The 144,179-nt window shown below is 44.4% G+C and overlaps 1 protein-coding gene across 1 annotated transcript; it reads right to left on the bottom strand.

The window, feature by feature from the left end:
• Window positions 1–36,190: 36,190 nt before the first annotated feature.
• Window positions 36,191–117,566, bottom strand: B3glct (beta 3-glucosyltransferase). The gene is made up of 15 exons (XM_076923849.1): window positions 117,409–117,566; window positions 101,433–101,482; window positions 97,209–97,248; window positions 91,113–91,222; window positions 72,925–73,001; window positions 72,061–72,172; window positions 68,753–68,889; window positions 63,904–63,967; window positions 62,143–62,262; window positions 58,351–58,420; window positions 52,306–52,419; window positions 51,342–51,441; window positions 47,493–47,612; window positions 44,022–44,166; window positions 36,191–39,201 (listed from the first exon to the last, which is right to left on the bottom strand). The coding sequence occupies exons 1-15, from the start codon at window positions 117,449–117,451 to the stop codon at window positions 39,034–39,036; spliced, it is 1,470 nt and encodes a 489-aa protein (XP_076779964.1). The 5' UTR covers window positions 117,452–117,566; the 3' UTR covers window positions 36,191–39,033.
• Between the last annotated feature and the right edge of the window lie 26,613 nt (window positions 117,567–144,179).

Raw genomic sequence — 144,179 nt, forward strand, 5'->3', positions numbered from 1 at the left:
CTGTGTATTTAGATGTTCGGGGCTCTCTCTCCTTCCCTCTTGTGGAGGAATAAGACCGAGTCCCAGCACTGGTTCCTAGTAAAAACCTCTTGCTTTGATTGCATGAAGTACCGACTTCTGTGGTCATTTGGGGTGAGCACCGGTTCCTGGGATTTGAGCCGGGGCAGGGGGGGAGGGGGTCTCAGCCTTTTCTGGCCCTTAGAGCAGTCAGACATTTTTTGCACGCCTGCTATGGGAAACAGGAAGAGGAACAATCCCACAAGGTGACCTTCAGGCAGGGTCAGGAGCCCAGACGATACTTATGGGCTTCCAAGAACAGGTATAGGTAACACAGAGGATATAGAGATTAGACTGGGAATGGATGGTGAAGGCTTCTTCCTCAGGGTGACCTTTCTCCTGTCATTGCCTCCTGCCGTGGTGCTGCCAAACTCTAAACCACATTGAGGTTTAGTGCACCCATGTTTATGCGGTGCATCAATAATAACAACAACAACAGTTTCGGTCTCAGAAAGTTTGTTTACTTCTAGAAGAAAAGTGTACATGAACTTGGTAACAATGTACTTCTGTAAGAGATATCTCCTGCATGAAGATACATGGGCTTGCAATTCGTAACCTCACATACCCCTCCTCATGTTTTAACTCCCCACCAATTGCCTTCTAGATTTAAAAATACACTACCTAATTTTAGTTACAGACTTAGGCAAAAAATAATAATAATAATAATTGATAGAAATGATTGCACAAGTCCTGTTTAGTGACAAAAACAGCCACTTAATGCTTTTATTACACTCAGCCAGCTATTGTAGACTTGCTATTGTAGCCAGCTATTATAGCCAGCTATTGGAAATCAGTTTTGGGAATAAGTATAACTTTATATCATGTGACAGAGAACACACAGTGTGATAGTTTGCAAATCTTTTTCTCATTAACAAAAAGATACATGGAGATTTTAGAAGCCTATATTAAATAATGAGAGGTTTTTTTCCCAGATAATGTTGTATGTGCAGTTTTACTTTAATTCACAATTCAACTAAGAAAGAAATCTAGGGTAAAGAGATATGTAATGGATGGGTTGAGTTTTTATCCTGATGTCCTGGGTCCAAAGCTCCTTTTGGATGCAGCATGACACCACCCAGAGGACTTCCTTGGATCCTTGTCTTGAGAGTTTCCAAGTATTTTTTTCCTTCACATTCAATAACTACTTTCCTCTTCCCATATAGAAAAAATGAGTCCAAAAAAAAAAAAAAAAAAAGACTGCTTTGATACTGATCTGGGAAGTTCCTGATGAGCACTCGGTGAGCCTGCCTTACCCTCCAGAGTAGGTTGGGTGACTTTAGTGCCTGCCCCGGGGCTTTATCCCTGTGCCTTAGCTGTGTGTGCCTTACACACATCTTACACTGCTTGAAATTAAGAAGAAAAACTTGAGGTGACTCGGCCCCAAACCAAGAGCAGAACAGCTGGACACATTAACTAGATGGTGTTTGCTATAGCAAGAAGTGTACTAGGCTCCCAATACCCTCGCTTTGAAAGCAGACACTGGGAATTCTTGCGCAAGCTGTTTCTTGGGCTCCAAATAGCTTTTAAAGAATAAGGATTTTGACAACGTTGGTTTGCCAGGTAGCTGGGCAAATTCAATAAGAGGGGTAAGACACTTGCAGAAACAAGGGGGCAATGGGCTTAGTCATTCACCCAACTATTTCAGCCACCCAAAGAGTGCTTCACATGTGGTCTTCCAAAAACTACCACCCTAATTTTGGCCCTTCATCTTGTAATTGTGGGCAACCATCTATTATTTTGAAATGGAATGTATTTGTATACTGTTTCATTAAACATAATGTTAAAAAAAAAAAAAAAAGGAAAATTGCCTCCTATCAGGTCTGAAAAGAGATTTCCGGCAGAGACAGAGGAAGCACATGCCACAATACAACTCTTAAAACTGATTTAAATTAGATGCACTGCACCAAGTATGAAATTCTCAAGATAACAGGAAAAGAGTAAAAGACTTTAGCAGCATTGATGCTAGCTCACAGATTATTAGTATATACATGGTTATAAATCTAAACAGGTGTAGACACTGTATATGTGGGGGTGGGGGGGCATGATTACTTACTGGGCCAAGATCACCTGATATGGCCACAAGGAAATCAGGGCAGTTGGAGGTTCCATAGCAAGACTGAGGCTGTGACAGTTTTATCAAGAGCAGACATTTTATCCCTTTATCAGAAACAGAAGATATTGGCAGTTGCCAGGGACAATACAGTTACAATTGCCAGGACACAATGATGATTGCAAGTTATACAGGGTACACAAGATTAATGTCCAAGACCAATTGGCCTGTTGAGCTCCCATATTTCCTTGACTTTTGAGGGAGCATGCAGAGAAACCAATGGGCCTGAATGCCTCACTGTCTGAGGGCTGGAAGGCACGTTGTGCCTCAGGAGCCTTGGGCTTTTCCCTGAAACACTTAGGATGCTTGCCTCTTGAGGCAGCCGGGCCAGGCGGACGCCAAGCTTCCCTGCATAAAGATACCTACACAGATGGATGAACACACACATATATCCACATGCATTTGCGTGTGCACGCACACACATACACCATGTTGAAAAGGCCTAAAAGCAACAACAGCCTGGTAACAATAAGCACATTGGCACCCAAACTTGGTTTCTAAGCATCCTTCTCCATCACAAAGAACTGCACACACACAAAGCCCTTTAGAAATATCTGGTTTTGTGGCTGAGTTAGGAAAAACACATCCTGGGGGTGGGGGGTGGGGAGAGTCTTATAGAAGGTAAGAAATTGCTCCAAAATTTAGGAGGGCAAAAATTTTGAACAATCATTTAAAATGAGTGAGCATGCAGCTGGGTAACGAACAGACTATCTTAACTGTGGCAGGATGCTGCACCACGTGGCCCGAAAAGATGGTATTTGGAGCTGCGGTCTGACTTCTCATCTGTCTATACAGACAAGTATGGGCTCTTTGAGTTTATTTCCTTCTGTTCTCAATGCACACACGTGCACGCACACACACACACACGTTATAAATAAAATAACCATTTTAACACTAACGTAGTAAACTTTAGTCAAATATATTAATTCTTAAGAAAGCCTGTCTGCTACACTTTGAGACCAACACACCTCAGAGACGTCCCCTCTCCTGGTGGCAATCACTTTAGTAGAGACAAACAAATCTATCGCCCTGGAGACTTCCCGAACAGAAGTTTGTCACATGTGTGAAATCTTTTCACTTGCACTAAAAGACCTGGTGGGTGTGTCTGGCAAAATTCTCTTGCTCAGCTGGCCAAGGGCCTCCGGGTCAGAGGTTCACAGGGCATGCACATCTGAGAGCCTCCTTCCAGAGCTCATGCTGCACAAGCCCCGACCAAGTCTCACCAAAAGTAATGCTGAAATTAAAAATTGATCTCAAAATAATGACAAATATGCTGTACCCACCCCTCATACTCTTGTTTGTTAGACAGGCAGACACACACATACGTGCACACGTGTGTGCACACATTCCCTCAGTATGGTCCACTTCCACTCCCTAAAAATACTAGTGAAGACTTCATAGATGTGGGCTGGAAGCAAAACAGCCAAAGCCATTTGTTTGGTTCATTTCAAGAAGCTTTCTTTGTTTAGAATCAAAGCAATTCTTACAATGACTTCGGATTGAATTCTTGACTTGAGCATTTCACCAGGTTTCCTGGTTACAATCTGGGCTGGGGCCCTTATCCATTCTTATTTTCTTGAGTTATGAAGTGGGAGCTTTTGCGCAGTGGGGGGAGGATTGGAGCTTGTTCTAGTAGCTAGATTATGTTCCCCCTCTTGGTGCTTGTTGGCTCTGCTGGGAATGTGTTAAGAGTCCAGGAAATGTCTCTGGCGGCGCCTCCTCTCTGATAGATGTCTCATCTCTTCCCCATTGTTGGGATGGCTACTAGACCGATCTTCTCTATAAGTGTCTAGAACCTTCCCACCCTCCACTTTCCTGGCATATACCAGATGCAGGATGGTGACCATCCAGGAATTTCTTCTGCCGAGTGCATTTGGAAGTTTCTTCACCTTGCTAACTAACGAAGTAGGGAACTGTACCTTTTGAAAATGTCAAAACCGATTGCGCTTTCGACAGCTTCTTTGTCTTTGAGATGACTACACAGAATGGAAGTACAAGCCATGGAATGAAATAGAAAGCCATGGGTCTATACTAAGATGAATAAATTAGGATATGGTGGAAAGCCCTGTCCCTTCAAGACAGAATTAACTGGCATGCGTAACAAACAGACATACATTGGAAGGAAGGAAGCATAACAGAAACAAGTGGTTCCCAGAGGATTTGTCAACTGATGAGAAGCAGTAAAGGCAGAGGGAAGGAAACACCCTCAGAAAATGCCCCAAAAAATGCTGGTGGATGGCTTTATGTGAGAGGAAGCTGGAGGTGGTGGACAGACTTACTTGCCTGGCTGACCACAAGACTTTGAAAGAATTGTGTGTTACCACAAGCCCTCCCACAGGGAACCAGCATCCTTTTCACATTATTTCTACCAAAAACATGTGGTCTGGAGCTGGTTATGGGGGAAAGGTAAGGGCAACCGAGAACGGTTCAGCTCATCTGAGACTCAGGGACAGGAACAGGTGGGTGGACGGAAGCTGATGAGATAAGAAAATGAAATACAGTGTATCCTCTTAGAATCTTGGCCCAGAAAAAGAAAAATGAGACCCTCACTATACAGTAAGAAAAGTGCAGTGGAGCTGTGGTCTGAAGGAGTGTTAAATCAGGTGTGTTGACTACTGGAGCCTCACAAATTTACATAGTTGTAATGTAACACAGTCTGTTTGAAAAAAGAGCTCTGCTGAAAATTTTATTTCTCAGACTTCTGGAGACTTAAAAATTAAGTCCATGACCAAGGTTCTGGCATCTGACAAGGGCATTTCTTAATGCACCATCCCATAGCTAAAGGCAAGAGGGTGGGGACCAGGCTCATCTTTTGTAGGGGTAGAAAATTCCAGAATAAGGACCTCACTCCTGTGACAATTGCATTTGTCTGTTCCAGGGGGCACAGCCATCCCCACTGAATCCCTCCCCCCTTGTCTTCGCCTACCAGGACAGCTTGGCTGGGGATTTGGCTTCCAACATTTAAAAATTGGGGGATACATTTAAGCCCAGAATTCCCTATCCTGAGGCATCTGAAGTAAAGACTGGGGGTATCTTTGTTCAATTCTTGAAACCTTTCAGTAGGCCAGAAGGCCCAAACCAGAAATGAGTCTAGTCCCACAGAATAGTACAAGCAGTTGACCTCTGAACTGGAACTATTACACATGGCCCATTTAATTCTCCTTTAATTTGCTAGACATACAGCAAATATTTTTAAAACCCCACATTTTCTAAAGACTTTTTGATATCACATACAGAAAAACAGAATTTCATTTCTTACTTGGAGATGCACATTAATCAAGATGTCAAACAATCCCAGCACCCAAGATCTATCCTTTAGGTGGGTTGCCTGATGAGCATGTTTTGTTTTTTTTTTTCCGTGATTGTGGCTTGTATGGACCACTTCTGCCCACCCTTGAACTTCATGTAAATGGAGGCAAAGTGTTATGTCCTCGGGGTCTTGTCTTCTCTTGCTCAGCTGCGAGAACTATTCACTCCTGCCATCCAGCCACTCGTTGCTCCCCTGTAAGAGCTGTAATGTCTGCTGCCCAATGGCTGTGGCACAAAGCACCCATTCTTTTGGAGTGAAGTTGGGGTGCCTCTTGTAGCCCCTGGGACATCCCTACTTTAAGGCACTAGGCTGAGAAGTTTCAGAGATGTAGTGAAGACTGGGGCTCGGAAAACTTTCTGTAAAGAAACAGATAGCAAACACTTGAGGCTTTGCAAACAAGAGTGTTATATCTTGACAAGTCACAAGCGGCACACAGGCTAATGGGCATACCGATGTCATAAAACTTTATTTACAAAAGCAATTTTGTCTACAAAATCCAGATGCTGGTGTGGGTATTTGGTTTGCTTTCTCAGAGTGTGCAAAATGGTTTTCCGAAGAGGCTGTTCCCTTAATGTACTAAGTCATGTGCTGCGAAAACCAGGCAGTTGATCCACGGCTTTGCTCACACTCAGAATGGCCTGTCTTTTTGTTTTAGCCGTTGTTCTGGTTGTGGTTTTAACTTGTGATCCCATGATACTCATGGTACCAAGCACTTACAATCTATATGTTAGCCTTTTAAGTATTCTCACTTAAACTATGCTGATGGAAGTCTCTGGGTGCATTGCCGACAGATTGAACTCATCTCCCGTTTGCAGGAGACATCCCGGTTATGAATCTGTATTGTGGATTGCCACAGATTCATTATGATCCGGCAACTTCTGGGGATGGAGTGTCAAAGAGCAGCTTAGCCAGGTCTTCTGTATGAGGGTCTGTCACAAAGCTGCACTCAGGCCTGTGACCAGGAGTAAAGTCCCCTATATGGCTCAAAGGGAAAAGAAGGGCCTATTTGCATTCCCACGTGGCTCATGACAGCCTTCGGTTCCTTGAGAGATGTCAGTTCATCCACCTCAATGTCTTGTGGTTCTGAAGATTATCCTTAATGTCTTTACTACATGGGGTTGTAACAGGACCCAGACCTTAGCACAACTGACTCCATGATGGAAGTGCCATTCAGTCTGTAAAACTCAGCAGGCAGACAGCCCCACCTGCCAAAACTAAACAAAGGCCTGATCTATCCAAGTCCATACAGTTCTGGGAAAGTCTCTAAATGTACTAACCTTGGTTTTTGGCTTCTGTAGTTCTGCTTCTGGCTAACTGTTCTTGTTAACTGAAGTGTGTCAGCTCAGGACATGTGTTTTGTTATTTAAAGCTCACCCTGACAAAGGCTCAAGGCTATACACTGGGATCCCAAACATACATTGCATTCACCAGCAGGCTAATAAAGACTTTCTACTGGCTTGAACCCATGTTCAAGCAGTCTTCTCTGGCCGGTGAATAGTAGCCCACAACAGGGTTTCTCGGTATGACCATTTGTCCAAGCTAGCCAAGGGAAAGACTCTTCTTTTGAGGTGTTTCATGATTCTTTCTTCCAAGATTGGAACATTTCATCCTGCAGGGAAACTCGTTAAATAATTCAAAATCGCCTCGGGAAGCCTTTGAAATGAACCACACTCACTAAGCTCCCTGCCCCACCCAAGAAAATATAATTGGTAAAGATTGCTGGGAGTCACTCCCCGACAACAAACCCAGCTGCCTCCAAAAAGCAGAGAGCAGCCAAGAGGTTTAAACCAATTGATCCACTGAGAGAGGACACTCTCCAAGGTGCTGAGCTGCCTGGCTGAGCTGCCTGCAGGCTAGTCGGTGAGCTCCAGTTTCGTGGGCTTCGGTGATGCAGCTGTCTTTGAGGCATTTCTGCTCCTGTAAGTGACCCGTGACCCACATTTCTGTAAGTGACGCAATAAAATTCTTTGGTTCACCAAGTTGGACTTTGGTGCGACCCATACTTTGGTCTGTCGTGGTTTCTCTATCTGCTATTTGGGGTGAGTAGATGTGTGTGAGTGTGTGTGTCTCGGAGAAAAGTCTATCACACAACAGATATTACAATCACTTGGTAAACACACACGCGTGCACACATGTACACACACTGATCATCCGGAGTAGTTGTTTGATGTTGCTGGGATTGGAAATCAAGGCCTGCACATCCTAGGTCAGTGCTGTGCCGGTAAGCACCGTCCTCTGCCCTCTCCTGGGAGTCTGATTGCAGACAAATCTGTAGATCAATATGAGATCATTACAGTCCAAACAGCCCTACTTTGGTACCTGAAGTTACAAATGAACTTTTTTATTCTTTTCAGATATTCCTGAACAGCATTTTGTGATTTCCAGCACTGGGGCCTTGCAATTATTTCATTAACTTATTTCTAGGTTTTCAAGCTTAATATTACATTTTACTTGAATGTTTCCAGCTTTATCAACGTTTGCTTAACAAAAATTATATAAACTCGTGGTGTACACACGTTTTTGTGCATGTGTATACTCTTGAAATGTTTACCACAATGAAGCCTAACAGTATATCCATTCTGTATATAATTAATAATGATAGACTAACTACCTATTCTCTTGGCATTGTACAGCTTTAATATATGCAGATGCTCAAAGTGAGGCGGCAAAGAGCTGAGCTCATCCTTTCAGGAGAGACCTGCCTCTGCGACCCACCGAGCTGCAAACCCACCACAGTGATAATCAAGTCATGAGCTCAGGCCATTCCCAATCTGATCATGTTCCAGCAGACTGAGCCAGCCAGCACAGGAGCTCTTAGGAGCCTTCTAGAAGGATCTCCTGAGCTCATCTCTATAGGATTATTTTCTTTGTTATCTTACAACTCTAAGCATGGGCTTTGAATCTGACGGGCCGTTTGCCTTTGAGTCTGTTACCAAAGAACCTGTCTAGTTATGTACGTTGTGATACATAATGCACGGAGATGGTTTTGTAATCCTTTATTTCTATAATTTGCACATTTTATTAATACCATAGAATGACTCCTTTAAACTAATGTCCATATTTTCCATCAATTGAAGCGGAATCTAAATTTCTTTTGTAAAAATAATTGATTGCTTGTATGTATGTGTGTGTACCACATGCATGCCCAGTGCCCAGGAAGGTCAGAGAAGTGTGTCATATCCCTGGAACTAGAGCTACCATGCAGGAGCTGGGAATAAACCCTGGATCCTCTACAAGAATAAGTACTCTTAACCACTGAGACATCTCTCCAGGCCTTCTCTTCATTTTTTTTATTAAGATTAATTTAGTTGAGTACACTGTCACCCTCTTCAGAAGAGAGCATTAAATCCCATTACAGATGGTTGTGAGCCACCATGTGGTTGCTGGGAATTGAACTCAGGACCTCTGGAAGAGCAGTCAGTGCTCTTAACTGCTGAGCCATCTCTCCAGCCCCTCTTTTCATTTTTAACTCAAAAAAAAAAAAAAAAAAACATCATGCCATAATGTGTGATTGGGTGTGTGCACAAGCGTGTGTGTATGCACTTGCTTGTGTATGTGCACACGCACGTGGAGGACCGCGGTTGATGTCAAATGACTTCCTTTGTTGTTGGGAGCCGACTTTTAGCAGAAAGCAGCTATCATCTTCGAAGCCACCTTGAGCCATATACCCTGACAAGAGACTTGTTTTCAACAGCCTGCAACAGCTGAGCACACTCTGATAAGTATCTTGTTTCTCCCACATATCTTGTTTTGCTGTTTAGTGACCCCAGCTGCAAGGCACATGATGTCCACACCTGCACGGCACACTTGGTATCCACGCCTACAAGGCACGTGGCTAAGCATATAAATACCCCAGATTACCCTTCAATAAACGAGACTTGAGACTTGATCAGAACGTCTGTCTTGTTTCCATTCTTTGCGTCTCTTCCCCTTCATACCCGCTCTCTCTCTCTCTCGCTAGACACTGACCTTCAGACCGGAGCAGCAGCTCAAGCTGGGACACTTTGTCATTATCCACCTTATTGTTTTATTAAGATTTATTTTGTATGAGTAAGTACACTGTCGCTGTCTTCAGACACACCAGATGAGGGCATCAGATCCCATTACAGATGGTCGTGAGCCACCATGTGGTGGCTGGACCTCTGGAAGAGCAGTCCTCTTAATGGCTAAACCATCTCTCCAGCCCCTCCACCTCGTTGAGGCAGAATCTCTCACTGAACCTAGAGCCTGATACACATGATTGTCTTGAGTGTGCAACAAGAATCAAATGCAGTCCTCTGGCTTGTGTGACCAGCATCTTGCCAGCTGAACCATCTCCCCAGCCCCAGTACACGGTGTTTTGAAGTGTGTACATAGAATGCTCTCTTGGTCAAGATCAATGTAGACTCCTGTATTTTCTCATGCATTTCTCCGTGCTTAATACAGTGGTTCTCAACCCTCAAGTCTCGACCATCAGAAAGCACGCATATTTCCGATGCAACCATAAACATGTGTTTGTTCCTACTTCATAACTGTAATTCTGCTTGTGAGCAAAGCCTTAGTTCCTAAGACAATCGGAAATACGTTTTCCCAACAGTTGAGACCCACAGGTTGAGAAAAGTGGGTTTAATATATCCAAGGAAGCTCTAGTTTTCTACAAATATACTTATCATTCATTCATCATCTATAATCAACCCATTTGCAACAGAGCAGTAGTTATTTTTATTAATGATTAGTCCTCCGAGAACTTTGCTTCATCCCTTCCTCACCCCATAAAGCGCATCCTCTGATAAACCTTACTATGCTCTTGATTTTTATGGTTTCCGCTCTTTTCGACTCTACATCCGAGCTCCTGCGGCATCTTTTATTTCTAAGGTTTTTTTATTGGATATTTTATTTACATTTCAGGTGTAATCCCCTTCCCCCCCCCCACCAAGGAACCCCCATCCCATCCCCCCTCCCCCTGCTTCTATGAGGATATGCCCCCACCCACTCTCACCTCTCCACCCACGATTTCCCCCACACTGGGGCGTCCAGCCTTCACTGGGCCAAGGACTTTCTCACCCACCTATGCCTGACACTGTCATCCTCCCCTACATATACAGCTGGAGTCATGGGTCCCTTCCTCTGTGCCCCCAGGCTGGTGGTTTAGACGCTGGGAGCTCTGGTTGGTTGGTGTTGTTGCTCTCCCCATAGAACCGAAAACCCTTTCAGCTCCTCAGTCTTCTCTCTCACTCCTCTGTTGGGAACCCCGTGATCAGCTCAATGGTTAGCTGTGAGCATCCACCTCCAGCTGCATCTTTCTATCCCTTGCTTAGCTTGTGCAACAGAATGCTGTGTGCATCAATGCAAATCAGAATCGCATGGTTTTATTTTTTTGTTGTTGTTGTAAGTGAATGGTCTCTCCTACATTTGGACTGCGTTTCTTTCATCCATCCACCAGCTGACGAGACATTTGAGACATTCCCACTTCCCGGTATTGTAAAACAGTGCTACAGTGAATTTGAGGCTGCAGCTGCATCTCCATCAGATTGGCTTTGTATCCACCACATCTATACTCAGCAGATCATGTGGTCAGTCTTAACTTCCAGAGGCCACTACAGAAATCTTCATGATGAATGTATTCTTTCTTGTGCATTCCTCCGAACAGTGTACAAAGCCTATATTTTTCACCCTGTCCTCACTGGGACTTGGTGTCCTTGGGTGAATGTGTGTTCTATACCCATGTGTAGATAGGGAGCTCACACTTAGGACTTCGTTCAGAGGCCAAGCATTGGCAACAGGTGCTTTCCTCTGTCTCTCTCATCTACCTTTTTTAAAAACTGATTTGACTCAACTAGCCAACAAGACCCCTGGGATATGTCTTGTCTCTGCCCCTCCAGGCATTTGGGTTATAAACATGAGCCATCTAGTTTTCCCATAGGCCCTCATGTTTACAAAACAAGCCCTTTATCTGTGTGCCACACCCTGACCACCACAGCCACATATGAACTGTCGTGTCCGTGGTTACCAAATGCAAGTACAATTGAGACCAGACCAGGTCTTACTACACTGCTCCAACTAGCCTGACAATCACTATTCAATACAGGATGGCCTTGAACTCATTGTCCCCCGTCTCCAGTGACTTTTAAAAAACAACTATAATAGCAGGGCAGATAAAATGTATAAATAGAATATGTGACAGCGGAAGCTCAGAAGCTGAAAGGTAATAAACGGAGCGATTGCTGTGAGATTGTTGCATTGGTCATAAAGGAGTGAAGCATCAATTTGTTTTATGGTAACAAATGAATAATGCATAGAACTGCTAGAATGATCATGGAAATGAAATAAAAGAAAGTCAGGCAGAATATTAAAACACTTTACTAACACTAGAAATAACCAGGACCAGAAGCGACCAAGAGAAGCGGCGAGAGCCAAACTGAACAATATCAGGAATTAACCTTAAACGCAACGCGACTAAAAATGTCTGTTCAACAAAAGCTGGGCCAGCAAGACGGCTCAGCAGGTAAAAGTGCTTGCCAGGCAAGACTGGTGACCTGAACCTGATACCACAGCCCATGTGATAAAGGAAGCAGAGAACCTGACTCCACAAAGTTGTCCTCTGACTTCCATATGTGCTTCATGGCATGTGTGCCCTCTCCCCGGTGCACAACACATACATACACATCATTGTCATCGTCGTCATCGACAAAAACAAGCAAAATATAGATGAAAATTAGGTAATACCGTTACACAGGACTACACCGAAACTAACTAAATGCTGCTTAAGCGAGAGACAGCTGAGGGACAGCTGAGGGTAGGGTCCTTGTGAGGAGCGAGACAACACATTCTAAGCACATAGAACCAAGAAGCCCAAAACCTCCTTTACTGTGTTAGCATCAACAAATTCTGGGTAAAAACATTTTTAAGAGAAGAACGCTTTGTATCCATAAAAGGGACAATTCAGTTGGAAGACACACCTGCCCTAATTTTCAATGCAACCTACTATGGATTCAAAAATCTTTAAAGGTTAACAGCATTGAAAAAATGGGCATATTTCAATGAGTAATGAGCTGAGTTCTAGCAGTTAAATCAAAAAGTTAATAAAACTTTACTTGTTGAGGTTTACAAAAACACTTCACTCGACCACAGCATATTACAAGCTCTCTTCAGAAGAAGGAGAAAAAAAATTTCAAATGTAAAGTACAACACACTATACCTTAAGGAAGAGAAATGTGTGACTTAAAATTTTCTTAGAAAACCCTAGGCCAAGATTACCTCAGCAGTGATTTTCACCCAGCATTTGAGAACAAAATATTATATAACAGTCCATGTTGCAAACATGCATCTAGAGCACAGTAAAGGGAAAACAGTTTCCAAATTTGTTATGCAGCCAGAATTTCTCTGATATCAAATTCAGAAAAAAAGTTAAACAAAAACAAGCACATCACAGATAAATATGTTTCATGGATGTAATGACAGAGAGCCTATGTAAAACGGAATCCAGCAAGACTGTAAAATAGGCCGTGGGAGAATGGAGAATAGTAAATCATAGCCACAGGGTTTATCCCAGAAGCGCAAGGCCGATGGGGTATTAGATACCCAACTCCTTACCACAGCCAAGGAACAAAGGCAAAAGCTTACATGACAGTATCAGGAACTTCTAGAAAGAAAGTAAGGGGCAGTTAATAGACTGTGGTGATTTGAATAAAAACGGTCCCCTACAAGTCATAAACCTGAATGCTTAGTTACCAGGGCGTGATCTTGGGGATTTTTTTTTTTTTAATTCAACGAAAGGGTCATGAAATCAGTGAGTGGGAAAGGACGCTGTGGCTCTGGTAAGGGCCCCGGAGTGAATATGATCAAAATGTACTATATGAAACTCTCAAAGAACTAATAAAAAATAATTTAAAAGAAAACAGTCATCCCAGAAAAGTAAAAACAGAAGTTACATTCTTTGATGCAGCCGTGTTGCTGGGACCACATAACCCAGTGCAGTCCTTATTTCCCATGCTGCAGTATTGAGACTTTTGCTCCTGTGCTCTAGATGTGGCGTGTATATGATCACAACTGAGTCAACACCGTCAGCAGATTCCAGTCAGCAGATTCCAGTCAGCAGATTCCAGTCAGCAGATTCCAGTCAGGGTAAAAAGGCACAGATGTAAGATGATATTAAAAGTTTAAAGAAAAAAGTCAAACTTTGATTACAGGCAACTGTACCGACTCTACACAGAGGAAATCAGAACAGCTATTTGTGAACTTCCTAAGAACACCAAGGATGACATAAACCGTGTCTCCACCCACCAGTAGTAAACAACTAGAAACAACATGATTTGCTATGGCCTCAAACTCAGAAAGACACAGGGTAGCGAGATAGCTCATCAAGGAAAGTGCTGGGCTCAAAAGCACGAGGCCCTGGGTCTGGACTCAGAAGCCATGTAAACATAATGAGCATAGTGGCCCATGCTTATAATCCCAGTATTGGGGAGAAAAAGACAGGAGCCTAACCAAGCCTGAGAGACCAAATCTTTTGGGTTCAGACTCCATCTTAGAGAAACTGACATACATAAAGCTAAACTCAAGTAAACTAACAAACAAGCACCTAGCACCAGTTTCCAGTTTACCCCCCAACAAGACCTGCATCTAGCACCAAGATTGGCCATCAGAGAGGGCAGAACACAAAGGTCACATTGTGTTACCATTGCCCCTAAAACTCAGCGTATCCTATGGTTTTGTTCATTGCTTCTGTGGCTTGCCATAATCTTTCTGTCCCCCTGTGGTAGCCACATGCACTAGCTCTCTTCACAATTCCACCCAAAGCATTTACATCCACCTATGTGGGCTGACATTTTCCCCATGCACTTTGACCCCTCGATTCTACATACTGCAAACAGGTATGGGTGAGGCAACAGCCATGTTTGCTTGTTTTCTGTTTGTTTACTTTTAAGTTGTAGCACTAACACAGCTGTTACATTACACCAAAACCGCTGGCTTCTGAGTCAACATGGCAAAGAAACTAAAAACTCCAGACCTAGGAGCTGAACAAACATTTGCAGTAGTGCCGAGGGAGTGTAGGTGAGATGGGCTCCTGACACATCTGTGTGGCTTCTACATTCCTCTAACACAGTAGCCCTCCAAACGGACGTCAATGGATACATCAAGCAAACACATTCAGATGCTAAAACTATAACAACAGTCTCTGGCCGGGTGTCTAGGGGGAGAAACAAGATGGACTGAAAGTATTGTCTCAGTCTTAGACTGGTCCTCCACCAACTGTGTCCATGCATCTGGAAGCTGCATTTGCTCTGTTGTTAACAAAAGCCAGCAGACAGCCAGATCTGATGCCCCCGCACTAGCAAGCAGGCGTCAGGAGAACATTTAGAATCAAGTGATCTTGTTGAACTTGATTGCATTTCCCCCAAAGATGCCATTCCATGGGACTGAACGATTTCCTGGTTTCTAGTGTTTGTCTATTTCACTACTCCGTGTGTAGTGATATCTGTGTTGCACAGATTTGAATCTCTGTGGAGACTGAGGAAGTTAAGCGCATTTGCCCACTATTTAGAGTCTGTCTTTTGGCAATTGCCAGTATTTGAAACCTTGACTGTGTTTTCTTCATGGCTTGCAGGAATTTTATGCATGTTCTGGGCATGAGCTCGTGTTTATTCACCATTGATCTCTTTCTTTTATTAAAATATTTATGTGTATGCATTATGCATGTGTGAATGTGTTTGTATGTGTGAGTTTGTGTGTTTGTATGTGTGTTTGTGTGTGTGGTTTATGAGTGTGTGAGTTTGTGTATTTGTGTGTTACAGTTTGGGTGTATGTAGGGTGTTTGTGTGAGCATGAATTTTTAAGTGTGTGTGTGTGAGAGTGTGTCTTTGTGTCTTTATGTGTATTTGTATGAGTGTGTGTAGGTTTGTGTGTATGTTTGTTAGTGAGTTTGTATGTGTGTATTTGTATGTGAGTGTGAGGTTTTGTGTGTGTTTATGTGTGTGTGTTTGTGTCTGTGTGTATTTGTATGAGTATATATGAGCTTGTGTGTTTGTGGGTGTGAGTCTGTGTATTAGTGTTTGTGAATTTGGGTGTATGTAGGGTGTTTGTACACTTGCATATATGTTTGCATGAGTCTGTCTGTGTTTGTGTGTGTGTTTGTGTGAGTTTGTATGTGAGTGTGTGCTTGTGTGTACGTGTGTGAGTATATGAGTTTGTATGTTTGTGTGTATTTGTATAAGTGTGTGGGGGGGTGTTTGTATGCTTGTATTTGCATGTGTTTGTGTGTCTGAGTGTGTGTTTGAGTGTATATGAAAATAGCTAAGGCATCCAGGAAAGGGTGTAGTTTCTCCAAGTGATTTTAAAATTATTTTTCCTGTTTTCCTTTATATATATTCTGTTATATAAATTTTTCTTTTTCATGGTGGGCATGTACTTTCATAATCAGAAGGAGAAAAAAAGGTGTTTGTCTCAGTTCAGGCTGTTACAGTGAAGAACCATAGGCCACCTGCACAAACACAAAAGCAGCTTACAGTTGCAGATCTGAGGGGTCCAGGCTGAGCGTGCAGAGGCTCTCTTCCAGCCTGCACACTGCTGAGCTTTTGGTGAGATGAGAGCTGCAGTCCTTAAAGGCCCCTCTTATAAAGGCTCAAATGTTATTCCTGTAGGATCTACCTTCAAGACCTAATTATCTCCCAAAGGTAAGAATAATTCATACTTTGCCTTACAACAACAGCACACTGGCCGCCAAGTTTTTGGCATATGCATTCTGAAAGAGCACTAACATTCTGTCCACAGCACAGTTTCTTGTTTGTTTAAAACAGAAGGCATACTAGGTCTAGAAGAAATAATTACCATTCTTTTTTTTTAAGATTAATTATTTTTTATGTCTGTCTGTGCATGTGCCGCATGCATGCAGTTCCTGCAGTGGCCAGAAGAGGGCATCAGATTCCCTTGGATCTGGCGTTACAGATGGTTGTGAGCCACCACATGAGCTCTGGAAACCAAACCTGGGTCCTTAACAGGAGCAGCCAGTTCTCCTAACTGCTAAGCCATCTCTCCAGCCCCAAATACCCTTCTTAAAATGAATGCATAAGATTCTGGGGATACAGCTCAGTGGCAGACACTTGTTCAGTGTGCAGAAGGCCTCAGAACTGAAATAAAATGACTGGGTGAATAAAACATTGTAGGCTTAGATTTTTAAAAGCTAATTTTAATAAGGTTTCTCAAACACTTCAACCCCTCTTCTCGCCCACCATCCAAAGGTAGGGGAAAAAAGATAGTTAATAGGACAAGAGAATGTGGACCTGTTTAGAAGTGGACCTGTTTAGAAGGAGTTCTTTGGGGCAATTCCAATCTCCGTTGTCAGGATGACAGCAGTCCAGTTCAAAAGTGTCACCAAACATGCATCAGCAACAGTGACACAATCCAATGGAAACTGCCAGGCTTCCACTGAATTAGCACAAGTCAGGGAGAGTGACCAGAACTAGCCAGGAAGCCAGAAGAAGTTCTCTGCTGTGCCTCCCTCAATAAAGTGAAGACCTATCACTGTCCATTGAGTCCTAGTTATACACGCTTCAAACATCACGTGTCCTCCCACGGGTCTCGCCTCAGTAAGACATGATGTGAGTCTGCATCACATGACACAACCAGAAACTTCCACTTTTAAAACAAATAGTCTGAGATCTTGAACTATGTGTATGGTCTCATTACCAAAATAACTAAAGGAGTGGGTAACATGGCGTATCTTATGGCAATTTAGGGAGCTTCTTTCTCCATTAGGCCTAACTACCAAGTGAGGTTTCAGGAGGAAGTGATTTGGGGTTTTTGGCAGATGTTGACAGAAATTTCTTAGAAATTTCCCATTTCTGTTATTTTGCAGAATTCTTTTAGTAATTAGATTAGGTGTGTTTGGGTTAAGTGCACAGCAAGTGTTGTGGAACCAGTGCACCTGTGCCAGGAAGTCAGATAATCCCTTTGATACTGATGTTAGTGACTAAGAGACTTGTGCAGGGGGCTGGACAGATAGCTCAGTGGGGTAAGAGCACTTGTTGCTCTTGCAGAGAACCTGGGTTCAGTTCCCAGAACCCACAGCTCTCAACCATCTGTGACTTCAATTCCAGGTGTCTAATGCCCTCTTCTGGCCTCCAGGGGGCACCAGGCACATATACAATATACCAACATGCAGTCAAAGCACATATATATGTGCATATATATGAAGTAAATGTATAAATATATTAAATAATCACATATATTTCATATGTACATACATATATATATATATGAAATTAAAAGATAAACATGAGACCTTGCTCAGCATTACAAGATCACAGTCCAGATCCTCTAGAGGAGTGGGTGTTTTCAACCCTCCTAGTGTTGTGACTCTTTAATATAGTTCCTCATGTTATAGTGTCCCCCAACAATAAAATTATTGTTGTTGCTACTTCCTAACTATAACTTTATTTGCCACTTTATGAATTTTAATGTAAATATTTGTGTTTTCTGATGATCTTAAGTGACCCCTAGGAAAGGGTTGACTCCCCTCCCAAAGGGGTCACGACACACAGATTGAGAACCACTACTGTATGTTGAGAGCTGCGCTGCCAAAAGCCTTGGGGGCTAAGTTGTTAGAGCCCGCACTCCCCCAAGCTGCTCTCGTCCACAGGTCGGGGTTCAGCAAGAGAGAGAGTGAGGATAGACACGAAGAACGGAGACCAGACAGAGTGTGATTCAATCCCATTTATTCTTCAGTCTCTCATCTTCTCTTCAAGTCCCTAGTTCTAGTCCCAAGTTCCAAGTTTCTAGTTCCTAGTACCAAGGCTCAGGTCCTAATTCCTAGTTCCAGCTGTAATAAGTCTCAAGTCCTAATCCCAGTTCTAAGTTGCTAGTCTCTTTCCCAATTCCAAGTTTTTTTCCAAGTGTTCCCTAGTCCAAGTGTCTAGTTCCTAGTTGCTTTCTTCTGTCTGCCTCTTGCCTTTTATATGTCTCACTTCTAGGTCACGCCTTTAAGTCATGCCTTTAAGTCTTGTCTCTAAATCACACCTTTAAGTCACGCCTTTAAGTCTCACACACCCAAGAGAAGATCCTGGGTATCTAAAGCAAGATGTTATCAGAGTGTGCTCAGCTATTGTAGACTGTTGTAAACAAGTCTCTTGTCAGGGTATATGGCTCAAGATGGCTGCAAGGATGATAGCCGCCTTCTGTCGGCTCCCCACAACTGTAGACCTGCAAGAGGCTTAGTGATGCTTAGAAGAATACACTTCCCGAGCTGCACTTGCCTGTGCACTGCATTCTGAACTCGGTGCTGAAGATCTAGACTCTCCAGCATCACCCTACTGGAGAAAGGGGTCACCTCTCTCCCATCCAAATCTCACCATGTTCAGACAGCCATCTCTATATTCAGGCTGTGAATCTGTGGATTCAACCAATCCTGTGTTAATAGCATTCGAAACATTGCATCTATACCGAATATATTTATTTTACTTGTCAGTTTTCCCTACACAATATAGAATAGCTATTTACATTCCAGACATGATTTAAAGCCCTAGGGAGGACTGGAATAGATAATACACAAACGCTGTATGCAGCATATTTTACTGGGGACTTGTGCTTTGACAAGCTTTGGCTCCCTTGAGGGAAGCATCCTTCACAGATGCTGAGTAGTGATCGGGTGGCTTTAAAGTGGACAAATCCCTGGGACAAAGCAATGGATCTGCTCCAAATCTTGTTATTGGTAATGGAAAATGAATGCTAAAATATATATCAAATGACATAAAACACTACCGGTGAGCTCACGGAACAGCGTTGCCAATAAAATCCTTTCCAAAAAGATCAATAATAATAACCTCCTGTAGATACATGAGATTGAATAAAACAGCACTCAGTGCACTCCCTGAATGGCATCACCAATAAAATACTTGCTTACATTCAATTATCTTCAAAAAATCCAATAAATATGATGAGCCAATTCTGAATTGTCACATTTTGTACATTTAACGCCTCCAAGTTAGGTGAAGATGTACAAAACCTTAATTTAGCTAAAAGTATGGTAACACAATTTAATACGTACTTTTCAAGAATTTTATGCATTGGACTGAGAATATAGCTCAATGGTAGGTCCCTTGCCTAACATGCATGGTTCAGTCTCAGTCACACACATACACATACACACACACACACACACACACACACACACACACACACACACACACACATATGTGGGGAGAGGGAGTGTAAATTATTGAAGAAAGGAGTTCTGAAGGCCTGAGGCTTGAGGGATTACTTCCTTAGCAGGTTTACTGAGTGAGCACAAGGACCCTCAGATTCTTCAGAACGCATTCAGATCCCCCAGAACACATGTGAAAGCTGAGCGGTACAGCTACTCCGACAATGGCTTTCCCTTAAAGAAAATGATAAGGCTCTAGAAGTTGTTCAGTCCACCAGGCTGGATGTCTCAGCTGGTTGTCAATCTACATTGGAATCCCAAAGAAGGCAGTTCTAATACAGGCAAAGGGATGCCTCCCCAGAAGGCAGATGAACTTGCCAGCATGAGTGGGGGCAAACAGGCAAAGAGCAAAAGCTTCCTTTTCCTGTGCCCTTTGATGTGAGCTGCCACCAGAAGGTGTAGCCCAGAGTTAAGGCAAATATATCCAGCTCAAACATCCAATCAAGAAAATCCCTCACACAGACAACCAGATGCTTGGGTTTGAACTGATACAGTCAAGTTGACAACCAAGGTTCACCATTACAGACAGCAGGCATGGTAACACCTGTGATCCCAGCACTTTGGAGGCAGAGACAGGCAATTCCTGAAGCAAGCAGGCTAGCTAGACCAGCCAGAATTGGCAGGTTCCAGATTCAGCCAGAGACCCTGGCTCAATGTATAAAGTGGAGCACAGTCATAAAAGACACACATCAACTGCATGCCTCCACACGCATCCACACACACATGTGCATGCACATTCATACCATACATGTGTGCACCGCCACACACGCCCTTATACACAAATACAATATAAAATGAATTTGAGTAATGACTCAAAAGTTCTGACCCTAAAAAAAATTACTATGCAGTTTTGTTTTGTTTTGTTTTGTTTTGTTTATGACTGACAGCGGGTATTGGGTAACTATGGTAATTTGCCCTGGATAGATTAAAGCAGTAATTCAGCAATTTTAGATCATAAATTTTATGACAATATGAACTGTTAAACTGTAACTTGCAAAATGTTAAAAATATGATTATCATATAAATAGATGTTAAATATCACACAAATAGATGAGCCAGCGGTTTCAGATAACCCATTAAAGAGGGCCTCAGAAGGAGGCAAGAGAGCTTAAAAGATGTGAGAAAAGAAGATTGTGTGTGGTCCAAGGGAAAGAGAATCACAAAATACAGTGACTACACTGGAAGCCAAATTAATATCTCACTCTGCAAGGAACTCATGAACTGTATGTAGGATTCTCTGCTCCATCAGTGAAGAAAAGTCAGCCCACCTTATTGTTTTCCACAATGTGGCATCTATATTTAGAGACATGTTAAGCAAGGGTGCCTCAATCACACCTAGCAAAAGGTCACAGGATCCTCTCTTTATCTGACTGACAAGTTTGGAGTAATTCTCCTTAGTAAAACTTATAATAAGACATTTTTAATACACATATTTTAAAGATTCATTTATTTATTTTATGTATATGAGTATTCTCTCTCTGCATATACATATGCATGCCAGAAGAGGGCATCAGATTTCCCTATAGATGGTTGTGAGCCACCATGTGGGTGCTGGGAATTGAACTCAGGACCTCTGGAAGAATAGTTAGTGCTCTTAACTGCTGAACCACCTCTCCAGCCCATAATAAGACATTTCAAATGTGGACTTAGAAAGCCAAGAAAAGAAACATTACTTCTCAAAGTTCTTAAGAGTCTGCACAGTTATGCTGTTGACATGTGTATGTGGTTCATTCTTAGCTATTAAAAAAAAAAACTTTGTGAGTTACTTTGCCTGCTATGTATTTTCTAAGACTGTAAATAATTAAGTTCAGAAAATGTGGCAAGTTGGATTAACTAATCCACAGGTTTTTTTTGGGGGGGGGGGTTGGTTTTTTGTTTTTTTTTTTTTGTTTTTTTTTTTTTTGGTTTTTCAAGACAGGGTTTCTCTATGTAGTCCTGGCTGTCCTGGAGCTCACTCTGTAGACCAGGCTGGCCTCGAACTCAGAAATCCGCCTGCCTCTGCCTCCCAAGTGCTGGTATTAAAGGCGTGCGCCACCACTGCCCGGCTAATCCACAGTTCTTATTCAGACTCCATTCCTTGTCTGAATGGTGTGTTTTGTCTGAATAATACGAAGCCTGGCTTTTTGTGAGTCTGTGTATTCGAACTTGGGTCCTCACACATGTATGCCAAGTGCTTTTACCCACTGAGCCATCTTCCCAGAACCTTAATGTCAAAGCTGAGTAAATAGTTCTCTTCATAAGTCCCAGCACCACAGTCTGCTATAGCAAATATGCCCTTACTTCAGTGAACCTTACTGAAACAACCAAGACTTCATCACAAACAACTTTAAAGATCCAAAACAGATTCAGGCATAATGTGAATAGGGTGCTGTTGTTGTTTCACCTTTTAGAATTTATTTTAGCTATTTGTGTTTAATATAAAGTCTTCAGTTTCTGTTCTGAGAAGGATGATATCAACTTTACAGCTAAAATGATTTCAAAATATGTAAAATATATTTTATAGTATCTTTAAATACAAAGGTGAGCTGGGAATAAACACACATAGGTTGTACTGATGACATCAGTGGAATGCTGAAGGGTTAGACCAATTGGAGAATCCTCAAGTTGCTTATCATGAATCCTAGAAGACACAGGAGACAAGTCCCAGGTCTTGCCAAGTTTGTTCAATGTAATAAAAGACTTCCTCCAATAACTTGGGACCACAGGGTCTACAGTCTCAGAGTAAAGGAGACACTCCTTTATCCCTAAGGAAAACTGCCTGTCGAATAATGTGGCAGAGGGGAGAAGTATTGGGTAGAAGGTTAGAAGGCTTGAAGGTCGTTGGAGACGGACCCCAGGTTTAATAATCCACAGCATGTAAAACCGGAACCAGCTGGAGAGCTGTGGCCTCACCAGCTCTGATTTGTAATTGTCTGAACTGCTCAGAAAGTGATGAGATTGCTATCTAGCTGGAGGTTTTGCAGCACAGAGTAAATACACACCTTGTCTGCTCTTTTAAGGATGGATCCAAACAGGCTTATCTATCATGGGGGTGGGGCAGGAAAACACCCTTCAGGGAAATCTATAGACTCTGAAAATCATATGAAACCTGTGGAAGATGTCAGTAGACATGTCTCTTTGGGCTTTTTCTGCTTTCCTATTCAGAGAGTGCCCTACACAGTGATCTCGCTGGTCCATGTGCACTCCTATCCCTCGAGATTGTGCTTTATGGCAGTGGTTTCTTTTGGCCACTGTTCACCCTTGCCCATGAGCGCTTGGAAAGCATTTGTGTGTATGTATCAGTGTGTGTATCTGTGTGTGTTTGTATCTGTATGTCTGTGTGTGTATCTCTTTGTACGTTTGTGTTTGTGTGCATGTGTATGTGTCTGTGTGTGTCTCAGTGTGTATCTGTGTGTGTGTGTGTGTGTGTGTGTGTGTGTGTGTGTGTCCATGCAGACATAGGTGAGGGCTAATGTCTGAATGTCTTCCTAGATTGTCAAGCCTAGGGTTGGGGGCAGTCCCACTGTGAGGTGATGTAAGCTTTTAAGGTAGGTCCTAAGTCTCTGGAGGGTGGAAAGGGGTGCCTCTGAAGGGGATCATGGGACTCTCATTCCTTTTTCTGTTTGCCTTCTGGACATAGGAGGAGCCCATCTTCCCTATGGGCTCTCCCCCATGATACTCTGCCTTCCTGCAAACCCACAGCAAAGGGACAACTGATCAACTGATCACTGGCTGCAACTGCCACATCTGTAAACCAAGACCTCTCCCCTAGATCCAGGCAGACTTATTTAATCTGATGCAGGATTCTCCATTACCCATAAAAGGTGGGCTAGTTCTTTTGAATAAAGAAACAAACAAAATAGAAACCAAAAAGAAACCCCCTGGGATGGGATGGAGAAATGACTCAGCAGTCAAGAGCACTTGCTGGTTTTGGTGCCCAACACCGATGTTGTGGCTTGCAACTGTCTATAATCCCAGTTCCAGGGGCATCCAGTGCCTTCTTCTGGCCTCTAGAGGTGCATGCATGTGGAACATACAGATCTTCAGGCAAACATTTGTACACATAAAATAAATATCTTTTAAAATGCATTTGGGCCAGGTGTGGTGTATACACCTTAGTGCTGGCACTCCAAAACTGGAGGCAGCAGGATCTCAAGTGTAAGGGTGACCAGGCTCCATAATGAGACTATCTCAAAAACAAGCAGAAACACTGAGTGCATTTGGCTCTTTGCCCCTTCGAGGTACAAATAAAGTTTTGCACTGTGTGATGGTTTGTATATGCCAGGGAATAGCACTATTAGAAGGTGTGGCCCTGTTAGAGTAGGTGTGGCCTTGTTGGAGTGGGTGTGTCACTGTGGGTGTGGGTTATCAGACCCACTTCCTAGCTGCCTGGAGGTTAGTCTTAGAGACAAGCAGATGAAGATGTTGACCTCTCAGCTCCTTCTATACCATGCCTGCCTGGATGCTGCCATGTTTCCAACTTGATGATACTGGACTGAACCTCTGAACCTGTAAACCAGCCCCAATTAAATGTCCTTATAAGGATTCTCTTGGTCATGCTGTCTGTTCACAGCAGTAAAACCCTAACTAAGACACCTGGAGTCACATGAAAGCAGTAAGATCATTTTCTCATTCAGAATTCTGTTTCCCTCCCAGAGAGCATTCATCAGTCTCCATAGTGAGACTATCTCACTATGTGAGTATGTGAAGGTGTGTGGGTCGTTCATGGCACATAGAATAAATATGAAACCAGTTGGTTCATCCTTTGCTGGACATTCCTGGTCTAAGAATCTCTGAAGGAATTACTTTTGGATTCGTCCCTTGGACTAGCAGCTCCCTTGAAACACCAATGGTCTCGGTTTTTATGAGGGTTTCTCAAACTGCTGGAACCTCATAAAAACAGATCCACTGAGAAACTTCTCTGAGTCAGTGGGGCGCTGAGCGTCTAAAGTGCAGAACTAAAGAGCCTGACATTCGAAGGACATTTGAACGTACCAGAATGATGGAACTCTGCTGCCGAGAAGCACTTCCTTTCAACATTCTCTCCTGAGTGGCTCTGCTTTCCATAATCAAGTGTGAGGACCCTAACAGGTGACAAGGGTGTGCAAACAGACATGTTGGTTAGATGGGACAGGAACATTAGTGGTCTCTAGCATGTGGGTTTTAAATCTGTGTAAAGACAAGGAGAGAGGGAAAATGCACCCATGTCAGTTAAAAAGAGAGAGAAAAGTGCCAACAGAATCCAGGGTGTCTATAAGACACATGGAGATCAGACTGGAGAGCTTAACATGGAGGCTCCATGGTTAAGAGTATGTGTTGCTCTTCCAGAGGGCCAGAGTTTGGTTCCCAACACCCATGGATAGGACTGACTTTAAGTCTAAGCTTAGGGGATGCGATGCTTTCTTCTGGTCTCTTTAGGCACCTGCACCCATGTACATATAAGCGTATGTGCATGTGCACGCACGTGTGTGTGTGTGTGTGTGTGTGTGTGTGAGTGTGCACATATGTGCACACACACACACACAAGACAATTCTAAACATTAAAAGAAATTAAAAATTTTAAAACAGGTGGAAGTGACTAATGAGAGAAAACACTGGCCACACCTACAGCATGAGCATATGCAGAGCTCAAAGAAGGGTTTAAATGCAAGTATCTTCTGGCAATTTTGACTTCCAGACAAGTTTAAAACAAAACAAAAAGCCTAGGTGTGTTGTTGCAAGTGATGGTTAATCTTGACCATCAGCACAAGAGAAATTAGAATCACCATGGAAACCAACCTCTGGGCATATGTTCTGAAGGTGACTTTACAGATTCAACTAACAGTAATGAGAAGCCACAGCCTACATCTGTGTGGTACCATTCCACCAGCTGGGATCCCAGACTAAAGAGAAAGGAGGAAATGAACTGGGCACTGGTACCCATGATGCTCTACATGATGCTCTTCTTGCCTGTGGATGCAATGTCCCCAGCTTACCTGAAGCTCCTGCTGCCATAACTCCTACAGACTGTATCCTTGAACTGGGGCTCCCCCTTTTTTTGTCTAGCAGTTTGTTGCTTCAGTAAGACATACAACTAATACAGTGTGAGAGGCAGGATGTCAACATTCTAGTTCTGAGACCGGTAAAAGCGTTAAATAGCAAAATGAACTTGGAGATGAGATTAAGAATCCCAAGATGGAGGGCTGGTGAGGTAGTTCAGCAGGTAAAAGTGGATGCAGCCAAGCCTGAGGACCTGAGTTCAATCCCGGGGACCCACATGATTGAGGTAAAAAGACTGACTCTGAAGGTTGTCCTCAGACCTCCATATGAGCATTGTGGCATCTGTACACACATGAGTTAATGAATGAGTGAATGAATGCAATTTTCCATTATTTTATTTATTTGCCTTACATTCAGATCATACTCCCCTCTTCCCAGACCCCTCACACAGTCCCTCCCATCCACCCCTCCCCTTCACCTCTGAGAAAGACGGGGTCCTCCCCCGGGTACCAACACACCGTGGCACCTCAAGACGCTGCAGGACTAGGCACATCTTCTCCCAATGAGGTGAGAAAAGGCATCCCAGTAAGGAGAACAGAATCCAACAGAGTCGGGGTAAGCCCCATTATTAGAGGACCCACATGAAGACAAAGCTGCACTTCTACTACATATGTGCAGGGGCGGGTGATCTAGGTCCAGCCCTTGTATGTTTTTTGATTGGTGGTTCCATCTCTGGGAGCCTCCGAGAGTCGAGGTTAACTGATTCTCTTGGTTTTCCTGTGGAGTCCCTATCTCCTCCAGGTTTCTGTATTCTTCCCCAACTCTTCCCCCCAAGACTCCCTGAGCTTGGTCTGATGCTTGGCATGGGTCTCTGCATCTGTTTTGGTCAGCTGCTGGGTGGAGCCTCTCAGAGGACAGTTATGCTAGGCTCCTGTCTATGAATCCAGGCTGATACAAACACAGCCTGAGGATCCAAGGTAGTTGAAGGAGGAAGGCAGGCCGCGCTGTGTCTGCGGACAACTCGACAGCTCAGCACATTCCCCCTAAATTGGGAGAGGTTGCTACTGCACTTATTTATGTCTGTGCCAGCAGTGACAAATACAGCTGTCAACACTATCTTCATGTGTTACATCATTGTGACAAGGCTTTGACCAATGAAGAGGCGTCAAAGTCTCACAGTGTGTCCCTGTGAGCCCACTACCCGTGCAGACACAGCAGGAGTTGTCATCTCCACTCACACATAGATCTCCATGGAGACAAGGCTGACTGGCACACTCATCAAAGTTGAGTCCACAGGGGTCTCCAGGTAATCCGGGTAAATGCAATTTCTTTTAAAATGAACCTTGATACGGCAAGATCATCCCGAATTATCTACTTTGGCCCAATGAAATCATAAGGTACCTTATAAAAGAGCAGAAGTTGAGGTTTTGAGTGGACTCTATCCATTGCCATTCCTACCTCCCTTCTCCCCAGATGGTCCCCCTCCTCCTCCTCTCATTTCTTGTATTTTTAAAAAGTCAAGATTTCACATATGAGAGAAAGCTCTGTCATTTTCCTTCATTTCCTATGCCACCTTTCCTGGCTGCAACTCCACCCTCCCAAAAGTCCTCTCCTCCCCGGAAACATCTGCTTTTCTACTTTCTGCGCTCTCTCTCTCTCTCTCTCTCTCTCTCTCTCTCTCTCTCTCTCTCTCTCTCTCTCTCTCTCTGTGTGTGTGTGTGTGTGTGTGTGTGTGTGTGTGTGTGTGTGTGTGTAGAGTCCCACATATGGGAGAGAAAACAAATATTTGTCTTTCTGGTTTATTTTGCTTGACATGATGTTCTCAAGTGCAAAATGTTTCACATGACACCGGCTCCTTTTTCTCTGTGGCTGAGCCAAACTCTACCAAGTGCACATACAATGCTTTCGTCCGTTTGTCTTTTGATGGACAGTAGAATGATTCCATGTCTTGCCTAGTGTAAGTGTAAATAGTGCCATAATCAACACAGGAGTGTAGTTATCTCTATGATGTGCTTTCTTGGACTCCTGATATATACCAAGAAATGGCTAGATCATACGATAGTTATATTTTCTGTTTTTTTTTTTTAAATTGAGAACCCTCCATGATCATTTCCATAGTGGCTGGAACTAATTTTCCATCCCCACAAGCATCATAACACCCCTCCAACTCTTGCCAACATATATTATTGGTTATTTACTTAATGATATCCACTCTGCCTAGGGTGAGACAGACTCTCCAGGTAGTATTTCCAAACAAAATTGGGCCTTAAAGATTCCTGGAAATGTGGGTGAAACAGAAATAAGCTTGCTGAGAAGCCTTCCCCTGCTCCACCAGACATAGTGATAGCCAAACACCAAATAATAGAGTTCCCAAGAAAGTTTTGCTCTAAACGTACAATGACATATGAGATGTGGGTTTTATTACAGAATATCTAACAACGTGCGTGTCCTTGATATATTAAGGGAAAAAAGCAAGTTACAAAGCCTATGAAGGCTTTGGCTTGAGAGCATTCCAGCCAAACTTAGCTTATCAAGAAAGTTATAAATCTCCCACTATCGTTTCAGCCTGAACCACTTCCTTGACCACTCCACATGCCGGCTTGTTTTCCTAAAAGTTACAAACCAAGCCACAGTCCTTATTAGAGTTTGAAATTATATATTTTACTATGAATCGGGTTTTAATTATCATTTATGCTCAAGATTATAAATTCAACGAAAGCGGGAACTGTGCCTGCTTTTACTCATATTCCACCTCTAGGATCAAAGAGATAGAAAATACTTAATAAATATTTATTAAGCTAACTGGGCCACAGTTAACTTTTGTATCCATGAAATATTGCTGTCTTAAAACTGTCTTGTGGTTGCCTTTCCTTATGCTCTTTAGCCTGTGACTGAAAGTCAAATGTATTTCAGATTGATTCAATTCGATGACAAAATTGTACATGTTGATAAAGCGGTGATTCATCCTAATTAGAGAATCTTGTAGTCTTGAAATTGAGGAGTTTTCATAATTTGGTACAGATGTGGTACCCGATGGGGATATTTAACAACGAGAGGTAGGGATGTTGTAGACCGGAGACCTGTGGATGCTTCTTGTGATAACAAAACTGGCACCCAGAGACACGAAGTGGGGTGCCTGAGAATGCATGGGGAGATCAGAACAGAAACCCGGAGAATTCATTCTACCTCAGTGTAGGAAGGTGCAGGAAAACAGACCACTGTAGGTGAGGGACTAAGAGCAATTCTAGGCTTAGGCACACCCTCAGACGTCTAGTAGTAGTGTGCAAAGACTCCGGAACGCTACACGGCAGGTCTTCATTTTAACCTCCATAGCTAAAAAGGGAATTTTGTTTTATAAAGAAAGTTTGCCTCGGGGAAGTGGGAATTGGCTTTGTGCTGGGCATAACCCCAGTGCCTGGCACAGTTCATTTGTCAATCAAGCAGATGAAGAAACAGGCATGTCATCCCTAGACTTACCCAAGTTACTCACTTGACAGCATCTGGAAATACTAAACGGAGGAAGGTTCCTGGCTGTAAGGTGGATGCTGCTTCCCCTCCATCTAAAACGAAACCATGTGTTCATCTTTGAAACCTGTGAGCTCTTCTCTATATGATTTCAGTGCCCAATAGACACTTATCAAAACCAACTTGGGGAAGCAAAGCGTTTGCTTGGCTTATACTTCCACATCCCAGTCCATCTTTGGAGGGAAGCCAGGGCAGAAACTGAGGCAGAAACCATGGAGCAATGCTGTTCACTGGCTCGTTCCCCGCAGCTCATCCAACCTGCTTTCTTACATCACTCAGGATAACCTGCCCAGCGGCTGCTCCATCCAGACTGGTCTGGACTCTCCAACATCAAGCATTAATGAGGAGACTGTCCTACAGACGTGCCTACAAGTCATTGCAATGGAGGCATGCTTTCTCAGTTGAGGTCCACTCTTCCCAGATGGCCTTAGTTTGTATCATGTATATAAAAAGTATTTGTGCATTCATTTATACCATCTTTTTCCTTATTCTTTGAAAATAGACATTTTTCTCATAACATACCCTAATTACAGTCTCCCATCCTTCTCCTCCGAGGCCCTCCCCATATCCTCTCCCTTTCTGTCTCTCTTTAGAAACAAACAGGCTTCTACAGGATTGTGATATATGATATGATATGATATAGTATGATATGATGTGATGTTAACACATCAAAATATGACAACACAAACAGAAGAAAAAGAGACCAAAAAAAAAGTTACAAGAAAGTAGACAAGAGGGTACTGGTTTGCACTCAGGAATCTCATCAAAACACTAATCTGGAAGCCATAATATAGATATAAAATTAAGATTAAAAAATACAATAAATTTTAGAAAGTGTTGTGCGCATCTTCCGTGCCTGGAAGAGAAACACGAGAGACGGAATTCGGGTATCACCACAGCGAGGCTTTACTCTGTATCACAGACGTGAAAAGACGCGGAAGGGGTGAAGACAGGAAGAGGCCCAGCTTAAATACACCCTAGAGTGACGTGTTCACTTCTGATTGGCTCTTCACTCATCACCCAATATTACGCCTCGGGATTGGCCAGTGACTTTGGCGGGCTTTCTGCCTTTGCAGCTGCGCAGTTACTTGTTTACTAGTGGGAGGACACGATGTCTGCGCCATCTTGGAATGGTGGATACTGACATACTCACTACGGCTCCCAACAAGAAAGAGAGAGAGAGAGAGAGAGAGAGAGAGAGAGAGAGAGAGAGAGAGAGAAAGCGCCCTGACATGACATTATGAGACAAGGAAGCTCTGAAATTGCTGCTATTGACTGTTTTCTGTTGGCCATCCATTGCTGTTCGTTCAACCTGCCCCTAAGAGTAGCTTGTTTCCCTAGTAGGACATCCTTGAAGAAACCTAAATTTTCATTTGCAGGGGTAATCAATTGGAGATTGCTTCTGGGTCAGGGATGGGGCACGTGTCCACTTGCCCGTTCAGCTCTAGGGATCCATCGGATGCAGCCCTGTGCACACCGCGTGTACACCACATGCACACTGACTCAGTCTCTGTGAGTTCATCTGAGCATCAATCCTATTGATTTAGAGGCCATGCTTTCTTGGTGCCCTCCATCCCCTTTGGCTCTTACACTCTTTCTGTCTCTTCTTCCTCAGGGTTCAGGGAACCGTGAAGGGAATGATTTGATGGAGACAACTCATTTAGGGCTGAGTGTTACAAGGTCTCTCATTCCCTGTACAGCATCTGCCTGTGGGATATTTGTTCCCATCTGCTGCAGAAGGAAGCTTCTGTGATGATGGCTGGGAAAAGGTACTGATTTAGGAATATAGAGGAATGTCATTAGGAGTCATTTGTTGCTATGGTCTGTTTGTTTGTTTGTTTGTTTGTTTGTTTGTTTCAAACTGTAGTATTTGGCTTTATCCTCAGTTCCTAGGCTTTCTACTCTCAGGTTCTTGGTCACCCAGGCAGTTTTGGGTCCACCTCATGCTATGAACCTTGAGTAAAGTCAGTTATTGGTTGGTTACTCCTACAAGCTTTCAGACACCCTTGCTCTAGCATAATTGGCAAGCAGGATGCCATTGTAGATCAAAGGGCTTGTGGCTGGCTTGGTGTTTACGTTTACAGTTTGTCTGGATGGAGAGATGGGTGTTGGTATCAGTGTGTGAGGGTCACTACGAAAGCTGTACTAGTGTTTCTTTTATGAATTTGGATGCCCTTCTGTCTGGTGCATAGATGTTAAGAATTGCAATGTCCTCTCGGCAGATGTTTCTCTTTGATGAGTGTGTATGGTACTTCCTGTCTCTTCTGATTAGTCTGAAGTCTCTTTTGTCAGATATTGAAATGGCTACACCAGCCTGCTTCTTTGGTCCATCTGCTTGGGATATCTTTTTCCATCCTTTTACTCTGAGTTAATGTTGATCCTTGATGCTAAGGTATGTTTCTTAAGCAGCTGCATGGAGGCTGGATCCTGTTTTCCATCCATTCGTAATCTCTGTCTATATTGGGGAATTGAGACCGCTGATGTTGAGAGATATCAATGAATAGAGTTTGTTGATGCCTGTTATTGTTGTTGTTGTTGTTGTTGTGGTGGTGGTGGTGGTGGTGGTGAGGTGTGTGTGTGTGTGTGTGTGTGTGTGTGTGTGTGTGTGTCCCTTTTTTTATTTTTTCTGGTCTGGGCTTATTTTTCCCTGTGTTTTCTTGGGAAGGGTTAACCTCTTTAGGTTGGAGATCTAGCACCTTTGTTGGACTGGATTTGTAGATAGATATTGCTTAAATTTGGTTTTATCATGGAATGTCTTACATTATGGTCTATTGTAATTGGGGGAAGGTAATAGTTTTGCTGGGTATAGTAGTCTTTCTGGCATCTATGGTCTCTTAGAGTCTGTAGAATATCTGTCCAGGTCCTTCTGGCTTTTAGAATCTCCATTGAGAAGTCAAGTACAAATCTGAAAGGTCTGCCTTTATATGTTACTTGGTCTTTTTCCCTTACAGCTTTTAATATTTTTGTTGAATACATTTAATGTTTTGATTATTATATGCTGAGGGGACTCTCTTTTCTGGTCCAGTCTAACGGTGTTCTACATGCTTCTTGTACTTTGATAGGCATCTCCTTCTTTAGGTTAGAATTTTTTTCTTCTATGACTTTGTTGAAAATATTTCTGTGCCTTTGACCTAGGTTGTTTAAAAAAAAAATCTGTTTTTTCCTTCCCAGCCTCTGCTCCCAAAATGATGACTCTGAGACTAATTACATATTAATAAATGCCTAGATCACAAGCTTTGACTCAATCTCTGACTAGCTCATAATTTATTTAATCCATTCAAACTATTTTATTTTGTCCACATGGTTGGTTACCTCTTTTGCAGTCCCAACCTTCCTCTTCCTTCACTTCTGCCCCAGCATCTCTTCTGGCGGCTCTCCCTGCAGCTCCTTTTATTCTCTATTTCCCAGAATCCTCTCTCTCCTGGATGTCCCACCTCCTATTTCCTGCCTCAGCTCATTGACCATAGGCTTTTTTATTGACAGGTGATGCTTATGAGAGAGTCTTTCTTCTCCTTCTCCTTCTTAGATTTTGTCTTTTCATAGTGTCCCAGATTTCTTGGATATTTTATGCCAGGAGGTTTTGGGGTTTTGTGTGCTTTTTTTGTTTTGCGTTGTTGTTGTTGTTGCTGTTGTTGTTGTTGTTTTGTTTTGTTTTTGATTTAACATTCTCTTTGACCAAGAACTGGGGTGGTCTGAATGGGAAATACCCCCCATCCTGGGCTTGTCCCAGGTTGGTAGCACTGTTTGCTAAGGTGGTAGAGCCCTGATGGAGAATGTATGTCACTGGTAGCAGGCTTCGTGCATTTACAGCTTTGTCCCTCTTCCCGTCCACTCTCTTCTCGTCTGCTCTTCTGAAGATGTGGTCTCTGGGCTCTGCTCTGGCCCCTGCTGCCATGTCTCCCTCACCACTATGGCCCCTCCCTTTGGAACCATAAACCCAAAGAAACTCTTTTTCTTCTATAAGTCACTTTTGGCTGTGAGGTTTTATCACGGCCACAGAAAAGTAAGCAATGTAGCTACCAACCTGTTTATCAACCAGCAAGGGCGGTACCTCTGAGTCCCTTTACATCTCAGGGCTTGGCTTTTCTCCTCTTCCTTCCCCTGCAGGCAGTCATTATCTTGAACTCTGTGTTTATGGTTTCTCTACTTTTTAATTAACATTTTTAAAGGTATGTGTGTCCTGCTATGTTCCCTTTTACCGTTTTTTTTTGTTTTGTTTTTTTTTTTTGTGACTTCAGATTATATCACTGAGATCCTATGTGAGTCTTAACTCTGATGGTTTGACTTACGTTGCGGTGTCTCCTGGACCTGTAGGTCAGTCACATGACCTGCTGCACATGCAGATGTCATAGATATCCCACGCTTTAATTGCTCAGTCTTTAAGCAATAGACACATAGGCTAGATACAGCTTCCAGCTTGAGACTAGCAAATACCCGATGTGACAGCCAGGGTGTGCTTCCTGGTGGACGGATGTGAGGTCACTCGGGCACACAACAGAGCAACACTGAGAAGAGGGACAAATACATTCACCACTGCCAGCATCTTTTCTACCATGGCACTATGCATGTTCAATATTCTCAAGTGGCTTGTCTCTTCCTTTCCTAATCTGCCAGCATGTATTAGTCCTATAACTCATTCAATAAATAATCACCATTTGCTGAATAATCTCTTTTCTGTGGGGCTATCATATGGTTAACTTGTGGTCTCTACCTTATCTTCCCATAGGCTAGCATTTATAACTAGATATAAAGTTATAGATAGATATACGTTCAGTCTGGGAAGTCTACATGTTCTCGGTGAACTGCAGGAGAAATTAAACACGCATACGCTGGAGCCAAAATGCTTGTTCAAAAATCTAGCTCTGGGACTGGAGAGGTGGTTTAGTGGTTAAAAGCATTAGCTGCTCTCGCAGAGGACCCAGGTTCAGTTCCCAGCAACCACATAGCAGCTTGCAAACACCCGTGACTCCAGTTCCAGGAGATCCAACGTTCTCTTCCGGCCTCCTCTGGCACGAGGAACACATGTAGCACACAAACACACCTACAGGCAAAACACTCAGACACGTACAATAAAAATCCGTTAAAACCTACCAACTTCTGCCGCTTGCCAGACACGGACCCTTGGGCCGCTGACTGCACGTCCGTGAGTCTCAGCTAAGATATGCACGATACAAGGAGTTCATTTATTGTAGCCCACGAAGCTGCTTTCCATGAAGATCACACATTACCAAATTAAACTCACCAGAGACGTGTCTCAAACACGACGGGCATGAACAGTTGTACCTACCCACGTGCTTACCACAGTAAGTCTTCCTATATCTGCCTCTATTCTCCGCTTAAAGAAGATTCTCCTAAGCAGTCAGAGACCTGCAAACACAGAGCTGTGACTAACATGGCCAGCTCCATTCGCTAACATGGCCAAGGCAGACAACGTTACTCTCTGCTGGAACACTGTCATCGTAGGAACAGTCTCCAGAACTTTCCATCATGAAAGCCAAACTCCACGCACCCCATGTTCCATCTTTTGTCTTAAGCCACCTTTCTTTCCTTAGTTGTGAACAAGCTCAGAACTCTCCATGTGTGCATATGTGTGTGTGTGCATGTGTGTGTGCATGTGTGTGTGCATGTGTGTGTGCATATGTGTGTGTGCATATGTGTGTGTGCATATGTGTGTGTGCATATGTGTGAGTGCATATGTGTGTGTGCATATGTGTGTGTGTGCATATGTGTGTGTGCATATGTGTGTGTGCATATGTGTGTGTGTCTGTGTGTGCATATGTGTGTGTGCATGTGTGTGTGCATATGTGTGTGTGTGCATATGTGTGTGTGTGTGTGTCTGTGTGTGAGAGGCAGAGACAGACAGACACAGACAGACAGAGTGTTCTGTGTGTGAGAGGGAACCCTGTGAGAATTCTGTGTACCCGTGTGTGTGTGTGTGTGTGTGTGTGTGTGTGTGTGTGGGAGAGGGAGCGAGAGAGAGAGAGAGAGATCTAGAGAGAGAGAGATAGAGAGAGAGATGTTTACCACAGTCATCGTCTTCAACTTGCACTTGTTCCTCAGCCTGCCCCGCTGTCTGGGAATGGGTGTGCGGACACATGATTTCCAAGCCACTGAATCACAGAGTCCCTTCTGTCGTCTGCTAATGGACCTCTTGGCAGCTGAAATCGAATGGAACATTTGCTTCTTGAAATATTTCCCCTGGCTTCCCTTACCACACAAAGCCTGACATGCAGCTCACACTACACACACACACACACACACACACACACACACACACACACACACCCTGACTGGTCCCCTTCACAGGCTGTCTCTCTCTCCTTCACTTTCTCCCCGGCTCATCCTACCCACTCCTGAGAGGATGGACCCTTTCAAATGCTCATGGGCAAGCCGGAGCCATAGCTCAGGGGTCAAGAGCACTGGCTGCTCTTCCAGATGACCTGAGTTCAGTTTCCGGCACCCACGTCTGAAGGCTCACAACTGTCTGTAATCCTAGCTCCAGATCTGACACCTTTGGCTCATGAAGAAGAGCACAACACCCGTGTGCCCATAACCCCATGCAAACACACACCTCTACATAGAACTTAAAAACAGTAAGCGTTTAAAACACTCATTATTTTCAGTATCAAACCCAGACTTCCACACCCAGCTGCTTGCTGGCCATCTCTTGAGTTTCACGTCTCAGCAATAATGATGGCTGAGGCACCTCCTCACTTTCATGTTGGGGGCCTGCACCCTGGCTAGTCCCTCTGGACTATAAGACCCTCCACAGCCACTGGCTAAATTTCAGCTTCTGTAATCTTCCAACTCTTCGTTCTCACCCTCTTCTCACACAGGCTGTCTCTCTAACCCGTCTCTGCAAAGAGCCTCCAAACCTCACCCAGCCCTCTTTAGTCCTGACACCAGGACTGCGCTCCTAAGGCCTCTACAGGATGATGATATCAGAAGCCAGCTTTTTGTTGATGTACCTTACTCCTGGTCCTCCCCTTCCCCTCCTCTCCCCTCCCCTGCTTGAAATATCCATGCCTTTAAAGAGACAACAGGGGCCAAAGCATACCAGAAACAAAGCCTTTATTTTATTCTATAGAAAGGAGGAGAACACATTTTGCAGGTGACTTGTTTAGAGGGCTTGGGGACATAATAAATAGCACCTTTTCAGGCCTGTCATTCAAAGACGGCAGGAACAAAGCTCCTTTGTAAGTCTGTTATAGTGTACTTAATGAGACATTGATTGATCTTTCTTCCACAGAAATGACACGTTTACGAACAGAGGCACCACGAATACTCTTACAAATGTCTACTGTGTTGTGGATCTCTGAGGTTCTCTATACACATCAATAACTCTGATGGACGCAACGTACTAAATGTCACCGATCAATCGGGGCACGCAGAGAACACTGGCATCTACACGGCCTGTGTAGCATCGTCTGTTATTCAGGCTGCTGAGCGATTATGCTTTCGAGCATTTCGACAAAGGTTATTTTTGTGTCTCGACTTCTGATTTAGCTGTAAGATGTAAAAATCCTACAGTCAGGCGATGTGCTGGGTCATGAGAAATGACTTAAAAGTAAGAATGACCTACCAGGTAATTCCATACATTAAATCCTTGGTGCTAAATCCTTAGGATAAAAATATCCACTGGCAAAGAAATCCTTGCTTAAAGGGGAAAAGAACAGCATGTCCCCTGAAAAATCCAGGCTCAAAATTAAGTTTTTTTGTTTTTATTGTTTTTTTTTTTAAAGATATCAATTCTCAGTTGGTGTTCAAATAGAACCTGTCATTTGCTATATATCAAACACAATACCTTTATAAACTGTTTTTTTAACTCTCTTTGCTTTTTCCTAAGATGCTTAGTTTACACTGTTTTACTGCTCTGCCAGTGTTCCCAATTTCTCAGCGCCTGTCCTGCATGTCCCTCCCCACCCACATCTAGGCTCAACTAATAGATAAAATGCAAGGTCAGAAGTGAGCTGGAGACATTGTATTCATGGTGAGGCTCCTGTAGTTCCAAAAAGGAAACATATTTAAACAAATATCTAGAAATACCAGCAAGGGATCCAGGAAGGAAAAGAGGGCACAGGTCTTAACAGAGAAGAAAGGTTGAACAGGTCTTCCTTCTTCATGTTTAGATGCACTAGCTTCTGTCCTACCAAATGAAACTACCTCTGTTCTCTGGCTGGTAACACATCATGAGCAGAGATGGAGGGGGTAGGCTGAGAAATTCCCTGTACTGTACTGGGGTAGTAGCCAGGTCCCCTGGGGGTATCACTGCAAGGTCAAGAATTGTGATAGCAATGGCCACACCCAGTTTTATCAGCAGCAATGCTGGAACCATCAGCAGGACACCCAGAAACCGTTATGGTCCTTTTCATGTACTTGACTATCTTCGGTCCAGTTTCTGGCTGAACCACAAAATCAGTTTTCACAGACTGTATTCCACCAGAGACTAGAAGTAGCAGGCCACACACCACTCCTGGTACTTGTTACTTTGGAAAAAGGATGATAAATATTATTGCACGAATTTGGACATGAGTCAAAAGTAAGCTACATAGTAATAATATACATTGTTAAAAAAATACAGGTATTTTTGATGATGTGGCTTGAAAGGCTATGGGGGTTTAGAAAACTTATAAGTAAGGTTAATGAAGCATGTGCAAAGACCTTAATATAACAAAATCATCAACAAAATCATCATCTTACTTTGAACATTAACACACAGTACTCTTTTTTATATTACTACTGAATTATTAAATTACAACATAATAAAAGGAGTGATTAGAAAATGAGGGTTGCTTTAAAACACGTTCAGATTTCATTCTTAAAAAACCCAGAGAAATTGCCAAGCCCCATGCTGTCCACTCATGAGGGGCCATGCTGTCGCTGCCAGGATGGAGGCCAGTCTAGCCTGAGCCAGAAGCAAGTTACAATGTAACACCCAGAGAAAAGCAAGAGTAACAGGCCAGCTCCAGACAGCTCACATCTCCAGACTCCCATCCCCACTGCTCACACAGAAGAGACCAGTGAACCCAACATCCTAATTTCCGGTGACACTCTGTCCCTCTACACCAGAGGACTCTGGGGAGACTGGCAGGGAGCAGAGGCTTCACCAGATGGCCTTGAGTCCTGTTTTGGGGGTGCTACCAGTTGAATAGGGAAAAGAGCAACCGTGATTGCATAGTTGGGGGGTGTTCATATTGAGTTTTACCAATATAAGTTTTACTAATCAGCCTCAGTACCTCATTCCTACTGAGTGCCTGGGAACCAGTCAACAATAGGACCATTTAAAGCTGTGGTTCTCAGCCTTCCTAATGAAGCAACCCTTTAATACAGTTCCTTTGTGTTGTGGTAACCCACAACCATAAAACTATTTCCCTGCTACTTCATAACTGTAATTTTTCTACAGTTATGAATCGCAATGTAAATAACTAATATGCAGGGTAACTGACACGTGACCACTGCCATTCCCAGGGGAGTCGAGACCCACAGGTTGAGAAACCAGTGGTTTAAAGGCTCATTCCTTTGGCAATATCCACATCAAAAGACTCAATGTTTATGTGGAATGATAGCCAGTCATGTTCTTATATTACAGTCCCTGTTACAATGAAGGAAAAAAAAAAAAAACAGAAAAGGACTTCAGGTACCATTTATTTCCTCTGACAGTCGAAATGCTGTTGTGTCACAGCCCGTGGTGGGGCTAAAATAGGCACAGTAATTGCTGTCTTACAATTATGACATCAATCAAAACAAGTGATTTTCCCCAGTTTCCCATCCAAAAAAATATCATATTTCCGTAAGGGCTGGGAAGTGTCCATTTCATATGGCATACACGAGCAGCTGGGTCACAGCTCAACAGACAGGGTGAATCTCTTGTTGTGTACGTGTGTCCCAGACTCTGGTCTATAATTCTTCTCTTGGATCCTTCTGTGTCTCCTGCGTGGCTTGGTCTTCCTCACCAGGTGCCAGCCACGTGAGATACACCTTTACCGGGTCAATGTGCCAGTGTTTGTGAAATGATACTGGAATCTGATGGGAGAGGTAGTCCTTGGGGTAATCTACTGGCCGAGCCTGCGCAAAAAAACAGATAACAGATATTATTTATGGTTTCCTGGTGATTAAGAATGTTCGGGTCATTCCTCCTGCTGATGGGAACAAATACAGAGACCCACAACTGGACAACTCAGAGGGACCTTGGAACGCCCAGTCCCAAATGTGATACCTCCATCAAATCTCTCCCTCTCGGTTCAAAGAGCTCTGCAGAAAGGGAAGAAAGATTTTAAGAGCCTGTGGGGATGAAGACACCATGGAAACATACCCAGTAGGACTTGACGCACTTAGATAAACTCACGGATCGTGTGCAGGGCCTGCACAGGTCTAAGCCAGATGGGGTCCCAGTGCTGAGAGAAGAAGTGGACACAAGGTCCTATCCCTAACCCAGAAGTTATCTCCAATTGATAACTGCTGGCAATGGAAGAATTGGTTTTCTCCAAAGGAGTCTCACTAGGTATGCAAACCATACCCAAGGGCAGGCAGGCTCTGTGCTCAGCAGTAGATGGCCGATACGAAATGAACTCACTGCTATTTTTAGAAAGGGTGTGTGTGTGTGTGTGTGTGTGTGTGTGTGTGTGTGTTTACTTTACTTTTTTTGGTCTCAAAGATTTCTCTAGGCTTTTTTTTTTTTTAAACATTGTTCCCTATTTTGTGTTTTTTATGGGATTTCTGTGTGTCCCAATGTGTGAACCATTATGTGTTTCTTGTGCTTTTTATTTGGTCCCCACCCCATCCGATTTTGGTTTGCTTATTTTTACTTTTTTTATCTTATTTCTTTTGGTTTTAGATCCCTGTTTGTTTTCTAATGAGAGAAAAAAGGGGTGGGGATGTGAGGAGAGGAGAAGTGGAGAGAACCTGGGGGGAATTGGGCGAGGTGAACTGTACTCAGAATATATTGTATAATAAAAACAACTATTTTCAATTAAAAAAAAAAAAAAGATTGCCTCAGCAGGTAAAAGTGTTCCATGGCAAGCCTGAAGGCCTGGCTTCACCCTGGGGCCCATATGTTGCTTTAAACAGTTGCTAGGGGCCTTAATTCTTGCCTGTAGTTTACATGTGGGTTCAGATAGCAAGCTTTTGTGAAGTGGGGGGCCCCAGGCAGGTCATCTCCCCCTCCTCTCAGCCCCATGTTGCAGGCCTTTTGGCATTAGGTGCTGTTTAGGCCCGGGCTCAGCTGCCTCTGACTCCTTCCTGACCCATCTTCATCCCCTCTGCTTTACCTGAGGGAGAACACAGCCTCCCAACCCCCACCAAGAAAAGAACGGGGCTCTGCACACGGAGCATCACAGGCGCTGAACCACTAACCTACTTTACTCTCTCATGTTTTGTGTGTATGTCAGGCTCCAGGGACACAATAGATCTAGGAAGCTGCCCTTGTCCTCAAAGAGCACACAGCCTGGTGGCATGCGGCAAAGTCACATCTGACCGTCACATGCTCACCGGGGCGCCTCTTACTCACCCACACAATAAGTAAAGGCAAATCTTAAATTATTATCTCAGAATAACATTTTGTTTTGTTTCAATTTTTGAGACAGGATCTCTCTACATAGCCCAGGCTGGCCTGGAACTTCCTATGTAGACCAGGATGGCCTTGGATTCTGAGATCTGCCTGTCTCTGCTTCCTGAGTGCTGTGATTTAAAATGCCCACCATAACAACCGGCCCAAGATAAACATTGATCCATATTGCCACCACTCCGCTTTGATATTTGATAGTGACTACGGGAACCTAAAGTGGAAACCTAAAGTTGATGTATTGTCAACTACTTTCCCTCAAGCTCCATGCTCATTGCCCTTGAATTTCTCTGGATTAATTTCTCAAATGCTTTACATCCTATCCTGTGCTCCACACTTGGCGTCCCCGACTCTGTTTGCGCTCCGTGATAAACATAAATGGTTTCCTCCGTGATTCATTTAAGTCAGCTGTGTGTGATATAACTTCTGGGGAAAAAAAATAAAACTTAAAAAAAAAAAAGAAAGGAAGAAATCTCATTTCCTAGGTCTCCCCTGAGAAACTTCCAGGCGTGGGCTGTGCAGGAGCTGAGGCGAGGTGCTCTCAGGGCTCGGGATGCCCACCACCCCAACATACCCAGGTGAGGCTTTCAAAGAGAAAACATGAATTCACTGTAGGGAAAAATGGTTTAACTCTAGTCCCGCCGTACAAATGAGAAGACTAAACCTGAGAAAAACGCAAAGGGTGTAATGTTATTTAATGCCACCGTTCACATTCTCTGAAACTCAGAAAATGAAGCGTGGGCAGAATGAGACCTGAAATGACATGGTTGTGTCATTTTGTGTTCAAACGACGTGTTCACACTAATCGAAGTGTCCACTTTCTATCAGTGCCCTTAAGTTGCCTATACATCTATATAGCCATTTGTTTTATATTGTGACTTATTTAGCTTGTAATACTAAAATCATCTCAGTTATTAAAATGATACGTAACACGCATTTTTAGACTCTTTTATGTGTATGAGTGTTTTACTGCATGCATGTATGTGTATCTGTCTTATGGTTTTATTGCTGTCAAGAGATACTATGACCAAGGCAACTTTTGTAAGGACGACATCTAATGGGGGCTGGCTTACAGGTTCTGAGGTTCTGTCCATTATCATTAAGGTGGGAAACATGGCAGCATCCAGGCAGACATGGTGCAGGAGGAGCTGAGAGTTCTTCGTCTTGATCCAAAGGCAGCTAGGAATAGCGTCTTTCTGCCCAGGGTGGAGCTTGAACATAGGACCTCAAAGCCCATCCCCACAGTAACACACTTCCTCCAACCAGGCCACACCTATTCTAACAAGGCCACACCTCCCTGTGTGCCAAGCATCCAAACGCATGAGTCCGTGGGGGCCATTCCTATTCCAACGACCACATATACGCCTAGTACCCGTGGAGGTCAGAAGAAAGCACTGGATCCTTACAACTAGAGTTACAGATGATTGTGAGCTACCATATGGGCACTGGGACTCAAACCTGGGTCCTCTCCAAGAAAATGGCAAGCTTCTCAGATATGGCCTGGTGAGGCACTGATCAATGGGTACACTGATCTAGTGGAGACATGGCCTATTCTTGTTTGCTTCATATCAACACTAATAGCAATGCGGGCTGACATTTGTATGTTTTCATCCCATCTTCCCCAAGCCGAGTCCTCTCTTATGAACAAAGCTTTTATTTATTCTACTGAGGCACACACAGGTAAAAATGATGCTCTCTGTAACCGAGCTAAAGGGAGGAGAACAGGGAGGATGGCAGACACTTTGGGCATGAAGGACTTGTGTTCCATTATTCATATTCAAAAAGTATACATAGCAGGGAGATTTTTTGGATATTAATGCTTCTAAGCTTATCATTAGTTTTTATTGGATGTCCAGAGTCCCAGAACCATTATTTATTTTTACAAATTCTTTTCGGGTTTAATATCTGTATTTTATGCAGAGAGTTCACTGAGCATTGCATATTACCATATCCATTAGTGAAATATGATTTTGGAACAGGTGATCTAGGCCTATGATTTTATAGTGACCTAGCCTGACAGAAACAGGAAGCCTGGCCAGTGCGGCCTCTGAGGATGCTCTGAGTCTCTGTCTCTCTCTCTCTCTCTCTCTCTCTCTCTCTCTCTCTCTCTCTCTCTCTCTCTCTCTCTCTCTCTTACATATTGGGTATCTGAGGCCTGGGTGCCCTGTCTCAGATTCTCTCAGCACAAACAGCATGGAGATCTGGGTTGAGACATGACAAAGGTCAAGTCCTCTTCAAATCTGATCACACTCTCTTTTATGCTAAAGAGACCAGCCATGGCAGGGCAGGTGGGGGGCGCAGGCTCTAAACCCTCTGTGACATCCCGAAGGGTTCAGATTTACTGTGTGAATCAGAGAAACCAAGAGTTTTTAAAACATGAGAAACAACATATAACTCTGAAAATAATTGTTTCTGAATTATCTTCAAAAGATGTTCACTCCAGGATTACATTATCTTTCTGTCTTCCCAGGAGGAAGGAGCTGCTAGAGACAAATCTAGTTAATCTTCCTAAGTTACTTCCCTTATACACAAGCAGCCTGCATTATTTTTCCGTGAGTGAAATGTGGAGACATAGAGTCCGAGAGGCAGGAACAGAGAGTAATTCACTTTCTGAGCTATCGTAAAGATAGCGTGAGACACAGGCTTAAAAGGGAAAGACATCTCAAGGCCTGGATGCATATGTGCCTTCCAGCAGGGGCCACAGTGAGGGCTCCCATGAGATTCCTCTCAGAAAAGCTCTATTCTTAGTTCCCCCCCCCCCCGCCCTGCGCATTCCTGGACACAGGCGTGAGTTCCGTCTTTATTGACAATGCTTATACGTTCTTTGCTTTGTTCAAGTTGTTCTTCTTTAGAGAGATTCTCCCATGCTCAGTTTTCTATATTGCTAGGATTTACTACTTATTGAGAAAGAGACAAAGAAGGAAGGAAGGAAGGAAGGAAGGAAGGAAGGAAGGAAGGAAGGAAGGAAGGAAGGAAGCTAGCTAGCTAGCTAGCTCAGAAAGAGAGGCTGGAGAGATGGCCCAGTGGTTAGAGCACTGGCTGCTCTTCCAGAGGACCCAGGTTCAGTTCCCAGTACCCACATGGCAGCCCACAACCATCCATTACTCCAGTTTTCTGACCTCTGTGGGCACCAGGCATGCATGTGATACACATACATACAAGCAGACAAAACACTCACACGTGTAAAAATAAACAAACAAACAATATTCCCCATGGAACCTGTCAGCATCTTCCTTAAGATTTCCAAAATATGAGAGGAGAAAAAAATAGACTCTCCAAGTGAGGAGGGCTCCCCACCTGAGACAGGAAGAGAGACGCTTCTCACCTGATGGAAGAGGGGGCTGTGTGTCACGGGGATTCCCAACCCACTGAAGCACATGCCCAAGACCATGTCGTCTGGAGCGTCATTGCTGTAACACCGGCAGTTGCTCACGAGAAGTCTCCGGATGGCTTCCCTGCTGAAGACCATGCTGGCAGAAGCAGACAGAAACAGGGATTAGAGCCATGGAGCCTGTTTAACCTAATGGAGAACTTCAGGTTAGAGGCTGAACTCCCGAGCACGATACTGACGGTAAGGCTTCCACTGACTATTGGAGAGGGCAGTTTTGTATGCTGTGAAAGCAAAATCACCTTAAGAGACGTTTACCTCCCTAGTAGACACTTTTGTATGTATATCCTGTAAACAGACACTATGTGATGCTATTTGTCTAACGTCACCCGTGTTAGTTTTCATCAACTTGACACTAGAATCATCGGGAAGGACACTAGAATCGTCTGGAAAGGGGAAACCTCACTTGAGAAAACACCTCTATTAGTTTGGCCCAGAAGCAAGTCTATGGGCCATTTTCCCGATTAATAAGTGACATGGGAGGGCCCAGCCCACTGTGGATAGTAACGCCCCTGGACATGCGGTCCTGAGTTGTATAAGAAGGCAGGCATGGGGAACAAGCCAGTAAATGGCACTTCTCCATGGTCTCTGCTTCATCTCTTCCCTGACTTGCCTTCATGATGGACTGCAAGGTATCAGATGAAATAAACCCTTTTCTCCCAAATTTACTTTGCATCGTGGTTAAAACATGTGTCATGTTTAATCACAGCAACAGAAAATAATGCAGGGGTGGACCTGTCTTTTTCTGGTTTGTTTCATTTAAGGCAGGGTTTGTCTGTGGAGCCCTGGCTGTCCTGGAACTCACTCTGTAGGCTGGCCTCAAACTCAGAGATCCACCAGCCTCTGCCTCCTGAGTGCTGGGATTAAAAGCATGGGCCACCACAGCCTGGCTCATAACCCGTCTTCGACACTACTATGACACCATTTGACCTGCTGTGTGGTACTTCCTGGTGTGGTCTCAGCCCACTCTGGTCTTTCTATGCTTCCCCCCAGCATCGCAGATAGCAACATGTCTTTCATACCACCTTCTTGGCTTCCCTTGACAGCTGGGTTCTGGATCCACATGACAACAGGGGACCCAAGTCTGAGGGGAGGACTGTTTGTTACTGCCCCTGCTGGTCTGTGCAGCAGAGGGAGGGGGCGGGGCTAGGCACATATTCTTACATCCTGCTGTCCCTAGGTGTGCCTTGACTGGAGTATCTGAGCATCCAGACTCTGCAGCAGCGGTGGGAATTGAACCTGGGTCCTCTGGAAGAGCAGCCAGTGCTCTTTACCACTGAGCCACCTCTCCAGCCCCTAACCCAACGTATAAAAACAACAACAACAAAAACAAAACAAAACAAACAAAAATAAACCCTTGACTCTTAAGCCAAATCATTTGAAACTCCCTGGACAAAGTACACAATGTTTTCTGTACCTTTTATCAAAGGCTTCCTGAAGGGGTCAACTCATGACGATCACTTCTGCATCTTAGCGAAGGAACGTCTAAAAACCCAACCTTGCATTGACTCACGTCAGCTACATGGAAATTAAACACCAGTGCTTACATATTTTTTTATTGGCTTCCTCTCTCTATACCTTGAAAAGCAATGAGTCCCTTAGCTACAAAGTGGGGCCGTGATGAGAAACAGGACACAGGTGCTGCCTACAAATAATTCATAAGTTAAGCGGGAAGCAGCAGAGTAAATAGGCAATTAGATGGTAACGGGTTGCATAAAGTACTGTGCAAGCCAGTGCATTAAAAGAGCATCAGACCTGGACTGCAGAGGCTGCGTGGGACTGCTGGCAAGCAGGTCTAGTAAATGACAGCCACCTACCACAAGTCAACAGGGATACCGAGAGACAGAACGCTGGAAAGGAGAACAATGCTTAACAGAGGCCATGTTCAGAGAAAAGAAGAAACAATGTGTTTCTGGGAAATAGCAACAAGTTCAGCATGGATTCATTAGAATGAGAACGCAGACTGATGAGGCCTGAAGGACTGAAGGGCACATGCCAAAGTCACCAGGGGCCTTATGAACCCAGATATCACGGGACACGGAGGAAGCAAGTTAGTATTTGTCAGGAAGCTTCCTTTCTGCTGGCTACCAGGTTACTAGAAAGGAAAAAGCTGTCCCTCGCCCCCTCCTGTTTTCTGTGTTAGCATGGTTTCTCTCTCCCTCATGCCGTCACTTCTGCCTTGATGTCATCCTCCTGTGATGTCACCAAGGCTGCCACCAAGGCTGAGCACAAGTCACGGTCATGTTTTTGGATGTCTAAAACTGTCAGCTAAAGAAACTTCTTCACATTAAAAATTACCCAGGCTCAAGCATTTTGTTATAGTGACAGGCAAAACAGACTAAGACACAGCCATTCCAAACCACGGTTTTATAAAATAGGAATGAAACACCCTAACCCTTCAAAAGCTTATAAACTATATAACACTGCTTGGCACACAGTGACCATAACTGTCTATGGCTGATATCCAGTTAATACCCACCTCAATACCCACTAGTAAAGGCTGCAGCAATAACAGAGGAGATTAACTGCTCAATTGATTTACCCATAAAAAATCAAATTAAAATCTTTCCCCATAGAGTCCAGGCAGGTGCTTCATTTAAAATGATTGATTTTTAACTATTATTTAAAAACCTATAAATCCTATACAAATATTACATAATTGCCTAATCTAAGATTCTATACTCTTCTTTCATCAAATATGATTTATTAAGCACCAGATAATTTAAAATCTTAATGGCTTTTTTCTGAAACTGAAATCCATAAGCATTTTCTTCCATCAACACATACTTTGACCTAAATTTTGTATTATTTCTTCAAAGAATAAAATAATCTTTACAACGAGTTCTGTTCACGTTTCCAAAATGTAATGTTTACTTTTCTGTAACAGAAGCAACCACCGTCTAAAGAGAATCCATGTGCCAGAACAGACAGACCTCAGAACCCAGACCATTTCTGCCTGTGCAGAAAGAAAAACCTTTCCAAGTACAGGTAGTTCTTTCTGGACTCAACTGACCACAGTTGAAGAATATTTAGTTTGTATTCTTTCCATCATCCCGGGAAGTGACACACTATCAAAACTAATTCCAGCTAGGCATGGTGGCACACCCTCCCAATGCCAGCATCACTCTGAGGCAGGGGGAGGAGGAGCTCCAGGCCAGCTGGAGATCAGCCCATCTCAGATGGAGACATTCCATAGCATTTATGTCGCAAGCTATATTAGACAGGATCAGGAACTGATTTAAGGTTTGCAGGAGCTTAGGCACAGATGGCAAGCCCTGCCCTTGCTACATTGTATCTAAAAGCCGTGAGCACCTGCAGGGGTGCCTGAGCTTGTAACCCTTAAGGGATAAATAGAGATACAGAGAAGAGAATGGCTGCATCCATAAGCCCCTCTGCTCGCTCACTTACCCGCCTCCTCCTGTGACATAGCTGTAGCCACCTGTGCCCAGGCCATAGCCATACCGCTCACCCAGAAACACCGGGTCGCTGGAGTCATAGCAGCTAAGCAGGTGTCGGAGCCTGGAGATGCTAAGACGCAAAGAGGAGGCTTGTTTAGTTCTGACATGCCTTCTGAACAAAGTATTTAGAGGTGAAATTCAAGTGTAGAATAAATGGATTATTTAAAAAACTCGAAATATGAACACATTATATTAGAAGAGAGAAATCAGAGATGCCCTACATTCAATTTGAACTCAGCCCTGCTGGGGTGATGGGCCTCCCTAGGGGCAGCAGGTGGCAGGTGAGTGACTGAAGGTGGCTGGATTGCTGTAACTCTCTCTACTAAGTTGTTCCCAAAGTAAGCGTTGCCCAAACCTCACCTCTCCTCAAATAGACTGGGGTTGTGTTATCATTTATTAGACACAAAAGAGCTTCCAAAGGATAAGTAGACTGGGGGGGGAGGGGTATTCTTTTGTCAGGGTGGGGCTAGCAGGTGGGAAGAGACCTAATCCAGAAAGGTGTCCCCACAAATTCTCAGAGTAAGGCCATCCATATCTAGAGAGGGAGGGAAAATAGGAGAGAGACAGAGGTGGGGCAAGGGAGAGAGCAGGGGAGAGAGAAAGAGAGACAGATAAAGGTTGAAGACTGAGAAGGGGGAGGAGAAGAAGAGAAAAGAAAAAAACGCAAGGTAACACTTAGATGCCTTACAGAGGCAGTGGAGATTTCCAGGGCACCCACCAACAAGCCTTAACTTGCCCTGTTAACACTGACCAGTGATCCTTCAAATATTTTTTTAATGACCCATAACTTTGGGTTGAAATCTTAATGGACTAAGCTTCGAGGAGCCTCTGAGAGCTCATGGGTGGGCGTCACGGACTCTGAGCAGAACACGGTGCTGCCAATGGACGGGGAGCAGCAGGTGTCCCAAGACACTCACTGTCCTCTGCCTGGGGAGAGTGGAGGTGACATGGAAGAAACCTGCAAGCATACCAGAAGGATCCAGCTTTCCTAGCCCCTACCTAAAAAAGAAGAGTGAAGCTGGGAGCTGGGGGGACAGCTTTACTGTATAAGGACAAGAGAAAAGCAGCCACAACCGCTCCCAGCATGCTCCAGAGCCTCACCAGTTTACAGCCTGTTACCAGTTGTAAATCTGTGAATAGGTTTAGAATGTCTAGAGGCCAAGGCCTTTGCCGAGGCTGGCAGTTTCTGAGTGAGCATAAAACACGATCCCTCCGCCGCGTTCTGCTGTTGTTGGCATGGAGGTTAAACATTCTAAGGACCTAACTTGGAATCTGTCTTCAAGGTCTGAGGACTGCATCTGCATGGAGAGAATGACTGCATTTGCTGATGGAGGGGTCATGCTTGAAGATCTGAGGAAACTGAAGTTCGGTGTGGAAAGACCAAAATCCCCCCATACTTTCTAGGGCAAAACAAGTCTACTTCTTGAGCTTAAAAAACAAACAAACAAACAAACAAACCAACCAACCAACCAGAGCAGGGCTAGGGGTTGATTGGGACAGAGCACTAGCTGGTTCAATTCCCAGGACCCACAAGGTGGCTCACAACCATCTCTAACGCCAGTTCCAGGGGGATTCAGCGCCCTCTTCTGGCCACTCCAGGCACTGCATGCATGTGGTGCACATACATACATGCAAGCAAAACACTCATAGGCTTAAAATAATTTTAAATCTTAAAATTAAAAGAAATGGAGAGAGATTTGTTTTTCTCTTCTTCCTACATATTGTGAAATTGTCAATTCCACCTACAACATTCAGTATTTTAAGGTTAAAGTAATTTAAGATTCCTCTGGGCTCCTTATACCATGGGTGAATCTCATTTTCAACTGTTGAGAGGCTCAGGGACCACAAATGGAGTCTGATAATTATCACCCACTTTGCATTCACTAAAGAGTAGGAATGTGGGTGAGTCAGATAGATTTCAACTCCATCTAAGGCGATTTGGCCCAGGAAAAGCATTTCACTTAACAATCTGTTCCCATTTCAGGCACTTCTGAGCCTCCGGCATGTTGGGAAAAAAAGCACGTCCGTGCTCTCTAACAAGGACTGCGAGCTGGATGTGTACAGCTTGACATTGCTGGCAGATTTCACCAGCAGAACACCAACCTTTCAAGGCCAAGGGATGCTGTATCCTGGCCTATTATGGTATTGTATTTTATAATTATAGAAAAGTTACAAACACAGGATGAAAGCCCAGCTGCCTTTTCCCCAGATTGACCAATTTTTCCCATTTACTCTGTAGCCTTATTCACAGGCTCTCGTCCGTGTATATAAAAAACATAAATGCATAATAAGGATATTTTCTCATCCTCCTGAAAAAAACGCACACTAATTCTCCTAAAAATGCATACACTATATCCTTCCCCAACCATCCCTAAGGGCAGGAAAGTCCTCAGCTTCAGGAGATTTAACACTGACTTAGTAGGTTTCTCATCAGCCATTCTGCTCCTACATATTTAACCAAGAGAAAGGAAAGCAAGATGTCTACACTGAGACTTCTCAGCAGCTAAGAGCACCGGCTGCTCTTACAGAGGACCAGGATTCAGTTCCCAGCACCCACACAGCAGCTCATGAACATCTCTAACTCCAGGTCCAGATCTGATGCCCCCTTCTGGTCTTCATGATCACTGCACCCACGTGGTGCACATACATAGATAGAAGCAAAATATATAAAATAAGATAAAGGAATCTTTAAAAATATATAGTAGCCTCAATTATAATAACTTGAAATCAAAACACTAAAACAATATATTTAAGTGAGCTACTAATTCTAAATTTTATGAACTGATGTAATAATGTCAGTTACAGCACCTCCTGCCCTGACCTTGTGTTTTTCTGTGGCTAGTAACTATTACCTTATCTTTGAATTCCCAAACTTCTCTTCTGCAACGTCTGATTTGCTGTTAATCCTGTTCAAAAGGCTTTTTAAATCCCTGATAATAGAGTTTTCATGTCTATAAGATTATTTCAGACATAGTATACCTTCCATACATCCCCTCTGAAGATATGATACAGAGTTATGATTACTTAAAAATAGAATAATACACCACATACACACACACACACACATATATATATATATATATATATATAGAGAGAGAGAGAGAGAGAGAGAGAGAGAGAGAGAGACAGACAGACAGACAGACAGACAGACAGACAGACAGAAACTAATGGTCATACTACCAATACTGTACAATGTCACTCACTGAGTTATGGTGTTTCAGTCTGCCCAGTGGGAACAGATACTATGCCCAGCCACAAAGAGTGTCCACTGTCATTCCCTCTGATCATTTTGGTGGGATCTGTTCCAGCAGCATGGAGAAGCATCTACTGTTCTGAATACTTAATACTAGGGTTGTGGTTTGGAAGTCTGCCTGTCTGTTGTTGTTTGTTTGTTGTTTGAAACAGGATTTCTCTGTGTAGACCTGGCTGTCCTGGAACTCACTCTGTAGAGGAGGCTGGCCTTGAACTCAGAAATCCTCCTGCCTCTGCCTCCCGAATGCTGGGATTAAGGGTGTGCACCACCACCGCCCAGCTTGTCTATCTGTTTTCTATTTGTGTTCTACAACAGCCTTGGTCTCCAGAAACTCTCAGTCCCATCTCTTTAACACAAACTGTGTAGGTTTTAGCCAGTCCTTCATAAGCAATGGCTTGGTGTAGCCAGAAGGCAGTCAGCGGGGCGGTGACCTGCTTGGTGCTGCCAGATGTTCAGTATCTTAGGACTATGCCATCCCTGCCACTCTGTTGTCACCAGAAGCAGACATAGGTGTCATCAGTCAGTCCCAGGACAAGAGGAACCTACCTGATTAATGTGTCATCATCCACAATGACTAACCATGCGATTCTGTCGTGGCTGTGATTCAAAAATTTTTCCAAAATGGCAAAGGTTTTTCCACAATGACCTAGGGAAGGTGAGGAGAAACTGTCAATGTATTATTTGCTCTAAAACACATAACATTCATTTCATTTTTTTTTTCAGTCTTAAAGTGTCAGAAGAGCCTGAAGGTTGACATGCACAATAATAATGGAAAATGTTCTAGAAACTAACCTCCCACTATTCCCGAGTAAACTGAAATAAGCCCTTTCCTCCCTAAGTTGCTTTTTGGCCATGGTGTTTTGTCACAGCAGTAGAAACTGTAAGTAAGACGATGTCTACAGGCCCAACACTTGGGCGGATGTAGGAGGATCATGAACTCAAGGCCAGCACAGTGGCTTGAAGGCCAGCCTGGGCTGCGCGAACTCTTTCTCGAAAGCCAACCAGACTGAAAATGTTTTTCACTAGTAAACAACCTGGTGGACTCCCAACAAATCCTATCAGAACATGGTCACCTATAACACTGCTTACTGTGCGTCGGAGATCGGAGGGCTGCAGAATGCGCCGGGCCCTCAGAGAGATTCAAAGAATGAACTGGACCACAGACTTGGAAGGATGCAAACCTTGTTGTGAGAAGCTGACAAAGTAACTTGGCGCCTCCCATTCCGGCCACGAGGAACTGTGTGGAGCTGGAAAACCCTGCCAATCAACTATCTTGTACCTGTGCGTGCTGGAGGTGCAGCCCATCCCTCCTAAATTGCAGAGCATCTGTCTGTAACCCCAAGTCCCATGTGAGAGCCAGTATCTATCTACATACAGGTAAAGATACTCAGAGGAAGAGAGAGAAAAAAGAAACCTAAAATAAGAAATCCTACTACTTAGATTTCAGTTTATCCTGACTCATGCATTTACAGTATGGGGATTTTGAATCAAGGGAGAATTAAGGACTCACCCCTGTCTGTATTGGGAATTCCCAAATCCACGGTAGGGATGGTGGTTTCTGCATAGTCACTGTAGTATTCGATAAGGCTGGCCTGTGCCGCCCATGTCTTCTTTACGATGGGTACTGAACACACAACAAAGGGAACGATCATAGCCGTGGGCAAAAAAAGAAACAAAATTTCAAATCAGCAGCATGACCCCCACAGAGAAGCAACAGTCTTTCTCAATGCCCCAAGCCTCGGTGCTTGCACCCGAGGGAGCACCAGTGCCCTCTGCTGGTGAGAGGAGGGCTGAGCACTCTAGTTGAAGGGCTACTGGCCACGGCTCCTGGTGTGCACATCCCACTTCCCCTCCATGTAATAAGACATTGGTCAGATAACACTGCTTTGTTTAGACAAACTGTGAATCCTGTCTCTTCTTCCCAAAGGTTAGTTCATTTAACTCTCCCATAGATAGACTCTAAAGATATTATTTGGAAGCTGGAGAGATGGCTCGGTGATTAAGGGCACTGGCTGCTCTTATAGAGAGGCCCCAAGTTCAAGTCCTAGCACCCACATGGTGACTCAGAACTATCTGCAGCTCTACTTACAGGGGATCTGATGCCCGCTTTTGGCCTCCTCGGGCACTGAGTGTACATGTGGAACATGTACTACATACAGGCAAAACACTCATATATATAAAGTTAGATTAAATAAATTTAAAATGTATTTTGTGTGTATATGTGTGCGTGCACGTGTGTGAGTATGTATACGTGTCAGCAGAGGCAAGAGGAGAGCTTGGGGGACAGTCACCTGTCTCTCCGCTTTTTTTTTTTTTTTTTTTTTTTTTTTTGGCAAGGCCTCTCTCACTGAGCCTAGAGCACATGCTATTCAGTCAGGTCACACGTTCAAACATATGAGCCGATGGGGGACACTGCACACCCAAACTTTCCACCATGGAGAAAAACCATAGTGAATCCTTCTCTCAAGGAAGTGTCCATCCCACCGAGGCATTTTAAATGGGAGTGGAGTAAAAGTTTATTTTTAAAAAATTATTATTCAAAAAGAAGAAGGGCTCCTAGCTGCACAGGGAACATAAATCTTCTAAGGGCTTTCAGGAGTCAGTGAAACCCCTCACTGTAAGAGACAACAGAGTAACCCATTTTTACCCCTGAGAGTTCACCTGCAAACCTGTCTCCTGTTACAAGGGACATCTGAACAATTCATGAATGTTCAGCCCATCAGATGTGAATGGGCCATAAAGTCAAGAGTGAAAGGTTGTTTGGATTCTGAGGAATTTGCTATTATCGGCTGGCAAATGGACCTTTTTCTCCAGGCTCTGGTCGGAGACCAAAAAAGGGCAGTTGACTGGTGTTTGTGTTCCCCCGAGTGTCAGGGACGTACACGTGTGCCAGTTCCTCGTCTTCTGCTAAGTGGCCCTAAGCTTGCAAAGTATCCCTCCTGTCTGATCAAAAACAGCATCTGGGACACGCTCTGCCACTCAACAGCCAGGTAGGGCAGCACAAGGCTCCCTCAGTCAATTAATAATCACCTCATCTGACTAGTGTGGCCGGAAGTGGTTCGCGTTGTCGCTGTACCTCAGCCTCCTTCATCAGAGCTGGCAGCTACAACATAGTCTAACTGCCTCCCCGGACACAATCACAGTAGTAATGTTAGCTAATAGATTTTGCCTTAAAAAAAAAAAATCTGGAAACAAGAGTATTGTTTGTTTTAAGAGACAAATGAAGCTACGAAAAAAAACTAATGGCTGAGGAAATCTCACTTAATCTTCTTAATTAGAGGGAGCCCATAGAACAGCATCACATCCTATCTAACGTGACGGACAGAAGCTGCCTGCCCTAGGAATGTGAGACACACTGAGGCGCCACGGAGCAACGAAAAGAAAACACTTGAGGGTTTCTGACAGCTCACATTGCACAGTGAAGACCCTGGGACCCAGGAGGAAGTCACTGAGATGCATATTAAAAATCAGGGGTCTTTTCCCTACTCACATGTTTTAAATGGTGTCAACATATATTACTTCCTGGAGCCTATAAAAAAAAAATTAAATTCTTTTCGCTACGTTCTGAGAATTTTCTAATCTGTCTCTGTCGGAATCCAGGCAAATTCGGTAGCAGCATTGCTCTTTCGTGGTTAGGGATATAAGTTAAAAAAAAAAAAAGTTTAAGATATCCAGACTTGGTCTTGTTATCAATCCATTGTGGTGACGTAAAATATGAACCCCACATGCATTAACCCTTGTCATTCTGTCTCTCTCCTTCCACAGAGGTGATGGGAGGTCATGAACCAGGTAACAGCAAGGCCTACTCTCAGTTTTTCAAAAATATACTTTCTTGTCTGTTTTATTTTTCTTCCCCTTCAGTGCCATTTGACCTTTGTTCTTTCAAGGTCTTCTATCCCAGAGAACAGGGAAAAAGGAACACCAGTCCCTATCCCGGTATTCTGCTCTGACAGTAATTCGATCTGTCTAGGCCCCACCCAGTGTGTGTTAGGGGTCGCACACAGGCTTCAGTTACTTGCTTCCTCGTTGCTTCTGAAGAGGAAAAACCTACCTGTACAGCTCCTGTCCAACTTCCAACTGACCTTGAGCATGGCCAGGCATCAACATGAATAGCGAAGACAATTTATCAACTGAGGTCTGAAATATATCCAAGTATAGTCAGGCTAGAGCAGAGAGCCCCAGTCAGGCCTCTGGGCTCAATGGACCAGCCCTGGAGGCTCCCTAAGGGAAAGCTACCACCTCTTGGCCAAAGGAATGGAGCGTACCAGGGGCGGGAGAGAAGGCTGGGGTGGGGGTGGTTAGGGATGCTACAGCTCTTGTTGCTCTTGCCTGTGTCCAGCTCCCAGCACCCACACAGCAGCTGACAATCATCCTAACTCCAGTTCCAGGGGACCTGATGCCCTCTTCTGACCTCCACAGGCACCGGGCATGTGCTCGGTCCACACACAAACGAATGCCCCTACGCATACAATACGTAAATCATAGATTCTACCTCTGGGTGGAGACATGCCATTGTCTCCTCTGATTGGACAGGTACGGACCAAGCCTCGGGAAGGCCGATTCAATCTTCCCCAGAATTCCTGCCCCTCCCTCCCCCATGCCCCGTGCCTCCCTAGAAGTTTCTGCTGGGTCTGTCCATCCTCAGAAATGTGTGACTTATCCTTATCTTCTGTCCTCCTTTTTCCAGATGCTGGCCAGAGCCCAAGTACGCTTTCTCTGGGGCTCTGGATTTCTCTGGCTTTTCCTAAGGCCCCCTCCCTGTGTCTCCATGCCTGCTCAACTCAAACCCATAGCCTCGTTCATGTGGGCCATGTCCCACATCTGGGCAGCTGTTAAGACTTAGGGTTTCCCTGCTTTGGAGTGTTTCTTTTCAACCCTAATTAAATTGTCTTGAAGTTTCTATTTAAGTCTGTTCTTACTTTTTTTTCTAATTAATGAGACTAAGAATCCCAAGAGGTGACTCTGATTACCCTGATAACATTCGGTGATTGTAGCAAGGCTCCCCACATTTCAGGTTAACAAGAGGCCATGGAATGTGGGTCTGCTGGATATTGTTCTCCCTAGCGCTCTCTACAAAATCAAGGGGATCACAGTACTGCCATAGCATGAGGAATGGTCCAGTTATGATTAGATTGGTTGTTTACACACACAGGCACACACACACACACTGTCAGGCACATGGCACTGTCAGCCACAAATAGGATAACTGATCAGTTTTCTTAAGTTATTGTATTATTTTTAGTGTGTGTGTGTGTGTGTGTGTGTGTGTGTGTGTGTGTGTGTGTTTGCGTGCGCATGCATGCATGTAAGTACATGAGAGCCAGAGGTGTCAGGTCCCCTGGAGCTGGAGTTATAGGTGATTGTGAACTGACTGACATGGGAGCTGGGAACCAAACACAGGTCTTCTGGGAAAGCAGTACGTGTTTTTAACCCCTGAGTCATCTCTCCCATGCTAGACTAGAGTTTCAAAGGAGTCTGTGCAGAGCCCAGTGGGCAGGCAGGCTTTGTGTCCACCCAGCAAAAGGGGGAACCAATCTGAAAAGCAGCCGTCTTCACAGATGAGTGCAGGGAAGTTTAAAGCTATGCTGCAGAAACCCACATTTGAAGGCTTCAGACCCCCTTAGGTCTCAAGTCTCCATCACCTCAGATCTGAGAAGAATGCCTGAGATTCTGGGACTTTAAAAAATGTTTAAACTCTGAATTCAACTATAAAAGCATTCCATAGGTATCTCTTTTTAAATTTTCATCTTAAACTTAAAGAAATTTAAAAAAAAACCAAATTATTCAATATTCTTTGGTCAAAATGAACAGACATTTCTGTAAGACTGTGAAAAATGAAGCAAGTTGAACTTTTAATTTTTCATTTCATTGTCATCTGAAAATTGCATGCCTCCTACTATCTACATTATTAACATCAATATTGTAAAAAATAATCACTACTCTGAGCACAGCTTCAAGATCAACTAAATCAATGTAAATATTTTTCCTGCAAAGAAAAAAAAGAAAAGAAAATCTAGTACATTTTCCTACCATCTTTTTTCAAAACATTTAAAGATTTATTTTTATTATATGCCTGTGCATGGTGTGTGTGCAGTGCCCATGGAGGCCAGAATAAGGCACTAGAACCCTCTGGAACTGGAGTTACACAGTTGTGAGCCACTATGTGGGTGTTGAAGACTGAACACAGGTCCTCTGCAACAGCAGCCAGTGCCCTTAGTCTCTTCCAGCCCCTCAAAGATATTTTCCAAAATCACCCCCCAAAAAGCCCTGCCTGATATTAAATTTAGGTTAAATTTATGATAAATAAAAATCTTATTTAAGCCAGGCAGTGGTGGCGCACGCCTTTAATCCCAGCACTTGGGAGGCAGAGGCAGGTGGATGTCTGAGTTTGAGACAAACTGGTCTACAGAGTGAGTTCCAGGACAGCCAAGGCTAACAGAGAAACCCTGTCTCAAAAAACCAAAAAATAAAAAAAAATCTTATTTAAACACTTTCATTGACTCTTAACTGTAGGCCCCCCTTGTATAATAAATACATAGATTTAGTCAGTCAGATTTACTAGGATGTGGGATTTGACATGACCAATCCAGGCAAACCTAGCAACATATGATTAACTCACTTTTATTTACTGGGTTTTAATTGCTGATGATGTCATAGATGACCCTATAAATTCAAATTGAAATAGTCTTTTGTTTTAAAATATCTTCTCCCTTAAAAAAAAAAATCTAACCTATTCAGACTGTGCTACTACATAAGATACACACACAAATTTCCCAGCACGCTAATCCCAGGACCATGCCAGCTGCGTTAGGAAGCTCCCTATGTTCAGGCCATGCCCTGTGAGATCAGTCTTCACAAGGAAAAACAGAAGTGCTCAAATGAGATCACACAAAAGAATGTCCAACTCTAAGCATCAGCAAAGTGCTGACTCAAATGAGACAGGAAAAGAGGAATTGTGCCCATCTATAGTCGGATGGGCCTTTTCTTTTAACATTATCCCTATACCTGACAAACTTCGATAATGAGACACCAGAAACCTGCACCCCAGCGTTTCTGTAAGTCAGGCCACTGTCTCTAAGGTGACTTTTTCCTCTTTTCCAATACAAACATTCAATGAGCAGACCTGTGACTCTTCATTAAAAAGTACCAATGTGCACACAGGACATAAATATAAAAAGGGATTGTCTTTGTTGATATTGTGTTTCCTTGGAAGCCTCTCTGGTGGTTTCTGTAACAGCAGGACCCTTTGCAGAACACTTTTACCCGCATGCCATCTCTGAGACTGCCGCAGCTGAGTCTACCATTTTCAATTTAAGGCGCTGATCTCAACAGTGTTCAGAAGAGCTATGACCACTCACACTTCAAGACAAAATTGCCTCTCCTAAGTGATCTCGGGGGTTGGAGTGGCCCAGCAAGGAACCCTGATCAAACAGCCTCTTTCCTCTAAGCATCCAGTAGCATTTTCTATCATCCTGAATTTGTACCTGGCTTGCACTGTTTCTAAAGACATTTGGGATCTCAAAAGGTCAAGAAAAGTAAAAAGCCCCAAACATACTTCGGTCAGCATGAAATTTCTTGCATGTTTTTACTGCAACAAAAATCTCCTCCTTCTTTACTGGCATTCCCTAAAAAGTGGGAGTAGGGGAGAGAAAAGAAAAAAAAAAAAAAAAAACTGTTACATACATTTGCAGCATTACCCAGACAGACTTCATGAACACAGTAGATCTTAAATATAAAATTAATCAATGCCATAGATATCTATTTCCATGGTAGTTTTAGGGAAGAGAGAGGACATGTAGGAAAACTGATAGTGTAGGCTCTGGAGTGAGGCAGCACAGAATCTGCCTCCCAGCTCAGCCCTGAACCTACATGAGTCCAGCCCTGAACCTATCCCCCTCCCAGCCTAAACGTGTATCCCAGCTCAGCCTTGGACTTGAATCCTAGCTTAGCCCTGCACTTGTACCTCAGGTAAGTCCTGGACCTGCATGCCAGCTCAGCCCTGCACCCGTACCCCACCTCAGCCCTGCACCTGTACCCCACCTCAGCCCTGCACCTGTACCTCAGCTCAGCCCTGCACCCATACCCCAGCTCAGCCCTGCACTCATACCCCAGATCAGCCCTGCACCCGTACCCCAGATCAGCCCTGCACCAGTACCCCGGCTCAGCCCTGCACCCGTACCCCGGCTCAGCAGTTACAGACTGTGAGCCATACTAACAAGTCTCTTACACTTTCCGGGCTCCCTGATCATTGAGAGATCGGGACTGACAGCCACCAGAAGGCTGCTGCTGTGGATAACTTACTAAGCATGTGGTGGGTAACTAACAAATGTGAGTTACTGTCTATTCATGTTCTCAGCTAGTGGAGACTTTGACAAAGGGAGAAGAACAGAAGATGACTTCATGCAAGCGGGAGATGTCTGCTTTTCTGGGTCTGGCCACACGTGGAGCTGGAAGTCACGCATGACTCCTGACTGTCTACTTGAGTCTAGGCCACGGATATTCTGCCTTCTGCTCCAAACCCGTGGTGGGAGGAAGCTCACACAGGTTGAAGGAGGCACAGTGGGATTTGATGTCAATGTACTCTTCCCTGGGGGCAGCTCTGACCCCACTTACTGGTTATACATTTTGCCGACTTTATACAAACTAGAGTCACTTGGGAAGGTGGCTTCTCAACTGATTGCTTCCATCAGCCTGGCCTGTGGGACACTCTCTCCATTAAACACTGATGTCGGACTCAGCCCACTATGGGTGGCATCACTCCTGGGCAAGTGGCCCTCGTTTGTTGTTGAGAACCGCACTAGCCCCACGTTCGGGTGGCCAAAAATGTCTCGGCCCGAGCAAAATGTTGAGGCCCGGGCTGCCCCGCGTTTGGCAGCTACTGTATCCCGTCCCAAGCTGCCGCTCCAGTCCGAGGGTCAGGGTTCAGCAAGAGAGAGAGAGTGAGGACAAATGTGAAGAATGGAGACCAGACAGACTGCGTTTCAGTCCCGTTTATTCTTGTCTCTCTTCCTAGTCCAAGTCCCAAGTCTTGAGTTCCTAGTCCCTAGTTCCTAGTCCCTAGTGCCTCCAAGTTCCAAGTTTCTTCTTCCAAGTGCCAAGTGCCTAATGTCTAATAACTAACTCCAAGTTGTTCTCTCTAAAGTGTCTCCTAAAAGTGTCTCCTCTGTCTGCTGTGTCTCCCTAATGTCTAATTCTCTGCCATCTGCCTCTGCCTTTTATATGTCTCACTTCTAAGCCATGCCTTTTGGTCACGCCTTTAATCATGCCCTTAGGTCTTGTCTCTAAATCTGATCTCTACACTTCTAAGTCACACTCTTAAATTACACACCTTTAATCTCACACACCTTTAATCTCACACACCTTTAATCTCAAGGTATCTAAACCAAGATTATCAGAGTGTGCTCAGCTGTTGTAGGCTATTGTAATCCAAGTCTCATGTCAGGGTATATGGCTCAAGATGGCTACAAAGCTGATAGCCGCTTTCTGCTAAAAGTCGGCCCCCAACAGTTTGTATTTAAAAGCTGGCTAAGAAAGCCATGAAGAACAAGCCAGTGAGCAGTGTTCCTTCAGTTTCTGCTTCAGTGCCTGCCTCCAGTGCCTGCCCTGACTTCCTTCTGTGGTGGACTGTGATGGGGGTGGGGAAGCCAAATAAATCCTTCTCTCCCCCACTTTCCTTTGGTCAGTTTGTCACAGCAACAATAAGCAAACTACAACACCCCTTCTTTATGTCTTCTTATATGACTGTAATAAGAGTCATGGTGAAGCCACCACTTAGAGGTTGGGGTTGGTTCATACTGATGTACTTATTACTCAAGATACCAAGAGCATTGCAAAGCAAATAGGTTTTATGTCTAGAAAGACTGGTTGTCCATTGGGAACTACAAATATTACAAGTCCCCTCTATTGTCTGTCACACTATAAGGTGTGTGTGTGTGTGCACAGTGTTTGTATGCAGTGTACGTGTTTGCAGTGTGTACATGTGCATGCAGTGTATGTGTGTACAGTGTGTGTACATGTGTGTGCAGTATATGTGTGTGCAGTGTGTGTATGCAGTGTATATAGTGTGTGTATATCTGTGCAATGTGTGTTTAAGACGGCACACTCTATAACTGACCTGAGAACAACACACACTATTTGAAGTTGTAGAATATATTTACTTAATGAGGAGAAAAAAAAAAAAACCCAAAGGTCATTGATCTAGTAAGTTTCAGGGTCATAGTGGGAATCGAACATAGATCTGCCTTAGTGTCTGTCCTGGGAGAATCTGAACTGTGCCAGGTGAGACCAAAAGCAAGATCACCTGCTGAGAGAGTGGGGGTGGGGGGGGTGGCGCAGGCACATGGGCAGGCCTCGTGAGTCACAGAAAATGGCTGCACTGGCCTTTCTAAGGAGTGGAACCAAATTCCCATCACCTCAGGCCGCTCCTTCAGTGGACCTTGGCAGAACGTCCCTTCCCTGGCTTCCTAATCTGGAAAGGCCACAGCTAAGTAGTTACAACTGTGGTCTTTCTTTCCAGAACATCTGGTGGCCTTCAAGTAAAGCCAGAATGTGCGGATCACTTTACTTCCTTATTCTTTAAATGCAAAGCATATATAAAAGACTGTGATACGGTTGTGAGCAGCCACAGGAGAGTACTGTTAATGTGGTGCTGAAGCAGAGGGAGGGAGGGAGGGAGGGAGGGAGGGAGGGAGGAAGGAAGGGGGATTCATAGGGAGGGAAGGGATTGAGAGTGAGAAAGGGGGAGGAGGGAGGGAAGGGGGAGGGAGAGAGGAAGGGGGACTTAGAAGGAGAAGGGAGGGAAGAGGGGAGGTAGAGAGGGACAGGAAGAAAAGAGCAGAGGGAGCAGAGGAGGAAAGACAGGAAGAAGGGTAAAAGGACAGAGGGGCAGGCCTTACATAACAAAGGCCCTACTCAGTGCACATACTCTTTCTGCCTACTGCACCCCTCCTTTCCCTGCCCACAACCCTGTCACACACACCAGCTTTCCCTGAGACAGTCTCTTTGGGAACAATGCTTTCTGCCTCCTGGTGCACCACACCAGCCCTCCCATGACCCACTTGTTTCCCTCCAGCTCTTCTCTCCCGGCACTGGCTTCCGAGTGATGAGCAGACTTGGGTCCAGCAACACTGACTCTCTGTGCATCCCTCATCTAAATCCAGAAGACGGGAATAGCAACAGTACTTACCTAGAAGGCATAAGGCATATGGCTGCGGCCTGGCTTGGAGCAAAAGCTGGTTTGTGTTTAAATACATGAATTACCAGGATAACGTTATGTCCACACAAGTAAATGTTATGCACACAATATGCATCTCCTCCTCCGGGTCAGGAGGAAGCTGTTCTCACTTACACAGAGCGGCAGAAAAGAATGGAACGTGGTGACACAATGGGGGTCCACGTCTTCCGTACAAAACTCGGGCACAGCGGTGAGGGCCGGTCCTCCACCTTTGTCCCAGATGTAAAGGGCAATCTAGCTCAAGACAAGACAGAAGTGGAGAGGACAGAGCTAAGTGAAAGCCACAGATAGAAAAATGTCCCTGGGGGCAGTGGGACATGCCTCCTAGAAAAAGTGTTAGGTTGAGCCCTGTCGATATATTAATAGTCAACAGAAACTTTCTTCAGTTTTTTAAAAAATGGTAACATGACATAGATTGATCTGATGCTTTATACGTTAAAAACAGTTAACCACGAATCAATATTCATACATGCAAACAAAAAATCCCAGAGATGACAAACAAACAAACAACACTAAAGTGCTTTGAGGAAGTACACAGAAAGGAACACAAGAAATGGGACCTCAGCTCCATTCCCAGAGTCACCAGCAGTGACCTGGAAACACTGTGGCTTGAATGAGAATGGTCCACACAGGCTCCTATGTCTGGATGCTTGCTCCCTAGTTGGTAGAACTGCTTAAGAAGGATTAGGAGGTGTGGCCTTGCTGGAGACAAGCTCCCAGAGTCTGTCTGTCTCTGTCACTCAGCACTGGGACTGACTGACTGACTGACCAGGCTTTTCCTGTGAGTGCAGGATCTGAACTCAGATCCTCACATGAATACAATGAGCACAGTACCAACTGAGCCGCCTGCCCAGCCTGAAAAAACAGAATGTATTTTTTTTTAAAGTAAGTTGAAGTTCAAAAAAAAAAAAGGTTTTAAATTATCTGCAATAGAGGAACTCTCACAGACAATTGTGACACATGTCCAAAATGTTCATAGAAACAATCATTATCACAGTGAAAAACCAGGAGCCAAGCAGACACTCACAATCAAGAGAGAATAATAATTAATACAAGAGACCATTATTTGAGCTAGAGAGGTGACTCAGCAGCTATGACCACTTTCTACTCTGGCAGAGGGCTAGGGGTCGGTTTCCATTACCCAACAGTGACTTAGAACTGCCTGTAGCTCTGTTGCAGGGGATCTAATGCCCCCTTCTGGCCACTGTGGGTACTGCACATACACAGTTACATATACATACACACAGGCAAACACTCATACACATAAAAGAAAAATAAATCAATCATTAGCTTCTGGGAAGGATGCAGGCAGAGAAACACTCATCCTCCCTGGGGGCCGTGATCAGGGCTGGCCACTAGGAATTTGACCATGCTCCAGTGAGTATATGGCAACACAAATGCACTTATTTTTTTCCAGTTTTTTTTGGGGGGGAAGGGGGGTTTAGGAGAAGTGGGGGTAGAGAGGGGAACAGACATGGGAAGATTTGGAGGTGAGTATGATCAGGGTGCATAACGTAAGATTCCCAAATAACCAATTAAAATTTGATTTTGGCATGCTTTTAAACACTCACCTCCAGACCCATCTACCTACCTAAAAAAGCAAAGACTCATGAATCAGGAGACTCAACCTTCCCCCACCACTAATCCTTCTCCAGCTACTGAGGTGAAGCTATTTCAGTGGGGAGAACATGAAGGGATGTGGGGAAAGGCACTATAATGAGGTATAAAATATAAGACACAAATCTGCATTAAAATACATGACTATTTCTCTTTGTTACAGAGTCAGTGGCAATAGTCATGACTGTCCTAATAGCCACTGAGCTCAACTTAGCGACTCCTTGATCACTAAGACCCAACCAATCAATCATGACCTACCTCGTGCTTTAAATCAATTGTGAAGTCAGACTTCAGCGGCTCACTCTTTAATCTCTTGGTAAGCCTGGAAAACAGAGACATCCCTTTCTTTGTTTGCTTGTTTGCTTTTAGAGCAAAAGAATTGTCGAACAACAATAACAGATTCGTGAAAATTTCTAATAACTGAACAAAATATAAATCTTAAGATAAAAAGTACGTGGCTTGGGAAAAAAAAAAAACAAAAAGATTTTCCCATGGTTCCTTTCTCACACAGAAGAAAGCCTCGCACTCCTGGAGTCTCAAGCCCCACGTGCTCCCTGGAGCACACCCCTCCCACACACGCCTCAGCCAGTCCTCTACACCTAGCTTTAACCTTTTGTTTTCAAGACCAAGCCGAGGAACCTTCCCTAGAAAGCTGCTCTTCACTAGCCCGTCAGAACAAACACATCAAAAGAAAAAGAGTCTTCCGTCTGGGAAAATTAGACCAAGAACAAGCCTAAATGAATTCCCAACCCCACCCCTCCTGTGCCTTCTGTCTGTCTCTAACAAAGGGATTATTCTACATTTACTAAACATTATGTAGCAGTGGAATGGAGAATGTCTTGTCTTAACCAATTTTTAAAATTCTTATTTTATTTATATGGATACTTTGCATGTATGTGAGCCACTTGCATGCAGTGCCCATAGAGGCCAGAAGAGGGCGCTGAATCCCTTGGACCTGGACTTAAACATGGTTATAAAATGTCTTGTGGTTGCTGGGAACCAAACCAGCGTCCCCTGGAAGAGCAACCAGTACTCTTAACCACTGAGCCATCTCTCCAGCCCCTTGATCAAATTTTTACCAGAGTTTATAAGGGAAGAATTTACTGACCCAGAATAGCATTCAAAATCATAAACAAATGTTATCAACCTATTCACATGCTGCTTCCAACCTTTATGGTGAAATCTGTTCTCTTTAAGGTTGCTTTCTAACTATTGGCTACTTTCAGCGAGTGATCACTACAGTTCCTATGTGCACACACACACAGAGACAGAGAGATTTAATAATAATTGTTTAACAAATCTTGCCACCAACATTTGCTATACTAGATGGGGTTTATTATCTTTTTTTTAAATTCCTTATCTACATGGGAGGAGGGACAAAATATAGTCTAAAAGGCCAGATTTTGAATTTTGTTACTATAGCAAAGTCCACATAAAAAAAAAAAAAAAAAAAAAAAAAAAAAAAAAAAAAAAAAAAAAAAAAAAAAACCTTGGTTGTTTTTGCAGGCAGAAAGAAAAAAGTGGGAGGGAGGGAAGAGGGAGGTAAGGAGGGAGGGAGGGGAAAGACCCTGATTACTGACTAAAGCTTTCATTTGTTGGTTGCTATTCAGTGTGGTAATCAGTGTGGTAAGGAACAGATGTCTGGATGCCAAGGTCACCTGGCACTTATCTTTCCAGCTTTACAGGGGACATGCTCGCAGCTTTCTGAACTCCACGGCCCTACGTCCAGGAGCCACAGTTCACTGCAGCATCTGATTAATATCTGTGGTCCTTACATCTCTGTGTTGACTATAGTCCCCTTAGGAGGAGGGGAGGTACGTAGACATCATCCAGGGGTTTGTAACTTGACAAAAGAAGTCCGGAGAGCTGTGCATTCTTCAGAGGTCACAGAGAAGAGGTGTTAGCACTAAACAGGAAGGTGGCCTGTACCAGCTACTAAAACTGCAAATTCCTTCCTCTTCGACATTTCCCAGGCTCCAAACCCTCAGGCACATACCTTCCTTGCTTATAAATGAGCCAGCTTGCAGCATTTTGTTATAGCAGGCCAGACTAAGACATCTACACACCCAGCTACCATAAGGAAACCCTCAGGTTCTCTCCTATCTCAGCAGGAACCATGCTTAAGATGGGCTGAGGAGATGGGAGACACTATGGAAACTGCGCCCGGCTGCCTCCCTCATCAACAGATGACTTCAACGGGTTCCATACATCCACAGGCACACGTGTGCACACACACCAGCACACACTCATACACACACAGTAGATACGTGCAAAACCTTTTTAAAAGCATAAATAATTGAGACCCATGCCATGAGAAGGAGCCCACCCCTGACACTGCCCAGAGGGTCAGGAGTCAGATCCTGGATAGCCCAGAGACTCAGGATAGAACAAAACACAAACAGAAAAAAATAAAAGTCAATGAAATGATTCCTAATGATTGGTGTCTGGCCCGATTGTCATCAGAGAGGCTTCACCTAGCAACTGATAGAAACAGATACAGAGACTCACAGCCAAATGTGAGGTAGAGCTTTAGGAATCCCAGGGAAGAGGGGGAGAAAGGATTGTAAGGGCCAGAGAGGTCAAGGACACCATTAAACAACAACAACAATAAACACAGAATCAACTAAGCTGAGCCCACAGGGGCTCACAGAGACTGAACCGCCAAGCAGGGAGTATGCATGGGTCTGACCTAGGCCCTCCGCACATTAGAACATGTTAGAATGAGGCAAAACATCTGACAAGGCGCTGAGGGGGACAAGAGCCAGGCCCAGTGGGGCTCCTGAACGGGCATACCAATGTGAAACATCCCATCAGGTTATCAGACTTACAGAAAATACTGTAAAATTTAGCATGTTTAATTTTAGAGTCAAACCAGCAAAAAGCCTGCATGTTTTAAAGAGACAAGAGGTTCTGAGGACAGACATCAGATACTTAAGGAGACTTAGTTATATCAGTTTCACCTAAAAACTGTAAATTTGCTGTGTATTGCTAGTCTTTTCTTAAGATTTTATTTTATGTATATGAGCACACTGTAGCTGTCCTCAGAAACACAAGAAGAGGGCACCGGGTCCCATTAGGGATGGTTGTGAGCTACCATGTGGTTGCTGGGAATTGAACTCAGGACCTCTGGAAGAGCAGTCAATGCTCTTAACCGCTGAGCCATCTCTCCAGCCCTTCTTGTGGGACTCCTAACAGTAGAAGCAGGGGCTGTCTCTGACTCTGTTGCCTACCTTTGGGACCCTTTCCCCCTACTGGGCTGCCTTGTGTAGCCTTATTAGGAGAGGAGGTGCCTAGTCTCACTGCAACTTGATATGGCTTGGCTGGTTGGTATCCATGGAGACCTGTTCTTTTCTGAAGAGATATGGGGGGGAGGGGGGCTGGGAGGGCAAGAGGGAGAAGAAACTACAATGAGTGTTTTAAATTTTAAACACCATAATAAAAATAAGCTTTGCAAATAAAAACTCATAATTATGTACTGTAATAATTTCAAAATGCTTAGAAGAAACGAGTTTGGATGCTCTCACCACAAATGATAATCATGTTTGAGAAGACAAATGCCCAGGCTGGTGAGATGGCTCAGTGGTTAAGAGCACTGGCTGTTCTTCTGGAGGTCATGAGTTCAAATCCCAGCAACCATATGGTGGCTCACAAACATCCGCAATGAGATCTGATGCCCTCTTATGGGGTGTCTGAAGACAGCTACAGTGTACTTACATATAATAATAAAATAAATAAAAAAGGCCAGAGTGAGTGGGGCCGGAGCAAGAGGGACAAGGGAAGGGGAAAAATAAAAAAAAATAATAAAAAATAAAGTAAATTTTAAAAAAGATAAGACAAATGTGCACTTCCTAATTTATACATTTCTTTGTACTTATGTGTGTGAGCATTTGTGTGTATCGATGTGAACACACTGTGTGTCTGCAGTGAGAGCCTGCAGAGGCAGAGCCCGCAGAGGCCAGATGACATTGGATCCCCCAGGAACTGGAGTTAGAGATGGTTGTGAGCCTCCACGTGGATGCTGGCAATCAAACCTAGTTCCTTTGTAAGAGCAGCCAGTGTTCTCAACCTCCAAGGCCTCTCCCCAGCCTCTGCATACCCTGACTGAAACAGTGCACAGCTTACATGTACTGAAACACCTTGTGGTACCCACTAGAATGTATAACGTTGTGCATCACTTAGAAACTAAATTTAATTTAAAAGCTTTAGGCCAAGAGCTTATCTTGTGTGAAGTTCAAAAAGTTCCTAGGATTTCCCAGAAGACCCCCAAAAGACAGAAAAACATGGCGCCAGATAATGTCTGCTCTTGGTGCTGTCTGCTCTTCACCACAGCGGACAGTGACCAACAAACTCCAATTTAAATTAAAATTGTGCAGGCTGGGTAATCGCTCTGAGCTATGTCCCTGAGGCAGCTGTGCTGTTGATTCTGGGACAGAGCATAGTTACAGTGTACGAAACTACCACACAGGACCCGAGTCAGGCAGGTGTTTAGGACAGCTGTGAATTCACATGGCCTGTGGCCCTCCACCACAGCCCACCTCTGATGATACAAAGGCTACAGACATTTTCTGGCCTTCCATCTTCCAAAGACAAAAAGATGCACAATTAAGGCAAGCTAACAAAAACCTGAAGATGACATATTTCTCCTCAGCTGAACCAGGTCAGCTTCACTCTCTCCTCATAGCTGTGTGGCACCCTGATGCAGCTATGCACAGGCCAGACACCACTGACTGCCCAGAGAGCCTTCAGGAGCGGCCTGAGCCTGGCCCAAGCTGCATCTGCTTATACAGTCCCTTAATTAGCCTCCTCTCCAATCCCCGCAAGTCACATGATTCCTCCAAGTTCTCTCGCCCTTTGGTCCCCTCCCTTAGTCTGATGACTTATTAGTCACTTCATTTTGCCAGAAACTCCTAGGAAGTAGAAAGAGGTCTGTCTATAGGGCTTTGTAAGGGACGGTGCTGAGGTAAAAGCGTCCTGTCTGTCTCTCTGTCATGTTTTCCCATTCCTTCAGACCACCTCTGGCTGAAGACACATCTGAGAACCAATGACCATCAGTTTCCAAAATCAGTGAAATATCACACACTCCCCAAAATGTCTACTGAATTCTTACTTGTTCACAAGCGGGATGCTAAGAGCCCAGCCAGCAGCGAAGTCAGGATATTTAAAGACTGTCGGGTTCTCAGAGAAGGCATAATGGTGGATGATCGTTGATTCTTCATCGTACAGTGCTTTTCCTAAAAACCATTCCTGTTAAATAAAAAGGTAAAATGTAATTCTTGAAAAGCCACTTAATTGTAAGGCCAAAAGCAAAATTGCAGCAGCAGAATTAGCTAACTAAGTATCTCGGGAGATAAAGTTAACATAAATTATGTTTCTGTAGAATCCAAATGAAAATATAATTAACATCAATATGATAATAAATCTATCACAATCTTTATAATTAAGAAGTAATTCAAGATTGGATCAATGGCGTGAACATAATACTTTCTATCATTATACCATAATATAAGAATTGTTTTAATTTTCAAAAACCCTGTTATTGCCTAAATTTTTGTATGTGCAGATAGATGTGTGCCATAAACATAAGAATTTTTCTTAATTTTAAATTGTGTGTGTGTGTGCGTGTGTGTGTGTGTGTGTGTGTGTGTAAGAGGACAGTTGTGCGTCCTAGCATTCAAACTTAGATAATCAGGCTTGGCTACATGTGCTTTTACCCCTTTCTCCAGTCTGAGGGGTATTTTTATAGAATACTCCATATAAGAATATTAAGACAAAGGAAACTATTGAGTTTCTTATAAAAGACTTACTTATTTATATTTTATGTGAATAAGGTTTTTGCCTGCATGTCTGTCTATGCACCACATGCATGCAGTGGCTAAAAGGAAGCATCAGATCTCCTGGAATTGGAGTTAACAGCCACTATGTGGATGCCAAGGTTCAAACATAGGTCCTTTGTCAGAGCAGCCAGTGCTCTTAACCCCTGAGCCATCTCTCAGCTCCAACCACAGAGGTTTAAAATCAATCTTTGGAAAGTTCCTTCCAGGGTTATATTCATCCACTCATTCATTCATTCATTCATTCATTCACTCAATATTTATCAAGAGTCTGCAACGTTCAGGGATGCAGCTTGTACAGTTGAGGGGTGGGGATGGAAACTAAAGGAGGTGCAGCAACCGACCTGGGGTTGGGGGTTGAGGGAGCCTGCCCTGGAAAGAAAAACCTCTTAAGACAAACAACAGCGGTGAGATACTATCAAGAAGCTCACGGTGGGGGGGAATAAAACCGAATCTGAGGAAGAACAGAAAATGCAGTTAGTGCACCGAAGTCCCCGGGACGGAGGAACTAAAATCATCAACGATAAGAAACTCCCACGTGTCTGGCACACAGTAGGTGCAGGGGAACCTGATAGGAAAAGAGGCAAATGGACCAGATGCAGCTTCTCGTACTAGAGGGATATTATCTGTGTTCAAAGTGCAATGAAAAACATCCAGCCACCACAGGACGGCCTGGCTCAGACCTCCACAGCCACCAAGATAAAGCAAACACAAGAAAAACACAGAGCGGCTGCTGGAAGGTGTCAGAAAACAACAGCGGAGGGAGGGACCGGAAGAGCGGATCCCAGACCCGGAAGTCCCATTCTTCCAACCTCCTCATCTCTTCTCACCGAGCTTTCAGCACCTGAACCTTCTGCGCCGACGCTGTTTGACGCAAAACATATCATCATATTTTATCTCCTAATTACAGTGTCCAGCTATTATAAAGCACACAGGACTGCCTATTGATATTTTTATTGAGGTCATAAACTCTCTGAAGGAAGGACTCAATGGAGACTCTGGAAAGAGTCATACATCTTCCTCCGTAACCAATGGCTTTCTTAGTGGCTCTGCAGAAAGAACAATATGAGAGATAAAACTGGTAAAATAACCAGTGATATTCTACAAGGACGACTCGTAACCAGCACCATGCCTCATTGCTATTAAAAATAAATCAAAGTTAATATGCCTTATCAGCTGTACAGATGTTAAAGGCATACTATGGAGTGGAAAAACTCAAACAAGATATAGGAGAGTTACACAAACCAGTTAAGAAGGCACTTGAACCGAGATCAATTCCTTCAGTAACTATTAAACTTATACATTTAAAACATTGAACAAGGACCTAAGTTAGCATTTGCCCAGATGCTTGGGAGACGGTGAGGACAGTCTCCCAAAATCCCCAGTCAGTTCCCAATGCATGGCACAGTTATTATTTCAGTGTGGCTTCTCTGTGTCAGCAATGACCTTCTTTTCCTCCTAAGATTTCAAACAGTAGAGGGGGGAAAAAAAAAAGCCCCACTGGTTTGAACTGACCTCAACATTATGTAATCTATATTCCGTCATGCTACTTTCAAAAGAAATAAAACATCTCAGATTTTATTTTCTCCATGCAACAGAGTTCAGAAGGGAAAGGCAAATGTCTCCTTTTGCCTCCGATCTGAACTTGCTTCCCACGAACTCACTTTGAACTTCTCCATTTATCATCCTGACTTCCTTAAAGAGTCACTGTGAGTCACCATCTCCCCTGCAGAATTAGAACCACGGGTAATGACACAACAGTCTCCAGGTGAAGCGGACACTGGGAAAGAGGTTGCAACCCCAACATTCAAAAGAAAAGGAAGATTTAGGGGTCTCCCAAAAGTCAGAAGGAAACGTGGATGTCTCACCAGTGGTCCACACAAAACACAGCAGCAACAGGCTGGCACCGTCTGGGGGGACCAGGGAAACGTGTTTGTATCCATCCCTTCTCCTACCTAATGGGTGTCCCATCCAGTTACGTCTGTGGCTTCTCAGAAGTCAATGGAAAGAAGCCACAATGGATGCTTCCAACGCTTAACACCCATCAAGACCAGAGGGTTTATTACAGAGGTGGACAAACGCAGTCCATGGCTGAGGGGTGTTTCTGCACCAGCACCATGGCCTGCATTCCACAGACATTAGTTACATATGCATACATATATGCATGCAAAACATCACCACACGTAAGATAAAACATAAATAAATAAATAAAAATACTTCTATGTATCATATATGTGTCCTTTTCTGATGAGGAAAAACAGTGAATTTAATTTTATTCCCGTAGAAAATTGGTCAATGATTCTACACAGGTGCTGCTGCTGCTGCTGCTGATGATGATGATGATGATGGTGATGATGATGTTATTGCTTTTGCTATGGTTTTCACTTCAACACAAATAAATACACTTTTTTTTTTTCACAGAGAATGGCTTATTTTATATTCTCTGTAAGCTGTCAACCTCAGAGAATTTTACCACAATGCTTTCCAAACTCAAGCTACTATTTCAAGAATCTCTTAATGAAAATTACGTTTTCTCTGTATCATTGTCCCAGAAGTCAAAGCATGGTTTTGAAGTCATACGCACCTTAGATGGGTCATATCGTCTGAGTGTTTCTAGGAGTCTGGGGATTTGGATTCTCGTCTCTTCTTCACAGAAGAAAATCCACGCTGAATTCTTGCTGTATGTTGCAGAAAAGCTGACAGGAAGAAATGGGTTATGGCACACGGATTCATGGTATATAGTCTATATAAGGCAGGAGAGGAGTTTGCAGTAAGGTTTAAGCCAGTATCTAGAAAATGGTGTATGGTAAAAATGCAAGGTGTCTGCTGTGCACACTCCACATATTACTGCTGTGTATCTCAGCTTCAACTGAGAAGAGAGCCAGGGACCACCAGTCTCTAGATGGTGAGAGTTCTCATAATTCATTCTGCCCATAATAACAACAGTTTAGAAGAACAATTCCAAATGTAAGTTTGAAGCATTTTGTCATTTAAGAAAGAAACACATTTGAAAAGTAAAACTTTGGGGATGGAGCGGTAGCTCAGTGGTTAGAGCACTGGTTGCTCTTGCAGAGGACCCAGGTTCAATGCCCAGCACCTGCATAGCAGCTCACAACCATCCAGTTCCAGGGGATTCCACGCCCTCTTCTGGCTTCTGTGGGTACTGCATGCAAGTAATGCACATATACAAAAGCAGGCAAACATTCATACCTATAAACTAAAATAAATCATTTTTTAAAGAAAGTAAGCAAAACTAATTATAATTAAGAATCAGTCATGAAAAAAAATCTAGTTCATACAGTAATCATAAAATATAAAACTCAAATTTAATCCATTTACCATCTCAGGAAACACACAACCTCTTAATAATTTGGAAAATCTTTCTAAGTAGTACCAGAGCGTGGGGGCCCAAATGCCAATGATTGACAGTTGAGTCAAAGGTACCTACTGTGGTAACAAGGGAAGGATGGTCCAAGCACCTTCCTGCTTCACCAACTGATGGAGAAGGAGGACTCTGGGGAGATCCTGAGAACATAACAGCCAAAAAGGAAAAGTCAAAATAAAAGCCCCTCCAAAAAATGCACAAAGCAATGCTGTCTGACAAGCTATCCTTGGCACTGTTGTCTGAGAGTCAACAAGCTATCCTTGGCACTGTTGCTAGCACCAATGAGTTTCGCAGGTTACCCCGAGGCCACTGCACTCAAGTTTCTCAGCAAAACTCAACCAACTCCCTCCACCCCACCCCCTCTCCCACCCCCACAAATGTTCATGGCCTAGGTGAGGAACTAATTGGAGATTTGCGAATGTAATCAGGGAGGGAAGACCCTGGGGTTGCTTATCAGGAATAACTCAGGGGCACAAACAAAACTTGTACACACCTGTGAGCAAAATGTGTTCTGTAAAACCCTGTTGTCTGAACAATATTCCATCTATCTCGTGTGCCAAATTTTTGTTTAAAGGGTCCAAAAGTATCTGTAAAGGTGTTTTGTACCATAGAAACAACACCCTAAGTCTAGATCCTAGAAATATTGTCCTTACTCAGGCAATAGGAATGGTCTACCAATTGATAAACACAGAAGAAATCAAAAGAGCCTTAAAATGAAGCACCATGGCTACAGAAATACACACAAGTAAAGACAAAACACAGTGATCTCAAGGCTGTGCATATTAGCTTGAAAGTTGACTGCTATTTGCTATATTTCAAGATGTTGGGAGAGCCAAAAGTCAGAATTTCACGTCTCATATACTTGAGCCTTTTTCCTCCAACAAACCTTATTGTGTCTCCTATTGTGTAGTAGCTGGAAAATGAATCCATAGTGACTGTTAACAAAGAACTTAACGATGAATTCCTAAACATCTGAGATGCTAAGAGGGCCGTTACATTCACCATAACACCACAAACACATACTACATTTGAGATACAGGGTCCCAAGATAATTCCAATTCCACACCACTATTCCAGTATATATACATTTATTATTGACTATAGGCGGGTTTTAATACAAATTGTTTCTGCTGGATGGATATCAATTTCCCCTCGTTTCCTTCTTCTATGTGGTGTTTGTTCCAATTTTATGGACAAATTTGTAAATCAATAGTTAGATCAGACAAACAATGTGACATGCTCAGAATGAAGCCAGCCTAAAGGCTGAATTAAGTTATCTAAGAGAGAACAAGATCAATAATTCAGGGCCTTTCTACTGTTGCTTCTGAATTATGTACAAATTTTCATCCACTTTTAAAATTTGCAATGTATACACATAAGCATATATATTCGCAAATGATTATGTAAGAGCAAAACATGTATAAACTAATGATATTAATATCTGCATAATACAGAAATAATTATATTTGAATGTTAATATGAACTAGAAAGATGTATAGTAAACGCTGTTAAAATCTTGAGATGGGAAACAAGTGCTAATGAGTCACCAAGCAGCCATTAAAATCATGATGAAAAGTACTGTCCCAGTGGAAACACCTCTGTGTCAAATGGGGAAGTTGGACTGATTCCTATGATATTAATATGTATCCTAGCAGGATATTTATTCTGCTACATTGTATTCGCAGTGGAGCTCAGTGATTAGGCAGTACAAGAGGAAGCAGAGCTGGGAGAGAAAGAGAGGAAGGGGAGGAGAAGAAAGAGGCTATCAGCCATGGGGTCGAAAGCTGTCCTGGGTAGCGGCTTCTATCAAAAGGTTAGCTATTGGGTAACAACTCTAATTGTGTGGGCATCTTGTTGATTGAGCATTTCTAAATATATAAATCCTTTAGATAATCATTAAGCTTTAAGAGTCTCATTTCTACGAGTACTGAGAGGATGGCAGATATTGTCTAGGGTTCAGGCGAGCTTTGTGGATGCAGCGTGGTGAACTGGCAAAGCCATCCCCCACGCCGGTGTCGCGTGGGTGCCAGGGCCTGCGTACATAGCTAGCCAGAGCTCTGGTCAGAGCCGAGGAGCAGCAGGAACATGGTGGCTGCCTGGGAACAAGGCAGACTGGGTACTGTTTTCTAAATATCTCCTCCTACATAAAGCAACTTCTCGTGTAAGCAAAAAACTGAAGCAAACAGAAAATGACAAAGTTCATTTTGCAATGTCAGAATGATGAGGTGCAGGCTTCCAAAGGCCTTCAGTAAAGTTAAAATGGGGTGATATTGTTTTCCTTTTAAATTGAAGGCAGTCTTCCTCTTCCATCGCTGTGATAAAACCATGGCCAAGGCAACTTACAAAAGAAAATGCTTTTGCTTATGGTATCCAGTATACATGTTTGTAGGTTCAACCCCCACTCCTGGTACCAACTTCTATGTTTGTTGCTTTTCTACTATGATAAGACATTATTACCAAGGTTACTTATAGAATAGAGCATTTATTTGGGGCTTACGAGTATCAGAGGGTCCACAACAACCATGATGGGGAGCATGGCAGGGCACATGCAGGCCTGACAGCAGGGCAGCAGTTGAGAGTTCACATCTTAAGACAAAACCACAGGGCAGGAAACCCTAATTGGGAATGAAGTGGGCTTTTGAATCCTCAAGGCCACCCTCAGTGACAAACCAACATGCCTCCTAATTCTTCCCTAACAGTTCCACCAACTGGGGACCAAGTATTCAAACATGAGCCCCTGGGGGTCATTTTCATTCAAACCAACACAAGAGGAGTGGAATACACCACACATTTTTACTTGTGAATCCATATTCCACATCACAGTTGCGGGACATGTCTGACAGGTAGCACCAGGCTTCCATGCCAACAGCAAGAACACATTGCTGGTAGAACCAAGACACCAGTTTATGAATGACTTCTACCACAATACAAATACAAGAAGAGTTTAGTCAGAACAAAGAAAGGAGTCAAATACTCTTCTGAAATAGATTCTATGGACTAACAGGAGACAAACCTACTCCTGACTTCACTGTTTCTCATTCACTAAATTGTTTGGCATGTCTCCTATCTCCTACCGTGACTATAAGAAGGGCCAGGCTTCTGTCTTTGTTTCATGCTTCTGTATCTCTAAGCATTTAATATACATGTATCTTGTTGGTTATAGTCCCTATTCAGTGTGCTCAAAAATGACAAGCAGGCTCCAGCTGCTACTTAGTCAGACTAGGTAGAAACCTAGTCTTCACTGACGGTAGAGCAAGCCGAGTTCATCTTAATTATAAAGAAATGTGAATCTAGTTTAGCCAAAATGCCTAAGAGCTTTTATTCTCACCACACGCTCAGATGTATACCACATCTAAATTATTAAAAGTTGCAATAAGGGCTGGAGAGAAGGCTCAGTGGGCAAAGGTGATTGCTGTTGAAATCTGACAACCAGAGTTCAAGCCCCAGAGCTCACATAAAGGTAGAAGGAGAGTACCGACTCCACAGAGTTGTTCTCTGACCTCCATAGGCACACACACACACACACACACACACACACACACACACACACACAATGCAGGCACAGTTATAATAAATAAAATGAGTTGTTTTTAAAAGCCACAGTAAGATATTCTATCAAATTATTTATGTTTAATCCATCACCACAAGTTTTAGATTGCCTTTAAAGGTGCTATGTCACCGGCTCCATGACACCTTTACACACAAACAAATGTATGGGGTTCTGTTGTTGCTGCTGCTTTTAAAGCTTTTGTTGTTGTTGTTGTTAGTGTTGTTGTTTTGGTTTTTGAGACAGGGTTTTTTGTGTAGCCTTTACTGTGCTGGAACTTGCTCTGGAGACCAGGCTGGCTTCCAACTCACCAAGATTCACCTGCCTCTTCCTCCTGAGTGCTGGGATTAAACATGTGCACCACCACTACCTGGTAAAACAAATGCTTTTAGTAAGCCACTGGAAAGAGGGTTTTTTGTTGTATTGTTTTGTTTTGTTTTGTTTTGTTTTGTTTTCCATAGATGCTGCTGCTGAGGGGAGGACTGCTCACCTAGCAGAACAAAGGCCCTGGATTTGTTCCCCAGCACTGAAAAGTAAGAAAAGGGAAGGAAAAAAAAACAAAAAGAGATACTGGGGAGATGGCCTAGTGGGTCAGGGCGCTCACAAGCATGCACGAGAACCTGAGCTTGATCCCCAACACACATATAAAAGCACAGCACGGTGGTGCACACCTTTCCCCCAACAAGACGGACAGCAGAGACAGGAGGACCACTGGAGTTTTCTGCCTAGCCAGCCAGCAGAAATAGCAAGCTCCAGGTTCATGCATACACAGAGAAAAGCCATTGTTGACAGCTACTGGTGATTTGTGCCTGTAATCCTAGCTAATAAAAAGTTGAAGCAGGAGGATTGCTACCAATTCAAGCCTGGCCTACACAGTGAGTACCAAGCCTATGAGAGGATAGGCAGGGAAAGAAAAGGAAGAGGAGAAGGAGGAAGAGGATGAAGAAGAGGAGGAAGAGGAGGAGAAATAGGAAGAGAAGGGAAAAGGAGAGAAGGAAAAAGTACAACAAAAGAAAAATATATTTTAAAAAGAGCAAAGAGAAAGGAGAGAGGGAAAGAGAATTTCCAAATACAAAATCAAGAAGAAAGGAAAACGCTGTATTGACTTTACTGAGGGATGGATATTCTGAGGACAGACAGTAGAGGCTCTCCCACAATCTACTGATACCTGGGCCCTGGCTATGCCACCGTTTCAAATCTAACAGGGACATGCAAACGTGGGCAGATAGGGAGATATTGCTACAACAGAAGCATAAGGGGGTTAGGAACGCAGCTGATCAAACGTGGGTAAGTGGAAGGGGACCCCAAAGGTTGATCACAGTACTCTTAACCTGTCAATGTGACCCCTGTGTTTGAATCAAAGCCCGCTCCTGCCGCCCCATCCTCTCCAGAACTCCATCATCTCTTTTGAAGACGGCCCCCTGGGTTTTGCATCAGGGCTTCCTTTGAACTCTTTTGTTGCAAGACTCACAGTTAAAGCAGCTAATGATTACTGAAAGCAAACAAATGCAAAGCCAGCTATCTAACTCACGTGGGTCCCAGCACTGTACATATTCGTGGGCTTCATTTGGAAAGGGGTGTTGCTGCAGTGTCACAGCTGACAAACCGACTTAGTCATCTGTTTGGTTTGGGTTCGTGGTGCTGGGGTCTCTACCTATGCTAAGAACATACACTACCACTGAGCTACATCCCCAGCCTGGGACTACTCACATCAACACAGAGGACAGCCATGAAGATGTGATGTCTAGAGATACTAACGGGACAAATGAAGAAGCTGACATAGGAACACACACCAAAGCAGTGAATATTTAAATTATTGTAAATAATTTCAACCATTTCACAAATTTAGCTTTGCACCAACCACTTCCGTCTTTCTGCCTCTGTCTGGAAAAACAGTTCAATTGCTACTCACCTCTCCTTTCAAAAGCCTACTTTATATGTATGCATGTGTGCCACATGCTTGCAAAAGCCTTCAGAGGCCAGAAGAGGGCGTTGGATCTCTTGGAACTGGAGTTACAGATGGTTGTGAGCCCCCGTGGGGCTGCTGGGAACTGAACCTGGATCCTCTGCAAGAGAAGCCAGTGCTCTAACCACTGAGCCATCTCTCCAGCCCCTGGTCTCTCTTTGTCCATAGATATTTCTCAGCCATTGTAATTTGCCCTCACCTTCATCTTCTAAATTAGGCTCTGAAGAACAAGACTTTATGGTCTCCTCACCCTCACTCTGCAGACCCACGCCACGTGCTAGATCAGACAGCAACATCAAGATGCTTACAGACTGAGTTGAGCTGTCGGCCAACAAGTAAACCATAATGAAAATCCATACTAGGTATGGTAGCACCTAGGAGATAGAGGCAGGTGGAGCTCTGTGGTGAGTTCAAGGCCAGCCTGGTCTACAGAGAGAGTTCCAGGACAGCCAGGGCTACATAGAGAAAGCCTGTCTTGAAAAAAAAAAAAAAAAGCCAAAGGGGGGGGGAAATATCACATCTGCTTATTATTATAACTCCTTCTGCAAGAGATAAGTGCTTACTGCCATAATGGGGCTGTATGATATGCTTCTTGGAACATATATGAGACAGATTTATAACCTTTAAAATACAGGATTCATTTATAGGTTAGACTATTATGAGTGACACTATATTAATAGTCTTTCCAAGAACCCAAGTATGTGTATGTGTGTGTATATATATTATATATACATACTCCATATACCTGTCTTAATCGTTAACTGTTTTTCTCAAAAGAAAACGTATCACGGCATTATAAATTTTATTTATAAGCCATGTACTGTGAACTAAACTACTAAATATATTTTTATAGCACACAGATATATTTTAAGTAATCATTTTCTCATAAAAGCAGTAAAACCCTGGAGTTTAAAGACCTGGTTTCTGGAGGCCAAATATTCCCATCTGAATCTTAGCTTTTCTTTTTTTTTCTTTCCTGAGCCATGTGACCTTCAGTACAGTCTCTGAACTAGCTGTGGGTCTGTTCGTTCCTGTAATGAGCTAACACAATAGCCAGGGGGAATAAGTCAGTTACTACATGCCAAGCACTTAATAACTATTAACACCATTGTTGGGTCTGGTCTATTCTGAGCATCTACTATGTACCAGGTACGATGGTTTGAACGAGATGAGAATGCTCCCTGTGGGCTTGTACCTAACACTTGGTTCCCAGTTGTTGGCGGTGATGTTCTGGGACGTCTCGCTTGGCCTTGCAGTAGGAAGCACGCCACTGCCGGCCAGCTCTGGGGTTTCAAAATCTCTATCCATTCCCAGTGTTCTCTTGCCCTCTTACCTCTCTACCTCTCCCTCCCTCTTTTCCTCTGTCTGTCCTCCCTCCCCTCCTCCCTCCTCTTTTTTGTTCTTGTATTTCAAGACGTGAGCTCTCAGCCTGCTGCTTGCCACCTGCTGCCATGCAGTCTCACCAACATGGACTCGACCCCTCCAGAACCATATGTCCATAAGACCCCTTTCTTTCATAAGATGCTTTGGTCGAAGTGTTTTACCACAGCACAGGATGGACACAGATACACGCCAGGTCTGACTACAGGAATGTAACCAAGGCCCGCAAAGAGAGCAACAGAGCCTCCGTCCGCTCGAGTCTCAAATTTCCAGTTAGAGTCAGGCCGCCCACAAATGGATCTACAGGAGAACAGCAAGGACCAGTGCTATGAAGGCATAATGCCTAAGAACAGGGACGGCCCAAGAGGCTGCTGCTCACTAATGAACACAGAATCACAGACCTGCCTGTGGGTGCCTCTGGCCTGGTTCCACTAGAGATGGTACAGGCAAACCGCTCACCTCTCTTCAAAATGTGATGGGCCTGGGGTGAAACGAGCTCATGCCTGCAAACACAGCATAGCACCAGTGCACCACAAGGCCTCAGAATAAAAGTGACAGTGATGTGCACCCAGCAAAAGTCACCCATGATTCCAACCAAGTTCCCAACTGTCTCCACCCCAAGCCCTGTCCCTTTGCACTAGATGTCTCTCGCTGGTCCCTTACATTTGGCCACTTTCCCAAACACAGCTCAGCCCCTTAGCTCAGAGTAGCACATCCACTCAAACCTCATCTACTGCTTCCATCCACAGGGGTCCAGCAAACTTACAATCCCAAGGTGTCCTTTAAATGCCGTAACTTTTGAGTGTCTTTGTAGATGTGCTTAGAAGTGTCCTCGCCTGTGTTCTCAGGGTGTTATGTTTGTATAGACCCACAAAGCAATTTGCCCACACGGAAGCACGTGTGCCCCCTCAGTACAGCAGGCCCCCTGACACAGAGCAGGGCGCCACACCCAGTGATGGGCAACCCAGAGAGCCTCCCCCTGCTGACAGCACTGCATCATCTGCATGTGCACACTTGCATGGATTGACTCTTAACTTGGTCCCCTGTCTCCACTGACACTCACACCGACTGTGATGGTTTGTATATGCTTGGCCCAGGGAATGGCACTCTTAGAAGGTGTGTCCTTGTTGTTAAAGTAGGTGTGTCACTGTGAATGTGGGCTTAAGACCCTCATCCTAGCTGCCTGGAAGTCAGTATTCTGCTAGCAGCCTTCAGATGAAGATGTAGAACTCTCAGCTCCTCCTGCACCATGTCTGCCTGGATGCTGCCATGTTCCTGCCTTGATGATAATGGACTGAACCTCTGAGTCTGTAAGCCAGCCACAATTAAATGTTGTCCTTTATAAGAGTTGCCTTGGTCATGGTGTCTGCTCACAGCAGTAAAACCCTAACTAAAACACTGACGTTAACTCTAGAGAACAGAGCCCTAAAGCAACCTGCTTTCTCAGGTTCCTGACTCCAAACCCTACATGACAGCACTCCACTGACCATGCTGGATCATGAGGCATCTTCTACCCCTGGGAAAATGGAGCATCTGCCACCTGCTTCCTTCACGACCTTTCTCATTAGCGTCAGCTGCCAATTTGACATAGCCTAAAGTCCCCGGGGGGGCGGGGGGGGGAGTGGGACTCTCAATGGAGGGATCCCCAAGATCAGACTGTCCTATGATCTTGTCTGTAAGATACTGTCTTGATAAATGATTGATGTGAGAAAAGCCAGTCCACCGTGGATGGCAACAACCCTAGGCAGGTGGGTTTGGGTTGCATAAGAAACAGAGTGCATGAGCCAGACATCGAGCCTGCAGAAAGTGTTCCTTCACAGGTTCTCCTTCAAGTTCCTGCTTACAAGTTCCTGCCTTGACATCCCTCAGTGATGGACTGTGAAATCTAAGCCAAGGAAACCCTGTCTTCTCCTAAGCTATTTTTGGTCACAGTGCTTAATCACAGCAATAGAAGACAAATAAGAACAATGACCAAGCCCTAGGTTTCTCCAGACTTACACAGGGCAGGAGTCTAGGGCTGCAAATACTTCCAATGCTGGCCAGACAAAAGCACACAACAAATATGCACAAGATGGCTTCTCGGGCATGCAAGCCACCCCCCACCCTCCCACCCCCACCCCCGCCTTGAGTCACAACGTCCTATTTCCTGTGCTGCATAGAATACACTACTAGGTAAAGGCATTTATATAAGAGATATTTCTGAGCTGCTGAGATGGTTCAGAAGGTAGAGGTACTTGAAGCAGGCTTCATGAGCTGACTTCAATCCCTGGGACCCACGTGACAGAAGGAGAGAACAGTTGCCTGCTGAGATCTGTGTGCACCGTGCACATGGCACAGCAGGAATGCGTCAGACACAAACACAAAAATATAAACAAAGGATGCCTCTAAGAACTCTAGTTGTGTATGAAAAAAAGAAATGGTTGCTTTAGTGAAAGAATTTATATTTAGAATGATCCTATTTTCTCCTGGAATGTTTTGCCCAGGTACTTGCAAAAAAATGAATACTTATTAATAATAATATTTATTATATATTATATTATAATGCATTACATATTATATTATGATACTGTTATATATTATATTACAACACATTATTATTAACCTATTATTGTGGGCAAAAATAAATATTTATTAATAGATATTTCATAAACTGAATAATAATACATATGCAGTAAACGAATGGATGGATAATTTCTTACTCAACAGCAGTGTAATAAAGTCTCCTGTTTCATAAAAAAAAGATCTTACATGATGAATGTCTTATTAACATCTGTCACTCTCTACCCAGAAGAAAGGGTTTTGAGTAATTAGGCATCGACCTGTTTTCATCTCAAAAGGAAAGTATCGTGCTAACATCAAAAAGCAGATGAAAGCCAGGGATGGTGGTGCACGCGCTCTGGAGGCAAAGCTGGGTAGATCTCGAGTTTGAAATCTACATAGTGAGTTCCAGGCCAGCCAGGGCTACACAGTAAGACTGTGTCAAAAATAAATAAATAAATAAATAAACAAACAAACAAATAAAACCAAACCCTTAGGGGATAAAACGGCACCGCTGATTCTCAACACTAACCTTCTAATGAAGTGCCTCACACTGTCTCCCTGCCAATAAAATAAATTTCTAAAATTAGGACGTGTGAGGCCATCTTTCTCCGGCTTCTTGGAGCCAGACTGTGCCAGCCTGCCCGGCTTGTTTTATGGAGATGGGGTTGTTTTAATCTAATGAGCCAAGGCCTGACTAACTCTGCTCCAGAAAAAAAAAAAATGGCAATTTCCAAAATTTTCTGTGAACAGGCAAAGAAATAATTTATCGTTAAGGCTAGGGCTCTGCCAGGTTTTTAAATAAGGCTTAGAGTCTCCCCACAATAGAAGGCACTGGACTCAGAAGCTGTATGGGTGGGTAGGAGTGAGGGGAGGGGCTCACTGTGGCTGAGAGCAGAATCATCCATCTCTCAGTAGCAGGTGTGTTCCCTATTGGTGGGTTGCCTGGAGAAACGGAAGTCTATCTTGTCCACGGGTCAGCCGGTTCTTCATGACCCATCTACTGAGACCGTTTCCTTGTGCTAAACATAATGAATATTCTCATCATAGCCTCTGCAGAAGGTGCCTGGACCCTTGCTTGACTGGAAAGTACCAAACATGAAGTCATGGAGCGCTATGGCTCCTTTTCTCTTGTTCTTTCCCCTTCATCTTACAGTGAAACCCCTTCGGTTTCCATCATTTTAGGCAGGACAGCTGGTAACTGGATTCCACATTCCGGAAGGTTAAAAAAAAAAAAAAAAAAAAAAAAAAAAAGACTCAAGACAACCACCTTTCTTTGTATCCCAACATAGCCGTAACAAACAAGAAAAGAATGCTCACTCAAGTAATCCCTTTGAGAAGGAATTGTGCCAGGTTGAAAACACAAACATCAAATCGTAACTGGCAGCCAGATGCCATGGACCTAACAGGCATTTCAAAAGAAATCAACTCAGGTGCCTGATTGACTAGGAAAGCTGCCTGCACATGCTTCACTAGGGCCCTTCTTCCTTCAGGTAACTCTTCGCCTGCGCCTAAGCCTGCGCCTGCACCTGCGCCTGCGCACTTCTCCATCTGTGGGGGGGGGGCAGGAAAGGGAGGGGGAAAGGAGGAAAAGGGGGGAGGGAAGGAAGGAAGGAAAGGAGGAAAGGAAGGGAGGGAGGGAGAGAGAGAGAGAGAGAGAGAGAGAGAGAGAGAGAGGGAGGGAGGGAGAGAGAACAGGCAGGCAAGCAAGCTAGCTAGCTATAGAAGAAATGGCATTCCTTCAAAATCTGCTTTCTTATATGTCCCTCACATTTAGGGACCTCATATTTCATCAGCCGTGGTACCTGTCACTCCAACACTCCTCTCCCTCCAGCCTAACCTAAAAGGGTCTTACCTAGTTCACCCCCGGCACTTGCTTGCTGTACCCCATAAGGATGTCTGTTCAACTTCCAGAGTATACCTTTCTGAAAATTCCTGTTGCTGCCTTCCAGAACTCTATTCTAAACCCATATCCTCCCGGTGATTGTCCCTCTTTTTGCAACCTAATTTCACAAACATCTCAGCCCTCCCTCATCTCCAGCCTCACAGGCAAAACTGATACAACACCAACTCACTTTCCCCATAGGGCAGTGCTTCTTAAATGGCCTTACACGGACATCGAGGTTTTCACAGGCCTTTGGGTTGTCTAAAATCTCCTTTTCATATAAACAGTCTGGTCTAATAGAACTGCAGAATCCGGCTGCATGGGTACAGTAACATGTATATCTTGTACGTCCAGTCTCCACCTAATGACTGTCACGAACAGTATCAAACTGTTACCATCTGCTTTTAAGTAATTTAAAAAACTAGATTATCCCTTTTCTAGGTTCCTCTGTGACCCTTCACACCAGGGCAAGCTACAACAGCAGTCAGCATATAAAATAATACTTGGTAAAACCTGATAATTCACTGATTAGGAAAAAAAAATGATGCTAAAACTTAGAAATTTCAAAGTGACTATTAACTGCATGTCAAGCTTCAGTACAAGCGGGAATGTTCTAGAACACAAGAAAAATGGTTTCACTCCTCCTGCAGCCACTCGGAGTGCACTACTAAATTTCATGCCGTTTCTTACTCAGACATGAAAAAAATGTTTGTGCTTTTAATAAGACCTAGTTTCAGCACCTTGAAGCAAAACAGGCCCAGGTAATGCTGAGAGCAGCTAGAAGAAGCAGCTAATCACAGAACCGCTTCCATTTTTTGCGCCTTGATTTTTTGGCAGGCTTCAGAGAAGCGTGGAACCTGACAGGGGTAATGAATAAATAAACAGCAGTTTCTGGGAAGCTGCTACTGTGGGAGGCACAGATATATTAAGCTATCAGATAAATATTCAAATGATAAAAGCTAACTGCTGATTGCCCCTCATGGGGCAACTTTTAGGAAAGCTCTCAGAAGGCGAATCTACAGACAGACGCACCGAGGGCCCCTTTATCTGTAGTCCTTGCAAGCGCCCACCACCATTCCAGCGAGACTGACAGCTTTTCCCTCTTCCGCTATCACAGCTCCGAGACAGGCTGAACTGCCAACGCGGTCCCAAAAGTACGTCAATTCCTTGAAACAGTTTGATTCCAACCAGGGAGCATCCCTGCTTTACAAGGCGAAGTTTCCTTGCTTAGTTGGTACATCTCAACTATTAATTCTCAAACGATCGCCTCCTCTAGTGCTCCTGGAGTCCCAAGGCAAAGTATCTCGCCCCTGCCCACCCCTCGAGAACTGTCTATAGACCCGGTGCTAGCTGTCAACTATTTTTAAATCTCTGAAGTGCCACTCATGGAATTAAACCAAAGTTGTAATCCCGTATGAGAGATAAAAGGCTACATAAAGAGAAAAAGATCCAGGACCAAGCATAGCTGCAAATTCTGCAATCTTTTTGATTGACAAAGCCTTGTTAATCCACATTTGAACCTGCCTGAGGCATACGGCACACTCCAGCGCTCCACCGCAAATTAAGTCTGAGCGTTACAGATCTGTTCTCCCTACTACAGCATTCACAGCTGAGCCCCAGCGGGGAAGAAATGTCAGGGTAACAGTAACAGTTGATCTTATAGTCAGAAGAGGGGGTGTCTCTTTATCACTTTAGACTCTATTTACTATCACAGAAATTAAACTCTGGGGCCGGGGGGGCACTTCTTAACTAACTATGCCTTCTTTAAATGTAAAAGCAATATTGCCACCTAGTGGCCAAGGGGCTCCTAACTCACTGAGGATGTAAATGAAAAAAAATAAAAATATAAACTTTAGAACTAAAGAGAAGCAAAGGGGCTAGAGAAGCCAAACACTTCAGACAAAAGGAGCCACTTATAAAAGTTAAACGTGCAGGATGGTGGTGGCGCACGCCTTTAATCCCAGAACTGGGGAGGCAGAGGCAGGCGGATTTCTGAGTTCGAGGCCAGCCTGGTCTACAGACTGAGCTCCAGGACAGCCAGGGCTGCACAGAGAAACCCTGTCTCGAAAAACCAAAAAATAAACAAATAAATAAAATAATTGTTAAACACGGAGACGGTGCATGGATGAACACACAGTCTCTAATATTGTATTTGGTATTCCACACAGGTACTAGGTAGAGGTCAGGGACTGAGCATGGGACAGATACACATCGCGACAAGAGGTGCCATGAAGCGGCCTTGGTGGAATGCCAGTCAGAACTCCAGGGATAAGATGTCCACAGATGATGATTTTGTTCATTACACTAGACTGAAGTCACTAGCCTGAGCAAAAAAATACTTATAGCCATGGGGGTTTGTTTTGGTTTGTTTTCATTTTGTTTTTATGTATGTGTGTGTGTTCTGCCTGCCTGGATATCTATGAATCACATACATGCAGTGCCCACAGAGGCCAGAAGTAGGCGCCGAATCCCCTGAGGATGGAGTTACAGATGGTTATGAGTTTCTATGTAGGTCCTAGAAACCAAACTCAGGTTCTCTGGAAGAGCAGTCAGTTCTCTTAACCTTTGAGCCATCTCTCCAGCTCCTAGCTATTCTTTTTGAACAAAGGGAGTTTTAAAACATAGTTAAGGGAAGCAAGCCAGTCCCTAAAGGATGATTACTCTAAGAGTCGTCCCCCTCCCCCATCTAGGTTTTCCATAGCTGTCACTTACAGAGACTGGGAGTTAAATGGGGGTTACTTGGGGCTACAGAAAAGGAGGAGTGTGGAGTTGTTCAGAAGCTCACAGTATTAGTTTTATTAAATAAAAGGGCTGTGGAGATGTACAAGAATATACCTAATGTGACTGAACTGTGCCCTGAGATATTCATCTGTGGGCTCGAGAGATGGCTCAGCAACTAAGAGCACTGGCTCCTCTTGCAGAAGACCGGGGGTTCAGTTCCTACATGAGGGCTCACAACCATCGCAGCTCCAGTTTCAGGGGATTTGATACCTTCTTCTGGCCTCTGTACTGTGTGCATGTGGTACGCAGACAAAAATACTCATACACATAAAATTAAATAAACTAATCTTTTTTCACTTGCTTCTAAAATAAAAGAAACATCTATTACAAAAGGGAAAAAAGCTGCTCAGAAAAAAGAATGAATTTGGGGAACTCAGGGTAAGTCACACAAACAGCTTGGTTCTGAGTGATCAGAAATTAATGGACTGTGTGTGTGTGTGTGTGTGTGTGTGTGTGTGTGTGTGCATATATACATATATATACAAGTATATGCATGCAGAATTTTTCATATATATGTGTGTATGCATGTATATATATATAATGCACATATATTTGCATCTAGCACTTTTCGTGTCTGTGTGTGTGTGTGTGTGTGTGTGTGTGTATGTATGTATGTATGTGGTCTCTGCCTTCAACATCTGTAAAGAGAAAGATAAATGGGCAATGAGTAATAACACAAAATAAGCAAAATAAATACAACAGGTTTGTGTATGATATAGAACAAAGGTTTGTGCAAGATACAACAGGTTTGTATAAGATATAACAGGTTTGAACATGATACAGAAGTAGGACCAGGAAAGAGTGGCTTACAACCATGGTTCAAGTTGGTACAGAGAGCCCAAGTATGGTGACACCTGCCTGTAATCACCGGACATACAGCACTTGCCCCTATACCATCAATGTGTGCACAAAAATGGGTATGTGCAGACTCATGCAGTTACCCTCAGGGACCATAGAGGGCATCAGATCCCCTGGAGCTGGAGTTGTATAAAAGTGCTTATCATTCAAGCAGGAAGAACTGACTTTAGATCCACAGCACCCAAGTAAAGGCTGGTCATGGCAGAATGCATCTAAAACCCCAGTGCTGAGAGGAAGACTAGGAATGGGTGGTTCCTGAGGCTCAGTGGCCAGCCAGGTCAGCCTTCTTGGGCCTACTGGGTGAGTTCCAGGCCACTGAGAGATCCTGTCACAGAAGAAGGAAAGAAAGGAAGAAGAGAGAAGGAAGAGAGAGGAAGAGAAGGTGAGAAGGAGGGAAGGGAGGACAGATTGGCTAAGAGCTATACCAAGGTTGTCCTTTGGCCAAACACATGCACAGGCCCAAATGTACACTCAGGCACACACAGAAACACAAATACAAATATATATACAGATACCTATACATACATACACATGTATACACAAACACATATACATACAAATATACATACACATATACACGCTTACATGCATACACAATATATGTACACACCTATGGACATCTATATACACACAAACACACACACACACACACACACACACACACATATATATATATATATATTCACATACACACACATGTATACACATATACACACATATACACACGCACGCACATACACACAGGAACTGTAGAAGGTCGCCACTGTTCTGCTGGCTCCACACTCTGTCTTGGAGGAGCTGGGCTGAAGCTCAGTAACAGAGCACGTATGCGTCCAGTGTGCAGGAGGCTAGTGCTCGATTCCCAGAAATAAAACGAAACTACTAGAGACATGAAGGGGCAAACAGTCTCCATTCCTGATCACAACTGCTGTGTCTGGCTTCAGTGGGAGCCTGGAGCCACCCTCCCCCAGAGCCTAGAATCAATGCTAAGAATCAACCAAAGCCCCAAAAGAAGCAGGCACAGCCAGTCAAACAGCACCTTCAGCGTGTATGCGTATATATGTGTGTGTATATATATATGCATGCAACATTTTCATCTATGTGTGTATGCATGTATACATATATAGCTCATATACTTGCATGCAACACTTTTCGTGTGTGTGTGTGTGTGTGTGTGTGTGTGTTACATTTTATTTCTATTACTTCCCATCAACAGGTACCCAGATATCTCATTATCACTGAGCCAAGTCCCAGGAGCCCCACCCTGCTCCAAAGATTCAGGGGGACTGCCTGATGCACACATGCATGTACACACACACACACACACACACACACACACACACACACACACCAGGACATGAAGAGAAAGATTAAAGGGTGGGAGTGAACATACAGAAGAAAAACTATGGAGTAAATTCAATCACACAGGCCTGGTTGGCACAGGGTATCATCCATATTGTTGACAAGAATGGTAGTACAGTTATCATAGGAACACACAAAACTGCCTCTATGAGATAGAAGGTATTTCTAGAAGCAGGACACAGGCAAGAACACATGGGAAAGTGTGCCCGCGGTTCCCACGGGAGTAAGTGACCCAGTCTCATGTGTCTTATGTCATCACTAACTACATTTGGGGAATTTCTAAGGTCTGCCTGTGGGAGTTGATGCAGTTCATGCTTTCCTGAACCCAAGAGAAGATGCCACTGGGGTTCCCTCCTCCCCGTGGCATCCTGCAGTGCACCGAAAGAGCGCCTCTAGTGGAACAAGCAGAGATAAGCAAGAGAGAACACTGGTCCTCAGATCAGCAGTCTTGAGAGAGCCAAGGCAACTGGTGTAAAAAGGATTTGTGTGTGCGTGCATGTGCACATGCGTGCATATGAGTGTCTGGGCCTCATAAAGAAGAAATATCTCTCAGCCATGTTGATGCGCACCTTTAATTCCAGCATTCAGGAAGCAGAGGCATGGGGATCTCTCTCTAGGCCAGCTTGGTCTATATAACAAGTCCCAAGCCAGCCTGGGCTACAGAGTGAGACCCTGTCTCAAAGGAAGAAGGAGGAGGAGAAATAGGAAGAGGAAGATAAGAAGGAAGAAGGAAGGAGGAGGTGGAAGATGGGAGAAGAAACAGGAGAGGAGGAAGAGAAATGGGGAAGGAGGCAGGAGAAAGAGGAGGAGAGAAATCGAACAGAGAAAGCATCTATGGACAGATAGCAGACCCCTTATCTGCAGCCTCAACTCCCCAAGGGCAACTGTGATTGAAAATAATAGGTGGAAAATATCCTACATAACTGTCAGCTTTAAAACCACATGCTATTCTGAGACATACGATAAAGTACTGGGCTTCTCAATTCCCTGCCAGGACACCCATCAGGCCTTGGTCCAGCATATCCTCAGTTAACGCCCATCCACTGGTGACTGACAGCCATGTCAGGTACAGGGCTGACAACCGTCACACTACAGTACCTGCTTCAGGCGTCTCCTGGTTCACATCCAAAGCATTGTGGCAATGGGCTGACATGACAATATACTGTTCCAATTACTCAGCTTTTAGATTCTGGTAATCTCAGTGCGATTGATTAATGAATTAATTTTATCTTATGTAGTAGAGGTGTGTGTGTACGGGGAAAACACTGCATGTAGAATCCAGGTTCACTTGTGGCTTCAGATACCCACTAGGAGGTTTGAACTATGTCCTCATCAAATAAAGAGAATGACTTATAGTATAAGAAACCAGAGCATCCTCATTCAAAACACCTGCATTATTCAGAACACCCTGAGATGCAGTTCACACCTCTTTCAGATGTCATTAACATAGAGTTCTATGTGTTTCTTTTTTTCTCTCCATAATCCTTCTGGGATATTACACTATAAATCATATCGAAGGTTCAATTAGTTGTACCCAATTAAAAAGAAAAACATGGATTAAGAAACTCATGGAGGGTGGTGTACTACACTAAGATTAATGAGAATGTTATTTCAACATGAAAACTGCCTCAGAATGTGTTGCCAAAAGTTTGCATGCTAATTACCCTACTTCTTTTAAAACATCATTTCTTCCATTTTATTCTAATAGTCATGACAAAGCCACAGTAGCCCTACACAGTTATATAACTCATAATTAAATATATATGTACCATAAGAGAACATTTCGGCAATAGTCAACATTAAATAAGTATAGTGAGTCCCTAGAGTTATTCTCACCTAAATAAAATTTATTTTCTATAAATTCAGGAAAAAAACCATAAATATCTGAATATATACATAATTAGCCTTGCATAACTCTGGGCAGCTCTACGTACCTGTGTCAGATTTGCAGCCTGTTTTAAGATGTTTCTTTTCAACTGTTCTGCTCTCCTGGCGTGAAAAGAATTGCTTTGACTCTGGATGACAAACACAATTTCTTTTAAGTCTAAAACAAACAAAGAAAAAGTTCTCGGGTTTTTTTTTTTTAACAGTGATTAAAATAAACTTGAACATCAACATTAAGACCACAGTTATAAACCAAAAATTCAAGCAATAGACCCTAAAGTGAAAATTCTACACTTTTAGAAATGTTCTGTGTATGGGTATTTTGCCTGCATGTGTGTATATGCACCACATGTGTGCAGTACCCACAGAAGCCAGGAGGGGATGTCAGAGCCCCTGGAACTAGAGTTACAACAGCTATGAGCCACCATGTGGGTGCTGAGAACTAAGCCCAGGTCCTCTGCAAGAGCAGCCAGTGTTCTTAGCCACTGAGCCATTTCCCCAAGCCTGGAATTGTTTTATTTATATAACTCTAGAGCCAAAATCTTTTCTACCTTTAAAGCCATGTCCAACACTTACTTCCTAGAGGTGTTGTGCAAACAAGCTCACCACACTAGACAAAACCTTTGATAACAAACTATAGGTCTCCTTCCATCTGCAAAATAAACCACCAGTCCATCCAGTAACCTTCCGACAGGCCCAACATAATCGTACACTGTGCTATGGTGTGAACTGTGCCTGCCACCAAAGACAATATGCCGAACTGTAGCCCTCAGAACATGATCCTGTTTAGAACTCGGTCTTCCAGTCATCAGGTTAACCTGGGGTCATTGCAAAGGCTCCTATCCCAGTATGACTAGTGTCCTTATAGAGGAGGGGGAACTGGACACTCAAATACACAGGGCAAAGATGGGGTGAAAACACAGGAATTGGTATCTACAAGCCAAGGAAGAGCCTGGAGAAAATCCACCATCACCACCACCACCACCATCCCACCCCCACCCAACCCCGCATCCTTCAGGAGTCAATCCTGAAGACAGCTTCACCATGAATTTTAGCCTCCAAAATTCTGAGAGCATGAACCATTTTATTACATGACAAAAGCTTGGCACAATCAATGCACACGAAGGAAATGTTTCCTTTGGGTCAAGTGTTGGTGGTCCCGACACATGCTCACTTAGTCCCACCATCTTCCACGTGTGTGGTGGAAGGCAATGTGGTGTCTATTGTGGTTCGAATTTGAAATGTCCCTCACAGGCTCATTCTGAAAGCTTGGCCCCAGCAGCCATTGCTATTGTGGGCCGCTGTGGGACCTTTCACATCCTGTTGGGCCTGGTTGCAGAAGTAGGTCAAAGGGGCCTTTGACAATTATCCTTGCTTGACTCCTGGCTCCTAGCTCACATTCTGCTTCCTGATTGGCTATGATGTGAGGCGACTCTGTGTAGTCCCAACTCAAAGAACACCCTCAGCCTTCCCCACCTGACTGACTGAAACGCTATAAAACCAGGAGCCCAGATTCCCTTTCCTCCTATAAACTGTTCCTGCTAAGGACTTGAGGAGGGGGGACCCCCGGGGCACAGAAGCAACAACACAGGGCCTATTCACCTTACTGAAGTCTAGAAAACAAAGAAAGGCACAAAGAGGCCAGCATCCCAACATGGCTCCCTTCAAGGACATGGCTCCACTCACCTAGCTTCTCCCTTCTTCAAGGCTTCATCATTTCCTGACAGTGCTGTGGGCTGGTGACCAAGCCTTTGATACACAGATTTTAAGAAAACACGCAATAACTAAACTACTTGAATATGCGATATTTCAAAAATGTTCCAGATGGCCTTTTACAGTGACCCGGTCTACGTCCCATGAGGTCACAGGATTTTTAAATAAGCAAGGCAGTAATCCCCACGCTGCTTCGCAAGGCACTAGCCAGGATTGTGGGTTATCTCCAGGAAACCAGCCAGAGCCATCCCACAGAAGCAGGGGCTAGCATCGAGGGTTGCACAGAAGACAGTGTCCCACAGCACGCCGAGTACAGGACCCACCTCAATACAGCCAGCCTTTCACAACAGCAAGCTCAGGGCAAACCTCCAACCACCTGGGAAAGACCCCCCCCCCCCCCAAACCCATGTGGCTGTTGCTCTGGTCACTGTCAGGAGAAACACATCAGGCTTCCTCAGATCTGAAACTGGAATAAAGAAACACATAGAACCAGGGTACGGCGAGATGTCATCTGCAACCTCCAGCCAGGTTTATAGCAAATCGAAGTGGGGTCCTTCCTGCCACCAGAAACCCCTTCTCTAACACTTCAGACCAAGGATGCTAATTTGATTTTCATTGTATTCTACTGTGCTTTATTGTTCCATTCGGTTCTATTGTTCGGTTCATTTCTTCCCCTGTTCTAATATTCACACAACTGAGAGTTCCACAGGGAGCCATCTAGGTCCTAAAAATAATCAGAAATGCTCTTTGACTAAATAAAATTCAATAAATATTTTTAAAAAGAAATTCTGAGCAACCTACCAAATATGACCTAGTTCCTTTTCTTGTCTATATGAATAGGAACATTCCATGTATATGTTCTATTCTAAGCTGAGCACAGGGGTAAGGTTAAAAGGGAGTCTTCTTTCTTAAGCAATCATTATCTTTGATCTACCTGTAATATAACTATAAAAAACAGCAGTTCTCAGCCTTCCTAATGCTGCAACCCTTTAATACAGTTCCTCGTGCTGTGGTGACCCCCAACCATAGAATTATTTCATTGCTACTTCATAACTATAGTGTTGCTACTGTTATGAATCATAATATCTGATATGCAAGATATCTGATATATTGCCCCTGTGAAAGGGTCATTTGACCCCCCAAAGGGGTAGCAACCTGCAGGTTGCGAAACACTCATATAAACTAACATATCAAAGGCCCAAAAATAAAAAAGGCTTTTTGTTAAGCATGGAATAGGAACTAGAGAGATGGCTCAGTGGTTAAGAGCACTTGTCACTCTTGCAGAGGACCTGGGTTCAGTTCCCAGCACCCACGTAAAAGCTCAAAGCCATCTCTAACTCCAATTCTGAGGAATCTGATGCCCTCTTCTGGCCTCTGTGGGTGCTACACACACAAGGTGCACAGACATACATGTAATCAAAACACTCATACACAGAAATAATTTTAAAATATTAAAAACAAAGAAATGGAATAAATAAGCTTTGGGGAATTTGTTTCCAATTTTTAACTAAATTGAAGATGCATTTTCTAGTGACATGCACCCCACCCTCTCAATCATCCTTAAGAAAGCATGTGGAAAGGAAAACTGGAAGCAACCTAACTATCTACCAGCAACACATGTAAATCAGAATGTTACGCAGCAATGGAAATCAACTAGCATGGACTAATTAGCTATCACTAATTAATTAAAACAGTAACTAAGACTACATGTATAAATCTAGATATTCTATATTAATCTCATGGCTAGAATGTTATTATACTGCCAAAATACAAAACAAAGAAGGAAAATCTGTATGTTGGTAACTCACAAAGTATAAGCAGAAACAAGCATCCCATAGCTAACACCGTTCGATAGGACCCTATTGCTGTGATGACCAAAACCATGACCAAAACCAACTTGTGGAAGAAAGAGTTTATTTGGCTTACAGGTTACAAGCTATCTTCCAGGGAAGCCAAGGCAAGAACTCAGGACAGGAACTGATGCAGAGACCGTGGCGGGACACTGCTTAGTGGTTTGCTCTCCCTGGCTTGCTCAGGCTGGTTTCTTATACAGCCCTAGGCATGACATCGCCCACAGTGGGCCAGGCCCTTCTCCATGAAAATGGTCCATTGACATTCCCACAAGCCAAATCTGATAAGGACAGTTTTTCAACTGATGCTCCCTCTCTGGGTATCTCTAGTTTGTATACAATTTACAATAAAAGCTCCCCGGTTACATACTACATATATGTCACTTAAAAGCGTAAAAGATTCCATGAGTGACAAACATAACTGGGGAAAAGGCATGAACGCTTTCAGTTCTCTGAGAAATGTTTTACTTCTTAACCTGGATGCTGGGAATCCATTACATTAGTCCTTACACATCTCCTAAGTCCAACTTATTTCCTAATAGATCCTGTACTACAATAATCCACCTGTGAAAAGGCTAATCCTATGCTCACCACCGTCAGCAGCCCTGCTGCCTCTACCAGCTCAGCAAAGCTGCCATTGTTCTTCCTCCCCAGACAACAGATCCTCCTTGCAAGAAAAAGACTATTCTAGAAATACAAAAGCAAATTCTTTCTTTTCAGGCCATCTCCGTCGTGTGAGTCATGTTTTGTCCTTGACTTTTTGAGATAGCTGACATCATACCGGCCCTTCCTTTTCCTGGACTATAATAATGTTTGCTACACACCCCGTCTGCATATTGAGTAACCTGCTCGGAGTCAGGTGCACGGAAGCAGCAGGGGAAGCAGCAGAGCCCAGGGCAGAGCCAAGGCCTGGCTGGGACCACAGAGCTGGGTGGAGAGCCAGAGTCACTCATGGCTAACATGGAAGCACAGAAGAGAGTGGGGCCAGGTCACAGAGGGACCCGCTGCATTCCTTCATACAGGCTGCAGCTTCCTACACAGTTGTACACAGAGGACAGTAGCCGAGGAAGAAAGGGGGTTACTATAGAGTCAGCCCTGTCTCTGCAGCATCTGCATACCCGGAGGAGTCCAGAAACACGCTCTAAAAAGATTTCCGGTGCCCAGGAGATGAAGTTAGAGGGTGGGCGGGCTCAGCCAAGTCAGATCATGAAGGATGTGTACATCATGCTAAGATGCCAGGACTATGAACTAACTGACTTCAAACTGGAAAAGGCATCAGGAGCCAGGTGGAAACTGGGGCATCAGTGCCTTCCCAGAGGAGGGGAACCTGTCCTGGGGACAGATGTATGGGACAGTTATCTGGGACATGGGAGGGGGGGTGGATAATGAATGAGAGATTACCCATTCCGGGAAAAGAACCAGATTGATCTAGTTTGTTGCCCAGTACGGGTGCACACACTTAAGGTCCTGCTGTTCTTCACATCTGAAATAAGAAAAGTTTTCTACCTATAACCTGAGCGCTCCCTCAGAGAGTCAGGCTCTGGCTGTGTCGGGAGCCCAGTGCTGATCTCCACAGCCTTCTCTGGCATGCCATGCAGCCAGCCACCTGACTCTGCTGCCCCCGTGACAGAGCTGTATGAGGTGAGTCCCCTCTTTCCTGCACGCTTTCACTGCTATTTTCTCGCTACAGTTTGCTATCTGCAATGTGTCCATGACGCTAAATGACAGGCAGTGTTTCTCCTCCAGGAACGAGCAATAAGTGGACGGCCCAGAAAATACTTCACACAGATCAAAAGCCAAGAGCGTGTTCTCCCAAGTTCTACATGATGGCAAGCTTTAGGCTAGCCAAAACCAGCAAAATGTTAAGTATAACCAAAGAGGAAAACCCACCTCGCTAGAATATAACTTACAACAAAGACACACACACACACACACACACACACACACACACACACTTTCCTTGCTGGCTCTGAGTGGCGGTGGTGCATATTTTTAATTCCAGCACTCAAGAGGCAGAAACAGGTGGATCTTTGTGTGTTCAAGGTCAGCCAGAACTCGATAGAGTGAGCCTGTCTTTAAAAATAATCATAGGGCTGGAGAGATGGCTCAGCGGTTAAGAGTGCTGGCTGCTCTTCCAGAGGACCCAGGTTCAATTCCTAGCAACCACATGGCAGCTCACAACAGTCTTATGACTCCAGTTCCAGGGGATCTGACACCATCACATGTGCAATCAACACACCAATGTACATAAGGTAAAAATAAATCTTTTTTTTTTAAAAAATCATTGTTGGAGATAACTCAGGGCTGGCCATGCAAGCACGAAGACTTGAGTTTGGATCCCCAGAACCCACATAAAAACCAGAATCATTAGGCAGAGACAGAGAAACCTGGGACAAGATGGCTGACTAGGCTTGGGGAGCCAGCAGTTCAGATATACCCTGCTTCAGCATATAAAACAGAGAGCATATGAGGAGAACAGGTGCATTCATGCATACCTGCACATATGTGTACCCATAAATATGCAAACATAGACACATGCACTATACCATGCACATGTAAAAATAAGAAAAGTCCACTGCTTACCTATGTCATGTCTCCTTGGTAGACCACTTTGCCTCAAATCCTGTATTTAAAACAAAAGAGACAAGGATGAATTCCATCATTAAGCTGAACCAGCAACACACTGAATAAAGATGAATAATCTGAATTAACATGTGGTAACAGGACTTGAGGATGGAGCTAAAAGCTATCCTAAAGTAAGGAGGCTGGATCAAAAGGGGGCAAAGTAGGAACCATAAGCATCTATATTGCTAGACTAGGAAGCGCGATCCCTCTGATGGCATCATGCCAAGCCCGGTTAGCATCCCAAGCTGTCCAGAGTGGGCATCAAGAGTCCACACCTGATCAGGGGACCCTCCACTCTCAGTGTAGCTGTGCCGGGCACCAGGACACCACAGGTGCCCACCGGGACACAGGCTTCCTGTCCCTGCTTGAAGGACCATTCCTTCTTAATAAGCCACAGAACCAGCTATCCTGTGTGGTTCATGGGAAAACAACATTTAGATGAAGAACCAGGGCCAGAGATGATTACAGCTCATGTTCCCCCTGTTTCCAAATAAGACAATCTTTTATCTCAGAAAACACAAAGGGATTTCCCAGGACTCATTAGTCATTGGCTAGAAAGCCAGGATGAAAGCCTAGGTCTTCCTAGTTCTGTTCCTCTCATGCCACCATCATGAGGGCTTTAGAAACACCATCAGTTCAAAACAACGTTTATGTGCAACCAGGGTCACCAGCAACAATGGGAAAGATGAAACCCCTCCAGACCCAGGGGTTCCAGAGAGCATAATTCCAACAGTCCTGAACACCTGCTGTGCTTTCCTCTCCTCGGTTCTGTGGCATCAAAGAAAACCAACCTGGATCATATGTCTTCCTATTTGGTACTAAGCCCTGTAGCTCGGTAGCTGACACGTGGCTAAAAAAATCATTAGCTTCTTCAAATGACTCAATTTGTAAATGGGGGGGAAAAATGGCCAAGGAGTGGTTGAGTTGGGTGATTTGAACAGAGCCAAAACACTCATGAGTAATTTCCCCTTTGAGAAAGAAAATTGGTCTAAATGAAGTTGCTGACGGAAAATTTAAAACCCTGTCTTCTGCTTCCCTCACGAAAAGGCTTAGGTTTTCCGAGGAGAAAAGCAGGGGTTTGTTTTATGATTTCTGATGCTACAAGTTTCTTCCACGAGCTATCGATATTAATCAAAAATGGGCTCACTGTCAAAGTCGAATATCAGTCGCTGTCAGACAAGAGAGCCGTTATTACTGCATCTCTTCCCCACACAGCTCCCAATCACACACCACAAGACGTGACCAAGCCAACATTTCTACCTGGGTTCCATTTTCTTAAGCCCCAGAGACTTGAACAGTTACAATTCCAAATGCGATGCTTAGTTTGGAAGTTCTTCACTGAAAGATGACGGGAGAGACCAGTGGTTAAGAGATCTGTGGAGGACCCTGCTTCAGTTCCTGTCATCCACATGACAAGTCATAACCACCGGTAACTCCAGTTCCAGGGATCTGGCGCCCTCTACTGTACTCGAAGAGCACATGCACACATGGGGCAAAAGCACATACGTATGGGCAGAGCACGTGCGTAAAAAATAAAATTTAAAAATCGTTTTTAAGTATGTATAATTTCTAAATTCATTAAACAAAATTTTAATTAGCTGCTGATAACCCCTGTGTAACACTTTAAACTCTGCGAGCCTCACTCTGGTCAAACGCACACGTTGTAATTAAAACAGGGTCCAGGCTGAAAATACAGGACTCAGAACATTTGAACTTGAACTTTTAATGATCCTGTGTCCTTGGTAAAAATCACATAATTGCTTTCAGGCTAAATCCCCTCTATTTAACTGGGAATATCTATTTTTTTGCTTAGCAATAGAAGTGTCATTGAGAAGATCAAATTAAATAAAGTGTATCCAAATGCTTTTATTAGCCCTGAAGAGTCTTAACATCATAAGAAATTATTAGCATTATTTTCTCTTTGGAGGGATCCCAGAGCACAGTCAGATAATGCTCTTTTGAGAAAAGAAATATTCTATTCAAAATACTTTTACACTAATTGTGGAGTAAAAAGTCGACTTGCTCGGAGTCTTAATTAACATAACAAAAATTTTCAACTTTTAAAATTATTTATTTATTTACATCCCAAATGTTGCCTTCCTTCCAAGTCCCCCTCACAGAGACCCTCCCCCTCCTCTTCTCCTTTGAGAGGGTGGGGGCCTCCTGGGTATCCCCCCCATCCTGTCACATCAAGTCTCTACCAGAGTTCGCACATCCTCTCCCACTGAGGCCCGACGAGGCAGCCCTGTTGGGGAACGGATCCCATAGTCAGGCTAAAAGCTTTAGAGACGGCCTCTTCTGCTCCAGTTGTTGGAGGGCCTGAGTGGTATGCTTTAAATATAGTTCTCTCACTCATCTGTTAAGCTGATCAAGTTCACACACACACACACACATTCTCAAACATCATCAATGATCAAAAATGGAGCCTCAGAGATTTTGGAAAAATGTGACCTACTCTGCCTGGCTCCCAGGCCTGCTTCGGGTTCTGAGCGTACAAGGAATCCAGCAGCTTGGGCTCCTGTGGAGTCCCTCATCTGGTCCTCAGGATGCCTTCCCACATGGCAGCATCTTCAGCTTACCTCAGATTACTTTCATCGAAAGTAATCAGGTTTTGGACTCTTCCCAGCCCCGTGACAAGAATTCTTTCACAAACCGGAAGATGGAAGCAAGAGTAGGATACCCTGAGACTTGACAAAAGCTACCCAAGAGGAGCGTCTCAGTGATGTATTTCTGTATCAAGAGTCTTTCCTAACATGACTGAAACTAGCCAGTCTGTCTGAACTATTAAGTCATAGTTTTCAAAGCAAATCTGGGTTGGACATGGCTCAGTGGGTGAAGCATGCTGTACATGCATGAAGACTGACTAGTGCACAGGTCCCAGGGTGCTGTGAGGAAAGGCAAAGATAAAACATTCTCAAGAACAAGCTGAGCAGCCATACTAGCTGAAGAGGTGAGCCCTAGACCAGGGAGAGACCCTGCCTCAATGTATACAGTGGGGAGTAATGGAGAAATACACACACACCCATACACAACAAAAACAATCAAATGTGTTCACAAGTTGCTAATAGGATTCCAAAATCTGTATTGTTGACCACAAAGATAGCTCAGCTGGTAAAGTGCTTGTCACACTAGAGTGGAATCCACATAAAAAAGTGGTGTCACACACTGTACTCCCGGAACTGAGCATTCCTGGGGCATGCTGGCCAGACAGCCTAGCCTAACCAGCAAGACCCAGGCCACTGAAGGATCCCATATCAAATGCAAGGTAGGGCTGGAGGAGATGGCTCAGTGGGTAACTGCAGAAGCATGAGGACCTGAGTTCAAATCCCCAGCACCCATGTAAAAAGCCAGGTGTGGGTATGCGCACCTGTAATCTCAGAGCTGACAAATACAGACAGGAGGGTTGCTGGGGCTTATACTGGCTGCCAGCCCACCCGACGTTCAATAAAAGACCCTGTCTCAAGAGACTAGGGCAGAGAACAATGGAACAGGACACCTGACATCCTCTGCTGGCCTCCACATAAGCATATATGGGACATACACCCAAGCACACACATGTAAATTGTCTCGGTCAGGGTTTTACTACTGTGAATAGATACCATGACCAAGGCAAGTCTTATAAGGACATTTAATTGGGGCTGGCTTAGGAGTTCAGAGGTTCAGTCCATTATAATCAAGGTGGGAGCATGGCAGCATCCAGGCAGGCATGGGGCAGGAGGAGCTGAAGGTTCTACCTCTTTATCTGAAGGCCAATAGGAGAAGACTGGCTTCCAGACAGCTAGGATGAGGGTTTTAAAGCCCACACCCACAGGCACACACTTCCCCCAACAAGGACACACCTACTCCAACAAGGCCACACCTCCTAAGAGTGCCATTCCCTGGGCCACTATCAAACCATCACATGCATGTATCACCCATACACTACACAGATACACCATATGCATACATGCACACACAGATGGGCTTAGTCTGAGAAACAACTTCAAAGCTGACCTCTGACCTTTACACTCACAGCATTTACACAAGTACCCCTACACACACACACACACACGCACACACACAGATACAGAACAATATCTCAGCTCATATAACAGCAAAAAGAAAAACATTAACAGTTAAGGATAAAAGATTTACATTTCCCATTCAATCTAAAAGAATACCAGGGAAGGGGTAGGCTAGTACCTGAGAAGGCGTGACCTTTTCTTTTATCTCTTCAGACACCAAAGCAAAAGCTAGGAGAGAAAGAGAGAAATATATTTACATTAAAATTAGCAATCTGGATTCATTCTCACATTTGACAATTCTGCTTATAATAAGGAGGGAATGGGACATTTTAACAAGATTATTTTGCTCATTTTTAAACAGCTGCATTGCTACAAACAAGTATTAAAGGTTTTCTGCATCTTAGGCCCAAAATAACTCATCACTGTAAAGTTAGTGAGCTCCAGATACCAAGTAAAACATGTACACGCACACGTATACACATGCAAAGAAAACTTCAGTAGAGCAATTAAAATCTTTATAAACAACCAAAAAAAAAAAAAAAAAAGTAGGAAAAACGTTTCCTCAAATTTTTGATTTACATACAAAAACTCCTGAGAAAGGAGAGGCTGGTGGTACAAGGTCCCACTTCCATTGTCCCTGCCAAAGCCCGGAAGGCAACAGAACTAAGGTTGGGGTGCACTTGTTGGTTGGGGCTGTGGGGTTGGAACTGCAGATGCTGTTTACAAGCCAGCTGGGAGAATATGCAGAATCCTACTGAAATTCCAGGGCAGGAGACTGAGGGAATTAAAATCATCCTCCATTCAGAGTGATTGAATGTTTTCGATTCCAGTCATAAATAGGCAAAGACCTCCTTAGAGGCACACTTAGGCTGAGCATTAAAAATAATAACAACAACAACATGAGACAGTGCTGGAAATATGAAGCAAAACGCTAAGCCAAAAAGTCAGGGAGTTGTATAATGAGTTTCTCCTAAGGAGATAAACAGGGAGCACTGCTGGGGGGTGGGGGGGTCAGGTCCTGAAGGCGGCATACCCAGAGGAGGTGGGCGCCGTGCCAGAGCAGGCACATGGCATAGAGGCAGGTCATGGGGGAATGCCACCACACAAGCATGAGACAACCCCACCATCAGACTCTTTTGTCTAATCCCTCCCCTCCCCCCACTTCACCCCCAGACACCCATCACCTCTCGTTACCCATTAACATTGGCCCACAGGAAGTAATCTAAGACACGATCACCCTGAAATGTACATGACTAATGGCTTCATCATTTCCATCGTTTCCAGAATGGCATTTCGAAAGGCAGGGTTGAAACTGGAGCACAAAGCTAAAGGGACCTTGAATGTTGGCATTTAGATAAGTAGGCAGCATGTGTGGCCCTGGGACTTCCTCAACAGTACACTCGCCTCAGCGCCTGCCTCAGTCCTCCCCCAACTCTTCTCTACTGTTCATTAGAGAACTCAGCACCAACTCAAAATATGTATCTGGGAACCATTACTAATAGACTCTTATTACAAGCTCCGCACTGGCTGGAATGTAATTTTATTGACTAACCAAGATACAAATGGCACACAGAAGTACTGAGTGAATCATATCATATTGAATGAATGGATGTCTTCATTGTTGGCAGTATGGTCTCTTCACTGGAAGGCTACATCACCAGGCAGCACCTATCTAATTCAGTGCCCGTTCCCAAATTATTTCCATCACAATATAATCTATGTTCTTTCCCTGTACACACATACATGCATCCATCTGGGCATGCTCACGCAAGGGCCCACAGTATTGGTTACTTTTCTATTGCTCTGATAAAACACCATGACCAAAGCCACTTACAGAAGGGTTTATTTGGGGGTTATGACCCAAAGGAATGAGTTCATCGCGGAAGAGAATGGCACACACGGTGACTAGAGCAAGATGCTGAGGACTCAGGTCTTAAACCACAGCACAGGCAAACCCAAAAGCTGAGAGCTTAGAGACTCTTAAAGCCCTCCTCTAATGACGGACGCGACACGTACTTCCTCCAACAAGGACACAACTTCCTCCTAAGCCTCTCAAACAGCACCACCAACAGGGACCAAGTAAGTATTCAAACACCTGAGACTATAGGGGACATTTCAATCAAGCCACCGGACACACACACACAGGGGTGGAGGGAGAGAGAGAGATAGATGGGGGGGGGGGGGGAGGACAAAAATGGAGAGATGGCTCAGCAGTTAAGAGCACTTGCCGCTCTTGCACAGAACTCAGGTTCAGTTCCCAACGCCCACTTGGCAGCTCATCTCTGTAACGTGAGTTCTACGGGGATCCAGCGCCCTCTCCTGGCCTCTGTGGGAATTGCATGCACATGGATACGCATACATATACGAAGATGATCCTCTTCTTTTACCTTCCCTCTCTCTAATCCTTCTGTGGAAGGAGGGGGAGCCATTCCTTGAGTTCTGGCTGATCGGCTGTAGAAAACAGTCTATGGTGAAGTTCCCCTGGCCACAGGAGAGAAGACACAATACCCTGGCCAGCATGCAGGCTCCCTTGCCTACCGTCTATTCACACACACCCCTTTACGCCCATAAAACCTAGAACTCCCAGAGATGGATATCTGAGGCTGAGAGCTGCCTCTGTCTTCTTTAGAATGGGCTTTGAATGAGCCTGGTTTCTCCTGTGAATCTCTGTCTCCTGGGTTTTCAGCGGCGTTGTAAACAGTGTGAGCCATCTTGCTGTGGATACAGCTTTGCCTGGTTTGCCTGACATACACAACTAGGCCCAACCCCCAGACTAGAAGAAAAACGGAAGAAAAAGTCTCCCCTCCCCCCCAATCAGTTATTTCAAATCTAGATAACCAATGGTCTCTGAGTTGTAATTTCCCCCTTTTATCAATAAAGTAACTTTCTCAGGTTAACAGGTCTGGTGGCATCATCTAATAACTGGAATTTTCTTTCACTTGACTTGTGTGCAAAGACGGTGGGCTATGACCGGTGGGCGCCGCTGTGTCAGCAGCTTGAGAGGGGAGAGCACCCTGAGGAAGGCTTGCTTTCTCTACTGGTTCTGGGAGGCACCAAGGCAGAGCCCCTCCGAAAATAAGCAGCTCTTTATAGAAAAGCCACACAGCAAGGAAGGGATTGCCAATAAACAGAGGGAGCCTCCCAGATTCCCCCTGATGAGATCAAGACTCCATGTTCACTGGCTTCTCTCTCCATCCCAAAATACACAGATCTAGGGGGGAAAAAAAAAATCTTTAAAAATAAAAAGTCTCCATCACTCTGCTGTGAAATTAAAATCTTTTTTTTCCACAGCAGAAATGACATAATGCTTAAAGCAGCGCTGTGAGGACGTCCATCGCTCTTCATCCCTTTCTTATAGTGAAATTTCTATAATCTAAACGGAACGAACAAAATTGTGAAGGCACCAGATGTGTTTTTATAATAGAAAAATAAATATTTTTATTATAAAATAGACACGTAATAAATCAAATTACAAAATGGTGAGTCACTTGCAAAATTCTTCCCCCCAAAACCCAGGTTTCTGGTTAAAAGATGATGAGCGAAAGGTGTAATTGGGTTAAGAGGAAAAGGGGTAAATACAGTTTTAAAAAAAAAAATACCCGTTTCCTTCAGCAGTTCTGACAAATGTTAACTTTGTATTACCAAAGCAAAGACAATCTCTCAAGAGCTAAAACGTGACAGCCTTAAATGTCTAAGTTTTGTGGTAAATTAGGTCTCGATATTAATAGAACCAGGGCTTTCGTTTTCACGAAATGGGAGGAGACAGATCACTGTGCTTGTTTTTGTTTTCTTTTCTTCTTCTTTTTTTTTTTTTTTTTTTTTTTCGTCTTTTCTTTTTAATTTCGGTATTTTGACGCACTGCAGATTCGGGGATATGCTAATCAGGGGAGCAGGCAGAATATATAACATATAAATATAAACAGAGACTGAATAATTCAGCGCAGGATGATGGGGTTGGCAGTGCATGTGGAATGTGCTGTGTTTACACGGGGTTCCCGAAGTTGCCGGCAAGGCTTCGCGTCTACAGGAGATGGCCCTTATTTTTAATGTTCACAGTTGACTTCATTTTGATTTTAATATTAAGGTCTGGCAACTTCACAGAGAGAGAGAAGGAGGGAGGGAAGGAGGGAGGGAGGGAGAGGAGTCTTTTTCCCTCTCCAGTTCAGACCCTTCCAGCCAAAGAGACACCCAGGAAGGACCACCTAGGGTTCCATGCTTCCTGTTTCATTTCAGGTTGATTTCTAGGTTTGGCAGGGGCAAGCATTTCTGAAAATCTGGCCTGAGTACCTTAACGTGCAGTCGGAGAAATATTCCAAGGTAAACCATGCTCTTCCGTGCCAAACTGCTGTTTAAAAGGCATTTTCTATTTTCAACATGAATTCTGGTGAACCAAGACTGTATTTAAAGTGCAAGTCAGGGCAGGCAATAGGAATCGGGCCCTTCTCACGATAACTTTAAATAGTTCAAGCCGACGGATGTGTGAGCACACCCAGAATGAAAAGATAAATGGAGATTTTTATAGGTGACCTGGGATGCAGTTTCATCGCTGGATGAAGCCCTTGTGTGAGCGGAGGAGAAACTAACGGAGTTAACTGACGTGCATGAGGGCTCATCACCTGGCTTCTCTGGATCCTGCATGGACAAAAAAGACCCTGCCTCCAGGCAGGAAACACGCTCCTACCTCCCACAGTACTTCCTGAAACATCCATCAGAGAAACCCAACAAAATTGAAAACCACATAAAAATACTCACCTCCTCTGCCCTGGCACCCCACCTTGGGAGGAGCTCCGGACTAAGGAGATGACAGCTAAGCCTTTAGGGCCCATAGAGGCACCAAGAAAAGCCTGGGTAAACTGGATGAGGTTGTACACACTTGTAATCCCAGCAGTAGAGAGACAGAAGCACGAAGGTGGTGAGTTCAAGGCCTGCCTCGGCTACATAGACCCTATCTCCAAAACAACACAGAAAAGCTCAGGCAACAGCAGAAGATCTAACCAGGACAATTCAGACTGTCTGTCTGTCTGTCTGTCTGTCTGTCTGTCCAATGGTCAGGAGCCCTGCACAAATCCAGGAGGGAGGTGTACAATCTGATATAGTCACCAATAGCCCAGGTTTTGTTTGGTTGGTTGGTTGGTTGGTTTTGTTTGGTTTTTCTTCTTCTAAGGCCCTGTGGGAGGAAAGCCTTGGGTTTTCTTTCTTTCCTGTGACCTACTTAGCAAGCATTTCCTTTCCCCTGGCAGCTCTGGCCTCCAGGGGCTGTCCTCCCTCCCCCTCCTCCTCCCCAGCCTGCTGAATTTCACTGCAGGCCCCAAGAGGGGGCCTTCTACCCCAAGACCACAGCTCAAGACCAGGTCTCTCCAGTTCAATTAATGCTCTGAAGGGAACCCACTCCAGCTGAGGGGAGAGCCACAAATGCAATACCCATAGCTCAGCAGACTGGGCCCAGAGGAAGGCCAGAGGCTCAGAGCCTGTCTCTTCCTCTTCCTCATTCTGTGGATACCCACATCACCCAGAGCAGCTGATGACACACTGAGAAGCAGCTTCAGCCAGCACTGCCAAGCCAAAGGATGAAGAGTCCATGGCTTCCTACTGGGGCCAACACAGAACCAGCCCACAGGTGATTGAGGGTCAACCCGCTCTTCAAGTGTAATGTTTGTGAAAGGCCTTGGGCTGTGGCTGCCAGCTGCCATCCTCGCCAGCATCACTCACTTAGACTTTCATTTGTTCAACAGACAAGAGTAACTCTGTCTGCCTGTGAAGACTCACGCTGAGGACGGAGGCCCAGCTCCCCAGAGGAGCCAGTCTGTCAGCAAGCAAGAAGCCTTGAGGAAGACCTCTGCACCACTAGATTCCAGTCCCAGGAGCTTGCAGTGAGATACTAAGGAAGCTGCAAACAGACTTTCCACATACCGCCAGGATGTCCAGAGCGGGGATAGCCAAGGGATGCTATAAAGTGCAGGAGAGAGGCTGGGCGGGGACACCAGAGGGAGGGGTGACTGGTAGGGGGAAGTAGCTATGTTGAGGATACCTGGTCACTGGGGCAGAGTCACTTATGCAAGGGAATGACCAGATTAGGGACTTACAGTGTGAGTTAGGGAGGGGCCTTGTTGGGATGGGGACATCTGGTTTAGGGGAGTGGCTAAGGGGATGGTTGAGGTGAGCTCACCTGGTAGAGAGTTGATGAAGTAGGGACACCTGGGGGTCAGCGACTGAGAACTGTCAGCGGGGATACCTGGAGGGCAGGAGTCATGGGGTAGACGGATATAATGAAGGGCTTCCTTAAGAACTCAGTTTTCCCCTTGGGTATGAAAGCACTTGAGGATCTTAAGGACGGGAATGCAATATGGGGCTGTGCTCCCTAGAATGACTTCTCGAGCCGGTGTGCGAAACGACTTATGGGGACAAAAATGAGCACACACATGCCAGCTAGGAAGCTACTTGTGCATGAATATACCCGAGCTTGATTGGAGTTGGGGGGATTGCAAGCTGGCACCCTAGGCTGTCAGGCTGAGGGAGGCAGACAGACGGTAGCTCCAAGTGGAGGAGAAGAGCCCAGGAAGGCTGTGAAGAAGAGTAAGGCACGGGTGACCTCACCTTCAGGGTTGGCAGGAATAGCACGCCACGTGGTAGGCAGATGTGAGGTGAGTCAGCTCCTGGACTGACTTACCTACATGGAGCGGTGCGCAGTGCAAAGTCAGTCCACAGCACAAGGAGACTAGTGACCCAAGCTTGCCCAAGTGTCGTAGTAAGTATAGGCAGGATACGGCCCCTTCCAGGCAACCATCCCCTGGAAAACACACACACACACACACACACACATACACATACACACATACACACACGAGCGCAGTGCCCAAGAAGACCCCAAATTGGGCAGAAGGCATCAGAACCCCTTGAGCTGATGTTACAGGCAACTGTGGGCCTCTGGGCATGGGTGCTGGGATTTGAACTTGGATCCTCTGCAAGAGCAGTAAGTGCTCTTAACCACTGAGCCACCATCCCTCCAGAATTCTTTTTAAATTTTTTTAAAGGACTCGTGTCCTTCAAATGGACAAGAGAAAGGAGTCACCACAGAGGAGACCTGAGCCCTAATACTGCTTGACTATTGAAAGGTAGCAGGATACAAGGTTGAAAGACAGCCCAGCCCAAGAGCAACACACAGGACAGAAATGGGAATAATGACATCCATTTACAAACGAAGAGAATTTGCTTCTCTGCTTTACATCTTGATTAAAGAAATCGCCCAAGATGGGGGACGGGGAGAGACAGACTACGTCAACTCAAACGGTTTGGAGGAGCGATTCAAGACCTGTCTTTATAAGGATGTTCTATGATCTGAAATGGAGTCAGAAAAGTGCCTGCTCACGCAGCCTTCTCCAAAACACACAGAAGTCCAACACAAAGCAAATATCCAAACAGGAGAAAATTAGCCGTTTGTACAATTCCGCTAAATTGCAATCATCCTGTTGAATGTTAACTGTCAGGCTTTCTCTTTTGAAAGCACAATGGACCACTCGCTGATGGGCAGCTGATCCATTGCAAGAAAAAGTCGAATTTGAAAAATCCGCATCAGTACCACTCGAGCCACGCTGTGTACATCTGAGACACGCTAAGCCTACAGACTTCCTTGCGTTGACTCTGAAAGTCTTTGCAAGAATAACCCACTGCTGTCGGTTTGTTTCTTTAAATCATGAGAGTCCCTTCAGAAGGATATGAACATCTGTCAAATTGTATATGCTGGTTAGCTTTTTGTCTCCTCGACACCAAGCTGGAGGCATCTGTGAAGAGGGAATCTCAGTTGGGAAAATACCTTCATCTTGTCAGCTTGCAAGGTGTTTACTTAATTAGTGATTGATGGGAGAGGGCCCCGCCCACTGTAGGTGGAGCCATCCCTCGCCAGGGTTGTATGGGAAAGTAGGCTGAGCGAGGCAAGAACAGCAAGCCTGTACATAGCGCCCCTTCACGGCCTCTGCATCCCCTCCTGGAGCCAGGTTCCTGCCTTGATCCCTTTCATATCCGCCTCTAACCTGTAGCCAAACCCTCTCCCCCACAAGTTGCTTTTTGTCATGGTGTTTATTATGCAATAGAAAGCAAACTAAGACACCATGCTGGAGACAGTCAAAGACTTCTTGGTCTAAGTTCTGGAGTCTCTTCCGTTCCTAAGAAGAGAATCTCCGACTGATGAGAGCTGAGGCTCTGTTCTATAACAACCACACAGCTCAGGCCCGGCAGTGGTGGCGCACACCTTTAATTTCAGCACCCAGGAGGCAGAGGCAGGCAGATCTCTGTGTTCAAGGCCAGCCTGGTCTACAGAGTGAGTTCCAGGACAGCCAGGGCTGTCTTGAAACACACAAAACAATTACACAGCTCATCTTAAAGGCAAGGCAGTTCTGAGACATCTTTACATTTTATGGATGTTCATGAAAATCATCCAGTAACGGTCACGGTTTGGTACCCAAGCCTAAGGCAGGCCAGAAAGAGGTTCCATACATGGCTGTGCACAAAGGTAGCCTGGGCACCTTATTTAAAATGCACATCTGCAAACCTCATCTGAGACTGAGTTAGAACCCTGGTAGGGAATCTGACCAGTTTGGGAGTCGGTTGACCTCAAAGGTTTAGTTGTTGTCCTAACTAATGCGTTTATCACATAACTAGGTTTCTGTTGCTCTGATTAAACTGCATGACCAAAAGCAAGTTGGGGAGATGACGGATTCTTCCAGCTTCCAGGTTGTGGCCCACCATCCAGGGAAACCAGGACACAAACTCAAGGCAGGAACCTGGGGTCAGGAGCTGATGCAGAGGCCATGGAAGAACACTGCTCGTTGGCTTACTCCCCATGGCTTGCTCAGCCTGCTTTCTTATAGCACCTAGGACCACTTGCCCAGGGTGGCACCACCCACAGTGATCTGAGCCTCCTACATCCACCATCAATCAATCAATCAATCAATCATCAATCAATCAAAAAAAGTCCCATAGGCTTGCTCATGGGCCCGTGTGGTGGAGGCATTTTCTCAACTGAGGCTCACTCTTCCCAAATAACTAGCTTGTGTCAAGTTGACATCAAACTGCTAGCTTGTACAAGTCGGCTGATATGAAAATGCTGGAGACAGATGGGGTCCAGAGAGATGATCGGGTTATGGAGCACTCAAGTAAGAAAGTCTGATTACTCTCCCTCCCTCTCCCTCCCCTGCCTCAGGGGAAGCCCAGGTCTCCAGGGAGTGGATCACAGTTTTATTGCAGCAGACAACCAGGCACACCTCGTCTGCACGTCTGCATGTGTTCCCGCCACGGGATACCATCTACCAGTGTTCAGCTTCAAGAGCTGTGAGCTAAATAAAATGTCTTTTCTTCCACTCGTCCACATGTTCACTGCAACATAGCACAGACTGAGTTACCCGGAATCTACATCTTAACAAATGTAAGCATTTGGAGATGTTGAGATGACTATCATATACAGTGAAGCCTGGGATGCTTCAGGAGGTCAACCCAGAACTCAGGGGAACTCCATGGGGCCATTTCCATAATGACCTCGTCTTTTTCGAATCCTTGTCTTCACAACTGATATACAAACTCTCAATAACCAGCCTCAAGGATCTGCAGAAGATAAATCCGACCTGACGTAGGGGAGGCCTTGAGCTCTTCACAGCAAGCAATAATTCAAACAGCAATAGAACACCCTTTTGTTTTCCTATCTTATTCCATTGGACCTGAAGATAAGTCACGCTTCTCGGGTAAGACGGCCCTGTCGTATCTCGTAGATGCAAATCGTCTACCCAAACCCACAGTTTCATATTTACAAAGACTGCTTTTTCCCCCAAATGTCATAATGTTTCCAGTGTGCACACATTTTGAGTAAAGCAAAGATGAGTTGTTTTGTCGAGCCTTTCTTCCTTAAAAAAGTAAAAAACAACGACAAAAAAAGTACTGAGAGTACCTCCTACAAAAATAACCCCCTGGGGCTAGAGAGAAGGTTCAGCGGTTAAAGGCACTGGCTATTCTTCCAGAGGACCAGGGTTCAAATCCCAGATCACACATGGCAGCTCACAGCTGTCTGTAACTCCAAGATCTGACACCCTCACATAGACACACATGCAGGCAAAACAACAATGCACAAAATAAAGGTAAATAAATATAAATTTTAAAAAATAACCCCTAAGTTTCTCCTCAGTGAGCATGCTCTTCTGATTTCTAACTATTCACCTAACACACAGCCTGAACAATTTACATGTACCCTAAACTCGACTTGACCAGAATGCCCTCACCTCTCCATCCCTTCAAGATTAAAAGTCAAATTATTTAATCCCCAACTGACTAAGTATACCTGTCTACTTACTTATGCTTACTAGGTATGACTGTATACCTCAACGTATATTAGTAAACTTTCTATTTCACATCTTTAACCACAATAAACAGAAAATTCGTTTAATCCTGACTCTCCTCTGAGTGCCTACAGAAGAACCCAGACAGTAGCCTCTGGCTAGCTTCTGGGGAAATTAAGATCATTGGTGTAGCTCAGGGTGGAGTACATGCCTAGCTTGCACAAAGACCCTGGATCTTTCTGTTAAAATTGTGTGTGTGTGTGTGTCTGTCTGTCTGTCTGTCTGTCTCCACCCAAAGAGGCCAGAATACAGACGGCATCAGATCCCTTATGGCCGGAGTGAGCTTCCTGATGTGGGTGCTGGAAACCATACTCTGGTCCAATGGAAGAGCGTCAAGTGCCCCTAACCACTGAGCCGTCTCACCAGTTCCGAGACCCTGGGGTTTGATCCCCAGGTTAAAAAATAAAACAGGAAATGAAAAGATGACTCATTCTTACCCCAGTTCTCTCTCAACCCACTGCCCCCATCAATCATGGAGTCTGAAAGCCTCTCTCGGGTTTTAAAATAGTTTTTTAAATTACCATACAAAGGAATGTGTTTCATGATGGCAACTTCATAAATCCATGTGTCATAGAATAGTGTGCAGAGCTGTTCCCTGATCACTATGTCCCATGTCTACATGACGCCCTCTAAGCCCTGTCTCAGAGGACAGCCAAAACAAGCCTCATAAGTTGGAACGCAAGCTGTGAACAGTTCTTCAACAAGGCCACCTACGAATCCATGACCTGATATGCAGGCCCCCTCACCTGGCCCTGAAGATCTTGCCAGTGGGTTTTGAAAACTCCCCAGGCTGCTGTCCTTCCTCTGCTTGAATCCTCCACCCCCGGCTTTCTTCTCACTGGAAGGTTTCTCCTTCCCCTTCAGGGCTGGGCTTGCAGTACTACCATTTCCTACAGGAAGCCTTCATTGACCTAAAGTTTTCTCCAACCTCACCACTACTGACATTCGGAGCCCAGGTGTCTTAGCTAGGGTTTTACAACTGTGAACAGACACCATGACCAAGGCAAGTCTCATAAAGGATAAAATTTAATTAGAACTGGCTTACAGGCTCACAGGTTTGGTCCATTGTCATTAGGGCAGGAGCATGGTAACATCCAGGCAGACACGGTGCAGGCAGAGCTGAGAATTCTTCATCTTCATCTGAAGGCAGTTAATGGAAGACTTTCAGGCAGCTAGGGTGAGAGTCTTAAGCCCATCCCCACAGTAACCTACTCCAACAAGGCCACACCTCCTAATAGTGCCACTCCCTGAGGCAAGCATATGCAAACCATCACACCAGGCAACTAAACTGCTAAATATCAGGGCAGATCTCTCCTGTGCCTTGTAAGATACTTCAAGGCAGCAGTTCTCAAAATGTGGGTCGTGACCCCCTTGGGGGGCTGCCTAAGATCATTAGAAAACACAGATATTTGCGTAAGTAAGTATTATGAGTCGTAATAGCCGCAAAATCACAGCCATAAAGTAGCAACAAAAGTGATTTTATGGTTGGGGGTCAGCACAGCACGAGGAGCTGCATCAAAGGGGAGCGGCGTTAGGAAGGCTGAGAGCCACAGCTTCACAACATCCCTGACTCTAGATGCTACTACACAGGTGACCCAGTGACATCCAAAAGGCCTCTTGCTATTAACAAGCATTATTCTGTTAATAACTGCCGCACCAGCCAGACAAGGCAAGGGTCTCCCTGCAGCACGACCTCAAAGCATCCTGAACTTCTGGTTTAATTACTGAATGTCACTTTCCCTCCTATGTAGCCATCTCCACAAGGGTGGAGCTAGCTCACTCTTGTTCCTGGGACATCTCGGTACCCAACACACAGTGGGTCCTCAAAAATTACCTTTGAATGATGATGCTCCCAATAGTTTACCGGTCTTCTTAAGGATTCTGAAACCAACTCTATCTAGCAATTCAACTGTGTCCCCCACTGAATGTGGTTTCCTTGGCAGAGGCCTGGGTAAGAACTTCGAGGTCATGGTATTATAGGATTTCACTGTGGGTTCCAGGGGAAGATCGTAGGGCCAAGTCCAAACCAAGCAGATTATGACAACTTGCCGGAGGCGGGTCCCAAATGACAACAATCTAACTGGGGAATTAAAACCACTGCCAGTGATATCTATGAGTGACTTGAGCGACAAAAGGAGACATTGCAAAATCAAAAAGAAAGGAAGAAGCAAACAAAACCCTCAGGCACAAAATTCAGAACCAGGTTTGACTCTTTCTGTCTTAACATTTCTAACTCAAGGCAATGAAAAGAATCTGAGGAAGGCTTGGCTCAGAAGAAAAAGAAATCATCCCAATTTGGCAGGTGCTAAGAAATACAACCTTGGCTCGCTCGGAGAAGAGAGACAGGGATAAGAAAGATAAAAGCTAATAGCTATTATTCTACCATTGGTTTGGGCCATCTTTTCCACAGAGGTATCAATTAAGATTGGTTTTGGCTGCATACAATCTCCTGCAATAGAAGGCTGGAAGGAGGTGACAGACAGGGCTGCTGTGGCACTTCACATCCATCTGGTACCCAGGCTGTTTTCTTCTCTCTACCTGCTTTCAGTTTTCTTGGTGATCTCATGGCCACAAGGTGGCCTTCAGAGCCTCCCAGACATCAGATCCACACAAGTCGGGGAGAAGGATAAAACAAGCCCCCAAGGTCTATATCCTGGCTGCACCAGACACTTTAAGTGAGCACTCCCATAATCCTTACAGATCTCTCACTGGCCACCCAAATTAACAAGAGCCATTGAAAAATATCTCATAATGACATCATCACCGTTATCCCTCCGCCCATCCTTTTAAACCCCATATAATCCAAACAAGCCTAGCTAGACGAAGAAAAACCAAAAGCTACAAGGTAGACAGTAGTCCCTTGTCTGGCAGATTCTGTCTGTTAAAACCATATGAGACAGCAAAATTCCCAGGCGTCTATCAAGTCCCTGTCCCAAGTTTTATATAAAACAACGAAGGCTCAAAGCCACTAAAGGCCACAGAGCTCATGAATGGTGACTGAGGGGCTGTAAATCTCCCTCTGGAACTCATTCCAAACGCTAGAACTGAAGCCACCGCGACTTCCTGTCTGCATACACACGGGTTTAAAAATGAAATTTCTATACTGACTTTTCCTAAAATAAAATATAAAATGAATGTGCTAGCTTGGGAGGAAACTACCCAGTCAGACCACTCTTACAGGGGTGGACAAAAGCTTCTTCTAAACTATCAGAATGATTCAATGGGTCTTACATCAGGTATGTTACTCTCAACAGGATTCTGAGTGGAGGCCACATCTTTAGACATTTCAATGTCCCTCTCCTTCTATCAAAGAACAGAACAATAAACACCAGGTATGAAAGAAAGAACAGGCTCCTTCTTGTACTAACTCACGGAAGCCAGTTCACAAGACTCTAAGTGTCTCACAGGGGCTTGGATATTTTTTAAGATTGATTTTATTTTTAGTATAAATAATTTGCCTGTGTATAGTATGTATATGTACCACACGTGCCTGGTACCTATGAAGGTCAGAAGGGGGCATCAGAACCCCCGGAACTGGAGTTTAGATGGCTGTGAGCCACCATGTGGGTGCTGGGAACTGAACCCAGGTCCTCTGCAGGAGCAGCCAGTGCTCTTAACCACTGAGCCATCTCCCCAGCCTCTCACAGAAACCTTTTAAGGGGTTTTATCTCTCATTTATTGTGCTTATCGACTGACTTCCTGAGGTTTGGAGATATCTCTAAAAACATGTTGACATTTTCGTTCATTCTGAATATCTTTCCGGTGTTATCATCAAATCAAATATCCCCTTAAGGGGTACGAAGACACTAACGTGCCTTTCAGCCTATATGCTGCAGCAGTAATATACAAATATTATTATTAAATGCAATGCTATAAACAGAATACCAATTTCAGCCACCACCCAGCCAGCTGATTAACTGCAAAGCCTACAGGCAATAAAGCAATGGAAGCAGCCTGGGTCACCCAGTTTCCCAGCCCTGTTGCCTGCCTTTCTCCGGGACTCGCCAATGCTTTCTCCAACCCATGATCTCTGGCCAAATTCCTCATGATCAATTGCTACCTTCTGGGTCCAAGGTGCCCTAACATTTTAAATTACAGTGTTGCCAAATTAATCATGTGAGTGAGCAATTAATTACAAGCTAATCTTGCTCAATTTTCTCACACTTAGTGAGCACCGGAAGAAATGCCAGGGGTACACAGAAGCAAAACAAAAAACGTCCTTATTCGGAAAGCATAAATCCAAATGGAAACGAGCTGTCAAGGCTCTCGTGGACTAAGTCTTTCCCTAAACTGCTCCATTCTGTCATTTCTAAAACTCTGAAATTCTGCCTTTCCAGAAGCAGGAAACACAGGCAAGTCAGGGTTAGAGAAAAGTATTATGACAAGCTGCAAAAGTCATTTTTTTTACCCACGCTTTCAAACTTGAACAAATATCATAAAAAGTCACTCGCAATGACTTTATAACTTCTTCTCACATCATCTTAGCTGAAAGGGGCCAGAAACGGCCTCCAGAAAATGGAAAGGAAGGAATGACAACTGGACAGCCTGAGACCAGTTCTCTGGTTTTCCCTGAGGCCCCAAGGCTCTGCCGGAAGCCCCTCACCTCCCTCCCCTCCTTGCCCAACTGCATTAGGAAGAAGGCAGGTCAAGTTTGTAGGTTCCTAGGGAGTGGTACAGAGAAAGAGGAGGTCTCTGGAAATTACAAAAGCTGAGGGTACGAGGGGGTGTGACGCAAGGGATGGGGGGGCTTTGGGGCACAGGGTGTGCTAATGGCTGTATCAGTGTTCTTTGAGGCTGGGTAGGGTCGCAAGGGACACACTATGGAATGCATAGAGTACTTAAGGCAAAACAGTGTGTGCTTGACTGGGGGGGGCGGTGTCCATAGTGGGACAGGGGTCATGCACAGCAGGAGATCCAGGGTACATACGGAGGAGCGGGAAAAGGGGTGCCCATGGCCAGGTGCAGGTTGCCCACAACAGGAGGAACAGAGTGCACAGGGCGGAATACGGGGAATGCACAAGGTAGAGAACGGGGTGCACATAGTGGGATACGGGGTATGCACGGTGAGGTGGGGGACGGTTTTCAAGGTCGGGAGGGGTTAAACTAAGTGGGACTGGAGATATGCAGGGCTGGGCATCGGGAATGCACACTTTGGATCGAGGGGTGTGCACAAGGTGGGGCGCGGGGATGCACATCTAGGGGGATGGGGTGCACAACTATAGGACCCATGAGTGTCCAGCTGTAGGGAACAGGGGCACACGGTAGAGAGCAGGGGGTGTACGGCCGGGCACGGAGTGCACATGGTGGGACGCACAGTGTGCACGTAGTGGGGCGCAGAGTGCACACGGCGGGCCGTGGCATGCACGCCGTGGAGCGCAGGATAGATACAGCGGGGTGCGGAGTACACACCCCGGAGCGCCGCATGCATTCGGCGGGGCGCTAGGGACACACAGGGTGGGGTACACACAGTGGGGCGCGAGGTGTGCACCACAGGGCGCGCGGGCGGCGCGCAGGAGCGGGCAAGGCGCGGCCTCTTGCAAAGTTTCTAGCAGTTGCGCGGCGCTGGCTCCGGACCCGGCCGCGCCCTCCCCACCAGCCCGGGTCCCCGGGCGGAAGGAGGCGGAGATGACGAGGGCGCGGGCCGAGGGTGGCGCCGCTAGAGGGCGCTGCGGCCGGGACGGGGCGGGACGGGGCGGTCGGCAGCCGGAATCGCGTGGGGGTGGCCAGCAGCCCCGGACTCCCTCCCCGCGCCCGCCCGGGCCGCTCGTTACTTACCCGCGGAGCAGCTGAACAGTACCAGCAGCGCGGGCGGCCGCATCCCGGCGGCGGAGGCTCCGCGCCCTTCCCGGAGCCGAGCTGCGCGGACGCCCTGCGCGCCTGACCCTTCTCGCGCTCCCCTCCTCCTTCCCGGCGCCGCTCCGGCTCGGGCTGCGCCCTCTGGCGGTCGGGATCGGGAGCGCCCCAGTGTGCGCTTGCAACCGCCGCGGATGTAGGTGGTCCTGCTGCCCAACTGGACCGCGCCCTCCTCTGGGCATCTGACCTCAGAGCCTCTTTTCTGCCCTTCTGACATCCTCTGATTTCATGGCCTTCCCTTCCCAGAACTTCCTTCCCCATCCCCAGCAGGAAATCACTCACTCCCCTTACTGTCCTCCAAGTGAAGGAGGAAGGCTCGTTTTTCTTCCTTGCTAATGGGTTATATTCTGTTTTTATAAAAAGCAAAATCGATAATTCAGCTCTTAATATTGTTGGCACCGATGTTCTACTTTGATGAAGGTGTTTTTAATCAGCTCAACTAATTTACTTAATATCCTCTTTTAAAATGGAATTTGATTAATAGCTTTGGCCCAGAGTTTTGTTCTTAATAGATGTTGGTGTAAAGCTAAATTTTTATAAATGTTATTTTGAGTGTTCACTATGATGGAAGAGAGAGGGTATACATTTATTCAAGATATCTGATGAAAATGAACCAATTAAGAACACAGAGTAGAGTGAGATGGAAAAGCGGCTTAAGTATGGTCCCTTCCCGCACAGAATCGTGAAGGGTCTCCCTCCACATAGGAAGAGTTCCATCTGAGGAGCTTACAGTTACACTGTAGTGGACTGAAGAGGGAAACAATTACAAGGGAGAATAAGAGGGATCCTTCCCAGAAACAGGTTTTCTTGCGTCTCCAAGGATGTGAATAAGACTGACTGAGCATCCCTGGCTTGTGTTTAGACGATGCGGGTCTGGAGAGTAGCTCGAGTTGCTTTTCAGCAACTGTAATCATAGGACAAATGATCTCACCGGACATTATCTCCCAACCACAGGTATAAAAACTCTCAGGGCAAGCCTGCTCATAAGGACTCTGGCAGTCATATTTCTTAGTTTCTGTGCGTCTCTTGTTGACTAATGCCAATCTCCTGACTGATGAAGACCAGCGCTACATTTTTTTTTTTTCCAAATTCTTGATTGACTGCTTTAACTCCCTTGGGCTTTCTTGGGAAATTCAAAAGCTTCTAGACTGTTTCCCATTTCCAAAGTTTTCTAGCATTCACCTAGCATTCCTTCTCTTCGTTAGACACCATACTTATAAACAAGATGTAAATGAAGAGAAAAGTCTAGTAGTCAAGTAAGTCAACTGAGGACCCTATTTTGGTGGCAAACAACTTTAAGGGCTTAGTGGATCAGAGTTTTCATCAAAATTATCCTGAAAGGCTGGAGAGATGGCTCAGTGATTAAGACCATATACTACTCTCCCAGAGGACCTGAGTTCCCTATATCCACATATGTTGGCTCATGACTGCCTGTAACTCAAACTCCAGAGTGACCAATCTGATGATGGATCCAATGCTTCTGTCTTTTGCAGACGTTGGCACATTCACGCACAGGCCTACACATACGGTTACACATATGCACATAAGTAATATCAGTAAAATACAGAATTTTAATTGAAAATTTCATCATGATCCAACATCAGTGTATTCCAGGAGGAGTGTGGGAAATTAGATGGGAAGGACAAGAACACATCCTTTAAGTAATGAACTTGCCCATCTTCAGCTTCTCCACAGAGGACAATGATGGACGACACATCACACAGCTCGAGTTTGAAAAAAAAGGCTGCCTTTCAGTGATTCCAGTCATATGATGAATAGACTCCCTGGGAATCCTCCCCTACTCATCACTAAGAGAAAAAACTCTCGAAGCAAACCTGCTCACAGAGGCACTGATAGACACACAATGAGGCTTGCCTCTAGCACCCACTGTGAGGGGACAGTTTTCCACAGGAGGAAAATAAATCTCAGCTACTCCAAAACAGTGACAAGAAGAAGAGTGGGCCATGACTCTATTTCCATGGAATCTTCTCCTCTCTTAATCTGAGTCGTCCCCCTCATGCTGGCTTCTGGGATTGTCTAACTTTCCTTGTTGAATGACAGGGTGAGAAGCCCAAGTTAGTACAAGCTATCTCCTGTCAAGGACCTTACAGGAAAAAAAAAAAAAAAAGATTGGACAGGCTGGTGTTTTTTAAAATAATTAAAATGTAAGTAACTTAAAGTGATCTGTATAAGTACCTAAGGAAGATAACATACTTACATATTCATAAAGTCATTGGTAGCCAACAGTGTAATTAGCAACTTCTTTATGGATGGTTTGTGATCTTAGAACAACGCCAGGCTCAAAAGGCAATACTCTTCATTCAAATGGTCGTGTACCATTGGCTGATGGGCCTTGTGCTAGGCTCTGAGACATACACGTGGCACTGAACCCAAGAACTCCCTAGTCCAATTAGAGAGACAAAACGTCCATAACCTGCCATGTCATAGATGGTTCAGCACAGGCACATGAGAGGATCACTCTGGAAGCATACAGCAATATATGACACCTATCAAACCCTTTGGGGTTGATCATAAAAAATAGAAATGACTTTTGTGTAACTTCTTAAGGGAGAAATAGCAAGTATCTGGGCTGAGAGAATGGGGAGGTCCAGCCCCAGCAGAGGCATGACACACGTGTGGTCCAGCCCCAGCAGAGGTATAGCATGTGGTAGATCTTTCAAAGGCCATATGATGGAGTAGGAGAAAGGCTTCTGGCCTCCAGCCTACTGCCTCTCTCCTGTGACTCTGAACAGGCCCTCAAACTTCTGCTTCCTGTCTGGCAAAGCCACTGGACAGGTTCAGATTCCTGCCTGTCCCTCAAGCCTAGTTTCAGGCCTGAAGTAAATTAGTAACCCACACATCCAGGAGCTCCTTCATTTCCCACACCAGGAATCTCAATGATTCCTGAGTTTGGAGGGATCTCAATGATTATTTCCTGAACTGAAGTCGGTCCTGGTATCTGAAGGAGGACTACAAAATTGAGAAGTAGTTCTTTAGGACTTTGGACCATTAAATCAAGTCTATAACATAATACTTTAGCCGGGTGGTGGTGGCGCACGCCTTTAATCCCAGCACTTGGGAGGCAGAGGCAGGCGAATTTCTGAGTTCGAGGCCAGCCTGGTCTACAGAGTGAGTGCCAGGACAGCCAGGGCTACACAGAGAAACCCTGTCTCGAAACCCCACCCCCCCCCCCCAAAAAAAATACTTTAACCATTGGCTAGCTTTCCCTCAGCACAGAATCTACACTCTGACCAGGTAACAGGAAAGAGGCTATTCCACCAACTACCTTAACCTTCAAGGTAGTGAAAATATCTTTAGCCTCCATGGAAGAAAGATGGCACAGAAGAGACATAGCAAAAAGCTTCATCCTGGAAACACAGCCCACTGCAAGTGCTCATGGGAAAATATTTGAATGATCTAAAGTGATGTCTTCAAGACCCAAGGGTCTTATGTCACTTAACTTCCAAATTTCTTCAAAAGCCATAGGCAGACACAGTCAATCAAACCAAACATCCCACCAAGGTTTTCACTCAGAGATTTCACCAAAGAATTCTCATGGACAACTAACTCCAAACCAAGAGCCAAGAAATGCAACTCAGGTCACCGGCTCACCTCTAGAGGCATCCCAAACAAGCCCCCAGAAATCTGAAGCCATTTTACACCTGATTCTCCATTCTCTTGATGTTGCACAAGTGTAAAGGTGTCTGTTCACAGATGGGCCACTGTTGCAGGATATTTGAACCTGTTTCTAGTTAGGGTGTGATTTAGCCCTTAACACTTTAATCCCAGATAATGAAGGTGAAGTTAGTTTGTAGAAGGAAGCACCCACGATTGAAAGTGATATCTAATCGAATGACAGAAAAAGTGATGAGTCAGAGAAAGATTTGACAAAATAGGATATGTCCAACTCTCATTAGAAGAGAGAGGAAAGGGAAGCTACTGATAGGAGAGACAGTACAGAAAGAAGAGAGTACAGAACAGGAATACAGTAGAGTTTATGGAGAGCAGTGCAGTGAGAGCGAGAGTAGAGCAGCAGAGAGGGGGGAGAAGGCAGTGTTACCGGGAGACTTTTACAGAGACAGATTGAAGAGAACAAACTAGACACAGGTGAAGACAGAAAGAGCAAGAAATGAGAAGGAGCCAGAAGATTAGAAAAGATTGCCAGAGTTAATTTAAGGCCAAAGCAGAGCAATTCAGAGGCTCAGAGAGAAGCCAGATTAAATAAGTCAGCTGGGAGAGGAGTTTGAGCCAGAACAGCTGAGTTGAACCAGCCAGGCAGAGCTCAGAAAGAACAAGAAAGGCTAAGCTTATTCAGCAACATATCTCAGAGGCTGAAAATATTCTAAGCCTATATAAGATTGTATGGAGGCTAAAAGCTTCCAGGTCTAGGCCTAGGTTAGCAGACAGAGACAGTAAGCCTTGGAGATGACAACTGCATCAGGAGAATGAAAGTTACATGTACAGGCTACTTCCTAGGGCTTCTCACTAGAACCACATGATCCACTTGGTTATGTGGTTCCCCTTTCCACAGGCAGGACCCCTCACAGCCCAGTGGTTGTAAGACCAGGGATTCATTATGAAATGCAGAGCAACAGGAGGTAAGGTATGTGGTGCATTGATTCAGCAGCCAGTATGAACGTTGATGCTGTGGCTGGCTGGTCATTTTACATCAGCTGCTTACAGATATAGCATCTTGACTAAATAAAATGACCAAAATTAGTGGAAACTATTTTCACGCATCCACAGACAAATATTCATGTGGGAGCTCTCCAGACTCTCCTATCTCCTATGACAGGACAGTGGGAGGGGAAATGCTTACCTGGTGTATCAAACCCAACAGACGACCAAGCCACACAGAGTGACCATGAGCCCATGTATGAACACACATTCTCTGAGATGCCTGGAAACAGAATGAGATGGAAGGACAAGGGAGAAGGGAAGTCATCAAATGGGGGTGGTCAAGGCCCCACATGGATCGTTACAGGCAAGTTACAGTTACAGGCAAACTATGGCCCTTGAAGAAAGGCATTCCCGCCAGGCAGTGGTAACGTATGCCTTTAATCCCAAAACTTGGGAAGCAGAGACAAGCAGATTTCTGAGTTCAAGGCCAGCCTGGTCTACAGAGTGAGTTCCAGGACAGCCAAGGAAATACAAAGAAACCCTGTCTCAAAAAAACAAACAAACAAACAAACACAAAAAAGAAAGGTATTCCAAACAGAGGGGACAGGCAAGTGTTGGCCTGAAAGCTGGACACTGTAAGCATCCAGAGACAGAAGTTGAGTGAGCTCATAATAAGAAGACTGGCTAGGGCCACACCCTGGCTGCCTTGCCAAGGAGGCTGACCTTCATAAAAGGGGATTGAGGTCAATGAAGAAGCTATTTGACCGCCAGCAAGAACACAACTTCCACCGTGGGCCCGCAGCTCTTGATGCCTGTCTTGTGCCCTAATTGCAGCCTCTCTCGGAGAAGCAATGAATAAATATTTCACGATGTGATGAAGTCACAGATGATGCCCCCGTGTACCGTGACTGAATGAATGGATGGTGCACAAGAAAATCAATTCAGTGGTAATGTCAGGGTGAACCAGACAGAGGCTGAAGAGGAAAAAAGACTAATTCATAAGAGAAATATGTGCCAAAGCCAAGCATTCTGGCAATTAATTTAAATATTTTATTTCATTTAACCTTCAAAAAATCCAAAAGACATAAAATGAACTATTCTTTTTCTTTTTTCTTTTCTTTTTGTTTTTTTTTTGTTTTTGTTTTTGTTTTGTTTTGTTTTTTGTTTTTTTTTGTTTTTTTTTTTTTTTGCTTCCTTTGATATGGGGTCTTACTGCATATGAATCTCAGCTGGCTGGGAAGTTTTGATCCTTCTATGGCAGACTCCCACTCTCTGGATTAGTAAGATGAGTCTCAGGAGGGTCCAACACCAGAAGCCAGAATTGTCTGTGGTGGCAAATGCACTTCTTAATGGGGCAAGAGTTGTGAAATGGAAAGGAGTCACAGAGGTCAGCTCTATTGCACTTGTGAATAGACACTGACTGATGCTGAAAGAGAGAGCACAGAAGGGGACCAACACCAGAAGCCAGAATTGTCTGTGGTGGCAAATGCACTTCTTAATGGGGCAAGAGTTGTGAAATGGAAAGTGTGACAGAGGTCAGCTCTATTGCACTTGTGAATAGACACTGACTGATGCTGAAAGAGAAAGCACAGAAGGGGACCAACGAAGCAATTAATTAAAATGGGCATCTGCCAGAAAGATGAGGCAGTGAAGAAAAATGAAAGATTATGATCAACACTAGAACGGGAGCAGGATGCCTTCACAGTATCCATTGCTGCATGGTGGTGCTCTGGGACCATCCTAAGTGTGTAACCCGTCTGGTTAATCTTTTCTTCAATTCTCCAAAGACTTTTACTACTGCCATTGCTGCCTCTTAGAGGGTTCAATGTGCTAGAGGGCTTTAATTGTTAACATAATCTAGACTGTAACTGTGAATTTAATACAATGTAACCTTAGAAGGAAAGAGTCTCAGTGAGGGACTCTCTAGAGCAGGCTGGCCTGGGGGAGTCTTTGGGGGATTGTCTTTATTATATTAACTAATTAAGGTAGGAAGAAGACCCAGCCCACTGTGGGCAGCACCATCCCCTAAGTGTGTGGGCCATAGACTGTGTAAGAATAGAAAGAGGGCTGAGCAATAGTACTTGTGTGCTCATTGTCACTTCTCTTGACTGAGGTAATATGATGAACTCCTGCTTGACCTCCCCACAATGATGGACTGTAACCTGGAATTGTAAGCCAAACACTTTTCTCCTAAGTTTTTTTTTTTTTTTTTTTTTGGGGGGGGGAGGGGGGAGGGGTTGTCAGCAGTGGATGTTTTGTCACAGTAACAGGAACAAACATGAGGTGGTTGAATAATTTCCTGAGAGGATTCCTGAGACCAATCCGAAGTATCCATGTTTGCAAAGTGCAAACTACTTTTTATAGCAATGCTAAAACGTTACCTTATGCAGGCTTTTCCAGCAATGGCATAGAAGCAACCACAAATGAAAGCAACAACCAAGGGTGTGACACCAGGCTGGACCAGGAAAGGGTGAGGAGCCAAGTTGTAGGTCCTTGATAAAGCAGTAGAAATCACCAGGTCTATTAAATTACACCTTTCTTTTTTTTTCTTTTTTCTTTTCTTTTTTTGGGGTTTTTTTTTGTTGTTGTTTTTTGTTTGTTTGTTTGTTTGTTTGTTTGTTTTTTGAGACAGGGTTTCTCTGTAAAGCCTTGGCTGTCCTGGAACTCACTCGGTAGACCAGGCTGGCCTCGAACTCAGAAATCCGCCTGCCTCTGCCTCCTGAGTGCTGGGATTAAAGGCATGTGTCACCACTGCCCGGGACAAATTACACCTTTCAATACACATTTTTTGTTGTAGTTTGTGTGAAAAGTTGAGGGGTAGGCAGGAATGTCCCTGCATGGCATGGCTAACGTGCAGTCCTTGGGAAAAGCACTTGCAAACCTACCTGAGTTCCAAGCTCTGTTAGCTGTTTATTTCTGGGAAAATTAGGTGTGACTTGGAGAAAGGCCAAAACAAAAACACAAAAAACCACCACCACCAACAACAACAAAAACAGCAGTTATTTAGGTTTGGGACCTAGGCAAACACTCATTTGTTCAAGAGTAAGCAAAGTTTGCCTGTTAAGGAAAACTGCTGTTAAAAATTCTTTTGTCAGTGATAAAACATAAACCTTCATGCAAAAGTAGAGTCTTGAGAAATGTGTATCTGCTGCTAAGAATTCAGCAACTTCCCAACCCTTAAAGACCTTGGAATAGCACCAGTGACTGCATCAAAAAAGCTAACACAAAAAAGTCTGAATTATTCATGTTGCATAGTGAAAACCATCAACATCTGAATAATCACCATAATTTAGTGTGTGTCACTGTTCCTACTCAGCCTCATATAGAAAACCCAGGACAGATCAAAGTACAGATACCACCAAAGTCCAATTTGGAGAAACAACGAGTTTTATTGCCATTACTTCCAGGAATACAGTGAGGCATCACTTACTGGAGCAGAAACAATTCAAAGACAGCAGAGAGCTGCATCACCAAAGCCCAACCAAGCACAGATAGTATCTCCTAAAAGCTGGAAACTGGAAGCACACTGCACAGCCTGCGGGTGCCCTGTAGGTTGGAGAGCATCTCTTTCAAGTAGCTCAGGTGGCCTGAGGCTCTTACAGGCAACCTAGCAGGTCTCTGCCTCTTTCAGGCAACTCTGCTGATCTGAGCCTTGAAGGTAGCAGTTCTTAATCTTCCCATTGCTGTGACCCTTTAATACAGTTTTTCATGCTGTTGTGACCCCCAACCATAAAATTATTTGCATTGCTACTTCATAACTGTAAGTTTGCTACTATTGAGTAGTAAGTAATGTAAATATCTGTGTTTTCTTATACTCTTAGCGATCCCAAAAAAGTTGAACCCTCAGGTTGAGAACCACTGCTCTAGGCAGCCTGGCTTTTCTGGAAAGTCTTCTACGTAGGTTGATTGTTCTGAGAGAGTCTCTCAAGTAGTACCTCCTACTTATATAGACTTGGGAGGAGGGGCTTATGCATCTGGTCAGTTTCAGGAACTTCCTTAAACCTTTGAGTTGTTTATTTTCCAGGTTTAAGGAGCATCCCTCTAAAATGGAAAGTTTTGTATGAACGAAATTTCTCACATTTGGTGAGATAGTAATTTCCAAATGACCTATAAAATCATATACAGGTAAATTTTGCATTCAAAGTATAAGACAGATGAATAGACTTTAAAATAAACTACAAAAAACTTAGCAAGTTTTATGCTATACATTTTAATAAACTTCAAAATTTTTCGATTGTCTCAAGCTTGACTGTCAAATCAAAGGATACTCATCACTATATAAAAGGATCAATGAAATACTTTTTAACTTCTCTCAACTGAATAGCTACACAAAACTAGATTTTTCTTCATCTAAAATAATATATCACAACAGGTAAAATGAAGAGATCAATTTAGAAATGCTCCTGTTCTAGTAAATCAGACACTGAAGAGACTTATGAACTATAAATCAACGAATTTTCTCACTAACTTTGTCTCTTCAAAGAGTTTTTCACAAAAATACAATATACAAGCATGATACATTCACTATTCTAATTTTTGGTGAATTGATGAATGTGTTTAAATTTCTCAGTTTTGTGTCTAACACACCAAACATTCCCAGAATCAGAACACTTAAAAAAAAATAAAAATAAAAATAAACCTTTGGAATCCTCAATATTATTACAGAATACAAAGGAGGTTCTGACACAGTTCAGGACACATAGCTTGTAACTTGAAGTCAATCTGAGCCACACCCAGAGCCCTTTCCCTCTTTTGGCTCGCAGTCATTCAGTTAAAAGACCCAGTCATCAAGATTTAAAATAACAGTAGTTAAAGGGGCAACATTATATAGAGCTATACTAAGTCATACTATGTAGCAACTCCAAATAACCTGATTTAACAGAACAGAATCTGTCTTAGTCATACTGCCTCTGCTGCTGTGGTGAACGCACATTGAAGCCCAGTGATCACCCATTGTTAGGGGCCAGGCTGCCTGCCTAGTTAGCTCAGTCCTCCATCATCACTGTGGCAAGGACAGAGGATACTGAAGAGCCAAGCATCGCCAACCAAAGGCTACCAGTGTGAATGTCACAGTCACTTCAAATTTCACTGACTCAAAGGGCAAGAAGGTACTGCCAATAATCTAGGATGGAAGCGGAGAGCTTACTACTGGTAAATACAACACTGCCAATCAGCTATGGCCTCTCTTCCTGCCGACCTGCAAGAGTCAGTGTGCCTGTATTCTAATAAGATCCCCGAGGCAATCAACTTTAAAAGATAAAAGGGTTTGGCTCACAGTTGTGGTTTTGGTTTGTTTTGGCTTTAGTTTTGGTTTGGTTTGGTTTTTGGTTTGTTTGTTTGCTTGTCTTGAGGCTCTAGTCCAGAACTCACTGGGCCCTATTTTACCTGGAAAGAACATATGGAGACGTCATGGCAGGAAAGAGACAGACAGACAGAGTGACTGACTGATTGCTGTGCCACCAATGACTTAACTTCCTCCTACCACTCACTCTACCACCTTCCAATAGAAACAACCTGAGAGCCAAGCCTTTCACGCATGGGCTTTTGGGCTATATTGAACATCCAGGGACTAGAGTTGTAGCCGGGTGGGAAAGCACCTGCCTAGTGATTGTGTCTTAGGTCCTAGATAATCATCCCCAGCACCAAAACCAAAATAAACTTATAGCACAGTTTAAAACAATTTTCTCTCTGGAAAGATATGTGCTAAATAAATCTTGAGGCGTAGAACAAGATTGGGGATATAGCCTTCCGGAATTTGAAAGCACTTAAGAAGATAGAACACCAAAAAAGGTCCTCTTGTTTCTGAACCACAGATTACTGCACAACCCTTGGCCATCACACGAGTAGTTTTGCTCCCACGCTGTCGAATTGATGACTGTCAAACAAAGCTGGGTTAGAATTCCAGGTGATTTAAACAGCTCTGGGTGTTCATAGAAGAAAGAAACTTCTAGACCTTCCAGGATCATTTTTTGGGTGAGGGGGGTTGGTGGGTAAGGGAGATTAGAATAGAGGCCATAACATAGGGGAGCATCTAGATTGGCAGAGAGGCACGAAGGAGATATTAATGCCAGTGAAGGGAGACAGGTTTGTAAGCTTGTGACTAGACCAGTGTGGCTGCAATTAATCATGTCAGGAAGGCACTTGGGGACACTCAGGTGGCACTGGGGGTGAGAAAATACCAGCAAACCTAGGGAGGCCCCAACACCCCAGCCAGAGGAACAGGATGCACACAACTCAGCCCACAGAGATGGTGGCCACAGGGACCTGATGGCCACTTATTTATCCACAAGAAAAACATTTGGCTGAGAGACATGCATCATTTATTTTCATTGAAGAAACTCAAGTCAAAGCTTGTTTTATATCATTTTTCCCTCCTAAAAATGTATTTCTTCATAATTTCTCAACTCTAATAATAAAATAGCTGTGGCATAATAGTCTTACACAAACGAAAACATCATTTTCAGAAATCACATTTTCTAAGCATTAAGACAAGCAGATGTTGGAAGCATCTTGCTTAAATCAAATTGTTGTGTGTTTTAGGTCTCAAGTGGGAGTAGGCATGTCCCAGTCTGAGCTTGCCTGCTTTGGGCATTAATATCTATTTTTGGAAGAACATAGGACAAAAGAAAAAGAAAGACTTAAATCTCGGGGTACGTATTATATGTCTATTTAGGGAAACCACCATGATTTATTGAAGGGTGTGGGAGCCGATATTCATACTGACTGTCTGAGATTGATCTCCAGGACTCACATAGTGGAAGCAAAAGACCAGCTTCCATGATTTGTCTTCTGTCTACACATGCATACATATAAGTATATACATAAATAAATGTAGAAACATTAAAACAAAAGCAAAGAGAAACATTGAAACAGGGGTATGGTTATAGACCAGCTGAGACTGCAAGGGAGAGATCCCAGATCCAGCATTTAAAGGACTTCCAAATGACTGCAACCAACACATGCTATCTATAGTGCAAACAAAACAACCATCTTCTGCGTAAGTATCTGGCACGCTAGGTACAAGCAGGGAAATTGAGGCAAGACTCTAGAAGCCTTGGATGCAAGTTTGCAAAGGTGTACCACCTCTGATAGCACTGTAATTTGGATCTGGAATGTCCCCAGAGATCCACACATTCAAGATACAGTCACCAGCCTGTGGCCTCATAGCAACGTGGTGAAATAAGCCTATCAGAAGAAAGTTAGATCACAGAGAATGTGCCTTCCAAGGGGATTGGGAAACCTGATCTTTCTCCTTCTGCATCTTGGCCATTAGTCATTTTGCTCCACCGTGCACTGAGACCATTGTATGTGGCCTTTGCATAGAACCATGAGGCCAGTGGAGCAGGGATTATAATTTCCAATACCTTGAGCCAAAATAAGACTTTTTTCTTCATAAGTTGATTGCCTCGGGCATTTGTTATAGTGATGGAAAGCTGCTTAGCACAGAGTGTCTTGAGAACATAATACGAGTCAAAGTATCCCTCGTGAAGACTCCAAGGCAGAGTCCAGAGTGTATCAGGGAAACATCTAGGAAGATGGCTGTAAGACTGGTTGGTCTATGAGTGTTCCAATACAGAAGCCAACGAGGAGCTGAAACATGTTCAAGGTAAAGACCAATGACGTCATGAAGAACCGGGAGAGGGTTTCTGAAGCTTGGCACATGAATGGCTAAGTCACAGGATTAGAGATGTAAGGAAAGAGGCTCATGAACTTAAAATAGCCCGCCTTTCTGTGTTGGACAAATACATTTGGACTGAAGGTGGGATCAAGGTGACACAGGACTGCAGTGTGCAGAAGACTAAATGGTACACAGGTTTGACGTTACCCATGAAAGAACAGGAAAAGAAATTATGAGAGATAAAGGGAATAAAGAGAACAGTGTGGGGCTGGAGAGATGACCCAGCGGTTAAGAGCACTTGCTTCTCTTCCAAAGAACCCGAGTTCAGATCCCAGCACCCACTCAGTGGCTCATAGGTGGCTCACAACTGCCCGTAACTCCTGCTCCAAAGGATCTAGCGCCCTCTTCTGGCTTCTGCAGGTAACTGCATGCAAATGGTGCACATGAAGTATCAACATATAAGTAAAAATAAACAATTATTTTAAGGGGTAGAAAAAGTGAAAATGCCAGATTAAAAAAATGAAGTGGAAGCACGTTGGGAGCTGATGGGTTTTGTTTCATTCTGTTTTGTTTTCCTGACTACAAGAAACATTTGGATTCTATTTATATTCACTTCTCCACTTCTGGCACTAACTAGGTATTTAACGATTCAAAGTACTTTGACGTCATCTACCTGAAGTTAACATCAGAGCCCACAGATTAAACAGCTCAGTCCTACATGAATGACATTTCTAAGTCCCAAGTCACCTGCAGTTCTAACTGTGGCTATAATCTCAGGGTTCGCACAACCCTCTCACCTGGGTCAATAATTTGCTAGAACATCTCAGATTACCCAGATAGCTGCTTGATTTATGCTTGTTTGATCGTGAGCCTCCAGAGGAAGCAGTGCACAGAATGAGGCCCAGCGGTATCCTAAGCAGAGAAACAATGTCCCCATGGAGTTAGCGTATGATATCCTTCCAGCTGTCAATCAAAAAGAAAAAAAAATACAAAGAAACTAAAACTGAAGCAAATTAAAAATATCTAGATTTATTTGGTAACAGCACTGAAGTGGGCATAACAGGGCATTGCAACAAGAATATAGATGCTGTAGTGAACTACGAGTATATTCAAAGACCTTGAGACAAGAGGAGATCTTTAGAGAGAAAATTAAGGCTTATACAAAGTACTTTGGAAGGCAGCCGTGCTCGCCACCATACCATCAGCACTGCGTCTATACGATGTACTTACAAACAAGCTCCGGACACAGCCGTTCATATAAGATCGACCTCAGCCTGAGGTTGAAAAAGCGGGTGTCTGGCCCTCTCTGAACTCTTTGTGCATGGCGGTGCTACTGTGGCTTTTATGCAAGCCCGTGTTGCTGGCAGTCTGTTGTGATAGCTCCTATCAGGCAACTATACATAAAAGGCCTCCTTTAAGTATTTATTGGCTTTGTGTACTTAATAAATGTTGACACAAGCGACTCCATCTTGAGCTGAACAACTTCCACACAGCGCGTGGGTGTGTTTGTCAACGCAGACACTCTCCAAATCTGACCCTTTAATCACTCCTTGGGCATAGTTGATTAAATAATTGGCCACTGATGGTTAGCTGCATCTTTCATCCTTCTCCCCTCAGAGGAGGTGGGGATGAGGCCGCAAGCCCTTAGCTTTGAATCAAGCCTTAGTCTCTGGTTTCTCAGCCCTCATCCTGACGCTACCCAGGGGCCCGCCAAGAATGGCTTCATTAGAACCAAACGGGCTCTCAAAACCAATATCACTCCAGGATTGCCAAAGATTTTAGGAGCTCTGTGCTAAGGAATGAGAAATACCATTCTGTAGTGTCACAAATACGATTCTAGCAAGAAAGGGAAGATGGTGGCAAAGCTTTCAGAGCGGTGAGGTTAGCCACACCCAGCAATATCACGGGAATGCAGGAAGAATGGCTCAGAAGTGCTCACATTTCGTTTTCCTATTGGACATTGCAGTATCCGGGCCCCCTTGCTAATTCAGAGAATTCTCCATCTCATTAGGCAGAGCCTGATAACTTTCCTATCCCTGCTTGCAACCAAGAAGCAGGGGCGTAGATCCTGCCAATCATCACAGGGGCTCTGACTCTGAATCAGAAGCAAGGGGTGCTGCGGGGTACACCCTGCACAGAGTGACCGCTGCAGCATGCGTAGCAACAGTTGCTACAGGCAGGTGTCCTACAACCCGAAGGGCTTGGCAGAAGATCCCCTGGACCCGTTCCTAGAGTGATTTGTAGTTAGTTTATCCTTAGCTTTCAGAGCTCCAGACTTGATTCATAGCCAACCCCCATGCCTACCGTCCCAGATTATCTGAACTGAGTGATAGCTTTCTCTTCCCTTTTCTCCATAAAGCAGCTAGTTACTTCGATTGCTCACCGCCTCTGTCCAGGACTGATCCAAAAGGGCTGTCAGTCATGTGAAGTGCAATACTGTTCAACGGAGCGTTTGATTTAACAGCTCGCTTCGTTGTGACTTTAGGCAGGTGTCTAGTAATTGAAATGCAATCATACCTGGAGTAGAAAGGAAATCAGATTCAAAGCTTACCTACTCATATGTCTGAAATTAGTACCATGCCAAGCAACAATACAGATTTGATGCAGGAAGACTATTTACAACCAATTTATTAAAAATGTGAGGGCCTGGGGCTAGAGAGATAGCTCAGTGGTTAATAACACTTGCAGAGGCTGCTCTTGCAGAGGATCTGGAGTCAATTCCCAGCATCCAAGTGATGGCTCAAGGCCTATATTACAGTTCCAAGGTATCTGCTGCCCTCTTCTGGCCTTCTTGGGTATTGCATGCAGATGGAACACACACACACAGACACACACACACACAGACACACACACACACAGACACACACACACACAAGCAAAATATCCATACACATAAAATTTTAAAATCTTTTAAAAACGTGAGTGCTTGTCTTACTGAGGTAAGACTATTTCTTCTTCTCTCTTGCTATATCAGACAGAAAAGCCCCTCTTAGCATCAGACAAATGGCAGTGGAGAACTCTGATAAGCTGAAAAGCACACCACAGTCTTCTATAGCACCCTCCACCCAGTCCTGTGGGATAAAATACATTTGTGGCAAGCCAAATTCTTCACCCCCTTGAGCCCTGTCTCTTTTGTCCCTGAAATACCCTACTGGGGATTCAGGATTCTCTGACCATACATACTCCATTCTCTTACACCCATGAAAGAAAATACTGCAAGGTTTTCATTTTGATTAATTTGATTTCTCCACTCTTTGTCCTGGCAAAATTCTAGGCTTTCTTTAAGATCCATATCAAATATTGTCTACTCCTAAGGTTGTGTAAGTCCTTTTATCCATGGGGTTTACATTCCAAAGTCCCCCAAAAGGTACTTAAACCATGAGTGATACCAACTCCCATATAGCATGTTTTTCATATATTTTATTGTATTTATTATATTTTATTATATATGAAAAATGTAATAGATTACAACTAACAATAAAATAAAATGAGTATAACAATATAATGTTAACAAAATTGCTAGCGTGCTGGGTATGGTTGCATATGCTTGCAGTCCCAGTGCTCAAGTGGCTGAGGTAGGGATGTCATAAGTTCAAGACTACCCTGGGCTATATGGTTAATAAGTCTGGTCTCCATGGCAAACCACCATCTCAAAGAAAAGAAACAGAGGGAAGAATCGGAAAAGAGAAAGACGGTTGTGAACATCACTACTGTGGTGGGGGATTGGGAATATTTTACAGTAAATTATGTTTTACTTGGACATAAGTCCAGCAATGTCACTATAGTGGGTCTGTCACTGAGGTGGCTTTTAACTGATTATCAGGTCAGGAGTCTACATGGTGTGCATATGTCAGACAAAGGGATGTTTCGTGCCCAGGGAGGATAGAACACAATGGCAATTATTTCATCATATACTCAGAATGATATGCAATGGAAGGCAGTAAATGTTTTTCTGGAATTTTCTATTTAATACAAGTGGTTGAGCTCAGGTAATTGATATTCTCACCAGTAGGGGGCGCTACCACGTTGCTGTTTCTAATATCCTTCAACAACACCCTTTAGACCTTTGGATATGGACAATGAATATTTATATTTGCTGATGCATCATATGTGTGGTGCTGTATTATCTATATATAAAAGCACAGAGATAGAAAAAGAATGTGAGGTAAACAGTAAAAAGAGAGCTAATGTTTTTTTTCCTTCTAGAAGCTGGGGTGTATTCAGTCTGTACATATCTCTGTCATGTTTGTGGCATCTCCACACACTGTGGTATTCCTGTTTCAATGCCTTAATTTGCCTTTGTATCTGCAAGTGTCTAACACACCATGCTTTAAGAGATTTTCTTAATGAGTGTTTGCTTGCATGCATGTATGTGCAACATGTAAGTACACTGCTTAAGGAGGCCAGAAGTGGACGCTGGGATCCCCTGGAACTGGAGTTAACAGATGTTTGTGAGCTACCTTGTGGGTGCTGGGAACTGTACCCAAGTCCTCGAGAAGAGCAGCCAGCGCTTATAACCACAGAGCTATCTCTGCTGCTTCAGAAAGTGCTTTCATATAATATATATTATATGTATATAATATATTAGGGTATATAACATTAAAAACAGGAATTTAAACATGTATATAGTTTCAAGTTTCTGTGATTAATTCAGGAGTTTGTGTTATGGGCTGCGTCATCTGAGGAAATCAAGTGTTTCAAAGTTAAGCTGTAGAGTGAAAAATTATAAAGACCATTTTGTGAAAAATATGCAGGCTTTTTCTTTGCCCTAAGACCTGAGCAGAAAGAGTGCACATTCCAGAACTCGGAACTGGATGCAAGATTTCAGGCCTTTACTTTCACTGCCCCGGGACACATTCCGGGTGGAGGGCATTATCCCTGAATCAGAGGACACTTGCTGGATTAACATTCCTCAAGCCTCAGGGTGGGGCTATGACAAGTGAGAAATAGTTAACCTGAAATAGTTGGTAATGACAGGGTAGGGCACAGTGACATGGTAAAACCACATTTTTGAGAAGAATAAGTGTGCAGAGTGATTCTCACATGGCTCTAAATTATTTGGGGTGGGTTTCTCTGAAATGATCCACTGTTTTTATGTTATGTATCCTTGACAACCCCTCACATACCCCTTCCCACTCCCCTGGTTTGTGTTTTTTTTTCCCTTTAAAACCCCTCCTCGGGCTTTGTCAAACTCCACTCCTGTGCGAGTGTGCAGTTTGACCACCGGCTGCCAGCTTTCTTCCCTAATAAACCTCTGCTGATTGCATCCAGGTATGGTTTCTTATGATTTTTGGGTGGTCATGATTTCCTGAGACTTGAGGAAGGGTCTCCCGAGTTTGGGGGTCTTCAAAGCAAATTAATCTTGCCCATGCTTACTAGCTAAACTTTCTCTGGCTCTGCCTAACTCATGAAGGCACAAGTGAATTACAACTCAAGCCACAATCTAAGGTTATTAAAAATAGAGAGATCTAGTTTTTTAAATGAAATATTTGAACATCACCATCTCAGTTAGGACCGGGCCATTCATTCATATACTTAAAAGTATTTCCCCAAACAAGCCCAAAGCCCAGTTACGTGTGTAGGTCTCGAATCAGGACAGGGAGAACAATAGAAATATAGTTTAGATGCCCACAATTCCCACTTCTGAAAATTCTATTCAGTTCGGGCATTCAAGGCTCAGTGGTTTTTCTTACGAGAACTATCCAGCTGTGAGATTTTATTCAAAACAGTATCTCTTAAAAAGTACTATGTGTTGTGGTTGTGGTCCTCTACTTGCTAAGTTGCCTGGGCGGTGGTGGAGCTTCAGAGGTGCAATGCATTTTGTTAATAATTAGCTGGGTGTGGTCTCCAATGGGAGCCATGTCTGCTGATGGCGACAGGGGAGGGACGCAATGTATTGACCCCATGTGAAGCTTTGTAAGTTCATGTTTTTTATATCCCTCATAGATTTCTCTAAAGTAGGCTTTTAAATTTGGAAGCAAAACTAGTTTGAATATCTCGCAAAGGGTCTTGACCTGGCGTTTAGTTCTTTGTGTTGTTTCTCTTCCCGGGAACAACACTGAATTTCTCCCGAGGTCTAGCTGCTGTAGATAACCTGGGTAGATACAGCTGCTGCTGGCTTTGGGACACACTGAGGTGAAACCTGACAGGTTAAATGCTGTTAAAGTGTAACTGCTCAGAGAGCAACACTCCAAAGTGGAAATGACGTAGACATCAAAAGAAAGGGACCAAGGAGGAGAAATGGAGGGAAAGGCTTCCCTCCTCTCCACTCCCAGGGTTCTCTTATCTAGCTAAAGACCAGACACACTCAAGAAAGCCGGATGCTGCTTCAATCTTCGAGCCGAGATTTCATTAATGGAGGAAGATTAAATTCATCTCACAGAAGAATCGACTGAAAATCCAACATGACACCAGAGCCTGGGGGACCTTACCCTCAGGCCACCGTGTGGTCTCCAGGGCGCATTCATCCTCAGATCATTGCCTATCTCACTAAAGCAGTGCTTCTCAACCTTCCTACTTCTCAATTCCCTTTAATACAGTTCCTCATGTTGTGGTGACTGACATGCTCTGTAATGCTGTGGGGATGCCTTAGGAGGGGGTGCCTTAGCGGTCTCATGCTGAGACATCGCCCCCTCCCCTCTCACCAACGGGTCTAGTGTAAAATGAAGTTTATATGGGGCGGGGTGAGAAGGGAGTGGAGACAGAGAAAGAAAGGGGACAGAGAAGGACAGAAAGAGAGAGGAGAAAGAAGGGAAGAGGCTGGCCAGGAACATGTGGAGGGGAGAGAACAGAGAACGGAGGGGGTGGGGTAGGGAGGGAGGAAGAGAGGGGGGGGGGAGAGGGAAGGAGACCAAACAGTCCTTTTATAACAAGCCATGTGCCAGGCTGTTGCTAGGTTACTGTTGGGCGGAGCTTAGAAGAGATGCTAACAGTGACCCCCCTAACCCTAAAATTATTTTTGTTGCTACTTCATAGCTGTAATTTGGCTACTGTTATGAGTTGTAATGTAAATATCTGATATGCAGGATATTTGATATGTGAATCCCCCCTGGTGGGGGTGTCATGGTGACTCACAGGTTGAGAACTACTTCAACTCACCACAAGGACCCACCTTTCTCCATTTGGTTTCAGACCTGGGACCAAGGACTGAGCTACATATCTTACATACCAAAGCAGATCTGGCCTCCAGGTTCTCCCAGCATCCCTCAGCCCCTACCTGTGCCTCGCCGAGCTCCCGACCAGCGGGAAGAAAGACACGCACAACAGTTCCTTCCAATAGCAATTTACTCAGGCATTGAGAGAAATGGGTGAGCCCCGGGGCGATCTGATGGCTTCTCCTCCTCTGATCCCCTCTCCTCCTAGGGTGAGCCTTATATCCCTGAAAATGACGTTCCAGCACGCCACATCACGCCACTGCAAGCCATAGGCTCGGGCCTAGCAATGTCAGGTCAGGCGATTGCTAAGTCCTCCCATCTCTCCGCCCAGCCAGGAGTTGTACAGCTCTGGCGCATCCGACAAGCGCCATCTTTAGTGCTCGGTGTCGGTGTGGCTCTCCACACCTACCCTGCCCCCAACTAGGAACTTTCCAGGTCAGAGGCCCGGCTGCCCTTCCAGAGGTTTCTCCCTAGATTATCCAGAGATTTTGGGCTCCTCTCTGTCCTCTCTCTGCACGAAAGCTTTATCTCTCTGTCTTCCCCCTCTTCCCTCCCCGACCTCCCTGACTTCCTTCCCCGGGGCCAGTTAACTCTCCGGAGAGCAGCTTCCTAATAAACTTGTGTTTAATATAACCTAATCTGACTTGAATTGGCTCATTTTACCAGCCAAGAAATAACTTATCATCCGTCTCCTAGAAGAAGGTATTTAGCTTCCTCCATCTCCTCCCAACCCTCTTTGAGTTTTGTATTTTACATGTTCCCTGTGTGCCCTAGTCAGGGTTTCTTTAGCTCTGATGAAACACCATGACAAAAAAGCAAGTTGGGAAGGGAAGGGTTTATTTCGTTTACACTTCCACATCGTAGTCCATCACTGAGGCAAGTCAGGCAACCTGGAGTCAGGAGCTGACACAGAGACCATGGAGGAGTGCTGATCACAGATTCTGAGATCAATTCCCAGCAACCACATAGAGGCTCCCAACCATCTGTAATGGGATCTGGTGCCCTCTTCTGGTGTGAAGTCATACATGCAGGCAGAGTACTGTATGCATAATAAAGACACCTTTAAAAGAAAAAAAAATGCAGCTCTTGACTCTAGGACCCATTAGGGTGCCAGAGAAGCCTCTTCCTGCGATATTTAAACTTGTAGTGGAGAAGAAAGAAAGGAACGCAGCAAACTACACACCATTTTTGTAACATTTCACGGGTCGAATAATTTGAATGGACACATATGGGTTAACCAGGAAGAATGTTTCATCCCAACGCTGCAGTAGAATACTGTGTAATTCTATTTTTCCCCCTTCTCTTCTCCCTCTTGCTCTGGTCCCACTCGATCCAGTTCAAAGGTTCTTATTATTTATTTATTTATTTATTTATTTATTTATTTATTATATGTAAGTACACTGCAGCTGTCTTCAGACGTCCCATAAAAGGACATCAGATCTCGTTACAGTTGGTTGTGAGCCACCATGTGGTTGTTAGGACTTAAACTGATGACCTCCGGAAGAGCAATCAGTGCTCTTAACCACTGAGCCATCTCACCAGCCCCTTCTTCCTCCTCTTCTTCTTCTTCCTCTTCCTCTTCCTCTTCTCCTTCTCCTCCTTCTCCTTCTCTTTCTCCTTCCTCTTCCCCTTCCTCCTCCTCTTCCTCCTCCTCTTCCTCCTCCTCCTCTTCTTCTTCTCCTTCCTCTTCCTCTTCCCCTTCCTCCTCCTCTTCTGCCTCTTCTGCCTCTTCTTCCTCTTCCTCCTCCTCCTCTTCCTCCTCCTCTTCTTCCTCCTCCTCTTCCTCCTCTTCTTCCTCCTCCTCCTCCTCCTCCTCCTCCTCCTCCTCCTCCTCCTCCTCCTCCTCCTCCTCCTCCTCTTCCTCTTCCTCTTCCTCTTCTTCTTCTTCTTCTTCTTCTTCTTCTTCTTCTTCTTCCTCTTCCCCTTCCTCCTCCTCTTCTTCCCCTTCCTCCTCCTCTTCTTCCCCTTCCTCCTCCTCTTCTTCCCCTTCCTCCTCCTCTTCTTCCTCTTCCTCCTCCTCTTCTTCTTCTTTTTAATCTAGACTTCTTTGGTTTGAATTTCTGTAAGTTGGGCATCCAAGAGTGTGACAACAGCATGTAACAAGCTCTTCTTGCTGCTTCATCTTACCATGGCAGAGAGCGTCACATGGCAAGATAGATAGATCATGCTGGCTCCAGCGTTTAGTTTTCTTGTTTTCACTGCTGGAGATGAGCTCAGATCCAGAGCTTTGTGTGCATGTGTGGGATGTAAGCACGTAAGTGTTGTAGTGAGTGTATGGAGCTCAGAGGTCAACCTCTGCTCTTGGTTCTTACTTTCCACCTTGCTTATGGCAGGGTCTCTTGCTCACTGCTGCATGTGTGCAAGGCTAACTGGCCAGTGAGCCTCTGGGGATTCTCCTGTCGGTGTCTCCATCTCTCTATAGTAGTGCTGAGATGATCTATGTGCACGGACACCTCTTCCTGTTCACATTAGTTCTGGAGATCAAAATTCAGGTCCTCATGCTTGTGTGGTAAGAGCTCTACCCACTGAGCTATCTCCCTAACTCCTGTAGTCTTTTCCTAAGAATATCTACTGATGTGATTCTGGGGGTGTTGCCTTCATCGCCTCTTTTTATCCTAGTACCATTAGTCTATGAATCTGGGGTCTGTATTGGTTCTTTCTCTTGTCACTGTGACAAAATGCCTAACAAGGGAAGAGAGGCTCATTTGAGCTCGCAGACCACAGGTACCATCCATCATGGCAGGGAAGATGTGGTGGCCGAAGTAGTTGGAGATGCTCTGTTCACCATGGAACAAGCTTGTGATATGCTTGCTGTCCTGGTTGGTTTGTCAACTTGACACCAGCTAAAGTTATCTGGGGAAAGGAACCTCAATTGAGAAAATGCCTCCATTCAGATTGCCTGTAGGCAAGTCTGTAGGGCAGTTCCTTGATTTGAGACGGATGTGAGAGGGCTTGTGGTCCTGAGTTGTGTACGACTGGCAGAATAAGCAAGTGAAGAGCAAGCCAGGCAGCAGCATTCTTCCATGGCTCCTGCTTCAGTTCCTGCCTCCTGGTCCTGACTTCCCTCAGGGAGTCAGAGTTGGCAGCTGACATAAGCTTCCTCTCCAAGGAGCTTTAGGTCCTAGTATCTTATCACAGCAACAGAAACCCTTACTAAGACACGGATCTTTACACATCTTTACAGATCAGAAAGTAGCAAACAGCTTGTTTGGGATCCTCAGGAGATATCACCATCAGGACCTGCTCCCAGTGACTCGAAGCTGCTGGCTACAATACCACCTATAACCCCTCAAAATGCACCAGGAGTTGGGGACCATGCGTTCCACAGAGGCCACGTCACATCCAAACTATAGCAGGGACTTTGTTTCTCAGATATGAACTCTTAGGGGACACATTCAAACCACAGCTGGGGGTGGGGGTGGGGGTAGGGGTTGTATCTTCCTGCCATGAGTTACTAATGTTACAATCAGACTCATGCATGCTGTTACAGCCTATGTTTCATTTCGATCACCAAGAACTTAGGAAAGGGAAACAAGAGAGGTGCCTGAACCTGGAGAAATGCAAGGTGCATATGTTCCAGTAGGCCCCTTTATCAGATCACCCTTAAAATGTAGGAAGGAAGGAAGATGAAGATGAAGGAAGGAGGAGAGCAGAGGAGGTGGAGGGGCAGGGAGAGGGAGAGGAGAAAGTAAGCATTTTGCTCACTGTAATTGTCCCTCCAGGCCAGCAGGAGGCGCTGTTCTGACATCCTCATAGACAACCTCCTGTCTATACTCCCAGTAACCTCATGGACTCACAGCCGGGAAAGAGTACAGCAAATGGCATTCACACTGTCTACAAGACTTTCACCATGAAGTAACACAGGACACTTCCACTCTCTGTGCTGTCGAAAACAGGTCACACAGTTATGCACAAGTTTGAAAGGAAGCGCTCTCCTAAGTTCACCAATTCACAGTAGAGTGTTCCAAAGTCCATAGGTTTTCAAGGAGTTATGTAAAGGGAAGAGGAAGGAACCCAAGGAATCAAAGGATCCAGAATAAACCAGGCATCTGACACTGCTCTGCCCAGACTGTGCAGGGAGAAAAGGAAAGAAACTCATGAAAGGATCCACAGTTATCAAAATTTTATATATTAATGCAAAGTAGTTACTTTTCTATTGCTGTGATGTAATACCACGGCTAAGGAAACATACTGAAAGAAGTGTTCTTTGGGTTTGATTTCCAAGGGAGGCTCCATAATTACTGGAGAAGACTCGCGGCAGCCGGCAGCTGGAATAGAAGCCGAGAGAACGCCTTCAGCTACAAGCATGAAGTATCCAGAAAAATGGAAGTAGGGCAAAGTTATAGATACTCAAAGCCCAATGCTAGTGACACACTTGCTTCGGCAGGGCCACTTCCCAAACAGTATCACCAGCTGGAGACAAAACGTCCAAGTACCTGAGCGTCTGGAGGACATTTCTCATTCAAACCACCACACCTGCTATCCTCTGTATAAACTTGCCAGACCCACTTAGTTGGGCTTTGAAAGACATTACTGGTGACACCCGACTCACCGTAGAGTATGACATTTAGTATTATAATGAATGTCATTTCTTAGAGGCCTGTGGAGACACGTCTAAGTCAAAAAGGCTTTGGGAGATCATCTTACTGATTATTGGAGAGGGAAAACCCAGAAAGGCTAGATAGTGTAATTGTGTGGTGGGGTGGGAGCCAAATTCCCCATGAAACCCAACAATGTTTGGGGCTCACAGTACTTTTTAGGGGTTTATGACATTGCTCTTCTATCCTCTTAAAATCAGAGGGAAACTTCATTGAGAAAAATGCTTAAATGGTATTAGTATATTCATCATGTTGCCAACACAGTACATACCTCTGGAAATGTGTTGTTTTTTTTTTTATTTACTGTTATCATTTGTGTAGTGGAAGGGTGCTTCTATGAAGTCAGAAATGTCTAAGGCCCTAGAGTCCCCCTGCATTCTTTTAAAGCACTGCAGCATGAACAGTTTAAACTTATTCCCAACTAGCTTACAAATAAATGAGACTCAGACTATGGTTATTTTATTTGGCTTTGACCATTACTGGGGGGTAACCGATAATGTACTCTTCTAACGCAGGCCTAGCTTCTCCTCCTCTTCTTCCTCCTTCCTTCCTGTCTTTCCTCCAACCAGGTCACTCCTAACCCACCTACCTCTAATCCCCCCAGTAACTGGCTGTAGCCAATTTTGTTTAACCAATAGTTTTAAATCAAGCAACAAGATTTGCACAACAAAAGCCTGTAAACGTGAGAAGTCATTTGGGTATAGAATTTGTCCTTACACTGCATAACAGTAGACCAGACCTCAACAAAGGGCATTTGGGATTCATTTTAAACTTCCCCCTGGAAGACAAAGGAAAAGGAGCATTGACTTTTTCTACTGGCAGAACACATTGCATTACCAAGCTAAGACCAGACAGAGAAGACTGTGACTTCCAGGAACAGATGGGCTCCGTCAGGCCGCACTGGAGGATGCTGAGGATGCTATGAGTAAGAGCGCTGACAACCGGAGCCACATTTTGCGTAAGAATTTGGGGTGGGGAGATGGAGGAGATTACTGGGTGCTTAGGTAACCTCTGAAGTACCTCCGGAACCTCCAGGGTGCTGGTCTAGTCTCCCCAGGGTTCTGGGGAGGCTCCTAGACTCTGGGGAAACCTCTAGGATGCTTAGGAAGGCTCCTGCATGCTGGGCAAGCTTCCTGGGCACAGGGCAGGGATGTGATGAGGACAGTTTTAAGCACTAGCTAAACCAGCAAGTGGTCTACACCAAGATTATTTCCTTCCAGGAGGCTGTCCTGTGGAACCTGTTGAGTTTTCTGCTCCTCCTGGCATCTGGGGTGATTCAGCCCTCCCCACACTGCCTCTGTTCCTAGCCTTGCCTCTCTGTGTCATTCCAAATGCTTCTGTGAACATTCTTTCTGATGACCTCATTTCCACCCTGGCCTCCTACAGTGTGGACCTGTACTGTACCTAAGCCACCCAAGACACTTACGATACTCTACAAGACAAGAATGCACAGGTTTCAATGACGTCATATATTTAGAATGATACACAAATTCTCACTAGAATAACCTATATTGTTTTGAGCTGTTAACAACTTAGATGTATTAAGTTAACTCAAATATACTTATTCTCACATTTAATTTCCCCTTTAATAAAAATTGAGCTTTGCAGGGGGTTTGGTATAGATGTTTTGTATGTTGTTTCATTTTTTGAGACAGGGTCTCACTACATAGCCTTGGCTGGCCTGAAACTCACTCTGTAGACCAGGCTGATCGTGAACTCACAGAGATCTACCAGCCTCTGCTTTCCAAGTGATGGAATTAAAGGCATGTGCCATCATACCCAGCCTTAGAAAAAAATTTAAGTGATATGCATGATTCATATCTGTGACTCATTCTGTGTGTGTGTGTGTGTGTGGCTAATTGTGTATGTGTGTTAACTGTGTGTGTGTGTGTGTTGGTTTGAGGAGAATGGCTCCAACAGATTCACATTTTTGAATACTTGGTTCTCAGTTGGTGGAAACATTTGGGAAAGATTAGGAGGCTTGCCTTGTTACAGGAAGTTGTAACTGGGGCAGACTTGCATTTCAAAGCCCACATCATTCTTAGTTAGATTCTCACACCACACACACCCCTCCCAACGGGCCCTGCCTCCTGCTTCTGGATCAGAACGGAAGCTCTTCTGCGGGCCACCGTGCTCCCTGCCATGATGGTCATGGACTCTAACCCTCTGAAACCATAGGCCCTCAACAAACTGTTTCTTCTATAAGTTGCCTTGGTCCTGGTGTCTTAGCACAGCAGTAGAACAGTAACTAAGATAAAGTGTGTGTGCGTGGGTATGCGCGGAGGTCAGAGGTGGGAGGTCAGAGGTGAGCAGCAGGCGTCTTCCTCTAAAGCTCATTGATTTGATCTTCATCTTCCAGCAAGCCCCAGGGATCCGCCTGCATGGGCCACTACACCTGGTGGGTGCTGGGTATTTGAACGTGAGCCTTCAATGCTTGTACAGCGAGCCCTCAACTGAATGGGCCGCCTTCCTAGCCTTCAAACTATGCTTCTATCAGCCAGTACTCCTCACAGTCTTTCCCTTTAATCCTAGCACTGAGAGGCAGAGGCAGGCAAAGCTCTTCAGCCCAGCCTGGTCTACACAGTGAGTTCCAGGCCAGTCAGCTATACATAGAGAGACCCTGTATCAAAACAAAAAAGGACTTCATTCAGCATCGGAGCCTTTGAGAATCATCTCATGTCACGTTTCTGTTCAGGAGCCTTC

Source organism: Arvicanthis niloticus, chromosome 24 (assembly GCF_011762505.2).
Source record: "Arvicanthis niloticus isolate mArvNil1 chromosome 24, mArvNil1.pat.X, whole genome shotgun sequence".
NCBI classification, from domain to species: Eukaryota; Metazoa; Chordata; class Mammalia; order Rodentia; family Muridae; genus Arvicanthis; species Arvicanthis niloticus.

What these genes read in the sequence shown, in the direction of transcription:
- B3glct (XM_076923849.1), bottom strand. Translation starts at nt 117,451, where the DNA reads ATGCGGCCGCCCGCGCTGCTGGTACTGTTCAGCTGCTCCGCGG. An exon ending in ACCAAGGAGACATGACATAG is followed by an intron (nt 91,223 to 97,208) that starts GTAAGCAGTGGA and finishes TGTTTGTTTTAG; the next exon opens with ACTTAAAAGAAATTGTGTTT. An exon ending in GAAATTTCATGCTGACCGAA is followed by an intron (nt 52,420 to 58,350) that starts GTATGTTTGGGG and finishes TTGTGTGTTCAG; the next exon opens with TACCCATCGTAAAGAAGACA.